This window comes from Delphinus delphis, chromosome 13 (assembly GCF_949987515.2).
Source record: "Delphinus delphis chromosome 13, mDelDel1.2, whole genome shotgun sequence".
In the NCBI taxonomy this organism is placed as follows: Eukaryota; Metazoa; Chordata; class Mammalia; order Artiodactyla; family Delphinidae; genus Delphinus; species Delphinus delphis.
Genome location: NC_082695.1, coordinates 25,898,463 through 26,030,076, shown reverse-complemented (window position 1 = coordinate 26,030,076; position 131,614 = coordinate 25,898,463). Strand labels below are relative to the sequence as shown.

The following is a 131,614-nucleotide window of genomic DNA, read 5'->3' as shown; positions in this document are numbered from 1 at the left end:
CTAGGTGAGCTGACGGGCGCGATGGGCCCCGCGGGGCAGGGGTGACCGCAGCGGGACGGCCAGGTTAAGGGGTTGCGGAGCCGACCGTTGCTTACGCTCAGGTGGTGCCGGGCAGGTGCGAACGCTGTCGGGCATAGCCCCCCGGGACCCCGGAGCCCGGCCGCCCCCACCCGCACTGGACAGTCAGTTTAAGGGAGCAGGGTCTGGTCTGCCTCGCCTCGTTCAGCTCTGGGCCTGGCGAGCCGTCCCACCCTGAGCTGATTCTCAAATCTTGGTGGAATGAATGACTGTTGAGGTAAACCTGCAGCCCGGAACCGGACAGAGGAGAAACAGTGTCCGGAAAGGGAGACGCTGGCAGCACGAGCCCATTCTTAGACCCCTGGTCATCGGACTCTCATTGTGGCCCTTCGCACTCCGGGGTTGAGCCTGGCCTACATTGTAGGGTGATGGGTGATGTCTGTTCCGGTGTAAACTCCGGGGGAAGTGTCACGGTCTAGTGCATTTTGTGACTCAGCAAAGCAGGTTTTCAGCTTCCCCCCGCAAAGTTTCGTGTTGTATTAGTTTCGAGCACAATTTGAATAGCTCAGAATTTGGAGGTGAAGGCTTGGGTTGCAATCCTAGCTCAACTGACTAGCTGACTGAATCGTTCCATGTCTTATATATATATTTTTCATTTTCTAATGTATTTCATTTATCTTCCAGTTTTATAGAGATATAATTGACATACAGCACTGTTTATGGTGTACAGCATAATGATTTGATTTATGTACATCATAAAATAATTGTAACAAGTAAACATATAGATACAAAATTAAGAAATAGAAAAAATATTTAGTGAGCATCTCATAGATCCAAAATTAAACCTCAGAGAGGTTAAGTGGCTTGCTTACATAAGTTATTGTAAGTTACATAATTTGCAAGAGGCACAGCTGGCACTTTTTTAATATTTTATTTATTTATTTATTTATTTTTGGCTGTGTTGGGTCTTTGTTGCCGTGCGCGGGCTTTCTCTAGTTGCAGCGAGCTGGGCTACTCTTTGTTGTGGTGCGGCTACTCTTTGTTGCGATGTGTGGGCTTCTCATTGTGGTGGCTTCTCTTGTTGTGGAGCAGGGGCTCTAGGCGTGAGTGCTTCAGGAGTTGTGGCACGCAGGCTCAGTAGTTGCGGCTCGCAGGCTCTAGAGCGCGGGCTCAGTAGTTGTGGCGCACGGGCCTAGTTGCTCCGCAGCATGTGGGATCTTCCCTGACCAGAGCTTGAACCCATGTCCCCTGCATTGGCAGGCAGATTCTTAACCACTGTGCCACCAGGGAAGTCCCACAGCTAGCACTCTTAATCCAGGTCTTTTGACTCAAAGTCAAGGGCTCATTTCACTGTTACACAGTTATTGCCTATAATTTAGTCCATTTTCCTTGTTTTGCTTATAGGGAAACTGAGGCCCTCTAAAGTAAATTCTAGCACCAGATAGGAATGTCAATCTTGGAGTAGGGTGGAGGGGTTGGATTTCACATACCGCCACCATTCTGCTGCCAGAGTGCCACGCTCCCCTCTTTAAAAATTCCTCCTGGGGTCTCCCCTGGTGGCGCAGTGGTTGAGAGTCCGCCTGCCGATGCAGGGCACGCGGGTTCGTGCCCCGGTCTGTGAAGATCCCACATGCCGCGGAGCGGCTGGGCCCGTGAGCCACAACTACTGAGCCTGCGCTCTAGAGCCCGTGAGCCACAAATACTGAGCCTGCATGCCACAACTACTGAAGCCCATGCGCCTAGAGCCTGTGTTCCGCAACAAAGAGAAGCCACCACAATGAGAAGCCCGCACACCGCAACAAAGAGTAGACACCGCTTGCCGCAACTAGAGAAAGCCCGTGCACAGCAGCAAAGACGCAATGTAGCCAAAAATAAATTTAAAAAATAAAAATAAATAAATTTATTTAAAAAAAATAAAAGAAGAATCCACCTGCCAGTGCAGGGGACACGGGTTCAAGCCCTGGTCTGGGAAGATCCCACATGCTGCGGAGCAGCTAAGCCCATGCGCCACAACTACTGAGCCTGCACTCTAGGGCCCGCGGGCCACAACTACTGAAGCCTGCGTGCCTAGAGGCTGTGCTGCACAAGAGAAGCCACCACCATGAGAAGACTGCATACTGCAATGTTGTAGTTGTAGCCCCTGCTCACCACAACTAGAGAAAGCCCGCGCGCAGCAATGAAGACCCAACGCAGCCAAAAAAAAAAAAAAGTCCAGTGGGGAATAGGGTGTGGATTGGATCAAGGTGAAACAAGAATGGCTTTTTTTTTTTTGGCTGCACCCCCTGGCATGTAGGATCTTAGTTCCCCGACCAAGGATCTAACCCATGCCCCCCACAATGGAAGTGCGGAGTTGTAACCCCTGGGCCACCAGGGAAGTCCCAAGAATGGCCTTGTTGATAATTGTTGAAGTTGGAGACCTGATGTGCTTGTGGGGGGGGGGGGTTGTGTTAATTATATTATTCTACTTTCGTATATGTTTGAAATTTTTCACAGTAAAAAAATTAAGTACTTTAATTTTCCTTAGCACACCTGAGACAAGCTTAAAATTTTTTTTTCCAGAAAACGTTCTAGATGCTAAGAGATAACAAAATGGAAATGAATGGACAAGCAACAAGGAAGCATTAAAAAAAAACGGCTAAAGCATAAAGATTTGTGATTCTGCCTTAGCTTGCTCATTCCCAGGGTTTCCAGATGTCATTATACTTACACTTGTATTCTAAGATATTTACGGTTTAGATTCAAAGGACTGACAAGGCTTTTTGAGCAACTTGCCAGGATTCCTGACTTCCTATCCCCGAGGCCGCCTCTGAACTGAGGACACAACCTTGGGACCCGCCATTGACTTTTTATTCTCCCCTATCTGCGCAGGTCCAACCCTGCGGGTGATGGTTAAGGCCAGGCCAACTTCCTAGATTGCTGCCTTACTGAGGACCCAGAAGAACAAGCATCTGTCTCTCCCTCCTGCCCTGGGTTCTTTCCTAGCAATGATGCTGAGGGTAGAAGAGGTGTGACTGTGTAGGGGGAGAAGCAGGAAGTGTGTTTACCACACTGACTTGATCTGGTCAGCGGTTCTCAGGTGCGCTCTCCACGAGGACTGGTTGACCTGTTTCTACTGCATTAATTAGACTTGTCCTTGGAGACCTTTTGCTCCGTGCAGTAAACTTTCCCTCTGGCTCTGCAGTTCTCAGTTACTACTTCCCCATGTTTCATATATATTTCCAAGCTTATCTCCCTAAAACAAAAAAAGAGCTTATTGATTATTTTCTTTTTCTTCCCCTCCTATTAGTTTGCTTCTGCAATACTAATAAAATAGTGTTCACATCCCCATTATAATTTTCCATGCCACACTATTTATTTATTTTTATTTATTTATTTGGCTGTGCCAGGTCTTAGTTGCGGCACGTGGGATCCTCGTTGTGGTGTGCGGGATCTAGTTCCCCGACCAGGGATCAAACCCAGGCTCCCTGTATTGGGAGCACAGAGTCTTAACCATTGGACCACCAGGGAAGTCCCATGCTACACTATTTAAAATATCAACTTACTAATCACTTCTTTCTGAGGGTGACATCTCTGAACGAGGCTTGGCTGCCATATCCGGAAGCTCTACGGACCCCTCTAGAAAACACTGGCCAACGTTACTCCAGTGTTTTAAAGTGTGGTCATGGTCCCCCTGGCATTTTCTAATTTAGTTTTAATTGCTCTACCACCTCTTTTATAAAATGTCTACTTTCATGTCACTTGAGCTAGAAGGCAGATTTTCTTGTTTCCTCTGGATTTCAGAGCATTCTGGAGTGCCTTTAGTGAAATTCACTCAGGGGAACACTGATTCCCCTCTCACACTTATCTCGAAGAAGTCAGTTCTGTGCAACCCTTTAGTCCCGGGCAGGGGGGGCGGGTCACCAAATTTTTCTGTAAAGGTCCAGATAGTAAATATTTTAGGCTTTACAGGACAAGAGGAAAATCAAGAAATATGTAATCCTGCTCCAGTCTCCTGCTTCTCTTCACTGGCTCCTGTAGAAAATCCTCTAAAACAGGAGCATCTTAATACCTCACAGTATTTGCACCACCTGTTTTACCTATCTGGAATGTTCTTTTGTCTAATGACAAAAAATTTTTTCTACAATTTCTTTGAAAATGAAATTCAAAATATCATAGTAATTGAGTGTAACTTTTTTATAATCCAGGTATACTGATGAGAATAATGGAATTCTTTTGAGATAATATTTTGCTTAATTGGGTTTCAAAATCCGTGACCCTGTCATCAAATATTGAGCTGTCAATGCTGAGCTGTAATGAGACTTTGTATATTTCATCTTTGAAAATGTCTCTCAGCCAGATGGTACTGCCAATGCTGCATGATTTTAATTGAGCATATTCATTGTGGGATGGCATGTATAGAATTATCTTAGATTCTTCTCTGGATATTTGCCTTTTAGCTTGTTTTTACATTGCAGATTAATCCTCTTCAGTTGAAGGTTGGGTGGAAACTCCTCAATTGCCCAATTAAATAGATTTTGAAATATGGAAATTTCCATTGCACTTGGCATCAAGTTCTGAAAAATTCTGCTGGAACTGTAGTTGGAGCTCAGGAAATATATCTGCTGCAAATTTGTGTGAGAATGAGATCTTGCTTCTTGTTTTAACTTTTGACAGCACAGGAAGTGTATAAAGCAGCTTAACATTCCTTGTGATTCAAAACAACATTAGTTATTGTCAACATGACTGCCGCGGTATACATTTCACATATAAGCACTATTTTTCCCTGTCATCTTATTTTATTTTACTTTTTGTTTTTTGGCCTCACTACATGGCTTATGGGATTTCCTGAACCAGGGATTGTGAGCCTTGGCCCTCAGCAGTGAGCGTGCAGAGTCCTAACCACTGGACTGCCAGGGAATTCCCATGCCCTGTCATTTTAGGTTGAATTCACTGAGAAACATTATCAAGTCTGTAGCAAAAACTAATTTCCAAGGCCATTAATTATTCAGTGATAATGGTTTAGAATGGTGCTCTGTTGTGAAAAATTTCAGCCTTGGCTCTGAACTGAAAAAAACTGCAATAAAACTTGACCACTGCTAAGCCATCAAAGTGCTATGTGGTGGGGCAATTCAGGCTATTCAGCTTCTAATTCTAACAAAAATTCACAGATCTGATGATGGATTAAAAACAACAGCAAAGGAAGTTTGCTGTGGGTAACTCTAGTTCAATAACACATGAATCAAATATTTTCTGCAAATTAGCTCCTGATGAGTAATTTGAGTACAATGAATAACCATAGGCTCTAAACACCTTACATGTTCTAGAGCTTTATAAATTTGTCCAAGTAGGCCTCTTTCTGCTTCACACCTTTTTATCTCCAGCAAACTTAACACATCTTAGCAGATTCCCCTTCAGGTTGTGTCTAATTAGTGATTTCTCATCTTTTCTGAAAATATTCTTGCCACTAGTTGTTCTGTGCAGACTCTTCAAAGAGACTTATTCTTTTTCTTTTTTAAAGATTTTTCTTGATGTGGACCATTTTTTAAGAAGTCTTTATTGAATTTGTTACAATACTGCTTTTGTTTTTTTTATGTTTTGGTTTTTGGGCTGCGAGGCATGTGGGATCTCAGTTCCCTGACCAGGGATCAAATCCACACCCCCTGAATTGGAAGGTGAAGTCTTAACCACTGGGCCACCAGGGAAGTCCCAAAGAGGCTTATATTCTTTGGTGACATCAAACTCAGCAGTGACACCTCAAAAGCAACTGGACAGTATTGGTGACATCTATCAACTCATTGATAATCAAGGAAAATCACTCACAATAATTTGTCCTGTTTTTTGTTTTTGTTTTGCTGCACCAAGCAGCTTGTGGGACCTTAGTTCCCCTACCAGGGATCGGGCCCACGGCAGTGAAAGCGCCAAGTCCTAACCACTGGACCGCCAAGGAATTCCCTATCCTGTTTTCTAATTGACCATTGATGGTGTTCCCAATATCCTCAAGTCTTTGAGCAACTTTCTCACTGAATGTCTAAAGCAAGTTTATTTTATCTGGATACCTTTCTTTGGCTGCTAAAATCAACACAATTCAATTAACTTAGCATCAGTAAGTGGCTCTCTCTGGCTAACAAATCAGACACTTGGAAACCCACTTTGGTGGCAACCTCATTTTCATTTTTTATTTTTGTGAAGAAATTCCAGTGAGATATTCCATCTGAAATTTTCTATTTTTTTCTAACTGTTGGTTTCCTCTGAGTTGGGAATACAATGATGACTGCTTTAGTCTAACTTGTTGTGTATTGCATTCTTTTAGCACAGGTGGAGTGTCATTGCATCATCAACCCAATGTTTTGCTGTTGACTTCAATAACAAAATAATCTACACTCCACTTTACCTTAAAATTGTGATATTCAAAGTCTGATTTTCTTCTTTTGACCATGGATGTGCACTGGCAATAAAAAAATAAGATGCTGTGAGACAGTGATAACGTGGCATTCAAAACACTGTTGAGTCATCACTGCAGAGGATGAGAGCAGCTCACCCAGCCTCTGTCACATTGCTCAGATCTGCCATTGCAGTGCAAAAGCAGCCACAGACGACATGTGGCTTTATTCCAATGGATGTGAGAGTAGCTTTTTTTTTTTTCTGGAAATTTTATTTTATTTAAAAATTTTTATTGGAATATAGTTGATTTACAATGTTGTGTTAGTTTCAGCTGTACAGCAAAGTGAATCAGTTATACGTGTACATATATCCACTGTTTTTTAGATTCTTTTCCCATATAGGTCATTACAGAATATTGAGTAGAGTTCCCTGTGCTGTACTGCTATACAGTAGGTCCTTGTTGTTTGTCTGTTTTATATATAGTAGTGTATATATGTCAATCTCCATCTCCCAACTTATCCCTCCCCCCTTACCCCCTGGTAACCACAAGTTTGTTTCTACATCTGTGACTCTACTTCTGTTTTGTAAATAAGTTCATTTGTACCCTTTTTTTTAGGTTCCTCATACAATAAATTCCTCATATTTGTCTTTGACTTAACTTGGTATGATTATCTCTAGGTCCATCCATGTTGCTGCAAATGGCATTATTTTTTTATTTTTTATGACTAATATTCCATTGTATATATGTACCACATCTTTATCCATTTTTTATGACTAATATTCCATTGTATATATGTACCACATCTTTATCCATTTATCTGTTGATGGACATTTAGGTTGCTTCCATGTCCTGGCTATTGTAAATAGTGCTGCAATGAACATTGGGGTGCATGTATCTTTTCAAATTATGGTTCTCTCCAGGTATATGCCTAGGAGTGGCATTGCTGGGTCATATGGTAGTTCTTTTTTTTTTTTTCTTTTTTTTTTTGGCTGCACAGCGTGGCATGTGGGATCTTAGTTCCCTGACCAGGGATTGAAACTTTGCCCTCTGCAGTGGAAGCACAGAGTCTTAACCACTGGACCACCAGGGAAGTCCCTGTTTGTAGATTTTTTTTGATGATGATCGTTCTAACTGGTATGAGGTGATACCTCATTGTAGTTTTGATTTGCATTTCTCAATTAGTGATGTTGATCATCTTTCCATGTGCTTTTTGGCCATCTGTAAGTGTAGCTTTGTCCACAAAAACTTTACTTATGGGCCCTGAAATTTGAATTTCACATACTTTTGTTGTGTCATGAAATATCCTTCTTTTGATTTTTCTTCTCCAACCGTGTAAAGACGTAAAACTATTCTTTGCTCACAAGCCACACAAAAACAGTCAGTGGGCTGGATTTGGCCCATGGATTTGCCATCTTTAGACCAAAAATCTTCCATATTGAATGTGTACCTTTTGTCCTGCTCCCAGTATGACCCAGGATTTCTAATAGATATTCTCTTCCCTGAAACAGACCCCTGGTTTCAACCACACACCCCTGATAAATACATTCAGTACTGGTTTGCTTCTTACTCCATCTCTATGTCTGGTCAGTTCTCTGTTTCACAGTATTTATCCCCAGATAGCCTGGCACATGATTCCTTGTTACATCCACAGCACCATCAACACTCATCCCAGACGGAGCTCCCTCATCCAGGTATAGGATTACATCCACAAGGACTGACTTGAGCTACCAGAGTTAGGTTCTAGAATACAGAGCACAGGCCAAATATTACCCACACCTGCAACACAAAACTACTTCTCTAATCCCTTGTTCCATCTGAGACTGAGGCAAAAAGCAGCGATTCTTAACTCTTGCTAACATTTCATCACCTGGGTGGCATAAAATGAAAAGCTCAGGCCTCATCTCAAGAGACTAATTTAATTGAATTGACATGGGGAGACCTGAGTACTGTATTTTAAAAAATATGTAATGCATTCATATGGTTCAAATACAAAAATGATACAAATGATATTCATTGAGAAGTCTTATTCCCACCCCATCTATCTTGGAGGTCCCTGTGTTTTACCATTAAAAAAAAAATTTACTTATTAAGACCACCCCGGGTCTTAGTTGTGGCATGCGGGATCTTTATTGTGGCACATGGGATCTTTAGTTGTGGCATGCAGACTTAGTTGCAGCACACATGTGGGATCTAGTTCCCTGACCAGGGATTGAACCAGGACCCCCTGCACTGGGAGCATGGAATCTTACCCACTGGACCACTAGGGAAGTCCCTGTTTTACCATTTTTATTTGCCTCTTGTGTATTATACAAGTGTTTCTTTATGCAAGTAAAAAGAAGAATATTTTTATTTTCCCCCATTCTTACACTAAAGGAAACATTTTATCCACTCTTCTGGATCTGGCTTTAAAAAAAATCTAATGAGCTATCCTGGAAATATTTCCATATGAGTATGTAGAGAACTTTTTGTTTGTTTGTTTTTACATTTGCATGCTATTCCATTGTGAAGATATGCCGTAGTTTATGTAACCAGCCTCCACAGACAGATATTCAAATTATTTCCAAACTTTTGTTGTTACAAACAATGTCACAATGTATAACTGTATTTGTATGCCTGTAATTTCACATGTATACAGGTGTCTTAATCTGTTTGGGCTATTAAACTACCATAGACTGGGTGGCTTATAAACAGAAATTCAATTCTCATAGTTCTGGAAGCTGGGAAGTCAAGGATCAAGGTGCTGGCAGATTCGGTGTCCGGTGAGGGCCCACTTCCTGGTTCCTGTGTCCTCACATGGTGGAAGGGGCAAGGGAGCTCTCTGGGGTCTCTTTGGTAAGGGCACTAATTCCATTCATGAGGGCTCCACCCTCATGACCTAATCACCTCCCAAAGACCCCACTTCCAAATACCATCATCATATTGGGGATTAGGTTTCAACTTATGCATTTTGGGGGGACACAAACATTCAGTCTATAAGAGCAGGTCTTTCTGTGAATGAATTCCCAGAAATGGGACTGCAGATTAAAGGATATATGCACATCCACAGATATGGTCAACTTGCCCTCTGTAACACACTGTTTTGTCCTTCAGCAGTAACAGAAGAGAACACCTGTTTTCCCACAGCTTCATCAACAGTGTGTGTCAGACCAGGCTGGGTGTATGCAACAGTGGCTTCATACAAGAAAGGTTTATTTCTGACTTAGTCATAGACAGGGCATGTTCCTCTGAGCACCGACTCAGCAATCCACGCTGGTGGAAGCACCACGGTCCCGAGGCTATACCAAGCACAACACTTGAACTTCTCACTATTGTTGAATTGGGGAGCAGAACTGGAGAGTCTCTTTAGCTGAATAGCACCAGCTATTAAATGTTTCATCCCAGAGGAAGTAGGTTAATTCTGCTTGCATTTTACGGACGAGGATGAGTCACATGACAAGCCTAAATGAAGAGAGAGCAGGAATTGCATTCTCTTCATATTCTCAGAAGTAGAGGAGAACCGGATATTGGTGTAATTATATGTCCAACTTTCAGATTCTTGCAACCTGATAGATGGAAAAAATGTTCAGAGTAGTTTAATTTTGCATTTCTCTTATTAGGAGTGAGGTTGAGAATCTTTTCATATGTCAGAATTTTCTGAAGCCCCTAGCTAATTCTAATGTGCAGCCTGATTTGTACTTCCTGGAGATTTCCTGCTCAGTTTTGACTTTCCATCTGAGAGAAATACCTTTTCCCTTCCACAATGAGTAGGACAATGGTGATTGACTTGTCCTGCAGCTGAAACCCTGCCTTTTAAGTAATAGTAGTAGTTTGATTCTCATTCTAAGATAACTTTCAATCTACAATATAGCATTTATGCCATACTTAGGTCCCATTATTACGGGAGGCAGGGTGGCCATTCTGTAATAGTGAGAGCCAGAACTAGAGATTTTTGCCTGAAAAAAACTAGGACTCTGGCTTACCTGCTGCGAGAGTCTTGCATCACATCCTGGGATTACCACCTCTATTTGAGGGACAAAGTTTCTTAAAATAGCTTTTCCTTGTGCTCTCATCTCTATATGGGAACATCCTTTTATTTTTTAATTTTATTTGAAGTTTTTTTTATTATTATTTTTTGGCCGCACCTCGAGGCTTGTATGTGGGATTTTAGTTCCCCAACCAGGGATTGAACCTGGGCCCTTGGCAGTGAGAGTGCAGAGTCCTAACCAGTGGACTGCCAGGGAATTCCCAGGGAACATCCTTTTAATGATGCAGGCGGTGGACAGAAAACTTCAATCCCTTTCCTCACACAAAATGAAACCTTCAAAAGCTAGCCTGGGGCTTCCCTGGTGGCACAGTGGTTGAGAGTCCGCCTGCTGATGCAGGGGACACGGGTTCACACCCTGGTCCGGGAAGATCCCACATGCCGCGGAGCGGCTGGGCCCGTGAGCCATGGCCGCTGAGCCTGCGCGTCTGGAGCCTGTGCGCATGAACCCTTTTTTTTCCTACTCAGGTCCCTCTTTACACATTTCAGTTTCCTACCCATCATAATAGCAGTTCCTCTGAACATCTTGGCTTCTGAAAATGAAGACTTCGTTTTTGTTTAACCCCCCAGATCACCTAGGATCCTCTTAATTCCCAGTGCAAATCCTATTAAAAAGCAGTGATGACTCAGCTTGGGGTTCAACCCTCCTGCGATTAGGCAATCAGATGGCTCCATTCCTGCAGCTCTAGAATGACTCAGTGACCTTAGGAGAATTTACTTACCATGGACCCATGATATAACCATCTTTCCTAGGCCAGCTTTCTGCTGTGATGATTAGAAACCCTAATTCAAAATAGTCAAAGCAGTAAGGGTATCTGTCATTCCCCATAACACAAGGGCTGTAGTCAGGCAGCTCAAGAACCAGGATGTCCAGACCCTGGGTCTGCTTCTCTGATTTTCTTTCTTCTTTTTCTTAAAATGAATTTATTTATTTATCTATTTTTGACTGCGTTGGGTCTTCATTGCTGCACGCGGGCTTTCTCTGGTTGCAGAGAGCGGGGGCTACTCTTTGTTGCAGTGCACGGGCTTCTCATTGCGGTGGCTTCTTGTTGTGGAGCATGGGCTCTAGATGCAGCAGGCTTCAGTATTTGTGGCACATGGGCTCAGTAGTTGTGGCTCATGGGCTTAGTTGCTCTGCAGCATGTGGGATCTTCCCAGACCAGGGCTCGAACCCATGTCCTCTGCATTGGCAGGCGGATTCTTGACCACTGTGCCACCAGGGAAGTCCTCCTCTGATTTTCTTGGTCTAAATACCTTCAGATTTTGGCTTCATCCTCTGGCTGGCGGCTAGGTGGCTGCAATTACCCCAGGCCTCACCCAATCCGGTCATGACGAGGCCCAGTGGAGGAAGGACTGTTGTTCCTTTGTATCCCTTTTTAAGAGCAAAGAGCACTTCCTCTGGAAACCTCCAGAGAGATTCCCCTTCCCATCCCTGACCCATGACCCATTGGGTCACATTCTTATTCTTAAAGCGACCGGGCAAGAGTGGCCACCCTTGCCTGACTTGCACTGAACAAGACTGGGGCTTTGGCATCAGGAAGAAGAAAAATGACTTCTGGGTAGATATTCAAGAAAACCAGACTAAAACTGCCCCTTACCGGAATTCAGGAAAGAAGCCCTTTCTAAGATCCTGAGATAATGGACTTTTAGGGGGTGAATACACTTGGCCCATGTGTGCTGAGCATCTTCTGGGAGCTGGGGGGGTGCAAAGGTGAAAACCACACAGCCCTGCCTGGTGGTGCTCAGTCTACAGAGGACTAAGCACCAAGAGATCTTCTGATTTTAACCTGGCTTCTCCAACAGCCTTCCTGCAGGGAGGGAATGGGCTTTGCAGTGGTAGTGAGAATTTCACTCCCCCTCCCCAGTTTAACTGAGGCATAATTGACACATAACCTTGTAATAGTTTCAGGTGTACAACATGTTTCAATATATGTATATATAGTGAAATGATCACCGTGATAAATTTTTAAAATTTATTTTTACTTATTTATTTTTATTGGCATGTAATTGCTTTACAATGTTGTGTTAGTTTCTGTTGTACAATGAAGTGAATCAGCTATATGTATACCTATATCCCCTCCCTCCTGGACCTCCCTCCACCCGCCCCATCCCACCCATCTAGGTCATCACAGAGCACCGAGCTGAGCTCCCTTCATGATGATAAATTTGGTTAACAGACATCACCTCATATGTTTCAATTTTCTTTCTAATTTTTTTATCCCCTACTCCCAATTATCCCTCTCCCCCCATTTTTTTCTTGTGATGAGAACTTTTAAGATTTATACTCTCAGCAAATTTCAAGTATGCAGTATACAAATACACAATCCAGTGTTGTTAAGTACAGTTGCCATGCTGCCCATTACATCCCTAGAACTTATTTATAACTGGAAGTTTGTGCCTTATGACTACCTTCACCCATTTCACCCACCCCCATTCCCCACCTCTGCCAGCCACTACCCTGTTCTCTGTTTTTATTTTATTTTGTTATTTATTTATTTGTTTTGGCTCCGCCACGTGACTTGCAAGATCTTAGTTCCCTGACGAGGGATCGACTGTGCCCCGTGCAGTGGAAGCACTGAGTTCTAAACACTGCACCACCAGGGAAGAACCTGTTTTTGTTTTTTTTAGATTCTACATATAAATGAGATCATACAGTATTTGTCTTTCTCTGTCCGACTTATTTTACTTAGCATAATGCCTTCACGTTCCATCCATTTTATTGTAAATGGCAGGGTTTCCTTATTTTTTATGGGTGAATAATATTCGGGTGTGTGTGTATCTCGTATCTTCTTTTTCCATTCATCTGTCGATGGATATTTAGGTTGCTTCCACATCTTGGCTATTGTAAATAGTGCTGCAGTGAACATTGGGGTTCAGATACCTTTTCAAGATAGTGATTTCGTTTCCTTTGGATAAATACCCAGAAGTGGAATTGCCGGATCATATGATAGTTCTATTTTTAACTTTTTTAGGAACCTCCACACTGTTTTCCACAGTGGCTGCACCAGTTCACATTCCCACCAACCACGCACAGGGGTCTCCCCTTTTCTCCACATCCTCACCAACACTTTTTATTTGTTGTCTTTTTTTTTTTTTTTTTTGCGGTACGCGGGCCTCTCACTGTTGTGGCCTCTCCTGTTGCGGAGCACAGGCTCCGGACGTGGAGGCTCAGCGGCCATGGCTCACGGGCCCAGCTGCTCCGCGGCATGTGGGATCTTCCCGGACCGGGGCACGAACCCGTGTCCCCTGCATCGGCAGGCGGACTCTCAACCACTGCGCCACCAGGGAAGCCCTTATTTGTTGTCTTTTTGATGATAGCCTTTCTGACGGCTATGAGGTGATATCTCACTGTGTTATTTATTTATTTATTTATTTTTGGCTGCACTGGGTCTTCCTTGCTGTGTGCAGGCTTTCTCTAGCTGCGTCGAGCAGGGGCTATTCTTCGTTGTGGTGCGTGGGCTTCCCATTGCGGTGGCTTCTCTTGCTGTGGAGCATGGGCCCTAGGCACGCGGTCTTCAGTAGTTGTGGCATGTGGGCTTAGTTGCTCCGTGGCATGTGGGATCTTCCTGGACCAGGGATCGAACCCGTGTCCCCTGCATTGGCAGGTGGATTCTTAACCACTGTGCCACCAGGGAAGCCCCTCACCAGCACTCTTTATGTTTTCTTTTTGATGACAGCCTTTCTGACAGGTGTGAGGTGATAGCTCATTGTGGTTTTGACTTGCATTTCCCTGATGGCTAGTGATGTTGAGCACATTTTCACGTACCCACTGGACAAGAATTTCACTCCCCTCTGACCTTCGTTTTTTTTTAAGCCATTCATTTACAGAAACCTGCTGAGTGCTCACCCTGCACTGGGCACAAGCTCCGGAGTCCCATCGACTTTGCAGCTTACACTCCAGCTTAAATTGTTTGACAATTATATTTCTTGTTGTAAATGAGTAATTATGGCCTTCTAGCTCATTTAAAAAGTCGTTGTTGGGAATTCCCTGGTGGCCCAGTGGTTAGGACTCGGTGTTTTCACTGCTGGGGCCTGGGTTCAATCCCTGGTTGGGGAACTAAGATCCTGCAAGCCGTGGGGTGCGGCCAAAAATAAATAAATAATAAAAAATAAAATTAAATAGTCATTGTTACTTTGGTGAGTCTCTGTAAGAAACTGGCCCGCTCTGGCCTGTGGGCCTGGAACCCCCACTTGGGGCTGTGGAAGTAGTATCATGTGCTAGCTCCCCTAAAAGCACTGTTGTTGTAACCATGGTGGGAACCAGAGCAGGTTTTTTGCGGTATGCGGGCCTCTCACTGTTGTGGCCTCTCCCGTTGCGGAGCACAGGATCCAGACGTGGAGGCTCAGCGGCCATGGCTCACGGGCCCAGCTGCTCCGCGGCATGTGGGATCTTCCCGGACCGGGGCACGAACCCGCGTCCCCTGCATCGGCAGGCGGACTCTCAACCACTGCGCCACCAGGGAAGCCCCAGAGCAGGTTTTTAAGTGGTGGGTTGGCATGATTAGCACCAGCCTGTCTCCAAGAACTGAAACTTCAAAGTAAAATGTTAAAACAAAGTCAATCAAACCCTAGCAGAACTTGATTTTGACTTAATTTCTAAATGGCCTGGAGGTGCCCCTGGTTTGAGGTTTGTCTCTGGCCTTTGCGGGTCCAAAGCCCTAAAATCCACCTCTGTGGGGGAAGCAGTGTTGTGCACGTTCATGCGACTTGCTTCACTCCTGGCTCTTGGCCTACTTTCAAGTCGGGTCCTGCCTAGACTTCAGGAGAATTCTTCTGGGAGAATCCGAGGCACTAAAGTGCAAAGATCTGTGTCAGTCATCCTCTGCTCCAAGCTCCAGGGCCAGCGCCCACACTTCAGCCTGGTGATCCAATCAAGGAGCCAGACCCTCTCCCGAGGCCTCAGGCCAGAGCTCTGGCTTCTCACTTGCCTTCTTCGGCTCTGCTGGCAGCCCCAGGCAGGAGGCCTGCTCTTGAACTCCAGCCACGAAAGCACCTGGTGACTCCAGGGCTGGAAACCCCACTATTTAAAAAACTCTATAAAAGGTGTTAATTACTAGGGTCCTTCTGAGTCCCCATCTCAGCTGGGCCTTCGACAGCCTTTCCCTGATGATCCACCTCTACCGTCCTCTTTCTCTGTTCCCACCAAGGAGATAAAGGCTGTCAGATGTCACGTTCCTGCCACCCCCCTCCACATTAATATGTTGAAGCCCTAAACCCCCAGAACCTCAGAACGTGACATTTGGAGACAGGGTCTTTACAGAGGTAATTAACTTAAAGTGAGGTCATTAGGGATGGACACAGCGAAGATGACGTGAAGATACTGTTTGGCCTGTGAGCCTAAAACATCCACTCTCTGGACCTTGAGGGTGTGCCAAGCCCTGAGCTGGACAGCGTTGCAGAGGCACCGGGAGGCAGGACAGATGGATTGACAGGCTTTCAAGAAGCACGAGACGTGGCAGCCAGAACCAAACACCTGAGGACTCAACAAGGAGGGATCCCCCCCCGACACCAGCTCTTTGAAAAGGACCTCACAGAAGGCAAAGTTTGATTAAAAAACAACTTCACATTTTATTTTAAGGAATATGGTCATTTGTTGAGTTGAAGGCATGAAGTACAAGAGCTGCTCTGACACACTCTGAGCAGAAGCTCCTCCTCCCATGTGCACTTTTAATGACTCGCTCATCGTTTTGTGCACATTTCACCCATCAGAGCTGAAGACGCTTAACAACATTGGTAACTTTAAAAATTCTGCAGAAAAGGCCTATGTAGGCAAAGTATAAGATTTTTACTAAATTGCTGTGGTGTACACTTAAAATCACATATTCACAAAAAGAAGTTAAAGAAAGAGAAATTAAAATGCACTTATGTGGGCTTCCCTGGTGGCGCCGTGGTTGAGAGTCCGCCTGCCGATGCAGGGGACGCAGTTTCGTGCCCCGGTCCGGGAGGATCCCACGTGCCGCGGAGCTGCTGGGCCCGTGAGCCATGGCCGCTGAGCCTGCGAATCCGGAGCCTGCGCTCCGCAACGGGAGAGGCCACAACAGTGACAGGCCCGCGTACCACAAAAAAAAAAAAAAAAAAGCACTTATGTACTTCCATTCTTGCCACCTGAGGTAAATTCAGGTCTCCTTTCCTATATAACACAAAAAAGACGTCCACGAGGCAACCTGCCACTGTTAACTACAAATCACTACGTTAAAAAGTTCCTCCGAAGGAAAACGCGCTTATTGTTAAGTTAGGAGCACACTTAACATGTAACCAACCTTGAGTTAGAAAAGCCACTTTTTGGAAGGCACAGTTTGTTTCCAGGTTGACCATGGAATTCCAGATCTGTCTTCTGGACCCCATGTGGCAAGAAGGACAACCCCGGCCGGGTACCCCCATTTCTCCCTGACACGTGCGTCCAGAGGGCAGAGTTTTCCTCTGCTCACAGTTACCACACGTAGGTCCTGGAGGCTCCTCTGGTCCTGCTTTGTTCTCTGAAAGTGTGAGCGGCTCTGCTGTGTGAAGCAGCAGCCACTGGCCCTCAGTGGGTGCGGGAGCAGGTGGGGACCCGGTAGAGATGCTGCCCAGCACGAGGATGAGACAGGCCCTTGGCCCAGGCTTTAGAATGAAGGATCTGAACAAGAACAGAACCAAATATACGGGGAGACATGTGTGAGGGAAACGTTTCTAGAAGAGTGAGGGCAACTCTCCCTCCACAGCTTGGGGTAAAAAAGGGGGTGGTGGTGATGGGCTTCATCAATCCAACAAAAGACACAAAATAAGGTGCTACTTTGCTTCAAATTGGTTAAATCACTAACCCCATTATGTGAGAGGAGGGCTGCAGACAGTGTTTGCAAGTGGCCTTTGTCTGTATTTATTTGAACGGAGAAGCTCAGGTCTAGGCGTGCTGACTAATCTCCACGTGTCTATGCCTGAGGGCAAGGAGCAGGAACAGTTATCATGACACCCATTGAGGAAGGCGTCAGGGAGGAAAACCCTGGAACATGCCGGGTGGACGGGCACCCCCAGGCTGCCCTGCATCCTGGTGTCACGCTTTGGAGCAGCCTTTTTGCTGGAAGCCCTGTGAACTCGTTCAGTGTGGGCCGGGTGGACATGTAAAATTCTTCCTTTTTCCAGTTACCAGGAGAACAACCATGATGGGCTTGTGATAAGCAGATGTGGGTCTGATTACCTTCCACAGCATCCAAACGCCCTGTGACATTCCCAGTGATGTGGGTCAGACTCGCAGGGCGGCTGGAACATGACAGAAAGATGTATCTGGCCACAGAGGCTGTCAGTGTTTTTAGGAAAGTCAGGCATTATGGAATGGAACTTTTATATTTGAATTGCTACATAAACGCTGTTGCATTGCTGCTGCCCCTTAAAGACGTTCCTTTGCTTTAAGGGACTTTGTTTATATTCTACTGAACCAAAGTGGTGAAGGTCACCGTGCCGGGGCCAGGTTTCAGGGTGAAAGGCACTGTGATTTTAAGGTTTCCAACCTAATCTGTCTTATTAAAATCAGTCCCTTTCACCATCTTCAAAATATTTTAATTTATTTGCTTTTAAAAAGACCAGGACCTCGTGGCTTCAATTATTTTGTTGGAGGTACCAACATCAAGAAATTCCTTTAAGTACAGAAATCAATTTTAATTAGTACTTTTAAATGATTCTCTTTTTTTGTAAAATGAAGAGAGAACAAGCTAGGCCAGGTAGAATGATAACATCTGGGCTTTTTTTAAAGCCATATCCTTCTGTGCACAGTCAGTGTCATTAGTGGAGCTCCAGTCCTAAAACTGGGGCCAGAGAATCAAGTGATGGGTCAAGGCATGTTGCCAGCAGCACAGAAGAGTGGGTGGGAATCCTGGATGGGCCAGGGGACCCCAGGCACCGAGTAAACATGTTTGGATGGGGGGCCTGGTCCAGATGACCTGAGGGCAGGGAGCTTGGTGGAGCACGTCTGTGTGATGCTCCTCTCTCACGCTCTGCAGGCCTCAGACAGCGGGCCAGGGAGCCTCCAGCCAGGGCAGAATGTGTTCCTGACCCTGTGCAGGGGCAGCGGGGCTCACCTAGCTCCCTATGTGCTTCCAGGCGTCACAGTGAGCAGGGCTGGTCTGAACCCCCTCCTACTAAAATCAAACGCCTGCCAAGGGGCTCAGAGCATCACAATGTGCTCGTGGGGAGAAGGATGCCCACAAACACGGGTCACATGGCCCTCAGCGCTCTACCTCGCGGAGGCCTGGGGACGAGAAGCACAACAGACGGAAGCAGAGGCCGGCATGACCACCACTCTGCCCGCACACCTCTAGTCAGGGCCCTCAGAGAAGTGGGGCACATGCTTTCTCTACAACAAAACCTCTTTTGAGACCCACTCTGTTACAACATTTGCAAACACATGTGAAATCACATTCTAAAGTAATAACTGAAATTTCTTGGGCGTTTAAAAGAAGACCTTTCAAATCTTTTCATCACGATGGAGTGGAAATCCGCCTCCGTCTTCAAAGCTGCCGAACTTTCCTCTCTGTACTCTTGATGTTGACGTCTAACTTGTCCACTTTGGTTGTGAGGCGGTCAAGAATGTCGTCCTGCTCCTCAATCTCTGTCTGCATCCCCAGGGCGATGTCCTTCAGCCGGCCCAGGCCCACGGACAGCTCATCTGCGGGACAGGAGAGCACACACGGGCCTGAGCCAAGTCACAGCATCGGGACCTGCAACCCCAGATGCTCCCCCCATGGGCTCGGCAGCACTGCAGTCACTGACCCCTCCTTCCTGGAAGACAGGCCAGATGCCAGGGCGTTGGTTACATGCTCCAAAACATGCGCAAGTGAAGAGAAAGCAGTAGCGCTTAACAGGAAAGCCACTCCTCCCTGCCACCCACCAGGACACCCACTATTAGTACACGGTGTTTATTTTAGAAATTCATATAGAGCCACACACCTTTCAGCTGCCTTTGAACCTTACATCCCCAGCTCCCTAAAGCTGGGTCAAGCACAGGTCCAGAGTGGCAAAGAGGAAGACCCCCATTTGGAAACACATCTGAGATACAGCTCAGGCTTTTCCAGTCTTTATAATAAGTATTTCCCTTCTTTTAAAAAAGTTGTAAAAATCAATCTCAATTCATTTTTAAGAGAAATAAATTCTATAAGAACACGGTCAGCCTCGAGTATGTGAAGGGCTTCCTTAGCACAGTGACAAAGAAAGAACTGACCATGAGTGGGGAGGAGACCAGCCAAGGGGCCCGGGGTCCCCTGATGGGGCTGTGCAGACCGCAGAAGGGAGTCGTGACGTGACTGACTCTGTCCAGATGAATATAAAGCCCCTTCCCTGTGTGTGTGTGTGTGTGTGTGTGTGTGTGTGTGCGTGCATGTGTGTGCCCTGAATGTGTGTGTGCATGTGCACAGGGTATGGGGACGGGGTCACATCCAGAGCTGCTTTCTGCCCTTTTACTAGGAAAGAGCTGGGGGAAAACAGAAGAGGTGGTGCTTTGTAAGCCTTTTCACTAAGTTAAAGATAAAACATTAAGTGAAAAAGGTCAAAATACACAAATAGCTGGCAATGGCACCATAAATCTAAGCAGAATCAGATTTTTTAGAAATGGTCTTCCTGGGACTTCCCTAGTGGCGCAGTGGTTAAGAATCCATCTGCCAGGGCTTCCCTGGTGGTGCAGTGGTTGAGTGTCTGCCTGCCGATGCAGGGGACGTGGGTCTGTGCCCCGGTCCGGGAAGATCCCACATGCCGCGGAGCGGCTGGGCCCGTGAGCCATGGCCGCTGAGCCTGCGTGTTCGGAGCCTGTGCTCCGCAACGGGAGAGGCCACAACAGTGAGAGGCCTGCGTACCGCAAAAAAAAAAAAAAAAAAAAAAAAAAAAGAATCCATCTGCCAATGTAGGGGACACGGGTTCGATTCCTGGTCCAGGAAGATCCCACGTACCACAGAGCAACTAAGCCCATGTGCCACAACTACTGAGCCCGCGTGCCACAACTACTGAAGCCTGCATGCCTAGAGCCCGTGCTCTGCAACAAGAGAAGCCACCGCAATGAGAAGCCTGTGCACTGCAACAAAGAGTAGGCCCCGGGGCTTCCCTGGTGGCGCAGTGGTTGGGAGTCCGCCTGCCGATGCAGGGGATGCGGGTTTGCGCCCCAGTCCGGGAGGATCCCGTGTGCCGCGGAGCGGCTGGGCCCGTGGGCCATGGCTGCTGGGCCTGCGCGTCTGGAGCCTGTGCTCCGCAGCGGGAGGGGCCACAGCGGTGAGAGGCCCGTGTACCGCAAAAAAAAAAAAAAAGTAGCCCCCGCTCTCTGCAACTAGAGAAAGCCGGCATGCAGCAACAAAGACCCAACGCAACAAAAACAACGAAAAGAAAAGAAAAGAAAAGAAAGCCTGTGCCCCTGTGTCCCATGGACATTGACAGCTGTAAGGCCACCCAGGTCTCATGGAGCTGCCGGCAGCTGCGACGGCTTGGGACCCACAAGGAGCTGCACTGCGGTGAGAAGCTGGATCAGGGAGGGCCGCCTGGCAAGGGACCGCCAGCAGTGCCGGGCGTCCAGGAGGCAGAGGGACCTGCCCGGGGCAGTGGTGTGGCCCCATCAGCAGGGCCCATGGACGGCTGTGCTGGGGTCCCCTGCGCTGCTCTGTGTCCCGCTCACCCTGCCGTCCCAATGCACACCCTCAGCCTCTGGGGTAGGCTGTCCTTGGTCTTCTTCCTGCTGCACTCCCTGCATTCCTGAATCTCGCCCCCTGCAATAGGTCTTCCCCCCAGCAGGCACCAGTGCCAGCCTTTCTTGGTGGGGAAACCTTTGGTGGGGAGGATGGGGGGCCCGCCAGTCCCTGTGTTTCTCTGGAGTCAGGCCTGGCAGATACACCCTCTGCCTGATGCCTTCGGCTCCAGGGCCGAGTCCAGAGGACAAGCAAGCAGTGACCTCCGGGGTGCCCCTGGGCTCCGAGGGCAGACAGCAGTTGAGGTTCAGGGTGGAGAAACAGAAGGAATGACACCAAAGCAGTTGTCACTGCTGGACGGTGGAATTTGGGTGTTGGTTTCCTTAGGGCACTTGCCTAACTTCACAGTTTTCTACAATGAGTCTATGTGCTGAGAAACAAAGGTTAAATGAAGGTTAAATAAAGGATGTGGGTCTGCCTCACGTGTTGTCTGTACCAGTAGCCCGGGCTGCTGGAGTGGGCACTGCCCTGGGAGAGCTGGGGGCCCGTGTCCCCTGGGAGGAGAGAGCAGGGGAAGCTTTCCTTTCTGTCTCACCCTCTTTGCCATCCCCTAAGGGGAAGGAGGGTTGGCAAGCAACCTGGGTGGCCATGGGGGAGGTTCACACACAGGAAGCAAAGGTCAGAGGGGGCTGCTGAGGGGCCAACTCCTCCACCCGACTGCAAATAACCCCCTCCTCTCTCCATTTTCGCCTTCTGGGCCCTGGGTGTAAAGTAGGGACAAAACTGAACTTCTCCTGTGTTTCTGGAGACTGGTTAGGGAGACACCAGAGAAGCCAGCAGGTATGTGGTTACAACAGGGCGCCCTGGAGCCCGAGGCCCAGGAAGCAGGGTGCCTGGCCACGCGGCCAAGGTGCTGCTGGCCCCATGTATGCCTGACCTGCTGGGCTGCCTCCCGCGAGCCTTCCAGTTTTGCTCACCTGACCCTGCCCGAGCCCAGGGCACACGGAGGAAGCAGGGTGGCATGGCCGGGTGGTGAGGGGGGTGGGCAGAGCCCAGGCTGCACAGCGTAGTCCCCAGACCCTGACCCTGTCGCTGTCACCTCCCAGACAAGAGGTGGGGACGGAGACAAGCGGGCAGACCCCAGAGAGGGCGAGGGGCTGGGATGTTGCACACGCGCACGTGCGTGTGTGTGTGCAGGGGTGGACAACGGGGGGCCCCGGTGCACGCAAGCCGTGGTGCTGGTGGCGGTGCTCTGGTCTTACCGAGGTTGCTGTCAATCCTCTGGTGACAGGTGCGCAGGTGCGGGTTCCTTGGGTAAGCCTCGGAGCTCACGGCAGAATCGGCCCCTCCAGGGATGGAGTCTGAGTTGACAAAGAAACACCAGGAGGACGGTTAACTGACACACTTGAAATGCCGCTTCACAAAACTCATCTTAATCTGGAAAACGGGTGGAAGGACTAAGGCGGTTGGTTCTGAGGCCACTGAGAGAGGCAGGCGGGACAGGGAAGGGGCGGGAGGGAGACGCTTCCTGAGGGCAGCCCCTCGGAGATCAAAGAACCCCAGCCTATGGGTCACCTGGTCAGCCACGGACCCTCGAGCTCAGGAAAGAGATTCATGCACGTAATGGTATGGAAGTTGGAGCAGCCACCACGCAAACCCACACAGGCTCCGGAAAAAGAAACGTTAAATGATGCACATTTGCCCCCAGAAATCTTCTCTGAACCTCAGTTTCCAAATGTACACAGAAAAGCCCTGTCACCCAGGGTATGTCTTCTGGGGACCATCTCTTTCTAGACTTGGGGTCTCTCCTTCAGCATGGCCTACGGAAGCCCCTCAGCGCACAGTCTTCTCCCACTTCCTCTGCAGCTTTTGCCTTCCCAGATGAACCTCCGGGCCCTCCTCCGCCAGGCCTCCCCTCGGCTGTGCCCGCAGGCGGCACAGGAAGCATCTGGTTACTTCCAATGTGCCTGGCTCTCTAGGGGTCGACAGAGCCCCCGGGAGGCCTTGATTCCTTTCCAGATGAGGGATGTTCCTGGGCCCATCATTTGATATTAATGGGACAATCTGACACAAAACACCTCCTATCTCACACTCCTTGTCCACACGGCCGCTTCTGCGCCCACTGGGGCTCAGGGGCTACATTAGCCTCCTTCTGTCACTGCAACAAAATACCACAAACCATCCTTTGGTTCTGGAAGTCAGACGTCCAACCTGGGTCTCCCCGTCCTCAGACCCAGGTGTCAGTGGGGTTGGTTCCCCTGGAGGCACTTAGGGAGAATCCGATTCCCGGCCCCTTCCAGCCCCTGGAGGTCAATCCTTAGCAGCGGCCCCTCCTCCACCTGAGAGCCAGCTGCCCGGCACCTTCAAATCTCTCACTCCATCACTCTCTCCTCTGCCTCCTTCCCACTTGCAAAGGACCTTTGCGATTTCACTGGGTCCAACCGGAAAACCCAGGATAATCTCCCCAACTCAAGTCAGCCGATCAACAACTGTACTTCCCTCTGCGACCACGATTCCCCTTTTGCCATGTGACCTGACATATTCCTGGGGCCTGGGGATTAAGGCGTGGATGTCCGGGGGGTCATATCCTACTCAGCATAGGTGTTTCCCTGCCTGAAGATCTCAGAGCTATACAGGCCAGGCTCCCACTCCCTTATCCCTCCCTCCATGGGGGAGCAGGGCTGAACCTGCCATAACGCACACCCCCTGCTCCCTGAGAGAGGCACTGAGGCCCCCGACGCCCCTACCCAGTGCAAGGTGTCCCCGCAGAACCCGTGTGTGGGCGGGAGCACTGACCTGAGTCATTGAGCTTCCTGAGGTTTGGGTGGCTGGTCTGGTACTGTGCCTCCTGGTCTTTACTTGTACTTATGGCTTCTTTCAATCTTTGGATAAAAGTTACGAGAAGAAAAAAACTTTTAGAAAGGAAAAGCACCTGTGACAGTGCAGTCTTTTCTAACAGTGCCCATGTGAGAAAATCAAATGCCTCTTCTGACCAAGATACAAAGCCAAATGAATATTCTAACTGCAATTATGAAAACACTGAATAAGGGGAGCAACCTACATTCTTTGTGTTACGGTAGGTAAGGTGTAGATTTTCTGTAATGTGGTGATATTGTCTTTATAATAAAAGACAGATACAATGATCTGACATATGAGCAACAATCATGTTTTAGCAGAAACTGAATTATTTTACGTTTGAACACATGGCATTTATATGCCAGCCAAAATTGCAGTATGATTTTATTATACCTCTAGCCAAAAATTTTGAGGAAAATAATCTCTGATTTTAAAATGATAATCAATGGGCAACTTGAATTAGATATGGGGAAGCTGGACATGAAAACTTTTTAAAGCAAAAATTCTGTGAAGTGAGTCACATTTATACTGATTAGAGTGAACATTCTCTCTTTCAAATTACCAGGAGCAGTAATTTATGGAGACCCAATTCACGCACAGTTTGCAGACTGAACAGCAGTCACATCACACAATCAAGAGCAGTGGAGAACGCTTCTTGTTTCAAAATGTCTGAAGACAAATCCCTCCCAGTGAGTAACTTTCAGGGTCCTTTGGTCCCTTTAAGGCATGAGAAGTGTCCTGAAAGGCTCGGCCACCCGCACTAAACCCCCCTCTGCTGCTTTGCTCCGGCCAGACGGGCACCGCTCACCTGCTGCTGGGCTGGGGGGCAAGGGTGCCATTCTGCGCAGGTGGGGTCTCTGAGGGTTTGGTTCTGAAGTAATTGACGAGCCCTCCGAACACACTCTTGATGCTGTTGATGTGCTTCTGGCTGGTCTTCAGATCCTGCTCCATCTTGTCCACCATCTTCTCTGTGCGCTCCAAGGCCCCTCGCTGGCGCACGAGTTCCTAGGGAGGATGAGACGTGATGGCATTGCACCTTCTGTAGCTCCCCGTCACCCGCAGAGGAAGGCTCTCTGTAAATCCTCAGCCAGCACTTGGGGATGGCGCAGCCCCCACCCTAACCTGAGTCCCGCCCGAGCTCTGGAGGGGAAGGTGCCAGCATTAAGTGTCTCGTCCTGATTGCGATTAAACTCTGGTTTTGAACAACCAGCAGGCAGAGGTTGATCTGGAGTCGATACGCTGAATCTAGAAACTTGAGAGTTACCCCCATCAATGTCGCTCCCCTTCCCAGGGAGCATGACACACATACGCACCAGCAGGGACGCAGGAGCTGGCGGGGAACATGCTTGAATGCGGGGCTCCGTCCCGGCAGGAGTGACAGTGTAGAGTGGTCTTAGGTGGCAAGAGAACCACCAAGGGCAAAGGTTGGTGCCCCTCGCTGCATGTGCAGGCTGCCCAGGCCGCTCATACCGTGTGTTCCCGAGAAAGGCCTTGTCTGGCTCCTTGCCCTCGTATTAGCCTGAAGAGTGACTTTGCTTCCCAGAGTCCTCAGGTCAGCCTGACAGTCTGCACCAGCAATGTGGTTTACAGGGTGGGGGGCCTTGAGCCACACAGTGTGACCTCTGGAGGGGCTGGAGACTCTAGTCAGCCAGGCGGGCAGCCGTGCCTCCTGGATGTCCCACGTCACAGTGGGGGGAGTGCAGGCTGCACACACAACTCCACAGAGAGGGGACAAAGGGAAGCTGTGCTTGCTCTCCTGGACTCTGCCCACCAGCTTGTCTCCCTTGAGGATTTTAATCTGCATCCTTTTGCTGTAACAAACCACAACCGTGAGTATAACAGCTCTACTAATTCTGAGTCCTTCTAGGGAATCGTTAAACCTGAGGGTGCTCTTGGGGACCCCCACAACACCTCTAAACAGCACTTCTCACTCTCAGAGGCAGAAGGCTGCAGAGAAGACAGCCCCTGGGCTTCCCCAGCACAACTCCTGGTCAGCAAAGCAAGGTCTCCCAGACACCATGGAGGCCACGGGTGAACATTTTAGGAAGGAGCAGCAGACACAGCCAGATGCCACGGCGCTGGTGTGGGATGTATGACCTGCCTGGACGGTAAAGACCCGGCCTCACAAGGTGCCTCACAGCTAAGAAGCCAGCAAGTTTGATCCTAGAACTTTTTAACAGTCGAATTCAATCACTGATCCTTTATAAAATCTACTAGGAATTACTTAACCGAGCAGCTGATTGTCTCCCTCCATCAGCTTCTGCTTCAGGATAGGGTTGTGCTAAGAACTCTGGCTGCATCAGAACCAGCCCGGGCTGCATTGGAGGTGAGGCTCTGGTCAGTACAGCCCCTCACCTGGAGAGGGGACGGGTCTGCCCAGAGGATGAGGGCACCACCCCAACTCACAGGGACACCCAGAACAGAGGGCTGCGATGGCCTCCGTTCCCAGGCTGCACAGGTGTCCGTCCCCACGTGGCCCACCTCTCTGAACTGAAGGCCCAGCAGGGTTTGGCGACTGTCGAGTGCTGGAAAGACTCAATGAGGTGAGGGGGCCCCACACGAGACCGTGTGCAGGATGTGCTGGCCGGGCTGCTGAGAGCATCCTGGCCCGACTCCCCTTCTGCTGATGCTAACCAAGCTGGCCACTCAGGCCCTCATCCAAGGTTTGTTGCTGGACTCCCTGAACTGAGACCCTGGGCTCCACAAAACATCACTGGCGCGTGCTCAGCAGCCAGAGGGGGCAGGCGGTCGGTCTCCTTGGCCAGGGTGGTGAAAGGGCACATGAAGACTGCGTCCACGTGGGACACAAACAGGCAAACCATTAGGGGACTGGTCGCAGAAACAGAAGCCATCCACTAGAGGGACCACGACGCAGGAAGAGCATGGGACTTCCCTGGCAGTCCAATGGTTAGGACTCTGCACTTCCACTGCTGGGCTGGGCTCAATCCCTGGTTGGGGAACTAGGATCCCACAAGCCACTCGGTGTGGCCAAAAAAAAAAAAAAAGAGCAGCGCATCACGTGTTGCTATGGAATGCCCTCCACCTTGTCAAGCAACGTGCAGTGTGGAATATACAGAACACTTCTTAAGTTAAAATTATTAAAAAAAAGAAAAAGATAAGTATAAGCATGTTTTTTTGCGGTACATGGGCCTCTCACCGTTGTGGCCCCTCCCGCTGCGGAGCACAGGCTCCGGATGCACAGGCTCAGCAGCCATGGCTCACGGGCCCAGACGCTCCACAGCATGTGGGATCTTCCCAGACCGGGGCACAAACCTGCATCCCCTGCATCGGCAGGCGGACTCTCAACCACTGCGCCACAAGGGAAGCCCTAAGCATGTTTTTATACACAGAATATCTCCACAGGGACACTGCAGGAACAGAAGGTGAGTGGCAGGGGGTAGGGGGGCAGCAGGTGGGAGCAGCCTTCACGGCCTTCTGTATCATTTCAATTTTGAACCCTGTGACTAGATTATCACTTCACAAAAATTATACCTTAGGGAAAGAAAAGAAGAAACAAATCATGCCTGAGAAGTGGAAAAGCCATGTGGCCTACAAGTCTCTATGGTTCTGCACTGTACTCCCCAGGCCGGCCCACCTCTCCTCTATCCTGTGGGGTCAGGACCTGAGGCGAGAGCCTTCCAGAGAGGTGAACCCTACAGGTTTCTCAGGAGAAGGGCAGCTCTCCTTCACTAGAGGTGACCTGACTAAGTAACTTTGCCGCTGCTGCCATGCTGGGCCTAAAAAAGTCAAGTCCTCAGTGTCTAAAACATATGTCCTGTTTTGGCACCTCTCAGCTGGGTATGTGACGGGCACCTGTCTAAGTTAGGAGGTTAGTTTAGTGGTGATGTGGGTCTGCTGGGACAGAGGCCACCACCAACCCCCCCCCAATCCCCCAGGGGAATGAAAGAGCGATGAAAGGGATTCAAAGACAGTAAGACAACTTGGAGATTATGGGGTAGGGTGGAGACGGGGGTGCTGACCATTCCTGCCTCCCAGGGCCTCCAATAATTGAGAACTGATTCAATCCTGGAAAAATTCCATGTGTAATCGCACTGATGACAGAGCCTGTCACCTGCTCAGTCATGATCATACCGTACCTCTCACAGCAACACCTGGCTTGGCCATGCCAAGCCTCACGGCCTGAGGTGCCACTCTGCCTTTGCTCTCATGGCCCCCATTATAGGAAAGAAGGAACTTTGGGGGCAGCATGGGGTTTGTCACCACAATCCTTATGAAACAACGTTATCCTCTGTGTTTTTGGCACTCCTGACCTTCCCTCTGACTGTACTGGGTCCTAAGCTCCTCCTCCAGGCCCTTTCCTGGAAGGCTTCCTGGGCAACACTTTCCTGCTCAGGAGCTGTGGCGTTGGGCCAGTGCCTTTGCGTGACTCTTCTCTTCCTTGGGAAGTCCCTCCTCCTCCTCCTATCTACACCTTAGCCTTAGAAGCCAGAATCCAGGGTATCCTCTGCCACAGTATTCTACTTTCTGTCACTCTGATTTCCTACTTCACCCGTTCTCAGTTGCCAAAGATGTCTTTATTTTTGGCTGTGCTGCTTGGCATGTGGGATCTTAGTTCCCTGACCAGTGATCGAACCCGCGTCCCCTGCATTGGAAGTACAGTCTTAACTACTGGACCACCAGGAAAGTCCCCAAAGATGGCTTTTTAAACAGTTCTTAGTTGGCTTCCTTGGGCCTGGGACCCTTAATCAAGTGACCCCTCCACCTGGGCCCTAAGACCTAAGGCAATCCTCCCAAATTTAAGTCAACATTTTCCATTTAGACTGTAATGTAGGAATCCAGTAGACACAAGCAAAACTTCCTCAATGAGGCTAAAGACAGGCAGGTGGGCCACTGAGAGATCGGGTGATAAGGAGAAGTGGGGAAGGGAGATAACCCAAGGAGGTGGTAACGGGAGAATGATGGGATGGACCTCAAGACTGGCCAAGACTGTAAGTGACCAGGTCAGAAGGAACTTTCCCAGAGAAAAGAATTACGAAGAGACCCAGGGAAGAACATGATGCTTTAGCTTCCATAACTACAAATGCTTAAATAGAATTATTTTTAGCTGATATAGCAATCACAGGTTATTACATTTTTTAAAACTTTCTAAAGAAATGCCCAACACAACTGTCATTAGTACGCTGAGGCGAGAATGTGGTGCCTAAGAAAGAACAGCTCTTACCCAAGGTCCTACTCTCTGAAACCACCTATGGACGTTAAGAAGAACTGCAGAAGCTAAGCTGGGACGGCAAACAGTCACAGGCCGCCCCCGTCTCTCTAGGACATCTTCGTCGGGATCAGGAAGGAAACGTAAGGCCCTAGACTCGACCAGACTCGGGCTCCGGCGCACTCAGCAGTGTCCAGGCAGACAAGACCTTCACTCCCCTCCTAGCGAGGCGGAGGAGCGCTCAGTGCCGGTAAGAACCCAAGGTCCATCTCCTCGGACGCTTGACACCAGCAGGCACAGCCCTCGCTGGGTCACTCCAGGAGGAAGGGCTGAAGCCACGGGCCAGGCTTATGTCCAGGGAATGTGTAAAAGAAACAGACCCTCCACGTCCCTAACCCGGGGTCTGCTGTCTAGAATCCCTACTTACCTGGACCGAACAGCGTGGAAATGACTCCTGACGACGCGTAGAAAAACAACAACCCTGTGGACTAAGCTCAGGAGATCGCCAGGGGCAAACTGCCCCTTTCGGGTGTGAAAACGCGCGTCTCTACGTAGCTAACAGATTGTTACCGACCGTCCAGTCACCAAAGTACAAGACCCGTCCTGGCTGACCGGTCGAGCCCCCAGGAGCCCCGGCGACCGCGGACTCACCTCGGAGGAGGCGACCCCGATCCTCTCGGACTCGTACATCAGGGACAGGGACCTGCCGGTGCTGGCGGCCGTGGCCTCGGCCCGGCGCAACACCTCCTGCCGCAGGGCCTGCTGCCGGTCGGCGGGAGCGCCGGGCCAGTCCGCGAGGTCGCGGTTGTCCGTCCACGGCGCCGGCCGGACGCCCTCGTCCTCCGCGTCGTCGTCGAACGGGTTGTAGCTTCGGGGATAGGCCGACATGGCGCCAGCGCTCGGCCTGGAGCAGGCGGGAGGAGCCGGGCGCGGCCGAGGCGAGGGGCGCTCTCTGACCACGGGGCAGCTGCAGTATCGCAGAGAACCTACAGAAGCTCCCGTACGCCCGTAGCCGGCGCCGCGCAAACTCCTTCCGCCAGAAGCTTGCGGAGGCCCTGCCTCGGAGCCGACCATCGTGCACCGCATCGGGGGGAGGGGGCCACGCCCGGCGCTCGCGACCGCCGCAGGCCGCACGGCTCCCGGCACCCCCCAGCGGTGGATCTGCCCGAGGCCACGCCCCGCTTGCGTCGGCAACAGAGAGGTCACGTGGCGGGGAGGCCGGATGGAGCCGCGCCTGCGCCGTGAGCTTCGGCTGTCGCGATCCCGGTGAGGGAAGCCGGCGGGCGGTGCCGCGGGGTGGTGATGGCGGCGGCCGCGGCCCGGGGAGGCGGTGGCGGCGGCTCCGGCTCGGGCTCCGGCGCGTCACGGGGTTTTTATTTCAACACGGTCCTATCGCTGGCCCGCTCCCTGGCCGTGCAGAGACCGGCATCCCTGGAGAAGGTAGCTCGGCGGCTGGGCGCGGGCTGACAGGGGGAGGGGCCTGGGGCGCGGGAGGCGGGGCGGGGGTCTGCGGGAGGCCGAGGGGGTCCCGGCTGCCGGGGGCGCGGGGTGCTCTTGAGGGAGGAGCCGGCGCGGCTAGGTGCCGAGGGCCGGGGAGCTGGCAGGCGGAGGTCTGGGGCCCTGTGGCGGGCGGGGCCGTGAGCTCGGGCGGACTGAGCCGCGGGGCCGCCTGGTGACCGCCGGGCGGGGGCGGCGGCGAGGGGCACGGGCAGAGCCGAGGGCCGGGGTCGAGCCTGGGGTCGGCTCCCCACTCGCCCTGTCTTCTGTTTCTTGACTCTGGGGCGTTGCCGTTCTCGGGGAAGGGGCGCTTTTCCGCGCTTTGCCCTCAGTGGTGAAGGGCGGGTGAAGTAGCGTATTTGGAAGCGGTTTCTGAGACGCACATTTGCTGCGCATTGTTTTTCTCTGAGACTAGAGGGGGCGTTAGACCGGCTGAGAGAGGGTGTTTGAAGAAAAGAATTCAGGCCCCGGGGGTTCCTTATCTTGGGAGAAAGGTGAAAGGCAGCCTCAAGAGTGCCTGGGACGGTGGGAAAAACGCAGCTTTTAGAGTCGGAACGTCCCTGCACCGTCACTGTATGTCGTCTTGGACGTTCCTGTAACCCTCAGAGCTTCTGTGTCCTTATCTGTGAAATGAAGTGGTTCTTGAGCATTAAATGAGTTCAGGCAGAAAGTGCCTGGCCCAGAGTTAGACTCAGAGTAGGTGGACAGTAAAGGGCAGCTTTCCTCCCCTACCAGGGCGTGATGATGAGTGAGCACGAAGGGATGGGATTATTCTTCCCTACAGCTTCCTGGTGGATGGAAAGAACGTTGTCTGACAGCAGAAGAGCGCTTGGGAGTGGTTTTATGGCTCTGGTGAGGGAAGTGAAGCTAAAAGGCTGTTGCACACACCTTGGCAGAGTGACCTCGTCCTTCCTTGGCTTTGTAGGTTCTCAGACTTGCACAGTGAGCAGGTCTTGGGAGACTGATGCCAGCCTGACTTCTAGTTAAAGGAGGAGTACAATAGAATGGAAAGACTATGGGTTGTAGCCATAAGATCACCTGAATTTAAATCCTGTGTCATTCACTTACATTCGTGTGAGTCTGGGCAGGTCAGTTCACCAGTCTGATCCTCTGCTTTCCCCTGCAAAATACAAGGGCCATACTTGATACAAGTATTGCGAAGATTGACAGAATGACAGAATGAATAAAGGGAGGCAGGTGGGTGCCTAATGAACGATCACTGTTATTGCATGAGGCTGAGTGATGGACCACAGTGCTGTTTTATTGAATCAAATCCATGCCAGCTAGTCAGCACATTCTCTTCTTAGGAGGAGGACCAAAAGTTGTATCAGAAGTTTGCTTGCTGGACTTGGAGAAGAGGGTGCAGGGAATTGGATGATCTTAAACAGGGTCCTGTGGCTCTAGGAGTGGCAGCACCCTTCCTCACTCAGTAACTGAAAAATGCACCTTCAGCTCAACTCGCCTTCTTCAGTCTTCTTCACTAGTCACAAGAACATTCTGTAACTGCAGCATAGTTTTGTATCTTATGGTAATGCTTGGGTAATCAAGATTACACAATGTTTTACAATGAATTAAAGCAGCTTTTAGGTTGGGCTCCCTAATACCATTCAGTTTCATCGGCTCATTTACAAACCATAGCAGGAAAGAGTTAACAGAGCCCGGGCTGGTGTTTTTTTAAAAATTAAAACTAGGCGGGCTTCTCTGGTGGCGCAGTGGTTGAGAGTCCGCCTGCTGATGCAGGGGACACAGGTCCGTGCCCCGGTCAGGGAAGATCCCACATGCCGCGGAGCAGCTAGACCCGTGAGCCATGGCCGCTGAGGCTGCGCGTCTGGAGCCTGTGCTCCGCAACGGGAGAGGGCACAACAGTGACAGGCCCGCGTACCACAAAAGAAACAAAACAAAACAAAAAACTAGGTTATTATTGCCAGTGTCTTTCTTTCTTTTTTTAAAATTAATTAATTAATTGATTTATTAATTTATTTTTGGCTGCATAGGGTCTTCGTTGGTGTGTGCAGGCTTTCTCTGGTTGTGGCAAGCGGGGGCTACTCTTTGTTGCAGTGCACGGGCTTCTCATTGCGGTGGCTTCTCTTGTTGTGGAGCATGGGCTCTAGGCGCATGGGCTTCAGTAGTTCTGGCGTGTGGGCTCAGTAGTTGTGGTGCACGGGCTCAGTAGTTGTGGCGCACGGGCTCAGTAGTTGTGGTGCACGGGCTCTAGAGCACAGGCTCAGGAGTTGTGGCGCATGGGCTTAGTTGCTCCACGGCATATGGGATCTTCCTGGACCAGGGATCAAACCCGTGTCCTCTGCATTGACAGGTGGATTCTTAACCACTGCGCCACCAGGGAAGTCCCCGGGGCTGCTGTCTGCAAAAGGGCTTGCTCGCGAGGTTGGCCCTTGGCTGGCATCGGGAACTTTGTGCTTGAACCGTTCCTTCCATTCTCTAACTGATCAGGATGGTTCACTGTGTCTGACTCTGTGTAAGCAGCATGGTTTATGGTGAGCACCTGCTTTCCTTCTGGGAATCTGGAATTTTGATGGTTGCTAGGCAGGCAGTGCCTAAATGACCAGCCCCCAGTAAAAATCTTGACACAGACATCACTCTCGTGTTACTGCATTGCTTGCTGCTGTAAGGGGTGTGTGCTTGGGGTGCACCCTCACAGGAGGGAGAGACAAGAGAAAGCCCTTGCACAGCTTTCTCCAGACTCTCTACCTGTGTCTGTTTCTCTGGCTTGGATCCTTTCACTGTAATGAAATTTATCTGCAAGGACGACTATGTATGTGTGTGTGGTCCTGAGGACCCAAAACTACTTCTTTCTCAAGAGGAGGTTTCTGTAGGTGGCTGATTGCATCGGAAATATGTGAATTCCTCTTGTCCTCATCTACGATTTTGAGACTTGATTATACTTGGGCACTGTTACTATTTAGTCCTGTACTGTATGTCTGCTTGCTGCGCTCCCCTACTTTAAAACAGTTGATGAGAAGCCCTTAGCATTCCTAAGGGAAAGATTCTTGAGGTTCTTAAGAGTAAAAGAGTTTCTGAGTACCCACCTGGGAAAAGAAAGCTGGGGACTTAAGCAGGGAGATGAGTGTTGAAACCCCCCACCCATTTCTTTGTTTTCATTTCTCTTTCTCCTCCTTTTTTCCAGAGAAGACAGAGGACTGAGTGGGGCCTGATGCAGATAAGGTTGACCCAAGGAAGGCTGTTTTCTGAACTAGACCTGACACTTCAGCTCAGACATGGGAGCTCAGGCAGCCTGACATGCTTTCAGTGGCACTGGGACTCATTAATGACACAACTTACCCTATCTTTGTCCCTCGGCATGCCACAGTGGGTTTGACTTACTCCATTCACCCACCCTAACCCCAGGCCGTGAAGCCAAGCCTATCACTACTGAGTGCATTTTACTTGTCCTTAATTCCTTAATTTTTCTCTTTCATCCAGAAAACATTTATTGAGCACCTATTGTTAATTGGTATGCATTAGGCCAGGTAAATAAGAAACTCCTAATTTGATTGCTTAGGTGACCAGCAACAAGTCAGTTTTGCTGCAAGTCCCCCATGTGCTCTTGTGCCCCATGTCTGGTGACCAGATTCCTGCTGTGTTCAGGTAGCCAGACCCAAGGGCCCTGGGCATCTATTCTAGGATCCTTATCTGAGCTTTGACCTCTTCCTGTTAGGCTGCCTCTAAGACTGGAGTCCCAGCCCTGAGGCCCACCCCTGGGATTGCAGCCCACCTCTGAGGACACCCTCCGTGAGGCCCACTCAGGCCTCAGCCCTCTCCCTCTGGGGGAAAGAGAGGAGAAAAATTGAGAAGAGAGTCCTGCCTACACTGAATCCATCTCTGATTTCCATCTGCCTGCCCATCTTTTGCTCTACTTTCCTGGATCTTGCCTGTCTTGAGAATGTTGCTGAGCCGCCCCTGCCGAGCCTCCTCCTGGCTCTGCCTGGTCATACTCCTCTGTACCCTGGAAGTCAGGGGACCTGTTCCTGCCTCTTCTCACCTGGCCTGTGCCATACTAACGGACCCTGAGCCCAGGATGTGGAGAGTTCTAGGCAGAGCTGCAAAGCAGGCAGCATTCTGTGCCCTCCTGCTCCTCTTCCCACCCTCAGGAGGCTTTGATCAGACTCCTTCCCCATTTCTGAAAATACTCTCTCTTATTCAAGTTAGGGTGCCAGAACCTTGAGGTGTTTAGCTAACTATTGACCTGATGTTTAAAGGGCACTGCGGCGTTAGGGACAGGCTGGACCCTCCCTGGTGGACAGGTGTGCTTCAGGAGACGCGCTGGGTAACTCTTATAAGTAACTGGAGGAATATGTGGCCAGGTGCTTAGGACAGTGAGCTTTCTGGAGTTCATGTTTATCCAGTCTGTCCTTTAGAGTGGTCTACTGTGGAGTGAAAATCCTGGTATTGGCATTTTTTCAGCATCACGAAGCTGAAAATTTCCCATCCTGCTCCCATTCCTTTGTGAGGCCATGTTAAAAAACAAAACAAAACAAAACGAAAACACGGAGAGGAGAGAGAATAAGCTTCGGCAGAGGATATTCATGTTGCTAGAACCAGTGTTATTAAATCAACTCTAAAATATTTTAGGAAGAAATTGGAAGAAGAAAAATATCTTACCTGTAATCAAGCCACATTAACTGTATTAGTTTTCTGGGGCTGCTGTAACAAAGGGCCACCGTGGCTTAAACAACAGAAATGAATTTTCGCACAATTCTGAGGCTGGAAGGGCTTGATGAAGGTGTCAGCAGGGCAGGTTTCTCTACAAGCCTCTCTCTTTGGCATCTAGATGGCCGTCCTCTCCCCGTGTCTTCACATGGTCTCCCTCTGTGTCTGTGTCCTAATCTCCTCTTCTTAGAAGGACACCAGTCAGATTGGTAGGACTGGCCCTCCCTCATCACCTGATTTTAACTTAATTACCTCTTTCATGACCCTATGTCCAAATACAGTCATATTCTGAGGTACCTAGGCATTAGGACTTCAATATATGAATTTGTTGGAGGACACGATTCAGCCCATGACATTAACCCATCAGCACTGTCATTTCTTAAAGCTCTTTTTTAGTTTTTAACCATATATAGCTATGTTCACTTTATTGCTTTTTGCAAAAGTAGCCCATATTTATTACTTTGATAGTGGCATGTCATTTTTTGCGTTGACAGACCATACTTAAGCATTTCTCTGTTTAGACTTTCTAGTTTTTCCATGTAAAACAGCATGTTTGTATGCTTAGCATGTTGTCTTCTTCTGAATTACATCCTTGTGTTAAGTCATTGATGGGTCTTGATGTTTACTGCCCACCTGTTTCCAGAGGATTGTACTTAGTTGTGATAGCATCAGCAAGACACCTTGTGCATGTTTATAGCTTCACAAGGTTGGATTTTGCTGTATTTTTTCCTGGCAACTCAGTCAGCCTAAAAGGGTACCTTACTCTTTTGAGCCCAAGATAATGATATTGACCGTGGTTGGCTATTTATATCGTGAATTAAGCAAACAAACAGCTCCCAAGGCAGAATTGCTAGGATCGTGTGATGTTGCCGTGTTTTTGTTTTCCGTTATGTGGAAACTTGAATGTTCTGTGTTCTCTTCATGCTTGCAATCCTGCTGCTTGAGCACTGACTCCTGGCTGTGACCACTCTGGGTTTGCTAGGTGTGCACACAATCCTGACCCTCAACTAACTTACAAATTAGTAGCAGCAGTATTAGGTGCAGGGCTGGCCGGTGTCTGTCCAGAAAGGAGCTGGTGGTGAACTGTGTAGCTTTTCAATAAAAATACCCTGGGAGGATATTTAGCTGTTTTGTACTTTGCTGGGGTGGGAGTGGGAGGTGCAGATAATTTCTAATTTGGGCCCCAAACCTTTTCTCCATGGCTCTTAATAGGTTTGTGAAGAATGTAATAGAAGGTAGAAAAGTGAAAAGTGCTCCGAGAAAGCAAAAGTATTGGGAGGTTACCCTCAGTTGAGATTTTAAATAGGGATGGCTTAGAAGCCATGAGGATGGGCATTTGCAAGTACTAAGGGCATTGGCGAGGGAGGGTCATTTCAGATGGAGAGAACAGAGGGCACAGCACAGAGGAGAATGAGAAACAGCAGGTGATAGTGTTTGGCGGAACAGGATGTGTTTAAAGAGAAGAGTGGAGATGAGGCTGGAGAAGAAAGCAGGTGACCTTGTTTACGTTCCTAGAGTCAGCGTCTGCATCTAATTGATGAGACAAGGAAGATCCCGTGGATGTTTCAGGGCCTGAGGCTGGTGTGCCTTAGGAAACTGATTATAGCTGTGTTGTTTGTTTCAGTGCCCTAGGGAGAATCAGGAGTGGTGTGTCATTAGCCGTCTGCTCCCCCAGAGGGCAGAGATGTTCTATTTCTGACTCCTCACTGTGGATTCTTTTTTTCTGTCAGTGTTTGCAGTTTGCATCCAGTGAAAATGTGGTTGCTTCCAGTCCCTTCCACCAGCAGCTGTTCCCATCATGGATTTTAGTTGCTGAAATGTTTCTGTGTACTTATTTTCCTGGTTTCTTATTTATATATTTTTGTATTTGCTTCTCTCATGAAAAAAGCTTGGCCTTTTGTGAACATTGCCAAGCCAGCCAGAGCCCTACTTTCATTTGTGTGAAAACCTGATGCGTAAATACAGGTTTGAGGCAAAACCCCTCAGGTCTCCCTTGCATTTATTCGTTGAGTCTGAGAGGCTCTGTCTTTGCTGTGGAAGCCATTCTCTTCTGAATGTTTCTGTTTAGAGCTGGTCTGGAAGCCGGGATTCAGGACAGCCAAGGGTACACCATTATGAAAGCAAAAGATGGTGACCTCATCCACCCATTCATTCATGCACTAAGTCTTTGAGTGCCTGCTGATTGCCAGGCACTGTGCTGGGCCCTGGATGGGCGCCTTGGAGGGACAAATAAATAGACATGATCTTGCTGTCATGGCGTTTACCATGGAGGGAGACAAACAGCCTTAAACAAAGAACTACAAGTAAATATGATTTAAAATGGTAACAAGTGCCATGAAGCAAAAGTAAATGGTATAGTAATTTTTTTTCGGGGATCGACTTTACTTGGGCTTCTCACAGTGGTTAGAGCCACTCCGTCTTCAGAACAATCACAGCACAGGAAATGCGTCACTGAGGCTGCCCAGAAAAGTCTGACCAGCTGAATCTTATTGCTTAAAATACACATATTCACAATAACTGATAAAGGGTGATGTGCCTCACACAGGAATGTGTATTTGCAAATCTTCCAAATGTAGCACCAAACCCTCGACCAACCCCTTTCTTCTAGTTCACCTGGAACATCAGACTCCCTCAAATCTTTCTGGCTCCCTCACAAGTCCTTCAGCTCCCTACTTCCATCTTTCGTCATGCAGGGCAGCCTCATGTAGCAGGGGCCAGACTGTGAGGCTGGACTCGAGCCCAGCTCCACCCACTGTGTTTTCTTCTTTTCGTGCCTTTCGGGTTGGATGCTGCAGTGAACCCAGCATTAAACACATGGACTAGTTCCCTACTCTGACTGGAGAAGGAATCCTGAGCGCCAGAATCCATCCCTTCAACCAGTTAACTCAAGCAGGATTCATTGTGGTAAAACTTGATCTTGAGACACTTCAGTGAGTTGTTTGGGATAAAAACAAAAAACAAAACAAAAAAAGGTGGCAGGAAAAGCATCTGAGAGCTGCTGGCACACTCCTGCCCACTCTCGCCACACACCAGCCACGCGCTGGACCTCAGCAGAGGGAGGTAAGCCCTACAGCACTGTGGTGGCCACCAAACCCTCCTAGCAATTCTGGGCAGGGCTGACGTCTGGGCCACAGCCAGTCCGAGCTTGACACTGAAGATCTAGTCCAGCTTCTGTCTGAGGTTCCACCTTGGCCTTCTGTCCCAAGCGGTTGTGGACACCCCCGGGGGCTGACGCCGAGGGCCAGGAGCAGCTGAGGGAGGCAGACAGGCTCAGAGCACGTTTCCGTTTACAGGGAGCAGAACACAGGCCTCTGAGGGTCCATGGAGCAATGTGCAAATTTCAGTGATGGGTAGAGTAAAACCTCTACTTGGAGCACAGCATCTCTGGCAAACGTGGGGACTGCCGCCGACAGTGCTGCTGAGTACACCCAAGTGCACAGCCATTTGCTCAGTAAACAGTAAATGCGTAAAATAAATTACCTTGAGAGGGCTGCGCCTGCTCCAAACATGTGGGTAATGTGAGCAGTGTCGCTGCTGTTCAAAGTGTATTCACAGGAAAGCAGGGCTGGGGGCTCACACACAACAGACAGACACACACAGGTTATCCAGGAAGTCACTGTATACGGACTGCACTTTGTTCAACATAGATTTTGGTTTTGTGGACTCCAAACTCAGACACTCATTCATCTCACAGCCTTGGATTTGTCTATTTTGTGTGTGTGTGTGTGTGTGTGTGTGTGTGTATATACATATATACACATACACATATATATGTGTGTATTCATATATATACTTTCCTTTCTTACCATAATATCAATGCCTAGTCTGAATGTCATCGTTCAAGAGTGGGGGAAGAACCAAACTCTTCATATGAACAGGGCTGGACGGGGAATGTTAGTTTCGGCAGTTTGCTTTTTCCATTCAGATTATTCCTGTCAGAGCTCAACTGGTTTTTGAAGCCAGACTACAGTGATAAGGATCCTGTGGTCCTTCAGGATGGCTGCCTTCACCCTCCTACCTGGGCCACTTAGACACTTGACATAGGCTACAAAAATTAGTTATCCCATTCAAGGAGGGGCGGAGCAGGGAAAGGGCAAGAAAACCACAGATAACCAAGGCATTTTTTCCAAATGGTCAGTTTGAAAAAACAAACAAATAAATAAAACAACTTATTCAGAATCAAGAGAAAATACTGTGTGAGTCAGGCTGCGGGACTGCCCTTTCTCAGGACCCACAGCCTCCTCATTTGTTCGTAGAGAACAGTGAGACGTGAAGGCCGGCAGATGTGTGCTTGGGGTGGGGGAGGGTACTGATCACCTGTGGGCACAGATCAAAGGGCAGAGATGCAGAAAGCTACACCTCTATCTGCTGCCACAGCACAGGGCCTCCTGCTCACCCACAGAAGTTCCAAAGATAGCCCCCACTCAAGCCTGCACACAAAACATCTTCTGGCTCAACTGTAGCCAGGACTTTTTGAAGGCCAAGTTGGAAAAAAGCCACAAATTTTCCTTTTCCAAAACAGAATTCTTGCCTGCCCATTGGTCAAGTTCTTATTTTCAGCTCGCTTTTTTTTTTTTTTTGTTAAAGAGAAAAACCAAAGAGAAGGCAGGTGTAATATTCCACACTTGAATCAATCCGCAGCCAGCCAGAACCTGCTGGGAAGGGACCCCTCCAGGATGCATCGTGCCACCTCCATCTCGTCACCTGGAATTTGAGAGCACAAGCCCTTTACCAACCCACCATGCAACCGCCGGTCAGCTCTCATCCACCCACAGGAGGATCCCAGTTACCGCTCCGGAGACACTGGCAGCAAGGGGCAACAATCCCCGGATCTCTGGGGGCTTCACCCAGGGCTGAGACCTGCCACCTCTCTTGGACTGAGATGCGGCAAGGTTCTCGTAAACTCACACCAGAACATGAATCCACTCCATCACCAAGAGTCACCTCAGGGCACAGTCTCATCCCCTCCTTGGGGGCTTCTGAAACACACATATCTCTGACCCAAGCAGGTAGTGAGACCTGATGTAAAGGGGGACAGGGTGGGGTATGAGGAATGAGTCACAGGACAACTTCTTGGCCCTCCATGACACTGTTTCTGTGGGGGGCGAGGCACCCACACCCCAAACTACCTGGAGATGCAGGAAAATGCAGGAGCAGAGGGGGAAAAAAAAAAAACAAGGAACACAGTCACTTAATGCTTCTCTCATGGTTCTCCGCTACCCTGGTTGCGTCGCCAAGTTCTCGGGTGCAGCCAGGGCCTGCTCTAGCTGGGGGAGCTGCTGCTCGTTGATGGTATTCAGCAGCAGGCAGTCAGGCAGCCGCGGCGGGTGGGGGTGCCCAGCTGGGCCTGCTCCTCCGAGGGCTGGCAGAGCCCTTCCTCCTCGTCGCCAGGGGGCAGCACATGGCAGCTGTGGCAGAAGTCTAGGGGCATGGCCAGAGCATCGTCGATGAGCACATTGAACTCTTTGAGGTCGTCATCGTGGTGGCCCCAGTTGCACACACACACCTCGATGCCTGAGTCACCTGTGAAGCCATGATGTCTGCCGGGTGTCTTGTCTTTGCTGTCAGGGAGGGCGCTGCCCTGCTCGGAGCTATACTCTTTCAGCAGCTCCTCCTTACATTCGGAATCTTTGTCCAGGAAGGTCCCAAGGTCCACCTCCCCCAGGCCGGCCACAGAGCTGCTGGACTCCATCCCAGGGGCTTTGGTGGCTGCTGGGTCTGCTGGCATGTTGGAGGGCTCAGGGTCAGCGATGCTCGTGGGTCACGTGCTGCTTCTGCTGGGCCTGACAAGGGGCTGCTCTGAGCCTCCTGGGAGCCCCTGGTGGGATTGGCGCCTGCGGAGCTGCCGCCTGTAGGGCCACACTGCTGCCCACAATTACTCAGCACTGCCATTTTATTTCAGGTTTTTACCAAACTATTTACTACCTCCTTATGAGGAAGTGGTGAACCGACCTCCAACTCCTCCCCCACCATACAGTGCCTTCCAGCTCCAGCAGCAGCAGGTCAGGATGAATGATGGTCCACACGAGCCAGAACCGCCAGAGTTCATAGTAGTAGTTGCAGCACTGAGACTGTTAACAGCAGCGTCCTGTGTCACAGATGTAGCTAGCTTTGATTGTTAGTACCCACGCAGGTTTCTTTATCCTGCGGGGGTTCAGCCCTGGCTGGCAGGGGGCTGGGCAGCGCCTGGAGGAGCAGGTGCGCCATGCCACCCAGGAACCTTCTCCTCTCCATCCCCCTCCCGCTCCTCCACCACCAGCTGCCACCTCCTTCCTCCTCCGCCCTCTCCTTCTCTTCCCTCTAAATGGTATAATTGATTTACAGTGCACACCTGAAACATTGTAAATCAATTATACTTCAATTTAAAAAGTAAATGATGTTGGTGAATTTTATCTCAATTTAATAAAAAGGTAAATGGTATAAGGAGAGATAAAATGGGCTCCCAGTTTATAGGGGGACCAGGGAAGACTTTATTTTTTTATTTTTAAAAAATATTTACTTATTTATTTATTTTTGGCTGCATCGGGTCTTAGTTGTGGCACATGGGCTCTTCACTGCAGCACACTGACTTCTCTATCTCTAGTTGTGGCGTGCAGGTTTTCTCTAGTTGAGGCGCTTGGGCTTAGTTGCCCCTCAGCATGTGGGATCTTAGTTCGCCAACCAGGGATTGAACGCGTGTCCCCTGCACTGGAAGGCGGATTCTTTACCACTGGACCACCAGAGAAGTCCCTTAAGGAAGATTTTAAACAGAGCTGAAGGAGGTAGCTGATGAAGTGTGTACAAAGGAATTCTCCTAGCAGAGGATACAGCTTGTGCAAAGGGCGAGACGTAGGAACATTTTTGACTCATTTGATGACCTTAGAGTAGGCTATAGTGGTTATAGCTTGGGGGTGGGGGTGGGGTGGGCAGGACGTGAGCACCCAGGACAGGTAGTGGAAATGATGGTTGACTTTATCTTAAGAGCAGTTTAACAGTTTAATAGCCTGTAGGGGATTGGTGAAGAATTTAAAATACTAATAGTAAGTAAAATAAAATATCACGATTAGCCTGTAGATGGGAATATTTGAGACCAGTTTAAATAGATTTGTGAAAATTACATTTAGTATGAATATTAAATATTGTGGGTTTTTTTTTTTGTTTTTTTTTTGGCGGTACGCAGGCCTCTCACTGTTGTGGCCTCTCCTGTTGTGGAGCACAGGCTCTGGACGCACAGGCTCAATGGCCATGGCTCATGGGCCTAGCTGCTCTGCAGCATGTGGGATCTTCCCAGACCGGGGCACGAACCCGTGTCCCCTGGATTAGCAGGCGGACTCTCAACCACTGCGCCACCAGGGAAGCCCTAAATATTGTTGTTTTAGATGTCTTTTCTCACTTAGGAAAATTGTCTGTTAGATCTTTTGGGGGGACTTATATAACTATGGGATCATAGGATATTGGACCTTTTTTCTTTTCTGTTGATAATATAAGCCTTTAAAGATATAAATTTCCCTCTAAGTGCTGCTTTAACAGCATTCCACAAATTTTAATATGTTGTGTTTTCTTTTTCTTTATGTTCAAAATATTTTCTAATTTCCCATAGGATTTCTTCTTTGACTCAGAGGTATTTAGAAGTATGTTGTTTAATTTCCAAAATATTGGGGAGTTTTATAGATGTTTTTCTGATATTGATTTCTAGGTTAATTCTGTTGCAGTCAGAAAACATACTTTGTTTGATTTCAGTTCTTTTAAATTTATTGACTTGCTTTAAGAATCAGCATAAGTAAGATATATCTTGGTGAATTTTCCAATTGTGCAAGAAAAGAATGTGTATTCTGCTTTTGTTGGGTGGAGTCTCCTATAAATATCTGTAAGGTCAGGTAGGTTTTTTAAGTCTTCAGTATCTTTACTGATTTTCTGTTTGTTCTATTGATTACTGAGAGAGGATTGTTGAGGTCTCCAACCATGATTGTGGATCTGTCGATTTCTCCTTTGAGTTTTGTTAGTTTTTGCTTCATGTATTTTGAAACTTGATTCTTGGGCTCATACACATTTATGATTGTTATATCCTTGTCATCAGTTGACCTCTTTATAATCATGAATAGTAATATTCCTTGTTCTGAAATATACTTTGTTATTAATACAGCCACTCCAGCTTTCTTGTTAGTGGTGTTTGCATAGTATATCTTTCTCCATCCTTTTGCTTTTAGCTTCTGCCTTTACATTTAAAGTGATTTTCCTGTTGACAGCATGTAGCATGCTTTTCCAGTCTGAAAATCACTTCCTTGTAGTTGGAGTTTTTAGACCATTTACATTTAATGTAATTATTAATATGATTGTTAAATCTACCATCTTGATATTTGTTTTCTGTCTGTCTCATCTGGTTTTTGTTCTCTTTTTCTTTTCTTACTTTCCTTTGGATTAATTCAGCATTTTTTGGTATTCCATTTTATCTCCACTTTTTTTGTTTGTTTGTTTTGTTTTTGTTTTTTGCGGTATGCGGGCCTCTCACTATTGTGACCTCTCCCGTTGCGGAGTGCAGGCTCAGCGGCCATGGCTCACGGGCCCAGCTGCTCCGCAGCATGTGGGATCTTACCGGACCGGGGCACAGACCCATGTCCCCTGCATCGGCAGGCGGACTCTCATCCACTGCGCCACCAGGGAAGCCCTATCTCCACTTTTGGATTATTAGCTATAGATCTCCCTTTTTAAGTGGTTGTTCTAGGATTGAAATATGCATCTCTTTAATTTATCATAGTCTACCTTCAAATAACATTATACCACTTCACTTATAGTGTAATAACCTTATAATTGTAATTCGATCTGACCCCATTTTTTTGCGATTGCTGTCATAGATTTTTACTTCTATGTTATAAACTCCACAATACATTATTATAATTTATTTAAATAATCATAAAATATGAAAAATATGCATATTCATATATACAGTATTTTCAGTTCTCTTCATTTCTTTATGTAGATTGATGTTTACACTTTATTTTTTTTTTTTGGTGGGGGGGACACCATGAGGCATGTGGGATCTTATTTACCCGGCCAGGGATTGAAGCCACACCCCCTGCAGTGGAAGTGTGAAGTCTTAACTACTGGACCACCTGGGAAGTCCCCCTTACTTTATTAGTTTTAACATTTCTTATAGTACAGGTCTGCAAGTGTGATTAATTCTCTCAGCTTTGTCCTATTTGAAAAAGTTTTTTTTCCAGCTTCATTTCTGCTGACTATAGAATTCTAGGGTGGCAGCTGTTTTTATTTTAGCACTGGTCTATATATCTGTCCTTACCCTAGCACACTGTCTTGATTACTGTCACTTTGTAGTAAGTTTTGAAATTGGGACGAGTGAGTCCCCAAACTTTGCTCTTCCTTTTCAAGATAGCCTTGTCTGTTGTGGGTCTCTTGAATTTCCCTGTGAATTTTAGGATCAGCTTATCAATTTCTGCAAAGAAGTCACCTGGGGTTATAATAGGGATTGTGTTGAATCTGTAGGTCAATTCGGAGTATAATTGCCATCTTAATATTAATTCTTATCATCCATGATCATGGGATATCTTTCCATTTATTTAGGTCTTTACTTTCAGTGAGGTTTTGTAGTTTCTAGAATGTAAGTTTTGCACTTCCTTTGTTAAATTTATGCCTAAGTATTTTGTTCTTTTGATGTATTGTAAATGGAATTAATTCACGACGTAAAAGTCACCATGGAATAATTTCTTAATATCATCTTCAGTCTGTTCATTGGTACTGTATAGAAATGCTGTTGATTTTTCCCGCATTTCCTTTATTGTGGTAAAATACACATAATTTAGAATTTGCCATCTTAATCACTTTTAAGTGTACAGATCAGTGATATTAAATACATTCATAGGGACTTCCCTGGTGGCGCAGTGGTTAAGAATCCACCTGCCAGTGCAGGGGACACGGGTTCGATCCCTGCTCTAGGAAGATCCCACATGCCATGGAGCAACTAAGCCCCTGTGCCACAACTACTGAGCCTGTGTGCCACAACTACTGACGCTCGCATGCCTAGAGCCCATGCTCACAATAAGAGAAGCCACTGCAATGAGAAGCCCGCGCATCACAATGAAGAGTAGCCCCTGCTCACCGCAGTTAGAGAAAGCCCACGCACAGCAACAAAGACTCAACGCAGCCATAAATAAATAAATTTATTTTAAAATAAATAAATACATTCATAGTGTTTTACTGCAATCACCATCCATCTCTAGAACTCTTTTCATCTTGTAAAACTGAAAGTCTGATTACAGTTGATTTTTCTATATTGATCTTGTATCCTGCAACTTTGCTGAACTTATTTATTAGGTCTAATTTTTTTTATTGGATTCTTTAGATCAGCGGTCCCCAACTTTTTGGCATCAGGAGCCAGTTTCTTGGAAGACAACTTTTCCACAGACTGGTGTGGGGGAAGGGTATGGTTTCCGGATGATTCAAGTGTATTGTTTATTGTGCATTTTATTTCTATTATTATTACATTGTAATATATAGTGAAATAATTATACAACTCACCATAATGCAGAATCAGTGGGAGCCCTGAGCTTGTTTTCACTTGCCACTCACTGATAGGGTCTTGATATGAATCTGCGAGCAATTGATTTATTATGGTCTCTGTGCAGTCAAACCTCTCTGCTAATGATAATCTGTATTTGCAGCCGCTCCCCAGCACTAGCATCTCCGCCTCAGCTCCACCTCAGATCATCAGGCATTAGATTCTAATAAGGAGCATGCAAGCTAGATCCCTCGCATGTGCAGATCACAGTGGGGTTTGCGCTCCTATGAGAATCTAATGCCGCCACTGATCTGATAGGAGGCGGTGCTCAGGTGGTAATGCAAGTGATGGGGAGCGGCTGTGAATACAGATGAAGCTTCGCTTGCTCCCCTGCCACTCACCTGCTGCTGTGCCACCCGGTTCTGAACTGGCCATGGACTGGTACTGGTCCATGGCCTGGGGATGGGTTACCTCTCCTTTAGCTCATGTCATCTGCAAATAGAGATAGTTTTTCTTTTTTCTTTCCAATCTGGATGGCTTTTATTTCATTCTCTTGTCTAATTGCCCTGACCAGACCCTCCAGCACAACACTGGGTAGAAGTGTTGAGAGTGAACATCCTTATCTTGTTCCTGATCTTGGGGGGGTATGCTTTCCATCTTTTACTATGTAAAATGTTGGCTGTGGGTTTTTCATAGATAATCTTTATCAGATTGAGGAAGTTCCTAGTTGAGTGTTTGCTTTTTTCTTTTTTTGGCCTGGGAGCATACAGGATCTTAGTTCCCCAACCGAGGATCGAACCCGTGCCCCCTGCCATGGAAGTGTGGAGTCTTAACCACTGGACCACCAGGGAAGTCCCTGTTGAGTGTTTTTATCATGAAGGGTGTTGAATTTTTTCACATGCTTTTTCTCCATCTATTGCAGAGCTGGTTTTTAAACTTTGTTAGGGCAGGTCTGAAATAGCTTTTGCGACAGGGGTAGTTTAGCCCCACTGCTGAGGTGTGGCCCTTCGAGTTCTCCACTGAATGCTTTGCGGGTTTTTCGCTCTGGCTGGGAGTAACTGAGACTCCTCTCAGCTCTGTGGGAACCCAGGAACCATTCATCTCACAGTTCCTTGGTTGTTTTTTGCCCAACATTGTGGAGTATTACCCTATCCTGGTCTGTCTTAGTATATTCATCAAAGACTCAGGGGAACTCTTGCAGATTTGTGGAGCTTTTTTTCTGTTGAGCTCTCTCTTCTCCAGAATTCCCAGCTGCTTTTAGACTTCCAGTACTCCCATTTCTGTCTCCTCAGCTTAGTGAGACCACCATGATCTGCTTGGGATGCCCTTCCCTGTTTTGTGGTCCAGGATACATCTTCTGGCAGAAAATCAGGGCAGCTGTAGGGCTCACCTTGTTTCCTCTCCCCTAAGCTTTTCAGTCCTGTGCTGCTTTTCCAGTGTACGAAACCAGTGGTTTCATGTATTTGTCCATTTTTCTGTTGTTTTTTGGCAGGAAGGTAAATCCAGATCCTGCTGTTCTCTCATGGCTGCAGGTGGAAGTTCTTGGCTCACCGGATTTTATTGCTAGAGCAGACATTGCAAAAATCTATCTGTTCATCCTTTTATACCTGGGAAAGCTGAGGCTTGAGGGTCATGATTTGTCAGTTTGCCAAAATTGGCATAGTTTTAAGACATAAGCATCATGTCACAATCACCTTTGTCTATTATGCTCGCTCTGAGTCACTTAGAAAATGTTGACTTATGTTCACTGTTCTCTAAGGGGGCAGGGCGTAGGAGAATGAGAATTAAAAAACAGATTTAACAACAACAAAATACCACTAATACTTAAAGCATAATCTTCAGTTCTCAGGGACTTTTGTTTCTCCAGGAAGAGTATTCCCAGAGGTTTCAGATAACAAAAGTTGCATACTTAAAAGTTTAATTGGCCAGCTTGTAACGCTATTATTGTAGCTTTATTTTGACCTACATACCTGACCTACACCCACTCTCATGTTGAGTTCTCATCTGTGGTATTCTGCCCACTCATCCAGACTTGTGAGGGCATCTTATTTTCTCTAACTTGGTTCGGCATTTCCTTACTTTGGCAGTAGATTCACCTCAAGGCATCTCTCTTAACAAGCCTTGGGTTAAAGTACTGTCAGGTCTTCTCAAAGTCTAAGGAAGTTACCTCTGTTGCCTCCTGTGGTCTGTTCCTTACTGGCCTCCTCAGAGTGGCGTGCAGAGCCAACTCCTCTGGATCCTTTTCATAAATGGGAGCAACCCCAGCCATCTCTTTCAGATTTTGAGCTTAGTGACCTTTTATAATGACAGGCTCTTCCCCCCCCTCACCCCAAAGAAACCAAATTACTTGTTAATTTGTTGTAAACTTCTGAAGAAAATTATTCAATGTTATTTTTTCATTTTTTCTTCATTATAGCGTTGAAGCTTTATTCTGCATTAGAACTTTGACCTCTCTGTGCCTCACTTTTGTAAGCCGTAGAATGGGGATAGTTAATGGGGCTGTGGTGGGCACATGACCAGGGGGACACAGTCCCGTCTGCAGGGGACGGAAGGTAAGTACACAGGGGCTCCAAGGTAAGACATGAGAAGGGCAGGCATCCCAGCCCAGGGTTCTTGGTGGGCTCCTGAGAGGTGTGAGGGGATAGACCTGATGTCCAGAGCAGCTTGACAAGCAGGAGGGGGGGGGGGCTGCGTCTTAGAACGATGGGAGGATTTTGTGGGGAGACGAGGCAGGTTGAGAAATGTTGCAGACAGTGGAGACCCTGGAAGCGGCCTGGCAGAGGTCCAGGCTGGGTGTCGGTATGTGGGAGGACCTCCCTTGCCAGGCTGCACATGTGCATGGAGTTTGTATCGGAGTTGGGGGCCAGTGGGGGTGCATGAGCGGGGGGACAGAAGTCAGAGGGTCTAGGGAAGTGCCTGCTGCCTGAGATCATACTTAACCCGTCAGGGCCAAGTTGCCCAACCTGTGAAGCAGGATGGCACACGATCTCCTGAAAGTGGACGCTTGGCAGCCGAGGCCGCGCCCTCCCCCGGCCTCTGCCTGGGACCCTGCCTGTGATTGGGGGTCGTCAGTGGGCCTCGGGCCTGGGGCCGAGTGTCCTCTCGGTGTGGGGGTTGGGCCTGTGTGTGCTGCGTGTTTCCTTAGAGAAATTTTACCAAGGAAAGCTCAATGTCACAATCCAGTATTTCCGTGATTTTTTTGCTAATGAAGTAATTTAATCAATTTGGTTTTCATTTACACAGAGCTGTGGAGCATTTTCAAGGCTGCTTTGTGAGATTGAGCTTGACGTGCCTGGGCCTCCTGTCCCAGGTGGCACCGGCCTGGGTCCCCACCCAGCCATCCCTCTCTCTGCAGCCACGTGCCTGCGTCAGGGCCAGATAGCTGCATCGCCTGCTTTTTAAAAACCTTCCTACGTAGATTGAGACTCTTGGGGAAATTATAGTTAAGTAGCAGTTGTTTTGCTGATGTTAAGATGTTAGAATTAAAGAAGTTGTAGTAGGACTGTTGTATGTAGAAAACATCTTCTTCGTTTAGTTGACCTAGATTTTCTTCCGGTTTTATGTTACTTCTTTGTTCTTGGATTACCCAGATTCTATCCATTGAAATATTATACACTCTTATTTTCTGAGCTCTAAGAGTATAAGTATTATTGTCCTTTTAGAAATAAGATTTGCATTAGTGGCAAAATTGTTCCTACTATTTAAAATTTTTTTTCTGATTCTGCAGTTAACAGTATTCCTTACAGAAAATACAGAAAAGAGTAAAGAAGGAAATAAATATTGCCTGTAACCTGATTAATTTTTATATCTTTCTTGATAGGCAGTCCAGGTTTTGAGTTTTGTTTACAATTCTGTGACCAACTGTATAAGTTTCCTATTGCTATTGTAACAAATGCCACAACCTTAGTGGCTTAGAACAGTGCAAATTTATTGTTTTATAGTTGTTTAGAAGTCTCACTGGGCTAAAATCAAATAAGAGGACTTGTCAGCACCATTTGTCACACTTAGTTCATGCTAACTACCTGGTAACTGGAGTGATGGACTGTGTTAGTTGATTGGCTTTATCCTCCCACCTTTATGACAGGAGGTGGTTTTGCAACTTGGAGTCTGAAGCCCATGGAAGTTAGGCTCCTGTCCTCCCCAGAGATGGGGAGATGGGCGTTGTCTCCCTCGATGTGTACATTCCAAAGAGATGGCTCCCCAGGTCCTCGAGAAAGACATTCCTAAGTCATAAAGCTCGCAAAGTGCCAATCTAGTCTTCAAAAGAATTTATGCACCGTTCCAAGAAATGAGGAAATCCTTCCTTTGGCAAGTTTTCTAGTGTGAGTTCTCAAAGAAAGAGAAGGAGAGGGACAACTCTTCCCTTACTTTCAACCGGGAGAATTAACGCCTCTTACATGACCTCATCTCTGGTCCTCACCCGGGTTGTCTTTCCCCCTCTGGAACGAGGGCAGGGCCTGGTCCGAGGTTCACGGGCGGCACCTCCCGCAAGTAGTGCCCAGTGAACAGTGAGTGAATGAGTTATAAGCGTCCTACTTCCATCGACCCTCATAGGAGCCATTTGAAGGCCGTTACTGTTGCACAGTGGTGTGAACTATGCCCACCACTTGCCGTGGAGCGAGTCCTGAGCCCAGGTGAGGGCTCTGCCTCCGTACCTGGCCCCACGGAGACGCTGTATAGACGAGAAGCTGAGGCTCGATGTGCCGCCTGGTGACTCTGGGTCTAACTCCAAAGTCCAAATGTATTTCACTTCCACAGAAAAATACAGCATGATCCTTACCCTGCCTCCCCAAAAGCCTCCAGGGACAGAGGACAGGACTGAGAGCACGAGCATATAAAATCTTAGACTTGTCTGTGTTGCCATGTGGGACTGTTGAAGGGTCATCTTTTCTGTACAGTTACAGCTTTTCCATATTTAGTAATGAGGTTGGGCCAGTCCTGTCACGTTTCTGAGTCTCACTTTGTCCTCCAGCCTTGGGGTCCCCTCCCCAGGTCTGTGTTGCCTGGGGTGGGGCCTGTGGGAGTGCTTCCACAGGCCTCGGGTCAGTGGCGGCTCAAGGGTCAGCTCTGGATCTCAATGGCTCCTTCTCATGTAATCCACCTTGTGGTGGATTTCTTATTTGCAGGCGTGTTTCTTTAGAGACTTGACTGTCTTGTTATGTGAGTGTGAGTCTCTGCAACGATCGCTTTACCATGCTTGGTCTGCAGCTCCTTCATGTTTTATTTCCCCTGATCATGAAGCATGTTCTCCCAGTGACGAGGGGGAAGTTCGACTTCCATTCCTCGCTTGCCCGTTGCTGTGTGCTCTTTTGCCTAAGCATTTAATCACACAAGCATGGATTCCCCCTCATGTGTATATATTTTTATTTTAACCTACTGGATGTTTTTTCTGATTACACAAGAAATATTTTCCTTTAGAACATATTTTGGCAAATATAAAAAAGCATGAAGAAGAAATGTCTCACCTCTGGTCATCCTATCTGTCAAAACTGTTAACACTTTGAATATATATATGTAGATATACACACACACATATATATATACACACACATATATATATACACACACACATATATACACATATGCAAATATGTATATCTTGGGCCACGCTTCATGGCTTGCAGGATCTTAGTTCCCCGACCAGGGATTGAACCCGGGCCACGACAGTGAAAGTGCTGAGTCCTAACCACTGGACCGCCAGGGAACTCCCTGATGTATTTTCTTCCAGCATTTTTTCTGTGTGTAATTCAGACCATTCCTTTCGTGAGCTTATAGAACATTTAGAACATTGTTCTGTGTCACTGCTTAGTCATAGAAAAATGCCATTTTTAACGTCTAACATTAGGTTAAACTTTACAAAAGCATTGTTTTTGTAGGTCAAAAATGGTTGAATATCAGCAGTTAGGGTTTAACCTAATATTTGATCAAGTGGTTCATCATGATTATTTTCCTAATGTTAAATATTTAGATTGTTTCAGAGTTTCAATTAGTATACACAACACTGGGGTGAAAGTATTTTACATAATCTTTGCCAGTTTCAGTTTCTCCTCTTGTATTTGCCCTTTTAAAATCTGAAGGGAACAACAGCAAATTACTTTCTATAAAAAATTACAGTGGTAATTGCCTGATGCATTTTCAGGGCAAATGGCAATCGCTGGCTTCCATTTCCTTTGCTGTTAGAACATCCCACCAGACCACGTAAATGTCAGTGAGAGACTTCTCATTGGGTCCGTGGGACAGCAAGGTTAGGGCCTCCTGGTGGATCTTAAAGCTCTGTTCAGAGCTTGCTCTGGCAGAGATTTTCAAGATTGGCATCACCTGATTTCCTTTTCATAATAAATCCTGATTTTTAGTTCTTTTATGACAGACACTTACTGTTGGTTTGTTCTGATGATAATCCTAGTGTTTCTATTTATTCAGGAAATTGCTGACTGCCTGCCTGCTGCCCTCTGCCTGCCACCATGCCATGTCCAGTAACAATATATATATTGTTTATTGAGCACGTACTGTGTGCCCCGCACAGTTCTGAGTGCTTTACACACATTTAATGTTTAAAGAGCCCTAAAGGGAGGCCTTGTGACTATAGGTAGCTTACCTGTAGGTTTTCATAACCTGCTCACGGGCACCACTGGGAGGTGGGGACCCTGGACTGCCCTGACACTGAAGGGCAGACGTTAGCCATGGTGCTTTACCACCTCCGTGGACACAGCCTTTCAGCTCTTGATCCGGGTTCCTTGGAGGGGTGTGTATACCATCATTTCAAAGGCTGGAGGTGTCCTTTTTAATGACCTTTTGATTGGAAAAAAATGACTTATTTGTTGTATATATTCACTGGGCTTTTTGGTACTGGTTTATCTGAGTGTGGGTTTATATATTTTTAAGCTATGGGCTTTTTTTGTTTGGTCTCATTTTCTAGGTCCAGAAGCTGCTATGTATGTGCCCAGTCGATTTCCATGGCATCTTCCAGTTGGATGAAAGGCGGAGAGACGCGGTGATTGCATTGGGCATTTTTCTCATTGAATCTGATCTACAGGTAGGACTTGGCTAAATTAAAAGTGTTTCTGCATGCAAAAGAGGGTGCAATTAGGGTTTAAGTTTGTGCCTACTTTATACTCCTAAATCAGGCCTAGAGGAGCGCTCGCGAACCTACCTTGTGTAAGTGGTCAGCTGAGGGCGAGTGATGGGGAGGGGGCAGAACTGGTGGGAATGAGACCTCTATGGACACGTCCTCAGGAAGGTGCGGTTTTTGTTTTCGACAGAATGTTAGAGTGCTTTGTGAAGTAATCATGTACCCTCCAGAGTAGACTTGATTTTAAACCTCAGGCAAAACGCTCGGGAGCCAGACTCAGAGTAACCACTTCTTTTCCTTCCAAAAAGACAGTGTTCTTTGAGATAATTGTGACATAACAGTCTTTTTCAAAACTATGATAGATATAAATTGTTTTAGAGTACATGTTAATGTGCCTTTTAAAGGTGATTTACAAACCATTGTTGTCACTACAACAGAAAATGGCCATTTTTTAGTATTTACCAAGGCTAATTGAAGCAAATGCTCAGTCACTGGATACAGAATCTTTTATCTGTTTATTTTTATCATTGCCAAAAATCATTTTTTAAAATTCCAAGTTTAATCATCCTATGTTAAAAAAATAAAGATGTCAGCTATTTGCATTTTTATTCATCTAAAAAAGTTAGCTTGCATGTCCTGGGAATTTTACTTCAATAAGAATTAATATTTTTGACAGAGTATTTATACATTTGAAAAAAAATAAGCATTTTAATTTTAGAGAAGTATTTCAAAAATTAAATAGGTTACCTGATCAAGGCCACACGAAAAACCAAGATTAGATGCATAAGCTGCATTTTAATTCTTCTTCCTATTTATTTACAAATGTGAAAATAAAGATAATCATTTTCTATTTACCAGGTCCTATTTAAATTTAAATATAAAAATAAAGGGAGGAAAATAAATTTTCAAAAAAAGAAACCTGCATAAGAAACTACTGCTATTCGAATGAGTATTACTTGAAACTATCTTTGGCAAACATATCACTTGCTGGATTTACCTGTGAGCCCCTAATACCTGTATTGGGTTTTTTCAGATGGCAGGGAAGAGACGAGTACAAGTTACTTTTGGTGTGGTTTGGGTTCCGGGTCAGTGGTTGGCAGGGGTGGCAGCAGCTGTCCCATGGGGCTCACAGTTGGCCTGAGCTTCCCAGGAAGCTGGAGGCCTCACGGACACCAAGGGAGGAGCCCGGTGTCTGCTGGCCCCTGCGCCTAGGGACCAGCTTTCTCGTGATCCACCTGGAGTTTGTGTTCCTTTCCTCCATCCCTGGTGGGCGCTGGCACTGGCCTCCTTTGTGCCCAGTTAGTGGGCTGCCCTGGCAGCAACCGTGGCCAGAGTAGCGGTGGTGGTGACACCATTGCAGGGTGTGTGGGGAAGAGCCTGGGCCGCTTCCTCTCTGCAGGGCCTTGGTGTGCGGCCCCTTTGGGGTCTTGTGTGTGTTAGTACACCAGTTCCCTGGGCAATTGTTGTACAGGAAAAATGGTTTTGTTTTCACTAAAGAAAGTTCTCTATTTATTTTGGTTACCTATTGTGGCATAAAAGTTACCCTAAAGTTGGTGGCTTAATTACCCCAAAGTTAGTTGGTTTTGTTTGGCAGAGGTTTTTGCTCATGAATCTGCAATTTAGCCAGAGCTCAGAAGAGCCCAGTCTCTGCTCCATTTGGTGTCATCTGGGGTGGCTCAAAGGCTGGCCCTGGAGTCACCTGAAGGCCCCTCCCCTACATGTGTGGGGTTGATCCTGGCCGCTGGCTGGACCTTCTCTGGGGCTCTTGGCCAGGGTCCCTCCATGTGCATGGCCTCCCTGTGTGGCCTGGGCTGTTATTTGTCACAGCATAGTGTCTGGGTTGCAAGAGTGCGTGTCCTGAGAAAGAGCCGGGGGAAGTGGCTCTGCCATCTCTGAGCTAGCCTGGGAAGTCAGGCTCGTTCATTCTACTTTCTACATGCAGCTATCCCTCGGCGTCTTCGGGGGATTGGCTCCGGGACCCCTTGCAGGTACCACAGTCCAAGGATGCTCCAGTCTTCCATATAAAATGGTGTAGTACTGTCGGCTCTTTGTATCCACGGACGTGGAACCCTTGGATACGGAGGTCTGACTGTACACTAGAAGCAAGTCACCAAGGCAGCTCTGTTTTCAGGGGACGCAAATTTGACTCTGCCTTTTGGTGAAAGGAGTGTGGCAGAATTTGCAACCATGTATTCAAAGCCACATTTTTTTCAGCGTTTCAGAACATCAGATAGTGTCCCCTTCTCTGGAGCACACTTGTCCTTCACGGGGGCAGCCGCATGTAGGGAGACAGCCAGGAGAGCTAGTGGTGGAAGGTTATGAACTCTATGCTGATTGGCTAGTTTGGAAACTAGATGAAAGTAATTTTTCCATTGGCTAACGTTGGCTATAAAGTCTAATGCTCAAAAAAAAAAAAAAAAAGTCTAATGCTCAATTTGAGAGGAGCAAAAGGAAACATGAAGCCGAAAATTTATGAAAGGAAGGGAAGAGCACAAGGGCCGTGAACAACAGAAAGAAGCATCACCAAGTTTGTAAGCTGCTCTCCAGTCTGGAGGATGTGGTCCTGAGGTTTGGGTTTGGGGACTTTAAACACCTGGCAGGAGGCAGTTCTGAGTGTGTGCACACGTGTCTTCTTCTGGAGGGCAGAGCCAGGCTGGACCCTGAGCAGCAGAGGGCAGGTGTCGGCCTTCCTTTTGGCTGTAGGGACGCTGCCCGCCATGTGCAGCAGGAAGGGTGCGACGCTGTGCAAACGCCCTTCTCTGAGATGATCAGGATGTGGATGTGCTTTGTTTTGGGCTCAGTCTGTGCTAAAAAGCTACCAATCGTGTACTTAATTAAATGTATTTTTTTTTTTTTTTTTTTTTTTAGCACAAAGATTCTGTGGTTCCTTACCTTCTTCGACTTCTTAAAGGTCTTCCGAAAGTGTATTGGGTAGAAGAAAGCACAGCTCGGAAAGGCAGAGGTAGTTTTGCTTAAAGTTTTCCTGAATGCGAGGAAGCATCTGTGTGTTTCCCGTCTGCGAGGATTGAATGTTTAATCACACTAACGCGGCAGTTAGGATGCTTCTAGCTGGTTCCACTCCTGTGCCTGCAGCACTAGCGCTTTCTCACGTTGCCCAGAGCCCTGGGCGGGATGAGCGGAGCTGAGCAGGACCACGGGGACCCTCAGGAACCTTTGCTTATGTCCCATTGGCTGCCCTGGGTCCCCTGCTGTCCCTGAGCTGGTCTGTTGCCTCAGATGGAGAGGCTCACCCTGCAGTGAGGTCAGTTCTCCAGATGGCCTGGTGGCTGCACAGAAAGGAGGGCTGAGATGGGAGTTTGGGACTCAACCACTATGTCCACTGTCAGTAGTTTTATCGCTTTGTCGATGTTGCTAAGTTTCCACTGAACTTTGCATCTTTGCAAATGGAATAAATTCATGTGTATTTCTTTTTAACTTGTATTTGATACTGATCTCTCTTTAAGGTCAAAGAGAAAGTTAGATAATCTTTTCTCTCTTCCCCTCCACTGCCCTCCCCTCCCTTCCTCCCTCCTTGCCTTCTTCCTCCTGTCCCTCCCGAAGTATTTACATAGGTCCCCTACATGCCAGGCATTGTGCTAAACGCTTATAACACTCATGATCTTGTAAACAGATTTCCCAAGACTCCAAAATCAGCTTGGAAGATCTCCAACATTTCAGAGTTCATGACCCATGAGACTGAAGTTTCCTTGTAATCTCTCTCTCTGAGTCCAAGGCCCCCACCTTCAGATCTAGCAGGGGGTTGGTGCCTGCAAAGAAGGCCCTTGTCCTTTCTGTTGGTGGCATGGCCTGAATTTGTCAGGTGGGCTCAGTCTGCTGGAGACTGTGCTGTCCTCATGAACATCCGCTTGTGCCTGCCCGTGTTCCTCTTGCCCTTTGGGTTTTCAGCATTTCTGGTGACTTACTGTACCTAAAGCTGACAGACCCCAAATTATTCAGGTGTCCTGGAATTTGAAAGACTACAGATTAAATAGAGCATTGCTGAAAAGTGAAACATCTGTGTCTACCATTGTTATCTAATTTGGGGAGAAGTAGAATACTAGAAAGTGTTGATCCTATTTTTCAAAACAAATATCACTTCTGTATACTTGGACTCATTCGAATGAGTTTTTTAGCATTATTTAAACATTGTTAGGGACTTTCCTGGTGGCGCAGTGGTTAAATATCTACCTGCTAATGCAGGGGACACAGGTTCAAGCCCTGGTCCGGGAAGGTCCCACATGTTGCGGAGCAGCTGGGCCCGTGCACCACAACTACTGAGCCTGTGCTCTAGAGCCCGCGAGCCAGAACTACTGAAGCCTGCATGCCTAGAGCCCGTGCTCCGCAACAAGAGAAGCCACCACAGTGAGAAGCCCACACACCACAACAAAGAGTAGCCCCCGCTCACCGCAAGTAGAGAAAGCCCACACGCAGCAATGAAGACCCAACGCAGCCAAAAATAAATAAATAAAAAATAGATAAATTTATTAAAAAAAAACATTGTTAGAGATATATAAATTTCCAATTATCGGGTAATATTTCAGTCTCCTAGTTTCTATTAAGGCAATATCATTTATGCTTTGATAAACCCCATAGCAGTAGTTCTTAAAGGGCCATCCCTGGGCCAGCAGCATCAGCACCCTGGGAACTTGTCAGAAAGGAGATTCTCAGACCCCACATTGGAGCTACTGAGTTAGGAACTCTGGGCCCGGGAGTCAGGCAGACTGCGTTTCAACAAGCCCTCCTGGTGGTCCCGGCCACGCTCAAGCTTGAGAAGGACCTAGAGCTGCATTTAAGAATCACGTGTGCGGAAGTAGACACGCAGTGGTCGTCTGCTCTGTGTGTGTGTGTCTTTGAGTCAGTGCTCAACGTTCAAAATTGGTTAAATGTTTAATAGTGATTGGACCTCCTCGGCAGCAGGTCTAAATTTCCCAAAGTGCAGAAGTGGTGCTTCACTTGTGGTCTTTTGGGTGTAGTGCTCCCTTCTTGACCTTGAGGCTCTGCTTCTGAGAATCTCTGTACTGGCAGGCTCAGTCAGGGAAGGGCTTAAAAACCTACGAGGAATAGAGCACATCTCTGGGTGCTCTTCTGAGGATTTTCTCCACCTGTCAAGAAAAAAGGAAAAAAACCATCAATTCAGTTTAAAGTGATAGTAATTGGTGTTTGACAGTTAGCCTCCATGGAACATCTCCCATAGTCTTACCAAGATTGATTTTCCAATTTTATTTAGGTCGGGAATAAAACATGGAATCTGTCATGTTGAGAGGCTCTGTAATCTCAGACTATAGATTGGCTCAGCAAACATTTCAATTTCTTGAACCAAAACATTTTATTACAAGGAAGGCAGGGGTGTTTCTCAGCGAACACCTTGGGCCCATATCTGTTCTCTGGAGGCTCATCCTGACGAGGGCGGCCTCCACTGTAAGCAGGTCCTTGGCAGCCATGTGAGAGGGAACAGCCAGATGGGGTGGCTGGTCAGTGTGATGATCTGATTCCTGTCTTTCTGCCTCCAGGCACCCTCCCAGTGGCTGAGAGCTTCAGCTTCTGCTTGGTCACTTTGCTGTCTGACGTGGCTTATAGGGACCCTTCCCTCAGGGATGAGGTAAGTGTGTGGTGACTTGGTGTGTGTTTCTTTAAGATCTGAGAGTCCCAAAGTGATGACAGGGCAAAAAAAAAAAAGTGATTGGATTGTTTATGTTGATTTATTTCATACTGTTAGTCACACACATGAGAAATGTTAAATCCTGCTTGCAGTGCTTAGTCCCCTGCGACCTCCCGAGTCTTATCTCGTTCAGCTTTTCCAATTGCCCTGTGAGGTGGCCAGCAAAAGGTCACGCGTCCTCCTGCCTCCATGCTGGGGACTGACGTTCATAGGAGAAGATTTTCTGGAAAGCTGGAGCCGTTCCTTCAAAGGCTCCAGTTTTTTTAGTTTTAGTTTATTTTGTTGGAAATGTTACTTAAATGTATTTCATATTTCTCTCCTTTTATTTATCTATTTATTTTTGGCTGCATTGGGTCTTCGTTGCTGCGAGAGGGCTTTCTCTAGTTGCAGCGAGTGGGGGCTACTCTTCATTGTGGTGCATGGGCTTTTCATTATGGTGGCTTCTCTTGTTTCGGAGCATGGGCTCTAGGCGCATGGGCTTCAGTAGTTGCAGCACACGGGCTCAGTAGTTGTGGCTTGTGGACTCTAGAGCGTGGGCTTAGTAGTTGTGGCACACAGGCCTAGTAGCTCCACAGCATGTGAGATCTTCCCGGACCAAGGCTCAAACCTGTGTCTCCTGCTTTGGCAGGAGGATTCTTTTTTTTTTTTTTTTTTTTTTTAGAAGGAAGGTTTTCTTTATTTTTTTTTTTTGCGGTACGCGGGCCTCTCACTCTGGTGGCCTCTCCCGTTGCGGAGCACAGGCTCCGGACGCGCAGGCTTAGCGGCCACGGCTCACGGGCCCAGCTGCTCCGCGGCATGTGGGATCTTCCTGGACTGGGCACGAACCCGTGTCCCCTGCATCGGCAGGCGGACTCTCAACCACTGCACCACCCGGGAAGCCCTGGCAGGCGGATTCTTAACCACTGCGCCACCAGAAAAGCCCCCCTGTATCTTTTTTAATTTTTAAAATCTCTTTCCTTACTATCACATTGTAAATTCTGTGTCCCTATTTCTGCCATTATGTTGGTCTCCACCCTTCTTTCTTAGTTTAGGTTCTTTATTTACTTGTGGGTTGGCTAAAGAGATAACTAGATACGTTAGAATCACATATTATTTAAAAAGCTAACAGGGCTTTTCTATCAGTAACACCTATTGAAATAGGTCACCACAGAAGATGGTGGCATAACTTTAATACGTGAAATGGACGAAACATTGCTTTCCAGGTCCTCACTGTTCCACATCATTTGACAGTAGCAAAACGTGAGCAGTTTGGTGATGAACAAGTCACCTCAGACCAACTTCATTTTTCTGCCTGGATTCCCCAAGACTGGAAGTGGGGGAGGTGAGAGGGACTCGGTCTGGGTGCTCTTCATCAGGGCCTGGACCACGCCTCTCCTGACATCCTGGGTCAGCAGTGTAGCGGAGGGCAGGGTTTGCAGAGCCACCTAAAGGACCACCCCAGGGGCACCTGGCAGGAGTCTCTGGTCGCCTGCCCCCTGCAGTGGAAGCTGAACAGCTAGGACCAGCCAGGACCGGGGATGAAAATCCTGAAAGCAAGTCAGTCTTGTCTGTAGATGATTCAGATGCCAAGCTGGGAATCGAGGACCTTCGCAGTGAACTGAAGCTTATGCCCTGAGCTTTTGTGGGGCTCAGTGACAGGCAAAAAAATACCAGCCCTGCGGGTGGAGGGGCACAGCTTGAGGCAGCATGTGTGAGAGACACTTAAGGATTTCATTTCTCTGTGAGTTCATGGAGCCAGCAGTGTGAAGGGCTGCTGGAAAGCCAGTGTCATGTCCACAGACGTCTGGGGTCCGTGCTGAGTCTGGTGATTACTCGGGGAGATCCCCAGCATCGCTGGAATAGTAGTGTGTTTTGTCTGAACACTGCAGTTGGAGATGGTTTCTTACACACTGAGCTATAGTGGAATCAGGCAGGCCATCAGCAAGGACTTGAATCATAAGGAACGGATGGAAAGAACCAGGGGTGTTGAGCTGTGAAGAGAGATTGGGGGCCTGTCACCTGTTTCCAGAGTTAGGAGGCCTGTGGACCAGCCAGAGAGGGAGGGTTCTGTCCACAGAAGGTCTGTTGCCTGACCCCTCTGCAGAGCTTCCGTGCAGGGGGTTATGGATCAGGAATGAGGTTGGACAAGAGAATGTCTAAAGTTCCCTCTAGTTCTGAATTAATTTTGTGATATTTATCTGATTTCGTTTATAAGTTTGTGTGTTATGTTTCCTTGGCTATTCCAGATTTTAGAGGCGCTTTTGCAGGTTTTGCATGTCCTTTTGGGAATGTGCCAGGCGTTGGAGATTCAAGAGAAAGGTATGTTTTCTTTTTATTGTTTGTGATTATCCTTCCCCTTGCTTTTCCCAGTCTTCAGATTTTCTGTTCTTTGCAACCAGTGTATCTGGTGGACGTGACCTTTGCTGCATGTTAGCTGAGAGCCCACGTGGGGTCATGAGCACAGGTCTGCTGCCTGAATGCTGGGCCACTTCCCCCTCTGGGGCTCGGTTTCTTCACCTGTAACATGTCTGAAAGTCATTTTTCTTCTGGTGTGAGGCTACCAATCTGCTCCCAGAAGGACTAAATGCACTGATTAAGTCCCATAAGGGAGCCTGCTCAGGTGACGTGGCTGAGGGACTGATTTGGAGGTGCTGTGCGTGGTTAAGACCTCCCACCCACAGGCCGTGTCTGCAGCCGTGGTTGAGGATGGATGGAAAATACTGCCGGTCAGTGCTTGGACTTGGCCCTGTTGCCATGGCTAGTTCTGGCCCTTGGACTTGCTGGTGGGGGGCTCTGAGATGGGTGGTCCCAGGTCCCCAGGTGGTGCTGCCACGGCTTCCCTCTGCCTTCCAGAATACCTCTGCAAGTATGCGGTCCCGTGCCTCATAGGAATCTCCCGCGCATTTGGGCGTTACAGCAACACAGAAGAGTCCCTCCTGTCCAGGCTCTTCCCCAGAGTCCCTCCTCATTCCCTCCACGTCCCCGAGGAGCTGGAAGGTGTACGGAGGCGGTCCTTCAACGACTTTCGCTCCATCCTCCCCAGCAACCTGCTGGCGGTGTGTCAGGAGGGCACCCTGAAGAGAAAGGCCAGCAGCGTGTCCAGCATCTCGCAGGTGGGGCCATGCGCCCAGACGGACAGGGGACGGGGGCTTGTTAGGTGCCCACTTGCATGTAGTTTGAGGGAACTTGGGGAACGTGAAGGATTCTCATTAGAGTTCTCTTTAATTCAAAGGTTGCCTTGTCCTTTTTAAGATTTATAAGTGAGTCATCTCCTGGGAGGTGAAGTGTTTGGGCACCAGCTCTTTTCTGAGTGCAAGACAGTTGGTGCCTGTAGAGAATATGTAATTGACTCATGGAGAAAGACAGGGACACGAAACACTGAGAATAGTCTGGCTCAGTCATCAGGTGTAGAATATATGGCTAGACACAAGAATTTAGAATTACAGTAGAGAACCTGTAGCCAGGATGGGCTTCAGCGAGGAGGTGGGGCTGAACCAGGGCTCTGGCCAGCAGAGGGAGCCTTGTCTGAGACAGATCTGACTGAGGTCTGACTGGCCTTTCTTATCTGTGCGTGTGGTTGTGTGTTTCAGGTCAGCCCTGAACGAGGGGTGCCCCCTCCCAGCTCCCCTGGAGGATCCACCTTTCACTACTTCGAAGGTGGGCTTCGCCTTTCTGCTGACCGAGCCCCCAGGCACTGCTGTTGTGCATCTTGAGTGTCAAGCTTTTAGAAAGCATTTATTTTCTATTTTTGATTAAACTTCTTAAACTTGAATCTAAAAATATTTCAAACATAGAGAAAAGTGCAGACAATAATATACAGGACCCCAAATGCCTGCCATCTGAATCTTAGTACATTAACCTGTGAAAGCACTGCTTTTCAGGTGGAAATACTAGCAGTGGGTCCTTCTTTTGTTTCTTGTTGTTTAAGGTCATTAAGTGTGTGGATAACATTAAAGAACATAGTAATGAGACTGCATGTAATCCCTTATGTTTAATGAGTAATACTTTCTGTAGAGCTTTGCTGTTCACAAAGGACTTTCAGGTAATTTACTGAATTTGATTCGTGTGGCAGCTCTGTGCAGTGTCAGACACTTGTTACAATAGCCTTCACCTTCTCCTCGAAGGAAGTAAGATGCAGATTGTGGGGAGGAAGTGGGGAAACAAGACCTCCACACCTCATGGCACCATCCGTTCCATTATCAGTGCCACCCCTGCATAAATCCCAAATCTTACACCTGTAGTTCCTGCAGCTCTGCCTTTTGCCTCCTTTTGTGTCCACCACGCACTGGGTCAGCCACGCAGGATGTCATCCTCATGTCGTGGTGTGTGTCCGGGTCACAGACTTCTTGCCTTCTCTTATGACTATCATTATTTTTTACAATAAACTGTTATGTCCTTAAGGTGAACGACATGATGGTTTGATATACATAAATGTGGTGAGGTGGTTACTGCAGTCAAGCCATTAACTATACATCTCCTCACATAGTCACCATTGTGTGTGTGCGTGTGTGGTTAGAGCACCTCCTTTCTCAGCGCATTTCTAGCATCCAGCACGGTGTAATTAGCTCTCTGGACTCAGCCCACATAACGGTCATCTCCCCATTTCCCCACCTCCCGCCCCAGTCACCACACTCTCTGCTCCCATGTCTTTGAGTTTTTTAGATTCCACATATAAGTGAGATTGTGCAGTTTTTTTCTTTCTGTAACTGGCTTACTTCACTCAGCATAATGCCCTCCAGGAATATTATTCAGCCTTAGGAAAGGAGATCCTGCCATTTGTGACAACGTGGATGAACCTGTATGTGATGCTGAGTGAGATAAGCCGGTCACACGGGTGCATATATAATGGAAAACACATGGAGCATGTGTGTTCATGCACACTGTACATATACATGTTTTATGTAGTTTTCACACACATTTCATGCGCGCACACACACACCCTTCCCACCTTCTCCCCACCTGTTCCCTTTAATTTGGCCTCACCCCACCCCCCGTCCAGCCCCCTCTGTGGCTTCACCATGTTGGCCTCCAGCGTCTCAGCTCCTCTCAGTATTGTTGCCCCCGCTCTGTTGTAAGCTGCCTCCTGCTGTCATGGCTCTTAACCTGTAAAAAGGTGTAATTCTTTTTTTGTTGTTGTTCTCACATGTCTGGGTGGAAAATATTAGGACATGATTCTACCTAAGCTTTGACCTGAAACACCCCAGTGAGAGGCAACTCTCCCCAAGGATTTGCAATCCAGCTTTTACTTCTTTTTTTAATTGAAATATAGTTGATTTATAATGTTGTATTAGTTTCTGATATATAGCACAGTGATTCAGTTATACATATATATTATATTTTTTTTCAGATTCTTTTCCATTATGGTTTATTACAGGATATTGACTGTAGTTCCCTGTGTTATTCAGTAGGACCTTGTTGTTTACCTATCTCACATAGAGTTATTTGTATCTGCTGCTCCCAAATTCCTAATTTATCCCTCCCCCACCCCCTTTCCCCTTTAGTAACTGTAAGCTTGTTTTCTATGTCTGTGAGTCTGTTTCTGTTTTGTGAATAAGTTCATTTGTGTCATGTTTTTTAGACTCCACATATAAGTGGTATCATAACGATATTTGTCTTTCTCTGTCTGACTTACTTCACTTAGTAACTTAGTATGATGATCTGTAGGTCCATCCATGTTGCTGCAAATGGCATTATTTCATTCTTTTTTATGGCTAAGTAGTATTCCATTGTATATATACGTACCACATCTTTTTTTTTTTTTTTTTTTTTTTTTTTTTTGCGGTACGCGGGCCTCTCACTGTTGTGGCCTCTACTGTTGCGGAGCACAGGCTCCAGACGTGCAGGCTCAGCGGCCATGGCTCACGGGCCCAGCCGCTCCGCGGCATGTGGGATCTTCCTGGACCGGGGCACGAACCCGTGTCCCCTGCATCGGCAGGCAGACTCTCAACCACTGCGCCACCAGGGAAGCCCCCACGTCTTCTTTATCCATTCATGTGTCAATGGACGTTTAGGTTGTTTCCATGTCTTAGCTATTGTGTATAGTGCTGCTATGAACGTTGGGGTGCATGTATCTTTTGTATTAGAATTTTCTCTGGATATATGCCCAGGAGTGGGATTGCTGAATCATATCAGCCTTTACTTCACATGGAATTTGAGTGTAAACAAAAGCAAAATCGATACCGTTGTTGGTTCTTGAGGGAGTATCTGGGTCTCATACTCCCACGACTGACTTTCTGGTTTTGCCCCATCAGCCTCTTACTTGCCTGATGGGAGTGCCCTGGAGCCCGACTACTACTTCTCCACCATCAGCTCCAGCTTCTCCGTTTCTCCTCTTTTCAATGGCATCACTTACAAGGAGTTCAGTATTCCCCTGGAGATGCTCCGGGAACTCGTAAACCTGGTAAGCATAGCCTTGATGGATAGATGGACCACGGGTATATCAACCAGTGGAATTGCTAGTTGTGTCAGCCTATATTTCACAGCACAGCTTGGTAGTCACAGTTTTCAGATTAAAGAGGGAAAGAGGGTCACATCCTCGGAGTTGCTGTGCGGCATGTTCTCATTTGTCCCTGCAGCCGCCACGTGGGGCGTGGCCATGCGTCCCCTTGTTAGAGGTGAGGAAGTTGGTGTCAAGTACTTTAAGGGCTAAGGGCAGGGCCCAGGCTCAGGCTGTGGTCCGACCCCAAGCCCACCTGCTCTTGCACTTGACCCAGCTCAGGGGCTGCTCTGTTTGGAGTAATACAGAGCTAATGTTTCCTGTCTGGGGACCTCTGTGTGATCTTTGCAGTCACATCAGAGATGCCATTGTCTGAGTCCTGGAGTGGCTGGGCCTGTGACCCACCCCTGAAGTTGCCATGCTTGTACCAGGGTGCTGCATGGTGGATTTGGGTGGGCCAGGACAGACTCCAAAGACAGGGCTTTCTGCTTTGGAACGAATGAGAGAGAAGAAGAAGGTCGGGGTGAGGCGGGGGCCGGGGACGTGGCGCTTGCCTGTGAGGAGTGTGAACAGAAATGGCCCAGAGGTGGTGGCTACGGGTGGAGAAGTAAGAAGATGACCCAGTGTCGGCGGGCAGGGTGGAGCCAGGGTGAGCTGCTTAGTAGCCGGCTGTCCTGAGACCCCCCAGCCGGCCATGCTGTCAGTGTCCCGACGGGACAGCAGCTCTTTAGGGTCGTGTCAAGAGATTCCAGTTGAAGGCTGGATGTCTTGGGTCGTTCAGGGGAATTTGTTTTTCAGTTTTTTTTAACTTTCAAGGTTAGGTTTTCTTCTAAACCATTTTTAAATTTCTTCTCCTGGCATGTCGTTTATCATTATCCATATGTTTTAAAAATAACCTTACAGCACTGTAGTGTGGTGGCAGTTTTCTCAGGCGGTTCTTAGTCGGCAGAACAGTTCTTCCTGTCCTGAGCACTGGTACAGAGTGGGGCCAGGGTGGGGGTGGCCAGTGCTCCTGTGAGGAATTCGCAGTGTGTGCTGCAGCGCCCAGAAGAGCCAGCGCCCTGGCCTGGGGAGGGGGCATCGTTGGCGCCTGGGGACCGGCTGTGATGGGGGTCTACCACGTCTGGGAGGGGCCTCGGGGGGGGAAAGTCAGTCTTGCCTGGAGTCTCAGCGCTTTCGCTTCCTGGAAATGGAAACCTCATGTACCCAGATTTGAGGGAGTTGGTTCCTTTTCTGTTTTTATTTCATTCCCATCTATCGTAAGAAAGAAGTTCTAGGTGATGGCAGGATTAGGGACATTTGTGTGTGTATTGGAGCCTTGGGGCTCCAGTGATGTGCTTATTGTTGGCCTCTTATTTCCATCCATTTTTCACTGTGAGCTTGTGATATGGTTTCATACGTCAGCACGATTTGTTCTTCAGTGGAATGAGCTGGCACTCCTGTCTCCCCCTGTGTGTGCCAGGTGCTCACGAGGTCTCGTTTCCCTTGCAGGTGAAGAAGATTGTTGAGGAGCCTGTTCTCAAGTCCCTGGATGCAGTCGTAGCCAGCGTGATGGAGGTACGTACTCCCTGTGAGGGCATCACGCCGAGATCACCTGCCGGGCACACCTGTGTCGGGGGAGTGGTGAGGGTTTGCAGTGGGTGGGGTGGGGCCACCGGAGTGAGGGAGAGGCTCGCCCTGAGACTTCTGCGTACGTTCCAGTGACGACAGCACACCTGCCGCCCAAGGCCTTGCCCTGTGCCTGGCTCCTTTAGATGTGTCCCCTACCGGTGCCCCGTCCTGGCCCCTGAGCACTGGTCAGGGTCTCTACTTCACAGGTGAAAGCAGAGGTTCGGGGAGGACTAACTGGTGCCCGCGTCCCATGGTCAGCATGGGAGCTGGATTGTGGCCTGGGCCCCAACTCTGCTCCATTGTGGTCCTTGCCCCCACGGTGCCTGCAGAGCCACTGCCAGGGCTCGGTACACACCTCTCATCAGTCCAGGCACTGCAGGCCCTGGCTTGTGAGTGTGAGGGGTGTGTACTCAGGCATCTTCTGTCCTTAGCATGTTTGGAACCAAGGCCCACAGCTTTATTTATAAAATCATTAAATGTCGCTGCTGGGAGGCCTCAAAGTCCCTGGGAACATTTGGGTCAGCCCCCTTTTGTCAGGGTCCAGAGAGATCACCGATTTCCAGGCTGATGGCTGCTGTGGCCATGTGCTGGGCTCAGATTCCTTGTTAAGCCTGGCATTCTTTCTCTCATCCGATAATAAGACATGCAGCGCCTGGCACCACCAGGCTCAGTTATGAAGCGGGAAGGGTACCACCAGGGACCTCCCTATGCTACAGGCCACAGCTCCTGCCCTGCATGCACTCCACCCCGCTGTCTGCGGGCATTAGGTGTGTGGCCGGTCACTTGCCAGCTGGTCCGCAGCCCTCCTGCCTGTGGGCCTGAGCTCTCACTGTGCTTGCTCTCAGAGGTGTCCTGGTGTCCTTTGTCGGTGTGGGGTCGTGTGACCCTGGGCAAACCAGGAGGCCAGGGCTGGAGCTGGGCTGGCAGGCACAACAGCCAGACGTGTTGGGCCCGAGTGCCGTCCGTGGTGAAGAGCTGGCTTGGGTCCTGAGGGGAGAGGAATGCCAGGAACATGGGGCTTTGGGGCCCTTTTCCCCGTGGAACAGAGCAGTTTCTCATATTTTGTTTCATAATTTGGACTTTAGTGTAAATGTCCATTTGAAGAATTGGTTTTGTGGCTAAATAAAAGCTCGAACCCGAGTCACTGCAGGGTAATCCTCCTCCTCATCCACCTTCACTGGCAGTGACCGTGCTTATTATGTGCCAGATGTGACTCCCTCTCCTTGAACCCACGGCACACCCACTCTCAGCCGGGAAGACAGAGGCTGGCAGGGCCTTCATCACACAGCTCTGGGGCCCTGGGGCCGGGCTGCACCGCCCAGGTTCCTCCCTCCTTGCTCTGGGGTGGGACCCCTGCTCACCTTAACCTCAGCCAGTGTCACATCTGCCCTGCAGGGAGTCACGAGGACTGTGCCTGTAGGGCCATTCGCGCAGCGCCCTCTGATGGCACCGGTGCCCATGGGACACGGCCTCCACCAGCCTCGCCCCACAGGCCCCTTCCCGCTGTGGATTTGCCTCCGCATCTGCCTTCCCCGCGCTTACCTGTGTCAGAACTTTTGTAAATCGTGCCTTTCCATTGCACTAGACTGAGGGTGCAGAAAAATTAACAGCATCTTACTCAACTCACTAGACCTCGGATGAATTTTTTTCCCCAGAAGAAAACTAGCGTCACATTTTAGATGAGATTGCTAAAGAAAATTTAAAGTGAATTTTAGTTACAAAACGTAGGCCGAATCCGAAGGTGCCCCAGCTGTCGTGTCTATGACTGAGGGGGACAGGGTGCAATGTGGTCTTGTGGCCCTGTGGCTCCTGCACCCCCACTCTCCTTGTTCAAAGATGCCTGGAGAGGGTGAGCCCTCAGTGAGAGGAGGTGGTCCATCCTCCAGGGGCCTGGGGCTGCTCCCTGCAGGCATCTCTGGGCAGTGTGAGCGTAGGAGGGAGGAGGGAGTCACTGCAGTGACCGGCGGTGCCAGTCACGTGTCCCGTGCCTCTACCCGCAGGCCAACCCCAGCGCCGACCTCTACTACAGCGTGTTCAGCGACCCCCTCTATGTGGCCACATTCAAGATGCTACGGGACACTCTGTACTACATGAAAGGTGAGGGTGGGGTCCTGCCCTTGTGCCAGGGCCGCTTCACAGCATCTGCAAGGAACGTGGAGACGTTCCTGGGAGAAGCAGGCGATGAGGGACATGCACCTGTCGTCCTGCCCCCGGTGCTGCCAGCAGCGCAGCCTCTTTGGTGGGTGTGTCTCCTCGGCTGATGTCTGACACGGACGTGTGGGGTCGTCCTGATCCCCTGGTCAGGCATACAGTCTAATGTGTCTGCCTTACATGTTTCAAAACATTAAAAAAATGAGAAAACGAGGCAGTCGTGATCTTACAACTCAGAATAATTTGTCAGTAGCGGAGCTCACACACGGAGTTAGCAGTTCCTTCCAGGCTCTCTTGTGTGTTTTAAACACAGTTTTCCTAGGCTCTTCCCTTAAGTTGCTGAATGTGCTTCATAAACAAAAGCTTTGATGACCACATGGTGTCCTGTGGGTGTCCCATAATCTCCTTAGCTGTTTTCCTGATCTGATTCCAAGCACTGCTGGGGCCTGAACCTGGTTGGGGCCACCATGAGGGCTAGGTTCCCGAAAAGCGGCAGGTGCTGGCTGCTCGGCCTGACCCCGGAGCCTGTGGCCTCCCCTAGCCAGTCTGCTGCTGGCTTTCTTGGCCAGTCTGCCCTCTGCCTGTGCGGTCTCTCGGGTCCCCTGCACTGTCCAGGCCCGAGGACGAGAGCTGGGAGAGGCTGCAGACTGGGTGCCTTCCTGTGCAGGGGGTCCTCCTCGGGCTGCATCCAGCTTTCCCACATCTGATAACTGACGCCCTTTTTAGAAAGTATCACAGGAGTACTTTTCGTTAATCAGACCAGTTCTGGTGATGGCACTCCCCAGGTTGTGTCTCGTGTTCAGGTTTGAGTGTATTGACAGCTTAAAACAAAGCATGGCTCGCATTTCGCTGGGAGGTGACCATTCTGAGTGTCAGGTAGCATGTGTGCAGGGCTGGCGTGCGTGCCCGTCCTGGCTCGCCCCAGCCCGCCCCAGCCGGCCTTCCTGGAAGCATGGTAGCCAGCAGCAGCTCCCTCTCCCTGGGTGTCTGTCGCAAGGGAAAGACCACGGCTGCTCACAGCCTGAATCTGTGCCTGCTCTCCCTCCTGCAGACCTGCCCACCTCCTTTGTGAAGGAGGTCCATGACTTCGTGCTGGAGCAGTTCAACACCAGCCAGGGGGAGCTCCAGAAGATCCTGCACGACATGGACCGGACCCACAGCGAGCTGAGCCCCCTGAAGCTGCGCTGCCAGGCCAGTGCCGCCTGCGTAGACCTCATGGTGTGGGCTGTGAAGGACGAGCAGGGTGGGTTCCCCGTGCCACCGCCTGGCGTGTCCTCCGCTTATGAGGAGAGGAGGGGGCTCAGGGCGGAAGATGGTGCTGGTCCAGGAAGGTGGGGGTTCGGGGGGAGCCACGCTCAGGACACGGGACAGGGTGGGGGCTGGCAGCGGACGGATAGCCCACCCCGCAGGATGGTGTCGTCATAGCAGCAGGAAAGGAGCAGGGACACCCATCTCCGACACTTTGTGGTGGAGCTGCTTCTCAGAGTTAGTGAGCCCGGGGTTTAGTCACGTTCTATTTTGACTGATGAAGGAGTTTTTGTGACCATTGGCCTTTGCTAAAGGTCCGTACCCTCCTCTGTTCTGAACTTAGGCGCAGAGAATCTGTGCATCAAGCTGTCTGAGAAGCTGCAGTCCAAGACATCCAGCAAGGTCATCATTGCTCACCTGCCCTTGCTCATCTGCTGTCTGCAGGTAAGTCTCACGGGCCCCGGTGGGGGTGGTTGGGGGCGCGGTGCTGACACCCGTCAGCAGGGCCTTCTTTTTTTTTTTTTTTTTTTTTGCGGTATGCGGGCCTCCCACTGTTGTGGCCTCTCCCGTTGCGGACCACAGGCTCCGGACGCACAGGCTCAGTGGCCATGGCTCACAGGCCCAGCCGCTCCACAGTACATGGGATCCTCCCAGACCGAGGCATGAACCCATGTCCCCTGCATCGGCAGGCGGACTCCCAACCACCGCGCCACCAGGGAAGCCCCAGCAGGGCCTTCTTGCCGTGGCCAGGCTGTGGCAGGCACCAGCAGCGAGGTCTGAGCTGCTGCCTCTAGGAACTTGAACTAGAGTCTGCTGTGGACAAGTTCAGTGCTGGGAGGCCACTGCTGACGGCCAGCAGGCTTTCTGCGAGTGGGGTCCAGGCACAGCCAAGTCCTGCGTTGTGAAGGCTGTCCTGCATCTGCCGGGTGTTCCCAAGGCCTCGGACGCCAGCCTGCTGTGCCGAGACTCTGACCTTGTCCCAACCCCACTGACTTCACGTCTGCCGTTGTGTAAAAGTAATGCTTGGTGCCCTTTCTCCCCTAAGTTTCTTCTAAAAGAGATGGACACGCTTTAACAGTGAATCTCGCCTTTGGGTGGAGAGAGTCCCAACCACCCCCTTTCTGTCTTTGTGCCCCATGGCCGGGTGGCCCTTGGAAGTCTGATTGACTTGGTGTCTGAAGGGGTGGGCACCTCCCCTGCAGCCCCTGATGGCCCGCTGTGCGTTGCAGGGCCTGGGCCGCCTGTGCGAGAGGTTCCCGGTGGTGGTGCACTCGGTGACGCCATCCCTGCGGGACTTCCTGGTGGTCCCGTCCCCCGTGCTGGTGAAGCTGTACAAGTGCCACAGTCAGTACCACACAGGTAACTGGCCGAGAGGCCGCCATCCCTGGGCTGCTCCTCTGCCTTTTCCTCCCAGGGCTTCCCCTGCACAACTCCCTGGGGTGCCAGGCCTCCCTCCCGCTGCCACTGCCCCAGGCCCCGGTCCAGGCCTGCTCTTTTTGGCACCTGCCCTCTCTGGGGCATCCTGCAGTGTGCGTCCCATGTCCCAACGCTGGGCCTGGAGCTCTGTCCCCTCCGCTGCCACAGGCCCAGAGCACGGCTGGTGACCAATGTTAATTAAGTACCCTGCTGCGCACTCGGGTGCTGAAGTGGTATCACCATGCTGCCCCCAGTCCCACCAAGGTAGTCCCACCCTTCAGGTGGAGAGACTCTGAGGGCCCTGCTCTCACGCTTGCCCACCCTTCCTGCCTTCCTGCTCGTGAGCTGGATGCCCTCAGGCCATGCCCTTGCCTTTCTGCTGGAGCTGAGCTCCTAGGGGCCAGGACTTCTGAATCATTTCTTAAGACGTTGCTGTTTTATGTATTCATTGCTTTGTAACTTAAGTGTGCTTCCTTGATTTAAACATTTGTTTCATTCTTTCTGTTCTCTGACACTTTGGATTCTGAAATGCTTGGTGAAGTCTTTGTAAAGTGATTGCTTTTATAGCTAAAGATGATTACATTTGATTTTGGTTTTGAATTTCAAACACGGGTATGGAAAGTGACAGGCATAACCAGATAGATATTTGAACTTTCACTTCCAGTTGCCAGCAATGATATAAAAATCAGCGTAACCAATGAGCATTCTGAGTCGACCCTGAATGTGGCGTCAGGGAAGAAGAGCCAGCCTTCCATGTACGAGCAGCTGCGGGACATTGCCATCGACAACGTCTGCAGGTGGGCGGCCTCAGGGGGTGAGGGGGACAGGGGCGGGGTGTCAGGCAGAGCCAGAGACATTATTGTTCAGGGAAGCTTCTAAACCTGCACTGGATCCGAAAAGGGAGATTGCTACATGTTAAAGAAAAAAAAAAATTTCCTGCCTTTCTTTTCCTGATCATAAACGTAATAAAAAACAGAGAAAACCTGTGATTTGTAGAAAAGTAGACAGAAAAGAATTATCCCTTAGCCCATCATCCAGAGTGATGACACGTGGTCCTATTTCATCTTGTTTTCCGTGTGATTTTTGGTATAAATGAGAGGTTTTACATGCCCGAATGTCCCTTCGGCACCAGCTCCATCTGTGTGAACTCTTGCTGTCCACACTTGGGGACCAGATGCATTCTGATTTGCAGGAGACGTACCTCTCCTTGTCTGAGTCCTGGCGCCTCGCTCTCGGGGCCATCGGGCTGGAGCCCAGCTACTCTGTCAGACTGTCTTCTCTGACTTTGTGGCCTGGGAGCCAAATGTGTGGGGAGCGAGAGATGCTTGTAAGATTTCATGCTCCTCAGGGCTGTTAGATTTCCCCTTCTCTAGAGCATAAGCATTTCTCCATACTATTAAAACCTCGATATGTAATTTTAACATTCCCTCAGCCACCGTGGGACCATCTGTCTTTCGAATCAGCTATTGTGACTTTTGTTGAGAAACGGAATTTTAAATTGGAATTGGCATGAGTATGACACCCTAAAGGAGACCGTTCTGGGCAAGATAATGAAGTTACTATTTTCAACTGAGATATTTGTCAAAGGGTGAAATCTACAGCTGTTCTTTGAATTCATTCTGTGTAATGATGTTCATTCAGATTTCTGGGGAAAGAGTATTCAGAGCGGGTCTTTAAACCTTGCAGACCCGAGACAGGAAAAACTCAACCAAAATCAAACACAAAATGCTCATCTGGTTATTCTGATGCCTCATTCTGCTTGGCCTCCTCCTTGCTCAGGTGCCTGAAGGCTGGCTTGACTGTGGACGCAGTGATCGTGGAGGCCTTCCTGGCCAGCCTCTCCAACCGGCTCTATATCTCCCAGGAGAGCGACAAGTACGTCCTGTCCTGTCCCGGGGGGTGGGGGCGGGGGCAGCTGGTCCTGTGCAGGCTCATGGGGCCGCTGGCATTTGCACGTCTGTGCCGCTTTCTGGCACGGAATGGCGTCGGGCATTGAGTCTGTCCCGCGATGTCTGCTGAAGCCCACCTTCGAATGTCCACCCTGGACACTGGGGGAAAAGACCTCTGTCTTCCCGCCTGGTGCTGGTGATTGCAGATCCCAGGCTGTCACTTTCAGATGGACGCTTCCTCTGAGAGACTGATGACCCTGGGGTCCAGGTCCTGGCTTCCAGCTTCATTTCCCTGCTGCGTGCTGGAGCACCATTCCCAGGGCGTGTCTGTCCTTCCCTCCCATAGGGATGCTCACCTGATTCCGGACCACACCATCCGAGCCTTGGGCCACATCGCAGTGGCCCTGAGGGACACCCCGAAAGTCATGGAGCCGATCCTGCAGATCCTACAGCAGAAGTTCTGCCAGCCCCCCTCCCCGCTTGACGTGCTCATCATTGACCAGCTTGGCTGCCTGGTCATCACCGGAAACGTAAGCACGGCCGGGAACCCACTCTCCCTGGGCAAGCTTCGCGAAACTCCTTGATTCCCAGGAATGTGAAACTACACATTAAGCTTACCCTGCGGAAGAGTTAAATGCTCCCAACTTTCTTAACACTGAATGGTGAGATTTTTTTCCAAGTAAAGGAGAATAGTGTAATGGTTCCAAGAGTGCCGGAGAAAGAGGTTTAAACTATTTTCTTGCCGATGTTAATAGAATGGAAATGGAACCGATTCCACTCTTGGTGTCTAAGTTGAGGTTTGCATAAACCTTTAGGAAGGGCTGGCCTTGATGCTATTTCAGGCCCCACTGTCCCTGGTCCCCAGTGTGTACCCTCTGGGTGTCCATGGAGGGCGCTTCCAGAGGAGATGTGGTCACGTGTCCCTCACTCTTTTCCAGCAATACATTTACCAGGAGGTGTGGAATCTCTTCCAGCAGATCAGCGTGAAGGCCAGCTCTGTTGTGTACTCTGCCACCAAAGATTACAAGGACCATGGCTACAGGTAAGTCTTCCCAACCTCATTGTTGCTCTCGATCCTTTGAAAATGTGAGATGTGAGAACTTGTCTTTTAAATAAACATCTTTTGTTACAAAAGCACTACATGTTAGAAATACATGTCCCAGGCGGGAATGACCCACACAGGGCCGCCCCTGAGCTAGCATCTCTGAGCTCCTCACCCAGTGGGCACAGCGCCCCGGGTGACCGTGTTCTCACAGAGCAGCACCAGCCTTCCTGCCTGTCATCATCTTAGATGTCAGCATGGTGTCCATCAGGTGGCAGCACCGCAATCTGTCTGGCCAGCCCTAGGCCGCACATTAGGTAGTTTTCCAGTGTTTCTGCTGGTTGGTGCTGCATACCTGTGCGGTCTCGGATGCTCGCCTCAGGGTGGATTCAGAGGGCAAGGGAGGAGACGTTGACAGCCTTGGGTGTATGATGTTTGCGTGAGTCCTCGCCCTCCCCAGGGATGCCCCAAGGACAAGACGCGTCCTCCTGTGTTTGGAGGATCTCATGGACTTGGTCAGATGAAGTCAGGAGGGCGGTGGGCAGGGCAGAGGTTCTCCTCTCCCCTCCTGACCACTCCACCCAGGGGAGGGGGTGGCAGTGCGGCTGTGTGAACTCAGGACATGCTCATCTTCTCTGTGCCTTAACTTCCTCACCAGCTGTGTGGGTGTATGAGGCTGTGTGTATGCATGTGACAGCTCTCAGCACAATGGCTGCTTCTCTGCCTTCTCACTGCCGCTCCCACGGGAGCGCCAGCCACTGGAACGCAGGAGTGGCCTTAGGGGGCTGCCAGCTCACCTCCCTCTCCTGTCTGTCCGTTCTGGTCTCCGCAGTGACACTGACACACAGACCAAAACCTCTTCCCCTTGCATTTTGCTCCCAGAGCAGCTCCTGCGCCTCCTCGCCCCTCCCCTCCCTGTCTTTCCTTCTGACCTCTGATCCCGCCTCTGCCTCGCTGCTCAGCCCGTGCCATGTACGGAACTTACCAGTTCCTCATCTTCTGCCACATTTCCTTCCTATAGCACTTTCTGACAGTGCCACCCACAGTGACTGGTCTCCCGCCGGAGGAGGCATCCACTGCCATCCGTTTCCCCCCTAGAGATTTGTCTGGGAAGGGGTGCCTTTTGTCCTGGCTGCCGTTGCTCTGTGATTTTGGGGGCAGACAATGTGCTACATGCTTCACAGGGACTGTTTGATTCCCCCACGCCCTGCAAGGAGGGAATTATTATCCTTGTTTACTCAGGAAGAAACTGGGCCTTAAAGACCTGAGCTACTTGGCACAGCCCGGCTGCAGCAGCATCCAGCTGACCTGGCACTCAGAGCCCAGCCGCCCTGCTGGTGTGCAGTGTCAGCTTCCTATTCAGGGTTTACATGGGGTGACAGGGTCGGGGCAGGTCGTCAGGACCACTGAGCACTTCCTGAGTGTCTGGTGTGAGCTGACCCTAACCTCAGCCCCAGGTGGAGGAGGAAGTGTCGTCAGGGTTTCCTGGGTGGTGGTGATGAAGGGAGACTGTAACTGGAGGGGAAGTGGGTACCCTGGAAGTGCCGGGGAGCGACATGCCCGTTCTCAGCTGCGTGGCCGCCCGGGCACTTGAAGGAAGTGTCCCGAGACTGTCAACACGCCCCAACACGCAGGCTCCTGGAAGCTGAGCAGCCCCTGGGCCCCCAACTTGTCTCAGGGGAGGTTGGGGTCTCTTCCGCAGCAGCTGACTTTCCTTCAGGGCTGGTATCCTCTGGTGGCATGTCCCTCGCCGTGGGGGTCTTCGTTCACAGTACTGGGGGCCGGCACTGTGGCCATGTCACTTCTCTCCCACAGGCACTGCTCACTGGCTGTGATCAATGCCCTGGCCAACATCGCGGCCAACATCCAGGACGAGCACCTGGTGGACGAGCTGCTCATGAACCTGCTGGAGCTGTTTGTGCAGCTGGGGCTGGAGGGCAAGCGGGCCAGTGAGAGGGCCAGTGAGAAGGGGCCCGCCCTGAAGGTAGGGCTCAGCCCTGGGCACCGCCTTGAAACCCGTGCTTTCTCCCTTTACCTGGTGCCATCAGGAACGGGGGACTGGTTCCTTCCCAGGGTGCTGGCGGGAGTGAACAGACAGACAAGGGGCTGCCCCTGCAGGCTTAGCGGGACAGGCATGGGAACAAAACAGGGGCGTCGGGTGGTCTCAAGGTCTCTCTGAGGTGGAAGCGAGTGAACAGCAGCCTCGAGTGAAAGTCTCACCTAGGAGCGAGGGGCTGGTGCAAACAGGGCCTGAGACCCTTTGCCCTGCTCAGCCCTGCCTTGCTCCCTGCCACAGCAGGCTAGGCCACTGTTCCTCTTGTCTCCTGAGTGGGGACCAGTTCCCCGTGCCCAGGAGATGGGGGCTTGAGGGTGTTGGGGAGACACCTGGAGCCCAAGGAGGCCGAGGCTGTACCCTGTTGAGGGCTCCAGGGCCCAACTCCCCCACCCCCACCCCCACCACTCTCACTGCATCTCCCGGGCTCAACACTCAGGTGTCCTGCTTCGTTCCTCGGCTGGGGTAGGGGCTCCTTGGGTGCCGAGCTGAGCTTGCCCATGCACCCACCCCCCACCTGCAGTGACAGGCCAGGTGTCTGTGGGGCAGCAGTGGGGGGTGGGGTGGGGTGGAGACTGGCCAACACACTGACCACCAGGAGCTGAGGACAGAAATCAAGAGCTGGGGGGACACCAGCTTAGGACTCTGTCCCCACCCCTGCGCGGCCATGGGGCCTCGGCAAGCTGTCCTGACCCTGTTCATCCCTGAAGATGGAGCAGCCCTGCTGCGGTGGGCAGTCGATGCCCTCATGGTCAACTGAGCAGCTGGGCTTCCCGAGCCGGGCTGCTCCTCATGTGTCTGGCCAGGTGGCTGACTTTTTACTTAGTTTTTTTTTTTTTTTGCGGTACGCGGGCCTCTCACTGTTGTGGCCTCTCCCGTTGTGGAGCACAGGCTCCGGACGCGCAGGCTCAGTGGCCATGGCTCACAGGCCCAGCCGCTCCGCGGCATGTGGGATCTTCCTGGACTGGGGCACGAACCTGTGTCCCCTGCATCGGCAGGCAGACTCTCAACCACTGTGCCACCAGGGAAGCCCTACTTAGTTATTTTTAAGTAACCCCCAAATTTTCCCAGACTTGGAAAGAATGTGTATTCATTATAGAAAAGATACAGAAACCTATAAATAGTAAAAATTTCTCTCCTTAGATCCAATCGTCGTTAACCTTTTGACAGACTTTCTCCTAGGTGTTTTATGCAAATCTATTTATTTTACGTAGTTGGCACTGTGTGAGAGCATACTTTCCTACATTTAACGTTTGATCTGGGCACTTTTTAAGGTGACAGTGCTTTTCAGAGCGCAGTCTCTGTAACAGCTTGTGATATTTGTGCAGAGTTGTCACGGTTTATGTAATCCTTCTCCTGTTTGACATTCAAATTGTTTCCCTCTTTTGCTGTTAAGATGATGCATCTTTATATATGTTTCTCTGTATATCTTTTTCATTGTTTCGTGTAGGTTAAGGAATTTCAGTTTTCATGACACTGTGTCAGGTCTTTTTTTTTTCCTTTTCAATGAAAGAAGCGCGGGCTCATCAGTGACTCAGTTCTGTTCTCCTCCAGGCCTCCAGCAGCGCGGGGAACCTGGGCGTCCTCATCCCCGTGATCGCTGTGGTAAGTACCCGCCCATTGGTGTCTCGGACTCAGGTGCGGTGCTCGTGCTGAGTGCTGCCCAGAGACCTGCAGCGAGTTCCCTGAAAGGTGCTGTTCTGAGGCTGCAGGGATCCTGCAGCTGTGGCTGTGTCTTCGATCTTCCGCGACTGCCCCGTGGGCATGTGCCTGCTGTGGCCTTGCTGCCTCGCCCCCTTTCTCCATGCTTGACCGAACCCCTGGCCAGCTGACCAGGACTCTACTGCCCGTTCCTCGGGTGTCGGGGTCTGACTTAGGTTTTCCCTGAGCTCCCACCCGGCTCAGGTGCCTCTGACTATGGCCTGCAGGTGCTGCTTCCAACCCCTCCCCCCACCCCCAACCCCCCATAGTGAGCCTGGGGCCTCTGGTTGGTGCCTGGGCCTTGGGGCTGCAGCCCTTGGTGCCCTGTCGGGGATGGCTCAGGCCTGTCTCTGCCGCAGCACTGCCGCAGTCAAGGGCCGTCCGTCTTGTCCTGTCTCAGCCTGCGGCCACTTCTTCCCAAATGCCCCTTACGGATGTCACTTTTCCCGGCCCAGGCGTTCCCAGCTGCCAGACCTGAGCCAGGCCCGCGCCCGGCTTTGTTTCATTGGTGATTCTCGAGCTCCCACTTAGCCTGCCTTCTGCTTAAGCCCCTGCTTCCGCCTCCAGTTCTCCTTCTTCGTTCGAGCATTTACGTGGGTGTCCCTGCACGTGGAGAGGTTGACCTCCGGCTGCGGTGACCCAGGGGCGTCGAGGCCTGGTGGGCGGTTGGGGAGCCCTCTCCTATCTCTGCAAAGTAGTTTCGGTCTCTGCTTCTGTGGGCATTTGTCATTTGAGTCTGGGGACCGTTGGGAGTCCAGTGTCAGCCGGCCAAGGCGGATGAGAACCGGCAGCTAACTGGCTTATCATCCCTGGCTCTGATAGTGAGACTGATAGTCGCGGACTATGGCTGGGGTGGGGGGGTGGGGTTCCGTCTCGGGCCACCCCCACCCTCTGCCTGTCCCCTTCTCCCTCCCCCGAAGGTGGCTGACTCAGCCGGGCTCCAGGACAGCATCTCTCCCCAAGCGTGCTGCAGGGTTGGAGCTTGGGCTTGCCTCATGCCTCCCACTTTCCCCGGGAGCCCTCCCACCTCTCCCTGCGGTCAGGGCCCCCACAGCCCCTCGAGGGCCTGTGGGTTGCTGGGACCCTGCCGGTTTACACCAGCACCCACAGGTCGGTTTCTAAAGACGTCATGGTTGACGTCGACTCGCGCACAGTGCATTGAGAAGCGCCACGAGGACACTTTGTTGGCCTGGAGGGAAGGGCGAGGGGCATGAAGTCCTTGGCCCGTGGAGGGCTCCATGGAGAGCAGGTTTGGTAGACAGGGAGCACGCCCAGGGGGCCTCTCAAGTTAACGAGTTCTGGGATATTTGAGCCCCACAGTTCTCTGACCCGTGTGTATGCCTGTGAGCTTGTAAGTGTGCTTGGCGGTTGTTGTTTGGAGTTTAATAAATGCATGGAAGAAGTCTATAGGGGACACTTGCACTTTGGGGGAGCGATGACTTGTAGGTTTGGTTGGGGGCACACCAGTTTTAGGGTCACTGGGGCCGGAGTTGGACTCCTGGCCCTGCATGTGGGGTCCTGGGAGAGTGTCCCAGTCTCTCCGCACCTGCTCTGCCAGCAGAGTGTCTCAAAAAGATGGGGTGACTTTCTGTGGGGCTGGCGCGTCAGGGCAGGTAGATATGTTAGCAGTGATAGGCTAGCACATGCTCACCTGAAACACCCGTGTCTCCTCCAATACAGTGACCTTTACATGAACGGAATAAGTATCGTCGTGTCAACAAGTTAATGGTTATATTGTGGAGGAGAAAACAAATATTTGATTCTGTTGCTCAACACAGAGCCCAGATGCCATGGTTCTTGCCTCTGCTCTCTGGTTCTAGCCCTCACCCTAACCCTGGACCTTCTGGGAGAAACTAACTTCCATAGTTTTTTTGTTTGTTTGCTTGAACGTTTTATACTTTAAAAAAATTCTTTTTTTAATTTTTTATTTTAAAGAAAAAGATACTCTGTTTTGGATTTTTCGATGACACAGTGTCTTCAGTGACTTAGTTGAGTGGACGTGGCAGTGGGTCTGGGCAGGAAGCATGGGTTTCTGCCCTAATGCAGCTGTTCCCTTATCAGTGATCTTGGGAGCCTGGGGTGGGGGCGCCAGCTCACATGGCCTCCGAGGCTCCTTCCTGCCTGCGTTTGGTAGTCTTTGTCCTGTGACTCTGTGATGCTCTTCAGAAATGTCACTGATTCCATTGCTTGAACCTATAGCTGGAGACATAGTTGCCCTGCTGTCACAAAGCGTGGAAAATGTCCATGCACTCCACTCGGCCGGGCACCCGGACCACTTGCAGCTTGTGTGGCCTTGGACAGGTTATTCTCTTGGTGCCTGTAAAAGGATGTTTGGGGACTAACACTTTCAGTCATAGACCTGTGTGAAAGCTGCTCCCTCTTCCTCGTAGAGATGGTGTCTGTCCTCAAGGGTTTGTACTTCACCTCAGGAAGGGAAGGGGGAGGGGCCCAGGTAGGCCCCCAGTTAGGGACCCCTGGGCTGGAAGTGGTAACCCAGGCACTGACCTGAACCCCTTCGAGACAGTAACCCACTTCATCCTCACAACAGCCTGCAGGATAGGGACTGTGTTATCCCTGTTTCACAGACAGGAGACTGAGGCACAGAACTTGCCTCAAAGTGCCAGAGCCGGGAGTGGAACCCAGGCAGCCTGGCGCAGGCCTGTGCTCTGGGTTCATATCTGCTGCATGGAGGCACCTCGTTTCTGAAGGGGGCCCAAGGGCATTCTGAGCAGATTGAGGGGCTGGAGCTCTCTGACCCTTGGGAGTCGAAGAGGAGCCTGGGCCACGTGTCTTCATGCCTTCTGGGTGGGGGATGTGGGGAAGGGCTGAAGGTGGAGTCTTGAGATGCACATGGGGGTGTGGGGGAGGAGCCAGAGGAACCAGCAGCAAGACCAGAAGTGTCAGACAAGCCCAGGGGAGGACAGTGTTGACTCAGAATAGAGGAGTACTTGGAGAGGGTGGTCAGCAAGCCCAGGTTCCCTGCGAGGGCAAGAGGGATGACAGGGAAAGGCCCCCCTGCCCTGGGTGGCAGACACTGGACGGGCCCTGGCTCAGGCAGTGGGGAGGGGGCAGGGGGAGAGGGTGAGGGGTGAAAGCAGGGCCGGGGTGGGACTCAGGCCTGTGGCTGAGCGCGCCTCCTCTGTAACAGTGGAAGCCCCAGGTTGGTGTGAGGATGGGGATAACCCAGCCTCCACATCGGGGAGCATTCTTGCACCCCTTTGCTGCCTGTGACTGTGTCAGTCTCGCTGGGTCAGAAGCCCTCTGTGGAGTCAGGCCAACCAGGCTTCGACCCCAGCCCACTGCCCACTGTGGGCCCGTGGGGTCCCAGTCTGACGGCCACACGCGTGGCAGTTGTGAAGCCCCCGGCGCTGTCCCCCGCCCCACACTGCGGAGGCCTTGCGCTCTTCTTCCTGAGCAGCCTGTGTGGATTCCACTGGTCTTGCCCCGGAATCAAGGGTCCAGAAATATAGTCCTCGGATGTCACCCGTTTTCTCGAACCAGACGCACCACAGGCACGTCTGAGGGTCTCCCTGTGTCTGGGGATGGAAGCTGAAGCGTGTGCCGCACATACAGACTGGTGTTTCCGGAGCCCCCAGGCAGCTCCATCCACGCCCCCCCCCCCCCGCCCCCAGGATGCAGCAGCACTGCCACATCCGAGCCCGAGGACGTGCCTGCTCTGGGTCACTGTTGGGCACTCAGGTCACTCTGTCGATGTCTAGCACTGCTGGGGTGTCAACTATTTTGAATGTGGCCTTTTTTAGTTATTTGACCTTATAAAAGTAGAATTATACCCAGTAAAAGTGGCAATATTTATTTATCTCTAGGGTGGAAGGCATGGCTACGGGTACATGCCATCCTCTGGGCGGCCGTGAGGTGAAAGCAGGTGCAGAGACATTTAGCCTCAATTCAGGAGGTTGGGCATTGCGAGGACTGAGCCGGAGGCCAGGGCACCCTGGGCCTTGGGGAGGGGGCTCGCTGTCAGCACTCTGGGGAGGGGGCAGCTCCTGCCCATGTTCCCTGTCAGGTGGGAAGCCCTGGGGGGGAAAGGCTTTGGGTGACAGAGTGGAGGAGGGGGGATGCTGGGCCCGGGGAGGGGTTTGCTGTGAGAGGTGAAGGGAGTTGGTCTGTCTGGCGCCAACATCCTCTAGGAGACAACTGCCGCGCTGCAGCTGCGGTGACCTCTGGGCTGTGCAGCCCTGATGGTGGCAAGCATCGCGGTCCTTCGTCCATGTCTCCCAGAAAGGTGGCCTGAGCCACGGGGTCACCGCCCGAGCTCCTCGTGGTCGTTGTTGGAAGGGAAATGGAATTGCGGTTGCCCCAGAGCACTCGAGACGCCCCGGCCTCCACCGCTAAGACCTGGTGGGGTTGGCGACCCGGCCCAGGAAGAGCAGGCAGCCCGTGCGGTGCTCATACACAAGGAAAAGGAAGGGCCGGTCGACGCTGAAGCGGACCTGGGTGGACAATGGCATGAACCCCACAGTGGTCACGGCCGCGGCCTGCGTACCCTCCTCGTCCACCATGATGGTGCCTTGGTGCTTGAACTGTGTCAGGACAAAAGGGAAGCTATCAGATAGCGGTGGTCACTCACAGACGGGTAAGGGGGGGTAGTCTCGTGTTCTTCAGGGAAGGGACCAAGCGAGCGCAGGGGAGGCATCGACGTGGCTGGGCAGGATGGCCCTTGGGACTCAGTCCTCACGCATCAGCTGAGTGTGGTGTGAATGGTGCCACCTTGGCACTGTGCACCATGGCCACTCAGGGCTGCCCACAGCGCTCTGCGGGCAGGACCGTGACCCTAGAACTCCCTGCTCATGCTCTGGGGCCTCTGCCATAGTAGGCCTGCTGGGCCGGGGTGCTCCTGGGCACCTGCCTTCTCTCTGGTATCAGCAGGGGCTCCAAGGGGGGCAGACCTGGGGCGGGATGGGGATGGGCAGAGGACGGGCATTACCAGGTCGATGACAATCCTCTGGTCCGAGATCCCCGTCATATTGCTGTTCCTGTCGAACAGCGCTGTGACCCCCAGGGACCGCAGGGCCTCCACCAGGTTGTAGTCCTTTTCTAGCTTGAACTTGGGCAGGAGTACTTCCCGTGTCCTGGTAGGGAAGAGAAGGGCTGGTTCTACTGACTGCAAGTTGCAGAGGAATCACGTTTCCCCTTAAACGTCCATAAACACACACACCCGCCTCCAGTCCGTGTACCACAGGATTGACACAACACTTCTTAAAATGCATATCCTCGTCCTGCCAGTGGAGGATTTTGGAAAGACCATCCCATTGTAATCCCAGCACTCAGAATTGAGGCATGGTTACTGCTGTGCAGTCATGTCCTCGGTACTGTATGGTTTGTGTCCTACCAGCCAGGGGGCAGAGCTGTTACTGGCTTATGGCTCAGACATCTGACATCATTCTCTCACTTGGGTCCCTGCTTTCAGGCATTTGGTATTTTACTGTTTAAGGAGCTGAAGTGCAGGTCAGTGCACTTAAAAACAGAGTGCTTTCTGTACCAGCCAGTGCTAGCGTTCTCCATCCTTGACGGCGCTTGTGGGGCTAAGACGCCAGACGCGCCCCCTTCTCAGGAGCTTCCTTCCCTCTTGGTGCGCCAGGACCCCATACGTGAAGCAGCAAAGCGTAAAGACCGCCTGTTAGCGTCCGAGTGACAAGAACAGGCCTAACCACTGGGCCATCCTGGAGGAGGGGGAACAAGATCTGGGGGCCCTGAGCAGGGCCTGCTGGAGGGAGTGCAGGACTCTGGGCAGGAGGGCAGGGGAGAGCAGAGCAGCGTGTGGGCCAGGCTGGGCAGCGAGCGGGCTGCATCCTGTGGGTGGGGATCCACAGAGAGTTCACAGGAAGAGGGAGGTGGGGATGCTGCCTGGTGGCTGGTGGCAGGTAGACGGAGCATGGGATGGCAGGCTGGTCAGGCCCCCGCTGGCTCAGGGTGAAGGTCGTGGGCAGTGAGGTTAGGAAGGAGGCTGGTACGGAACAGGTTTAAAGGAGAAAATGACAGGGCTTGATGCCTGCCCAGCTGCCTGGACAGACCTGCCCCTAAGAGCCTGCCTGTCCCTCAGTTGCATTTCCTTGTATCCTGGTCCTGAAAGGAGGCCCAGACCAGGTTCAGCTGTTAACTCGGGCCTGGCGGGATCCAGGAAGACAGGGAGGTGACGTGTGCGTCCTTCCTGCGCTGATCCAGCAGCGCAACCTGTGGTCCTGACTGTGAGATGGTAAGTGACGCCCTGAGGGGATTTGGAGGACCTCGAGGCTTCTCAAACTGGGTTGGGGGCTTGTCTTGGTTCTAGGCCCACAGCAAGTGACCCCAGGGGGTCAGGGCAAGTGTGTGGCACAGCCGGGTTGCTCCTGCCCCCACATCACAGAGTACAGGTGCATTTCTCACCAACGCTCTCTGGTCTCCTCTCACCGAGCGGAAAGTTCGGGCTGAAGTCACAGCGGCCCATGGGGCACATGCCCCTTTCCCTAAAGTGACTGCAGCCCCAGCATCCTTGGGCCCCCAGTCCCCTGGCCCCAGAGGCACCTGTTTGTCATGCTCTTCTGCCATCTCTCCACCACTTGGGGCTTCAGCTGGGCCTCGAGGGTCTTCATCCCGGACAGCTTGTGCGGGACCACCACCAGCATGCTGATGCCCCCCATGTACTCCAGCCGCAGGACATCGCAGTCCAGCTCCTGGTCGCTTGCCGCCAGGAAGGACCCCTTGGTCTGCATCATGGGGACTTTGACCACCTCTCGCTCATTCAGCCGGAAGTTGTGGTTGTGTGTCATTTCCGCTGGGAATTTGTTCACCCAGGACCCTGTGAGGTCAGCAGGAATGGGCTTTTGTTTAAATGCTTTCTTAGAGGGTTTGTTCAAACAGGCTGCATGGCCCACCCCCACCGTATGAACCCACAGGTCTGGTTTGGGCCAGGAGTTTAAGTTTCTCACTGGTTCCCAGGCAATACTGATGCTGCTGGTCTGGGGACCACACTGAGACCAGTGTGCCAGACCAGTGTGCTGGTCTGGCCCGCCGCCACACTGAGAATCACTGTTTTAGAGGCTTCTCGTAGGAAGCGGATGAGGGCAGATGGGGTGAATAGACCAGGTGAATGCTGGGTTAGATCCTGACATTAAATAGCACATCACTTGCCTTGCCTGGGCCTCTGCATGTCTCTCTGTTAGATGAGGGCCCTGAGCTCCCATCAGCTCTGTGAGGACTGGCTGGATGCCTGGGGAGGCAGCACTGCCATTGCCACCTTCACTTTGGATTTCGGGGCAGCTTTGTGTGCCCGAGTGGGAACATGTCTTTGTGGCTCTAAGATGCTAGTAACTGGAAGTGAGGGCTGCCCGCCCACTGGTGAGACTGGTCATGTGCCAGGCCTCCTCCAGCCCCTTCCTGTGCTACCTCGTCTCCTAGCAACTGTGAGGGGTGGGGCTTTCACCACCCCCATCTCACAGATGAGCAAGCCGAGGGGAGAAGCCAAGTGACCTGTTCAAGGTTTCCAGCTGGTGGGTGGGGCACAGGGGGTCAGAAAAGCAGGAGGTTCCTGGGGGAGGCGTAACAGCAGTGCCCGCCCGCCTCTGGTCTGGGTCCAGGGCTGCTCAGCCCCGTGAGGCAGGCATCTAAGCAGCTCTCTGCAGGGGGCCACCCTGTGCATGGTGGGTGTGAGCGGTGTCCCTGGCCTCTCCCCTCCCCCAGATTGTGCCATTTGCCCTGGGGGAGACCCCCTTTCCCCTGGGCTCCAGCCATGGCTTTCCCAGGTTTGCTGCAGCCACCCCGCCTCTCCCGGGTTCTCTCCTTCCTTTGCTCTTGAGGCCTAACCTCTGTTTTCACTGTGTTTTACAGAGTGCTCGTAACATTTGAAATTAAAATCAAAGTAGTGACAGAGATTTGGGAGCTAGAGCTAAGAGTTACACATCCATACTCTGTTGTGATATGCACCCGTGAGAGCTGGTGCTGCTGGCGTTTCACCTCTCTGACTCCCAGCCCTGATCCAGCAAGCCTTCCGGTGTGTGGGCAAGGATTCATGTGCCCTGCTGCCACGTTTGCCGTCCTCGTGACCCTGGTTCCCATGTTGGGACGTGTCCCTGCCTGCTCTGAATACTGACTGTGCTGAGGCAGAGGCTCTGGAAGTCGCCATGCCCACAGGCTGGCAGGGCTGAGGGCTGAGGGCCTTGGTGCCACCCAGGGGTCTCCCACTCACTGTCAAAGTCACCCCTGAACACGGGAAATTGCTCTCAAGTGTCACTGGCAACATCAAACCCACTGAGCATGTAACAGTGGGACTTGCGAGGCCACATGGATAGGGGAGTGAGAGCAGGGCTGACCTCCAGTTTTCATTCCCAAACCTGTGCCGCCAGCCAGGGATGAAAGGACATGTGTGTGTTCACTGAGCATGTCCCGTGTGCCTGTCACGGGCTTGTTGGAGCCTCGGCCTGGACCTGCCCACGGCGAGGCTGGCGTTGTGCCTGGCGTCGGGGGAGCCAGGGGTCTGGCTCAGCCTCTGAACCCTTCCTCCTGTCTTGGCTCCCTCCCCCTGCTTTGCCCTTTGGCAGCATTCCGCACAGCCGCTGGGGGCCTCGGCTTGGGCACGGAGTGCTCTGGCCCCACTGCCCCTCAGCCACTTCCAGGAGAGGGGCTCCCTGGACCCCGCCGTAAACCGTGCTGGAGCTGACCAACCAGGGAACGTGGCCTCCCGGGACTGACCTGGCCGGTGCCCACTAGTCCTTGGTGGCAGAGGGGAGAGTGGTTGCGTGTCACCGCACTAGTGTGCAGTGACCCCACTCCTCATGTCTGCCCTCGGCTTGCTGGGCAGGTGGAGGGCAGTAGAGGTTTCTCTTGGCTCAGGTCTCACCAGGGCTTTTTTTTTTTTTTTTTTGCGGTACGCGGGCCTCTCACTGTTGCGGCCTCTCCCATTGCGGAGCACAGGCTCCAGACACGCAGGCTCAGCGGCCATGGCTCACGGGCCCAGCCGCTCCGTAGCATGTGGGATCTTCCCGGACCGGGGCACGAACCCGTGTCCCCTGCATCGGCAGGCAGACTCTCAACCACTGCGCCACCAGGGAAGCCCCATCACCAGGGCATTTTAGAAGCGAGGCCTGGTATTTACAGACCCGTGCCCATTTATCTCTAGAGTCCCGGGGCTCTGTGTGTGTGTGTGTGTGTCTGTGTGTGTGTGCGCGCGCGCGCGTGTGGGTGGTTGGCGGTGGGGGAGGGGTCCTCCTTAGGAAGTGCCTTGGTGCTTGGTGCTGGCCTGGAACAGTTGCTCTAGACATAAGGGTTGATTTCCCCGCTCCCACCTGCCTGGAAAGGAGTGGGGGTGTGAATGTCAGTTACCCAGGGTGAACCTGTCTTCAGCCTTTTGTCCATTGAGAAGGGAAACGAAAAAGCTCAGATCCAGGTTGACCTGATGCTAGAAAGGTTTTTGCATTATTCTGATCTAACAGAGGCTGGAGCTTGGCTCTGCCCCTTACCGCCATCTCCCCAGAGCAGCATTTTAATTCCCTGTCTGTAAAATGGAGACACTCATAACAGTGGCGGTCTCTCAAGGCTGTGGCGAGGCGTAAAGCGTAGGGTTTCTAAGGGTCAGCTGTGCTGTCACCTCATCAGGACCTTCCCTGTCCCTGCGAGCTGACCTCGTGTCTGGGTTTCCCAGGGGAATGGAGGTAGAGTCTGCAGTTCGGCCCACCTGTGAGCTGAGAGCGCCCGCGCGTCTGCCCTGAGAAATGTCGCCACCTCTTACCTTTAAAGTAGATGCAGTTCAGGAGCATCATCTGAGTCGCGGGGTCCACGTCCTCCAGCACGTCTCTTATGAGGCCCTTGGTGAGCCGCGAGATGTGCTGGTTGGTTTGGGAGATGAAGGCGGGATCAGAGAAGTCAGCCGCCCAGACCTCGGCAAAGTAGTACTGTCGGACCTTGGCTCTGAAGTCGTCCAGGACTTGAACTTGCTTCTGAATGTACAGGTCACTGACGGACCGCAGCGTGTACCCGAAATTCCTCCGGAAGAGGCGGTGGGTCAGCTTCCGGAACAGGTTGTGGACGGTGCCCAGCTCGTATGTGGTGCTGGCGTTGATGAAGTCGGTGAAGCGCAGGGCAGCGTGTACCTGCTCGTGGGTGTCCCCCCGCAGGCCCAGGGAGAGCATGGCCATGGCTGTGGACACACCTACGGGCGCCAGGAAGACATTGTCTGAGGCACCGACCCGCTCCTTCAGCGCCCGGTAGAGGTCTAAGGCGAACTTGGCGTTGAGGAGGTTGAGCCGCTGGATGCGGCTCTTGCCCGGGAAGAGCTGGAGCACGCTGCCGGCGCCAGTCCCAGGGTCCACGGGCGAGACTGCGTCCACGACGTCGATGTAGTCGTCATCCTCCCCGAAGATCTTCTCCAGGTCCAGGTAGTCCTCGTCCTCTTCCCCGTCCACGATCCACTCGTTGGTGACTGTGTTCTCCTTGTGGAAGTCGGCAGGCAGGAGGGGTCTGCTCAGGTTTCCACTTTTCAGCTGCCCCCACCGGGGGTCCACAGACTCGGGGTCTCCCCCTCCGCTATCAAGCTGACCCCGAGGGCCGAGTTTCCCACACACGGATGCCAGGAGGAGGGACACCACGAGAGAGTGCAGCAGGTGCTGCATTCTGGCGGAGCTGGAGCTGGAGGGAGAGCAGGACGTGGTGAGGGCAGCCTGGCAGACTGCCCCCTCCCTGCCCCACACACTCACACACACACCTCTGCAGGCCCCCGGCCACAACCCAGGAGGGGCCCCATGGGTGCCAGTCTCTAACCATTTTAGGATCTGCTGAAGATAAAACAGACGCCTGACATTTTATGTGGCTTCATGAACCTGCCTGGAGGACCCCTGGGCCCAGATCAGAACCCCTTGTTGAAAGTGTGCAAAACCATAGGGCTCAGGGGCCCCAGGGAGTTTCCTTTTCATTCATTCACTGAACTTTGTGTCCCTTCCTCAAATGACATATTGGGTGGGCCCTGGAGGCACACAGGTACCCCAGCCGGATGGGGGCCCATGTGCAGTAAAGCACGGCTCACAAGGACACTGCCAGGTGGGGGGCGGGGGGGGGCGCCATGCAGGCTGAGGCTCCTCCTCCTGTGCTAGCAGTTATTTGGGGTGGTTTAATCTGTGTGATTTGGACTGTGTCTGCAGTGCAGGGATCACCTGGGGACCCAGTGGACATGGTAGGTGCCAGTCTTCCTGCAGCCATGAGGGATGAGGGTACAACTCGCTGCAGGTGTACGTTTTCTCCTTGTGTCTGTCAGTCGGCTCCCACTGCTGTCAGGAGGGACTAGAGCTCTCCCACTGAAGTGTTTCTGGCTGGGGTTACAAATAGTCTCACCAGGTGTATAGGGTCTAGGTGAGGGTGCTGTCAGAAAGCTCTTACTGAAGGCCTGAGGGGCGCTCTTTCTATATAAGTAAACAAGGCACGTTTTTAACAGATACTGTGGGATGAGCCATCTGTCTCCCATTCCTCCCTCTGTCACGTCAGTTTGGCTGCTAGACGGCTTTGTCCTTCTCTTGCTTCCTTCCTGGTTGTGAATTGCATCCTGGGAAATGAGCTATTATTCGATGCTTCTGTGTGTCCAGGACAGTGACAGCAGGTGTTTATACTGCTGCTCAGTCATGCAGGATCCCAGCATCCCTTCTAATCACCTCAGAAAGAGGAGAGTGTCTTGTCAGGTTTGTCATGTGTGTGACCATCTGGTACGTTTTTGAGGACCAGAATGTCTGCTTCCCCTCCAGGCCAGGTAAGAATCACTGGCTCCTGTTAGGTAAATATTGGGACTTGTTAGGCCTGAAGATGGTGTGCTGGCAATGGCGGTGACTCTCAGCGGAGCCTCTTCTGGGTGCCGGTGCTGGACCAGGGGCTTTGGTGACTCAGCTCCCCGCGCAGAGCATTGTGCGTTTCGGGGGTGCTGAGCCTGCCTGAGTGTGCCAGTGACTAGATTAGACCCTGGTTAGTGGAGCCCTTCCCTGTGTCCAGGGCTCTGCCCGTTTGGCCTGGAGTGCCAGCACCATTGTCCCTGCTCCAGTCCCCACCTCGGCTCTTCCCTGCAGCACTCTTAACACAGTCAGCTTGCACAGTCCTCTAATCACGACATTTTGGAGAGGGAAAGTCACATGGTTTCTGACTTAAAACTGTCTGTTGTCTTTTCCTGTTCCCTTCCCTCCCCCCAGCCCGTAGCCGAGGCTGCCACACACGTTGCCTGCACTCAGGACACAGTGTCTAATGTGTGTGGCTGCCGGCGGAACCGGGCCCAGATTCTGGGTAGAATTGGGTGTGGGTATTGATGGCAAGACACTGAAAAAGTGAGAAAAGAAGAGGTCTTCTTGCTAGGCTACACTTGAAAGTATCCTTCTTAGGTTAAAATAAGCTTTAAGGGCTTCCCTGGTGGCGCAGTGGTTGAGAGTCCGCCTGCTGATGCAGGGGACATGGGTTCGTGCCCTGGTCCGGGAAGATCCCACATGCCACGGAGCGGCTGGGCCCGTGAGCCATGGCCGCTGAGCTTGCGCTTCCGGAGCCTGTGCTCCGCAACGGGAGAGGCCACAACAGTGAGAGGCCCGCATACCGCACAAAAAAAAAAAAAAAATAAGCTTTAAAAAACCCAACTTGAATAAACAAGAGTTCAGGAAAAGGAATCTGAGACCAGATAGGGAGGCAGAGGTTGAAAACATTCGTGTCTTTTTGCTCCTGTATTCAGATAGTACGTGTGGAAGCTTCTTGTACTTCTTCCTATTCCTGTATTACACGATGAAAAGCCCAAAACACTTTGCATTATGCTCTCATCAGAGGAAGCAGAAGGTATCTCATAATATATCTCATTTTATGTGGTAAAAAATTAGGTACCTGAAAGGTAAATCTTCCTGTTGTTTTGCCATTTAGTATCACAAGAGTTAAAGAAGATACTTTAAAATTATCACTAGGTTGTGTTTAAATCCAGATTACTATCTTTGAAGAGAAGCAGTATTTTTTAAAGGGAAATCATTCAAAAGTTTGTTTTTATGGGCATTTCCTATGGCGCCTTCTCAGGCTGGCTGCGTGGAGCGGGGCTGGGCTTTGTGGTCCCTCGTCCCTCCTGGCTGCTGTCTCCCGGCCCAGACGGAGAGGGGGTAATGGAGCTGTGGACAGTCTTCAGGTTGAAATAACTTCAGGCTCACAAACGAGTTGAAAGCACAGCACAGAGAACACCCACCCTGTACCCGCGTCTCCAGACTCGCCAGGTCTCTCTACGTACGTGTGTGTGCGCGTGTATGACACACGTCATTTTTCTGAACCATTTGTGATGCCCCAGAACTAGGGTGCCCGCCCACAGCCCCCAGCACCATTCCCAGTTCAGGTCCTTAACCTAGCGCAGTCCCTCCTCCCCGGTTGGCTGACAGTCCCACTAGTGTAACTGACAGAATGTTATCATAGGCAGCTTAACAAAACCTCTTACCCTTTCTAAGATGGTGTAGAGAGCGTTTGAATGTAGTTGGATAGGGAAGCAAACCAGTTACCCATCTCTAACCACCTCAAATAAGAATTCATAATCGGCAGAAACGTTAGAAACCTACTCACCTCTGTGCTGCTGAGAACTGACTTTGCAGGGGCAGAATCGGCCAAAGTCACCAGCAGGCTTCAGTGTGACCTTTGGTGCCGGACTGCTGTCGTGTTTTCCAAAGTAAATACATCCCAGATCAAACACCGCTCAACTAGCTTTGTCAGCACAAAGCCCTCGTTGTGTCTTTGGTCACCGCCGAGTGGCTTGTGACTCCCAGTGTTTGGAGGCCTGACCGTCTCTGTGTGGATGAGCTTACAGGAGCAGCCAGGACACTCTGCGGCCCAGGGCTTGGTTGCGTCGGGGGCGGCGGCTCTGATGCTCCCCTGGACATGGGAGGGCCCCTCTCATGTCTTCTAGCTCCGAGTTCTTCCTCTAAGTGATCGCAGCTCCCGACCTCATCCTGGGCTCTGGGGTGACGTGCCTGCTAGGCAAGGTGTCCCCACCCTCCTGTGAGCTGTCCCTCCGTGGACAGTGGAGGGGAGGGTGCAGGTAGAGACTCAGAGCACAAGGAGACCCTGGCCCGGACCTGTCTGCCATCTGCAGGACATGCAGCCCCGCTTTGCTGTCTGTTGTGGGATAGCCAGGGCCGTACTGTGGTGCTTCCCATGCTCACATCCACTCAGGTGTTTGCAGGGGGCCGTGGCACCGTGATCATTTCTATTTTTAGTTTGTGGTGGTTTTTTGGGGGGTTTTTTTGGTCACGCTGCACTATTTACAGGATCTTAGTTCCCTGACCAGGAATCGAACCTGGGCCCTGGCAGGAGGCAAACCCTGGCCAGCACCTAGCCCATACTTGGCACTCATAGATCATAAGCATTTGGACCGCTGAGCACCCCTCGCTGCAGGTTGGTTAGCGCTGTGTGGGGGCTCGACCTCTGCTGGGGACTCTGGAGGGTCCACCTGTCCACCAGGTGTTGTGCACACGTAACCGTTTTCCATACCCAAGGCGCCTTCCCCTGCCACACACTGGGTGGGACACCATGGGGACAGGGACGCAGGGACTCCAGCCTCACCCCTGCCCCCGAGCACTCTGCTTTTACCTGCCTCACACCCTGCGGTTCTGCCCAAGGTCACTGCCCCGCCCGCCATGGTTCCGGCCCTTGGGCCTGGTGCTCCTGTGGCCAGGCGGCTGCTCCCTGTTTCCTGCCCGTCTGTGAACACCAAGCGCCCCATCCCTGGGTCCCCAGGAACTCTGGGATGCTGCTTGCCTGCCTCCCGACGAGGCCAAAGGGCTTTTCCCTCCCAGTGCAGAGCCCGCCCCGCATACAAGAGGCTCAGGAGCATTTCTGGGCGAGCTCTCTGAGGGCTGCTGGTTACTGTGCCCTGTGCCTTCTCCTGCCCAGTCTGACTGACCTGTTCTCTGAGAAGAAGCCTGGAGAATGGATCTCGAGCTTACGCCTGTAGGTGTCAGGTTCATATGCAGGTAACCACCTTCTCTCCCTCTCTCCTCGGCCCATCAGCTCACCCGGCGGTTGCTGCCCATCAAAGAAGCGAAGCCACGGTTGCAGAAGCTCTTCCGGGATTTCTGGCTCTATTCTGTGCTGATGGGATTTGCCGTGGAGGGGTCAGGTAGGGGACGTTTGCTGCCCCAGGGAGGACAGTGCAGAGTAAGGACCAAGATACGAAAGGGCCCGACTAATGGTGCCTGTGCCCACGCACAAGACAGGCCCAGTGCGGCTGCCGCCTCCTCAGGGAACACTTCCCGAAGTCGTTTAGGGTTCTGGGAACACCACATACCTTAGGGAAACCTGCTCCCATTAGGAAACACACTCGTTTCTATGCCACATTTTTGGGACAGTGGCTCAACCAGAGGACCCACGACTCCAGAAGCTCAGCGTGGGCCCCGCCAGAGCTCTTCTCGATCCAGGAGGCACCTCAGCCCATGCTCTCTTGCAGGACTCTGGCCAGAAGAGTGGTACGAGGGCGTCTGTGAAATAGCCACCAAGTCCCCCCTGCTCACCTTTCCCAGCAAAGAGCCCCTGCGGTCTGTCCTTCAGTACAACTCAGCCATGAAGAACGACACAGTCACCCCCGTAAGGATGCCTGCCTGCCAAAGACGGGTGGTACCGGGCAGGGTTTCGGGAAGCCCTCTGGGACAGTGAGGGCCAGTCTTGCATGTCTGGTTCACGGGCACGGCCCCGGGGTTTGCATCTGGGGGAGCAGCCACGCCCTCCCGTGCCCAAGCAGTCCTGGCATTTGTCCCTAGGCCGAGCTGAGCGAGCTCCGTAGCACCATCATCAACCTGCTGGACCCGGCCCCCGAGGTGTCCGCCCTCATCAACAAGCTGGACTTCGCCATGTCCACCTACCTTCTGTCCGTTTACCGGCTGGAATACATGAGGTACGTGAGCTTCGCCACCCGTACCCCCGATTGAGCTGGTCTTACGCTTGTGTTCCTTCCAGGCTTGGGCTTTTCTCAGTTCCTCCTAACAAGTAAGCTGTCTTAGAAAAACCACCCCCAACCCCTTCTGCTCTTCTCCTGTGCTTGTCCTTCCTGATCACTGGATGCCACGTGTAGTAACACACCAGGGGTCTGACGCTGGTGCCACCTCCCCAAGGGAACAGGTTCTGAGCTGTCACCAGAGCTGCCACAAACTCAGTGCACTTGATGGGTTGGAGCCTCTGCCGGGAACCAGCCCTCTCTGAGACGCTCTAGGGCACCCCCCAGGCTGGTTCCAGGACCACATTGGAGTACAGACAGCAAACGGGAAGTGGGGGGCTGCTCCAAACAGTCCTCTGGGGCACCTGACACTCAGGACGCCTCTGCAACCACAGGGAGCTGACAGCTAGAAGCACTAACATGGATGGAGCACCGGCCCCACAGGCGCTGCACGAGCTCCATGCGCTGACAGGCCCCCCCAGCAAGCCCACAAGGTGGGCACTGTACACCCTACTTCACAGGAGGGAACCAGGGCCCAGGCGCTCAAAGAAGCTGCCCAAGGTCACGGTCCCTGATTTGGCCTGAGACCGACATCGTCTCCAGGGCAGTGCCTGCTGCCTCCCTGTAAAGGGAGACTGGAAGCAGCAGCAGGACGTCCAGAGCCCAGCCGCCCACCCTGTGGACCCGCTGTGGGGGGCTGCAGGAGGACATTTGTTTAGGTAACAAGACAGGTGCAGTTAGATACAGAATAAGGTCTTTCTCAAACCACTTAAAACAGAAAGTATTGATTCTTAAAGCGAGGGATGTTTGGACAACGCCACTATTTTATTTAACCTTTATTTGGTGCCGCGAGACCCTCCGGTAGATTGGATCTTGCTTGGAAGCTTGACATATAAACCAGATGGAAGCTGTTTTGGGTGAGTGGGAGTGAGTCCTCCCACCCTCAGTCCTCTCCTCCCGGCAGTCCCAGAGTCCCCGCAGCCAAGGGAGCTTTGAATTTTCTTTTTTCATTACACATTTTTTTTCAGTTGTATAAGTAATAGGAGAACATTATACAAAACCGTGGAAATAGTTGAGGGAAGAAACCCACTCTGCTCACTAGCACCATCCGTAGTGGTTAGTATCATTCCTTCTGGTCTTTTTTTTTTACAAAGAATATATTTTCACAGAAAAACCAAGCCAAACCGAAACAGCAAAAGCCTGGGTCTAATCCTGGCACGTGTAGCTCCAGGAGAGGCCTCTGGGCCCGCTCGGCCTCCAGCACCTGCCGGCAGGGCTGTGGGCTGTGTCCACTCCCCGGTGTGCCCCACGGTGACCCAGGGCTCTCGGGCAGGCTCTCTAGTTGGCGGGTGGTTCTGAGAGCCCAGCACTTGCCCGAAGCTGCCTGCCAGGTCCCCTGGACTCCTGTCAGCACCGAGAGGCAGCCCTGAAGCCTTTAGTCCAGAGCCTGGCTTAGATCCCAGCCACCAGTTATCAGGAGAGCTTTCAGACAACAGCACACATTCTCGCCATGTGCACGAGGGCACTGGAGAGTGTCTGCGCTTGAGCCCCCGGCGCCCGTGGAGCCTTAATCTGAGAGGGTGGGTGCGGACGTCATCCACGCGCACTGCTGAGCTCGCGCCTGGCCGTCTCAGTGGAGCCCCAGATGCCAAGCGCCCTGCACCGGGGCCCTGGTTCAAGCACATGCCTTCCTTTCCTTTCTCTTCCTTTTTTCCTCAAGGGTAGGGATATTGTTTTACTTGTAAAAATGTCCGTGGTGCGTAAAACAGAATAGAGAAGAAAAGCATTGGATGGTAGAAAAGATGCTAAGGAGGAGAAATGCACGTCTCCGTTTGCTGGCCCTGAGTCCAGAGAGGCCCCCTGTTGCCGTCCCTTAGCTTTCCCTTCTAGAAATCAGCCACGTGCTCATGCGTGTATCCCACCCGCACACAGCGGGATGTGGGATCATACCTGTTCACACCTGTCCCGCTGCACCTTGCCCTTTCCTCCCAGCCGGAAGTCTCGAATATTCTGTAGCAGCACAGAGAGCTGCCTCTCATTTTGGTGGCTGCCTGATGCGCCGTTGGCTGATGGACATGCAGCCGGTGCCATTAGGACCTTGTGCATGTGACCCTTAAAACCCCTGGCTCGCAGGGGGCGGCTGCCCTCACAGTCTCATCCACCCGGGCAGCATTCCATCTGCTGGGGGATCAGAGCTTCAGACTCACTCTGAGCTGTTCCCTGTAGGGTCCTGCGCTCGACAGATCCTGACCGCTTCCAGGTAATGTTCTGCTACTTTGAGGATAAAGCTATTCAGAAAGACAAGTCTGGTAAGTTGACTCCTGCGGGCTTCTCGTAATGAACTGAGATTTAATAGTGTAAAAAAGAATACTGCATCCTGTTTTCTGTCTGTGTCAAGAAAATAGTTTCATGAGGCTATGTACTACATTGGAAAGATCAGTATAAAACATTTGACTCTAAAACATATACATCTTTCTGGCTCTGCCTCTGCTGCCAGGGGCCCGAGAGTAGAAGCACTGATGCTCAGATGTGCTCCAGCCCCCAGGTTTCAGTCCCAGACACCGTCCTCTGCTGAGGGACCCTGGGCTCCTCGGACGGTCTGGATGGACCTGGGGCATCTTGTGGCCAGGGAGCAGTAGTGCTTCTCAGGCGTCTGAGGCAGGCTGAGAGGACTGAGAATCAGGCTGCAGGGGCTCCCAACTAACAGATTATCAGAATTCGAGCATGGATACAGTATTTCTATTATCTTGCTTAAAAGAAAGGCAAATATACTAGGACGTATATATCCAAATACATTAGGAGATTACATATATATTATGTATGATTATATATACGATATCATGATTTTGTTTCTCCCACTAAAGTGTTCGTGAAGTAGGGACGTGTAGTTGTTTTTCTCATGCAATCAAGAAAGAGGGAGCAGCAAGAAAGAGCCACATGGTCCAGGGAGAGGCGGGGCACATGTGTAAGGTCACACCTTGTCTCAGAGTGACCAGGTAGGAAGGGCGCCCAACAGGTGATGGGCAGAGACGTCCCACGAGCAGCCTGTTAGAGGCACTCGTTAGTGGAGAGCAGAGAGCTCGCTGGGGGGCATCCCTCTTCTTGCCATGGGGGCTCCACACCTCAGCAGGCCTGCTGCCCACAAGGAGACCCCACTCGCTACCACACGTTTCCAGCATGCCAGGACCTGTGGGCCACATCTGATTTAAGACTGCATCCTTCTTTTCCGGGAAAGTTTCAGGATACAAAAGTCTGTGTGAAACATGAGGACTGACAAGTCCCAGGATGCAGTGTCCTCAGACCCTGGGCTCACAGGGCCTTGGCGTGACCAGTCCCAACAGGACGATACTCCCAGGGAGACAGAAACAGAATTAACCTCTCTAGGGTATCAAAATGTGCCCATCACCAAAACCCTACTGAGGTGAACCTAAGATAAGAATAGGAATTAAAACATGAAGAGATATTAAAATTGAGGCAGCAAAGAAAAAAATTAAATGCATAGTACTGGCACTGTTTACCAGTTTTAGTATAAGGACACGATAAATTGTAGCATCATTGTGTTGGTCTATGTGCTGATTTATAAGGTATTTAAAAATTGAAGAGACTGAAATATTAGACCTGTGCTTTAATTAAATGCTTAGAAGAATATGATGGAGTTTATAAATGTGTTTAAATATTTGATGAAATTTAGTATGCTCAATCCACAAATTTTTTAATGTATCTCATGTAATAATGCATTTATTCAGTAAATGGTATTAGCAATCATTTCAAGTATTCTCAGAATAAAAGTTTTTAAGAAACTAAACTAGTTCCTAAAATGTTAGGAAGAAATTATTCATGAAGTTATGTTATAGAATCTTTTTAAACAAATATTGTTTTTATTGATTGATTGCAAAAAGAATTAGCTTTTCAGATTCAATGAACAGTGTTTTACTATTCTTAAAGTCATTTTTTTGAATCATGCTTTCTGAAATTTCCTGGAGTCAATGGACACATACCTGCATATATTCCCCAGTCTGAACATATTCAATGGATTTACTCTTTTTTACACATTCTTCTAATTTACTCTCCAAGTGCCCTTGGATGGATGATTTTTTTTTTTTTTTTTTACAAGCATCCTTGATTTGCTAGATCCACAAGGTTTGGTTGATTAACAGTGTGGGAAAATGTTTTGAGGAATGCTGAGTAATGATTCTAAGGTTAATAAATTTGGCACTGATACAGTTAGTGGTGAGGAGTCTTAGGACTTCCCTGGTGGCACAGTGGATAGGACTCCGAGCTCCCAGGGGGGAGGGGTTCGATGCAGGGGGCCCAGGTTCGACCCCTGGTCAGGGAACTAGATCCTGCATGCATGCCGCAACTAAGAGTTTGCATGGCGCAACTAAGGAGCCTGCCTGCTGCAACTAAGGAGCCTGTGAGCCACAACTAAGGAGCCCAACTGCTGCAACTAAGACCCGGCGCAACCAAATAAATAAATAAAAATGAATAAATTAAAAAAAAAAAAAGTAGTGAGGAGTCCTTCCCACGCCAGCACCATCAGCACACTGACGACTTGAGCAGCTTGTTCTTGCTAATGGAGAACTAATTCCCAGGTGTCTCGGGTACCATTTTTTTCTTCTGTTGAAAAATCAGTCCTTGGAGAAATCTTTTGAGAAATCACCTCAGGGACTGTGAGGTGCTGCTCCATGTGACCCTGCACAGCAGTCCAGAGGTTGGTTTGACTCCTGTGGGGCTGACGAGGAAGGACAGTGGGGGGCCCGGAAGCCCCCTCCGCTGGCAGCACAGGGATGGCCACCAACCGTCCTAGCTACACAAGGTGTGTCGTGGAGGAAACGTTGGTGTTTTCTCGCAGTTCTCTCGCCAACACTGTGGTTCTCCCGCTGTTGTTTTTAAAACTCTGCCCCACCCCATCAGCACTGACCACACCCAGTGCCCAGATCTTGGTGTCAGAACACTGTTCTCCAGTAGAAGGAACCCGGGCTCCGTGGAGGAATGGTGACTCTAGGGAGAGCTGGGGCAGGGAGAGTATAGGCTGAGCCCAGGGCACCTTGCAGGGCCAGAAAGTAAGGTCATGCCGAAACGAGGAGAAAGAGAGAAGGAGAAGGTGGGGAGGTGTGTTGCAGGGCCCAGGAGCCAACCAGAGGGAGCAGCCACACAAATGATGAGCATTCGTGAGTCCCTACTGACTAGACGGTTGAATAAATAAAACACGGGGAGGGACACGCCTTCAGGTGGAATTCCAGTTGCTAAAAGGAGAAAGAATGCGGAAGATAGAAAATGTCGACAAGAACCAGAGGGACAGCTGCCGCAGAACACACTGATAGATGGTTTCCAGGAGAAGTGGAGGGCTCTGCGCAGCTTGACGTGTACAGGTTCTCGGGAGCCGCTGCCCCCCACTCCCTGCCCCAGAGTGAGGGCTGGACCTGGGGACTCGCATCTGAGGGTAGAGGGAGCATTCAGGGCCAGCCCACCAGTGACGGGGGCACCGACTTCACCCTACTCCCATAAGATGCGACCAGGAGGGCATTTCATCTAAAATCCCACGAGCTTGGTCCAGGCATGAGCGATCATCACACACACCTTGATTGAGGGACACCCTACAAGATGCCTGTGCCCTTCAGAAGTGGGGAGGACAGAAAGACTGGAAAGCCTAAGGAATCAGCACAGACTACTGGGCTCAGAGCCGTGCTGAGCGGATGCCAAGGGGTGCCCTGGACTGGGTCCCGGGACAGAAAGGGGGCCATGGGGGAAATGCAAGTAAAGCTGAGAGTTTGGGGGACAGTGTTGTATCAGCGACAGATGAGATGGTGGTCCCCTCTGCTGATGCCCTGCCCTCCTGTTGCAGGGATGATGCAGTGCGTGATCGCCGTTGCCGACAAGGTGTTTGATGCCTTCCTGAACATGATGGCAGATAAAGTAAGCCTTGTTGGAGCGCCAGTGCACGCCTGCCAGGGCCGTGCGGGGCCTGCAACCTGTCTCTTCTGAATCCAGGCCAAGACCAAGGAGAACGAGGAGGAGCTGGAGCGCCATGCGCAGTTCTTGCTGGTGAACTTCAACCACATCCACAAGCGCATCCGGAGAGTGGCCGACAAGTACCTGTCCGGGCTGGTGGACAAGTGAGCTCGGTTTCCTTCTGGTGCTGTGCGTGTGTTCACGTGTGTGCACATGTGTGTGGATGTTTGTGTGCACACGTCTAGATTTGGGATGCAGGGAAGGGTCGACCTTGCATCATCAGTACAGAGAAAAGTGGACTCAGAGTCACAGCTCTCAAAGGGCGGGGCAGCCCCCACAGGATGTTGGCAAGTGAGGAGTCAGTGGTCTAACCCTCCCCTGTTCAGAGTGGTCGGTGCTACTTAGAGCACATCTCCTGACCGGGTGTCGTGTCCCTGTTCTTGGGATCCCACCCTCCCTGCTGCAGAGCTCTGGGCTCACTCTGGGATGCTCACAGCCATCCTAAGTGCCGTCTCCCCGCCCAGGGCCCGGCCAGAGGACCTGGTGGAATTAGTTTCTCCCAGGCCCTCGGGAGGAGGGGAGCTCACTCTGAGCTGGTTCCACCCTGGGCTTTCCTTGCTGTATTGAGAGGCACGGCAGGCTCGTGGAACAGGTCCTCCCAGGTGAGGGCCCTCATGGTGGGCTGGGCCAGCCTCAGTGCACTGCCATGCCAAGCCTGCCTGCAGCTCCCGCAGGCATCCCCGGAGCCTGCAGCAGACACCATGTGCCCATCCAGGTAGGGCCGGAGGGCGTGTCTGAGCCAGGCCACGGAGCCTGCAGCCTGCTTCCCTTGGCCCAGGGCCACCTGCTTTGAGCAGCGGGGGGGTTTCAGTGGTAAACACTGCAGTGCTACACAAGCCACAGTTGTGGAACTGCGGAAACGGCAGGCCAGCTATAAGTTACATGCGAATTTTCTATTGTGTGGAGGGTCGGCACCCCCAGCCCCCCATTGTTCGAGGGTCACCTGTCCTGCCATGTTCCACGTGAGGGTACAGGGGCCTTGGTTGAAAACAGGGAGGATCCCTGTGGGAAGCAGGGAGTGGTCTGGCCAGCGCATAACCAAGATGATGGGGCCCGGGGGGGGGCCGGGGCTGGGCAGCAGGAGGGGTGAGGGGCCTTAAGGAGCACAGCTCCTTGGACAGGTGGCTTCTGGGCCCTGAGAGGTGGCTCTGGGTGCAGATTCCCCCACTTGCTCTGGAGCGGGACGGTGCTGAAGACCATGCTGGACATCCTGCAGACCCTGTCGCTGTCACTGAACGCCGTGAGTACCCCGCCCACCCTTCTGAGCCTAGCTCATGCCACAAGCCGTGAATGGGGGGTTGGGGGGCTCCCATCACAGATGGGAGGGGTGGGGGAAGGGAGGGAGGTGCTGCGCAGGGACCTGCTTTGGAAGAGGGACCTGTGTTCTTTCAGGATATTCACAAGGACCAGCCTTACTACGACATTCCGGACGCCCCCTATCGCATTACCGTTCCCGACACCTGCGAAGCACGAGAGGTGGGCCGGGGGTTCGAACTTCAACACAAGGCTCTGGGGGACATGGTCCAGCCCTGTGTTCACTAAGCTCTGACAGCCCGGCGCACCCTCTTCCAGAGCATCGTCAAGGACTTCGCTGCGCGCTGTGCGATGATCCTGCAGGAGGCCATGAAGTGGGCGCCCACAGTCACCAAGTCTCACCTACAGGTACTTTCTTGAAATCATCAAAAAGCATCCTGGGGAGTTCCTTCCAACCTTGCAGAGAGCTGTAGCCAGACAGCGTGCTGGAAATACCGACAGCACTGGTGTGAACTAGCAGACCAGGAACACTGGTCCGGGCCCAGGGTAATGGGACACCCTGTGGGGTGAGCATGCTGGTCAGGGGCCAGGAGGGCAGGTGCGGTGGGACTGGGGGGCAGGCCCAGGGGAGCCGACCGCTTATGGTAGGCAGGACTAGGGGTGCATGCAGGCTGGGCGAGAGTGGCATGGCCAGAAGCCTGGCAGGCCAGCAGGAACAGTGGCTGGCTCTGGCTCTGGCTCTGGTCCCAAGGGAGTGGCAGCCCGAGCGGAGCCATCTCTTCAGTGGATCAGGGCGGGCGAAGCCAGCCTTAGAGCCAGGGTTCCCTCCCCCACCTCACACGTGCTGCACAAGGCTTGCTTTTACCTTTAAAATAACACGGCGCTTCCCCGTCTCAGGAATACCTGAACAAACACCAGAACTGGGTGTCGGGGCTGTCGCAGCACACGGGGCTGGCCATGGCCACCGAGAGCATCCTTCAGTTTGCCAGCTACAACAAGCAGAACACCACCCTTGGGGTACGTGTGCCTCTGGGGAGCGGGGTCTCCAGCCGTGGGAGCCCTGCCCCCATATGGGGAGCTTGCGGTGTCTGTGGCAGACCCCAGGCTCGGGGGAGCTGCTCACCGTGTTTCTGACGGAGCTCTAAGGTTGATCCTTTATCAGGATCAGGTCCACGACGGACGAAGTGTCCTGCTGGACACGGTCAGCACGTTTTATGGTCACGCTGGCCTGGCCATCCATTGGACCGAGCTGCACCCCACGTCCTTGGCTTCGTCTCATTCTGCTCGAGGTTCATTTAGGGGCAGCACGTGCGCTGAGGGGTTCCCTCTGAACCAGATCAGAGATTTGCCTCAAAGCTGGTGGTTGGCAGCAGTGGCCTGTCCGGCAGTGGTGCGATTTGGCGTCTCCCAACCCTGGGGCCCAGTGCAGGGCCTCTGCGGTCCGTGGGAGCCCAGGTGGCCACGTGCACCTCTATGCTGCCCGCTCTGGGGTCAGGGGAGGCCAGGCGCCCAGGTGGGAAGGGAGCCGCCCCTTAGGCAGGCTGAGGATGCGGGCAGAGGCCAGCAGGGCTCGGTCCTGGTCCAAGGTGATGTTGCCTAAAAGATTTCGGGATTTTTCCACAGAAAAGTAGATTTAGGTTAGGTTTTTCCCTTTCCTGTTGCTCAGGAGGGAAGGACCCTTTTTATCTTGTGTTTTGATCGCTTGTTGTTGGGAGACCCCCGCCCTAGAGCCCCTGCCCTGCAGAAGGTGCAGCCTGTGGCCTGGCTGACCTCTCCGCCCAGAGGGGAGTGGGCTGGGGGCTGATTTGGGCACAGGAGCGGGGTCAGAGAGATGCAAGGGAGGGTCTGGCAGCTCTCAGTCCCTCAGGACTGTGCTCAGCCTGGCGAGAGGACCCCGTGTCCCCACTTCCTGGGGAGCAGGCCGAGGTCAGGGACAGTGAGTGGCAGAGCCAGTTTCCCACACATGCCTGCTCCAGGCCACTGTCTTCAAAAAATGTAATGCACTCTCAGGTCACCTTTTTAAAAATGAACCAGCTTAAAATTTTTATGAGAAAACTGTGTATTTTTTGTTTGTGGTCCAGTTTTACTGTTTATATCTTTTCCCCTGACCTTCTTTCCCCCCACCCCTACCACCCCAAAATAAAAAGTTGCCCAAAACCGCAGCATCTGAGGGTTGGTTGTCTCCAGTAGTGTCCGTGTATGACGACTGGCTGTGCTGGTGTGTAGGGAACAGAGCTGAAGGGACAGTGTGAGGTGGCCCTGGAGACACTGGGCGGGTCCAGCTGGAGGAGGGGCCTGGAGGGGTGGGCAGACTGGAGAGGCGAGGCCAAGGCAGGGGAAGTGGGGGCCGTGTGAGCCGAGGTCCCTTCCAAGTGTGGGCAGCCACACCAGTGGGGATGAAGTAGCTGGTCATGGAGCAAAGCTGTAGTCCCAGCTTCCTTCCGGAGATGTTTCAGAGTAAAATGTTTAAAACTCTGTTTTCCATGCGACCTGGCAGACCCCAGAGCGTGTTTAGAGGTGTTTCATTTTATTCACTTGCTATTGCTGGAGATTTTAATAACCCGGGTCTGAGCATGACAGCCTCACTGCACTGGGCTTTGGCCACGAGGGTGTGCAGTCACTGTCCCGTCTCTGCAGGCGACTCAGCTCACGGAGCGGCCAGCCTGCGTGAAGAAGGACTACTCCAACTTCATGGCATCCCTCAACCTGCGCAACCGCTACGCAGGCGAGGTAGCCGCCCGCCGGGTCGGGGCCCTCTAGCGTCCTCTCCTTCCTGGTGGGGGTGGGAGGTCTGTCTTGGGGGGAAGGTTTGGTTCTTGGAAGGAGTGGGAGCTCCTCTCTAGTCAAGTCTTGTGAATAAGAGAGCAACACCTTTCTTGGGAAAAAAAAGTAATGTCCAACTCAAGAAGCACGTGGCTGATCTTGTTCAGCCCACGTGCAGGCAGCTCTGCTGTAGCTCAGTGTTGGATTCAGACATCAGGGCCGAGTCCCCGCCCTCGGGGACTGTCCAGAATGGTGGGAGCAGCACTTGTTTCTAGAGGAGGAGTTCCGGGGCACCATGCGCGGTGGCGGCAGCACCCAGACGAGCCTGTCACTCCGCGTGGGCAACGAAGCCCCGTGGTCCGGGTGACCAGGCCACATGTGCCTCCGCTGACCTTCCACAGGTGTATGGGATGATCCGCTTCTCAGACGCCACAGGCCAGACGTCTGACCTGAACAAAATGATGGTCCAGGAGCTGAAGGCAGCATTGGGCACGGGTGACCCTCAGCACTACACAGAGGCCATGTTCAAGCTGACGGCCATGCTCATCAGCAGCAAAGGTACCGCCCAGGCCCGGGCCACCTTGCTGTCCCAGGGAGCGAGTCCTGGCCACGCAGAGAGCCTGCGCTCCCCCGGGAGATCCCTGCGGCGTCACGCACAGGACTGGGGTGGGTGGGGCTGTAATTAAAAGGCCAGCGCTGTTCCGGCCGGTGCCAATTGTCCTGCTGACCCAGGGAGGATGTGGGGCGACCTGTCGGGGCCTCTGAACAGCATGCATTTGGTTCCAGACTGTGACCCGCAGCTCCTCCATCACCTGTGCTGGGGTCCCCTCCAGATGTTCAACGAGCACGGCATGGAGACGGCCCTGGCCTGCTGGGAGTGGCTGCTGGCTGGCAAGAATGGAGTGGAAGTGCCGGTAAGACGCCGGCTGCAGGCGGCTGCGGGGTGAGAGGTGGAGAGACAGTCCTGGCCCCTTGGATGACAAGCGTGGAGACCCCGGGAAAGCCCCTCACCCTACAGGGCCTCGTATGTAAGCAAGACTGTGATATTAAAGCCTGCCCACAGGACTGTCACTGGGACCAGAGGGAGTGTGTTAAAGGACCCAGTGGTGCTTGAAGCTGTTATTTTTCTAAAGCTCGGCAGGGGGAGCCATTTCTCCACAAGTAGACACTTGTGTTTATCCACAGTGACCTGCGTCCTACCTGCCGACTCTGGGACAGCAGCCCTCCTGCTGGAGGGGGCCCACGGGGAGGGTCTACACACCCTTTCAGCTGATGGGATGAACAACCTAAGAACAGATTTATTTTTCAAAGATCCCATTAATTTTCACAGTAATGGGATTTGACATGTTTTTTCTGAGTTTCTTAAGATAATGAGATAAGTGGTCAGAAGGAGTGTTCTGTGTTTTTTGCCCCTGAGGGTCAGCTGGATAATTTCCAAGGATGGAACTGGAGTGTTCCAGGCGTGGAGGTGGCCGGCCGTAGTCGTACCTCCTCACGGAGTTTGTGTCCAGCTCACGGTGGCGGGCGTCTGTGGAGGGGCCAAGTCGGTTGTGTGGGGAGCAGAGACACTGGCCCCTGCCCCTCAGGAGGGAAGTCGGTTGGGTCTGGGCTCTCGCCTAGCTGGCTGTGCTGTCTTCAGGGTTCCAGGGCAGGTCCCTGCCTGTGTGTCGAGGGTGATGGCAAGGGGTCTGCGCAGAGTCTTTGTGAGGATGAGCCGACCTGGCCCACCTCACGGCAGCTGTTGTCACTGCAGGGCAGGGGCTCTTCAGTCACAGCTACGTCCCGCTCCGTCAGGACCCGTGCGTGTATTGTCTTCATCTGTGTTCACTGCTGTGTGTGATACACGCCTTGTAACAGTGCTGTCTGTGTTGTCAAATGCTTTTCCTAAGCCTTATGGGTGTATCCAGACCGTTTCCCCGTCCTCACTTACCTGTGTAAGCCTGGGTCTGTAGTTCTCCTCAGCGCTTCCTGGGCTGCAGGTGGAGGGAGTGAACTTGCAGCCTAGTTCACCTTCATCTCGTGCTTTGGCTGTTCTTCCTGGGTCTGTGATCCTAAGTTGCCTTTGGCATGTTACACACATCTATCATCTGTTGGCTTGCATTGTTCCTGGGGAGAAATCCACAAATTATCATCCTTTCTCAGTATGTGCTATTGTTTGTTTGTTTTTCCTTTTAGCTATTCTTAGGGTTTTTTTATCTTTGATTTTTAATAGTTTGACTCTGTTGTGCTTGGGTGTGGTTTTCTGTATATTTTATGTTGGGATTCCTTGAACTTCCTAAATCTAGAGATGTCAGGTTTTTCATCAGACTTGGAAAGTTTCAGGCCAGTATTTCATTAAATATATTTTTTACCTGGTTCGCCCCTTCTCACTTGGGTTCCAGGGATGCCTGTGGTGCAGATGTTGTGACGATGGCAGTGTCCGAGGGTCGTCAGCATTCTCTTGGGTTGTTTTCATTCTTTCTCTCGCTTTGGTCCATTTTCATTGGCCTCCTTCCAGTTCCCTAGTACTTCCTCCTGCCTTATTCATTCTGTTGTTAAACCTTTTTTTTTTTTTTTTTTTTTTTTGCGGTATGTGGGCCTCTCACTGTTGTGGCCTCTCCCGTTGCAGAGCACAGGCTCCGGACACGCAGGCTCAGCGGCCATGGCTCACGGGCCCAGCCGCTTTGCGGCATGTGGGATCTTCCCGGACCAGGGCACGAACCCGTGTCCCCTGCATCGGCAGGCGGACTCTCAACCACTGTGCCAGCAGGGAAGCCCGTTAAACCATTTTTAATGTATTTTATTTCAGATATCATAATCCTCAGATCTGGTATTTCAGTTTCTTTTTTATACTTTGTATTTCTTTTTTATACTTTGTATTTTTTTCCCGAGAATTTCTGTATCTTCACCTTTTCTTTCTATCTTTTCTGGTAAATCTCTAAACATATTTATGATAATTATTTGAAAATCCTTATCTGGTCGGTTAGTTCTAGCATCAGGGTCATCTGTGTTCAAGTTTGTGACTGTGGACCTGACACTGTGTTTAGAAAAACAGTGGAGACTGAGGGGCCCTGCTGCTTTAGCTTCTCCTTGTGCCTGGTGGCTGAAGTGAAGGCCGCACCCCCGAGGGGCTCATCTTGGCAAGAAGGGTGGGTTCTTCCTGCTTTACATCACACCTTCACATCTTCCTTTTTTTTTTTTTTTTCTCTAGTTGCGGTGAGCAGGGGCTACTCTTCGTTGAAGTGCGCGGGCTTCTCATTGCAGTGGCTTTTCTTGTTGTGGAGCATAGGCTCTAGGCACGCGGGTTTCAGTAGTTGTGGCATGCAGGCTCAGTAGTTGTGGCTCACAGGCTCTAAAGCACAGGCTCAGTAGTTGTGGCACACAGGCTTAGTTGCTCCGCAGTATGTGGGATGTTCCCAGACCAGGGATCAAACCTGTGTCCCCTGCATTGGCAGGTAGATTCTTAACCACTGAGCCACCAGGGAAGTCCCCAAGGAGGGGTTTTTATGCCAAGCAAATTGCTACGTCATTTGGGGTCTGTCAGACTCCAGTCTGTCCCCTCCCTCTGCCATCATCAGTAGCTTGGCTGGCTTGAGGTTTCGGCCTTGGCAGGTCCGTCCACCACTTGTGCCAGACCTAGTGCTGGCCCCGGGCTGTTGGGCTCATCCTTCCCAGGGAAATGTGATCTCTTTCTGGAAAGCAGCTCTTGGCAGCTCTTCACCTGCCCTCCTCAACAGCCCGACAGCTATGTGTGGGTTTGGTGTCACCAAGCTCTTGCTGTTGGCTCAGGGCTGAAGGCTGTCTGTCTCCCTGCTCCTGGCCTCTGCAACGATCTGCTGTCCAGGCCCAGCTATGCTCCACACTCCGAAGTGGGGGCCGTTCCCCTATATTTCTATGTCTTTAGTATCATTGCACCCTGGTTTTTCATTTTTTTTATTATCTGCCAATGTTTGCTGGTTATGGAGCAGTTGGAAGGTATGAGCACAAAGAAGGAAACAAAAATCGTTCGTAGCCCCAACTCAGAGGCGGGTGCTGCTGGAGTCTTTTGCATTTGTGGGGAGAAAAAGCCCGAGCAATCTTATTGGTCTCATATAGCACAAGGGTCTGGGCCTTCGTTCCACTGAGACAGGAAAGAATTCTGGTCCCCTGGTTCTGTAACCCGTAGCAAGAGCACAGGCCCAGACTGGCCCCCACCGTCCGGCAGTCTGTAAACGCCCAGACAAAATCCTCATGGCCCTCTCTGCCCCCCGACACTCCACGGCGAGCCTTAGTGAATCCTGTCAGGTCTACCTTTTATCTTTAAAGCATCTTCAGAATCCGACCACCTCCCAGCAGCCCGGCCCAGCCCCTGTCTCTCCCCTGCACTTGGAGACAACCCAGCCCCTGCTTTCCCCCCAGACCCCTCCACCTTCTCTACACAGAGGAACCAGGAAAATGGATCAGATCAGGACCCTCCCACGCCCGGACCTGTCCATGCTGCTTGTGCTCACGCAGAGCAGAGGTGGACGGTGTCTGACCAGCAAGGCCCCTCTGCCCCCTGTTGCCGCCACAGGCACCCTGCAATCCCTGCTGTCCCGGCCCCGGTGGGCTCCTGCTTTAGACTGCGGGTGCCACTCCCTCCCCGGCAGCGCTGTCCTCAAACAGGTTTTCTCCAGGGCTGGTCTGAGCTGTGTCCTCCACCTGGGGTCTCCCCAGCCGCCCTGCCTGAAATGCCGCCACGCCGTCCCCGCTTCCCTTCACGGCTGTTTGCCCCCAGCGGAGAGCGCCGTGCAGTCTGTAGGCTGCTTCTACTCAGCCTGGACCTGAGTTGTGTTTGTTCACACTCATGCCCCGAGCCTGGAAGGCAGGCCCTGGCCAAGGTGGTGACCAGGACGGGGGTACAAATGGTGGGCAGGCAACCTGGTGGGCTGCTCCCTTACCCTCCACCCTGCAACACGTTTGGCTGCAGGGGCGACCGCCGGGAGTCCATCCTTGTGTCGTGGATGGGCTTCTGTCTGCGCTGGACTCTGTCCTCACCTCATGGCCTCCAGATGGCTTCTGTGCCTGCAGGCAGGGAGGAGGGCAGAGGCGAGCATCACCTCCCTGCCTTCTTCCTCAGGGCTGCCCCGACTCCCACTGCTCACTCCTGCTAACGAGTGGGCGAGGGGACCTGAGACTGGCTGCCTGGCGCCCTGAGCAGCCATGGAATGGGAGGAGGGATGGGGTCCCCGTGTCCCCGCAGGGGCTCTGGATGCCCTGGAAGGAGCCGCTGGCTGTTGTCAGGCCACAGAGGCTGCTCCCCTGCGAACCCCTCACCCAGGCTGGTGGGGTCACAGGCTCCACGCGGCCCCCACAGTTCTTCCCTGAGCCTGGTTAGCGGCATAAAGGTGTCGTGTGGGGTCCATGGGGGTGGAGAGGAGGAACTGGGTTCTGGAGCCCGCCACGCCCCTGCCACTGCCAGCCCAGAGGCCCTGAGCAGGCGGCCTCCCCTGCGTGGTTTCCAGGCAGTGCTGTCTGCCTGTGGTGCAGTCACAGGTGGGCTGCACCACAAAGCAGGACACCTCCTGGCTATGGTCCAGGAGGGGCTTCTGGTGAAAAAAGGCTGGAAAGTGGGATCATGGGAAGATCTTAGTGATTTTTTTTTTCATACCTTCCTCGGTTTTCTAAATTTTGTTCAGTGAGCATATATTCCTTTTATGATTAAAAAAACAAAACAGGGGGCTTCCCTGGTGGCGCAGTGGTAGAGAGTCCGCCTGCCGATGCAGGGGACACGGGTTCGTGACCCGGTCCGGGAGGAGGCTGGGCCCGTGAGCCATGGCCGCTGAGCCTGCGCGTCCGGAGCCTGTGCTCTGCAACGGGAGAGGCCACAACAGTGAGAGGCCCACGTACCGCAAAAAAAACCCCAAAAAACCAGCAAGCCTTTTTCTGCGCCCCACGGAGGGGCTAACACCTGCATTCTTGCAGTTCATGCGGGAGATGGCGGGGGCCTGGCAGATGACAGTGGAGCAGAAGTTCGGCCTGTTTTCTGCGGAGATAAAGGAAGCAGACCCCTTGGCTGCGTCGGAAGCCAGTCAGCCCAAACCCTGTGCCCCCGAGGTGACCCCTCACTGCATCTGGATCGATGTACGTGCCCCCGTCTCCCCTGTGCTCCACCCACTCTTCCCCGGGGTCGGGACTCCAGGTTGAAGACTGCCCCACCTCGGGGGTAGCTGGCCCATCTCGCTCCCCACGCCCCGCCGGTCTCGTCCCTTTGCCCCGCAGACCCCACCTGCCCTCCTGTGGGCCTGAGCCCCTCCTTGGCAGGCAGTGGTGGCTCGAGGGTGGGCGGCCACCTGGCCCTGCCAGCAACATGGCCCCACCAGCAGCGTATCCCTTTCCGTCCAGTTCCTGGTGCAGCGGTTCGAGATTGCCAAGTACTGCAGCTCTGACCAGGTGGAGATCTTCTCCAGCCTACTGCAGCGGTCCATGTCTCTGAGCATTGGGGGCACTGCGGGGAGCATGAACCGGCATGTGGCGGCCATCGGGCCCCGCTTCAAGTAAGAGCTCACCTCAGGGCCTGCTCCCCCGGGTTTCCTGTGGTTGGTCACTTGTTCACCAGAAACTGACCGAGTCCCCAGTACATGCAGGGCCCCTGGGAAAGGCATCCGCACATGATGGCCGAGGCCACCATGCCCTCTCGGGGCTGAGGACATGGGGCAGCGTGCTGTCCACAGCAGGGAAGTGTGCAGGAGGTGCTTCATGTGGGGACCCGGCCAGCCAAACACTGGGGGTGAGCAGCAGCAAAAGGATTCTGGTGACACACTGGAGAGGGAAAAACGGCCAGCTGTGTGGCAGAGCCTGGTGTGACAGCTCAGGCCCATTACCCTCTGAGGCCGATTGTGCCAATTGCACACCAAGCCCTGTGCAAAACCAGCAACACCGGGGGAGGGCACACACCCCAATAGGCAGCATGTGGCCCAGTGGGCCTCAAACCAGGTGTGGTGGTCAGGGGCGCTGTGTACACAGCAGGAGGGCCTGGCCTGGCATGGGGAGGGCGCTTGACTGGGCCTGCAGATACGTGGGGGGTCAGATGGAAGGAGGGTGAGGGGCCCCTGCAGGTGGGCACCACTCCCTCTACCTGTTCCCCTACCTGAGCTCTTGACTCATGTTCCTGAAGCCCACTGGGCACGCCCTCGGGCCGTGCTTCTCAAACCAGTACCCAAGGGCTAGTTTTCTTTTTCCCTAATTTTCAGTCTGTTGTGGACCTATACTTTTACAAATTGCAACGAGAATGGGTTAGTAGGAGAGGATCCATGCTGGACCGTCCCAGCCATGGGAAGTGGCCATGGAGACGAGCAGGAGGGCTGCCCATTCCTGACCAGCGCGTCTGCAGATGCCTGCAGGGCAGCCCTGATCTTGCAGAATCCAAGCAGATTGTTCTTAGAACCTGAGTTCTACCTTCGTAGTCCCCGTAGGTGATGGTACCTCAGGGAGTGGTTTGCAGTTTGTGGGACCAAAGCTTCTGGCCGAGGGGCAGAGTCACACACACGTCGTTTTCCCCCCAACAAAAGTGAAGGTTTAAAAATCCTTTTGTAAGGCATCAGGGTACAGTAATCCGAGACAGGTGACCACCTGCCCGATCCACAGCCCTGGCGGGAGGGCTCTGCCGCCTGCAGGTGGGCCCTGAGCTCAGGGAGAGGTTTGCAGGAGGCGCCACTCGCTGACCGGGGCCCTCTTGCAGGCTGCTGACCCTCGGCCTGACCCTCCTGCACGCGGACGTGCTTCCCAATGCGACCATCCGCAACGTGCTCCGCGAGAAGATCTACTCCACTGCCTTCGACTACTTCAGGTGCTGCCCCCACCCCACCCCCAGCCCCCAGGCCTGGGTCACTCGGCCTGCTGGGTGCCGACCCCCGGCTTAGTGGCCCGACTTCTCATTAGGAGGCTGCGCGCCCCACCTTGCCGCGCTTCCTAACTCCTAGACCCTGGCACTCACCCTCGTCCCTGGCTGTTTGCAGTTGTCCCCCAAAGTTCCCTACGCAGGGAGAGAAGAGGCTGCGTGAGGACATAAGCATAATGATTAAGTTCTGGACCGCCATGTTCTCAGATAAGAAGTACCTGACCGCCAGCCAGCTCGTTCCCCCAGGTGAGCCCCAGCCTCAGCTGTGCTGCATGGTCACCAGAGGCCCATGCCTGCCCGGTCACCTCTTCTCTGGCCGCTGCTGGGGAGCGGGAAGGAGGGCAGGGTCTCCAAGCAGACAGGCAGACACCCCCCGGTATAACTTCCCAGCGCGGGGCCGTTCTCAGGGGCCCCCTGCATGCCCGACAGTCTGTATTGGACTACAGCCTATGTGCTGGGAGGGATAGGGCACGGTCCATTGTCACCTGGTGGGGCCAGTCTTACCGGCAGGTGACTCCAACATGGGGGGTCGTGGGAACGTCCCCTGATTCCAGGCACTTGCCCTGCAGCAGTTGGGGACCAGGGGCAGTTTTCTGGAAGAGGTGACGTGTGAGCTGCATCTTGGAGCATGGAGGGTGGACGGGGTCAGGGAAAGGCGCTGAAGTGGGAGCCAGCAGCCGCCCCACAGGAGGAAGCCCTGCTCTTGTTTCTCTGAAGCATGTAGCTGGTCACGCGCCCAGGCTGGGGGAGGCGCGTGTCTCTGCAGGCAGACCCACATGGACAGCCTGGCCGCCACGAAAGGGAAAAGCAGGCACAGTGATTGTAAGCAGCTCTTGGCTCCACTCAGAGCAGGGCAGGCAGCCCTGCCATCTGTCCCCACGGGTCCCCGAGTCATCGCCATGTAGGAGGACACTGGGAGGTCAGTGCCATAATTGATCAAGGCGGCTCCTCGATTTGCTTTGCTTTGGGCTCAGGGGAACATAACACACTTTAGAAAACTTCCATCTGCAGTGGTTCATGAGGAACTTTGCAGACGCCTGGTTCGTCCAGGGAAGCCGTCACCGGCCGTCTCCCCCACCTGCTCCCCCACAGCTGCTTTGTCTGTGGTGAAGGTCCAGACACCTCTTTTTAGAATGCTGTGTCTGCCCACAGATAACCAGGACACCCGGAGCAATCTGGACATAGCGGTTGGCTCGCGCCAGCAGGCTACACAGGGCTGGATCAACACCTACCCGCTATCTAGCGGCATGTCCACCATCTCCAAGAAGTCAGGTCGGTGGGGCTTTGCTGCCGGGTCCCTTGGGTCCTCAGGGTCATAGAGCAGCTCCAAGGGACACTCTGTGCCCTCCCCACCCCCATCCCCAGGCATGTCCAAGAAGACCAACCGGGGCTCCCAGCTGCACAAGTACTACATGAAGCGCCGGACGCTGCTGCTGTCCCTGCTGGTGAGGCCCGTGCGCCATGCCTGCAGCGCTGGGGTGGGGGAGGGGCGCGGCCATGCAGAGGCACATCTGTGTCTGTGTCCCTCACCAGGCCACTGAGATCGAGCGTCTCATCACGTGGTACAACCCACTGTCAGCCCCAGAGCTAGAGCTGGACCAGGCTGGAGAGAGCAGCGTGGCCAACTGGAGGTCCAAGTACATCAGCCTGAGCGAGAAGCAGTGGAAGGACAATGTGAACCTCGCCTGGAACATCTCTCCTCATCTGGCCGTGCAACTGCCAGCCAGGTGGGCTGCCTGAGAGGCCGTGCCGGAGGTCCAGCACAAGGCACCTGGCGGGGGGAGGGCACGTGTCACAGCCAAGGACTGTAAGGGAAGAGCCATCGTAGCCCTAGATGCTCCCCAGTCCTGTACAGTGGTAGGGTCTGTCCTGCCAGGGGCCCAGCACCCCGGAGCCCGAGGAGATAACATCAGGGCACCCCAGGGCCTCACCTTGTTTGATGAGGAAAGGAAACACCTGTGGTTACTCTGGGAGGTAGGCCTGGGGGGTCTGGGTTGGTTCCTGGGTGGCATCTTCAGGCAGCAGGCTACTCAGAGGGGCGGCTGGCAACCGAGTGTCCTGTGAGCTGTCCTGAGGCAGCTCTTAACAGGGACAGGACTCAGGCTGGTAGGTGCTGAGAGGGGCTTCCCAGGCCCCCTGTGCTGAATCCCAGTAGACTCCATGTGCCTGCGTGCAGGGTGGGCCTTTCTTCCCCGGAGCCCATGGTGCATACTTACTGCTTCCTTCTTCGGGTCCTAAGTCCTCCTCAGGACAGGATCGCAGCCTGACGGTATTTAGGCAGCAGCTGCCTGCCTTAGCCTTGGGCGGTCACACCTGAACACTTTGCACCCACCCTCCCACCTGCTAGCGTGCCTTCTGGCCCACGGGTGCCACAACGTGGATGGGTGCTTTGGGGGCCAGGCCAAGGGAGGTGTCCTTGGAAGGATCATTCCTGCTCCAAGGAGTTCTGCCCTTGGGTCACAGCTGGTCACAGTAAACACCATGTCAGTAGCCACAGTGCTCAGATGTCACTGGGTGTTGGTCCACATCACTTAGTCCAGGGCTCCCCCAGCCCCCGTCTTCAATGTCTGCCACCCACACCCTCTTTGCCTGCAGGTTCAAAAACACAGAAGCTATCGGCAATGAGGTGACCCGTCTGGTTCGCTTGGACCCAGGAGCCGTTAGTGACATCCCCGAAGCCATCAAGGTAGCATGGCGGGTAGCGTGCCAAGGCCTGGTCCTAAGTGCACAGAAACAAAACTGCCTCCAGGGATGCCTGGAGGCGAGGAACACAACCAAAACCCACTGACCTCAGTGGTACCACGATTTTTCTGATCTTTTGTGTTATCTACTCTTCGGATGAAACATTTACTGTGTTTACAGTAGAAAAACGTTGAGTGTATTTCACCCTGGTTGAAGTTGTGCTGTTGTATGTAATGTGTCAGAAGCTGTTATAAATGCCTTGCAGTTTTCACTCCTTGGGGCCATCCCTGTGACTCCCTTCTTCCTCCCCAGTTCCTGGTCACCTGGCACACCATCGACGCCGATGCCCCCGAGCTCAGCCATGTGCTGTGCTGGGCACCCGCAGACCCACCCACAGGCCTGTCCTACTTCTCCAGCATGTACCCGCCGCACCCACTCACGGCGCAGTACGGGGTCAAAGTCCTTCGGTCCTTCCCGCCGGTGAGCCCATCTGCTGGGTCGACCTCGGGGGGCTGCCCAGCCCCACGGGGGGACAGAGGGCAGGCCTGATTGAGGGTGAGGACGTGTCGTGGGGGTGGAGTGACAGCAGGGCCAGTCCAGGTGGGGTGGGGCCCTGGGACCCCTGTCCTGCCTGGTGCTCTCACCCCTTCCTGAGTCATGACTGCTCCTCCCCCACCACACAGGATGCGATCCTGTTCTACATCCCCCAGATTGTGCAGGCCCTCAGGTATGACAAGGTAAGGCATGCAGCACAGGCCGACCAGCCTGGAGGGCCGGGCGGGCAGCGGGACGGAGCCCAGGAGCAGGGCCACTGAGCTGGGACCTGGGCCCGAGGTCTCTCACCCCCATGTGGTCATCCAGCACCCGAGGCCCAGTCCTGCTGTGCTGGGTGAACAGGTTCTAGAAACATTGCCGGCTGCTTCTTCAGGGTGGGTGACCTGGCCTGGGACCCGTACCTGCTGGATGGGGGTCTCAGCAGGTCCCCTAGCTCCCAAATCCAGCTCCCCGTCTCCTGGGGGGAGTGGCCAAGGGGTTGGAGGAGACAGCATGTGTATTAGTGAGCTCAGGCCACCCTGGCAAAGTACACAGACTCGGGGCTTAAACTACAGGGAGCTCGTTCCACACAGTCTGGAGGCTGGACATCTGAGATCCAGGTGTCAGCAGGGCTGGTTTGCCCAAGGCCCTCTCCTTGCCGTGTAGACGGCGGCTTCTCCCTGTATCCCCACATGGCTGTCCATTTGTCTGTGTCCTAATCTCTTCTTATAAGGATACAAGTCAGATCGGATCAGGGCCCCCTACTGATCTCATGTAACTTCATCAGTTCTTTAAAGGCCTATATCCAAATACAGTCACATTCTGTGTGTGTGGGGGGACTTCAACATATGAATGGGGGGTGGGGGTGGATAATTCAGCCTTAACAGTGTACATGCGCATAGGGGCCTGGCAAAGGGCCTGGCCAGAAAACACCCACGGGGTGACCACAGCCCGGAGCCCTCACCACCCGCGCTTCATCACAGTGCCACACCCAAGCCTGCGTCTGAGGGCAGCAGCGTCTACCCCTCCTGCTCCTGCCCATACACCCCCCTGCCCTGGGCCCAAAGGGCCCCAGAACACCCCATGCCCTGGCCAAGCCTGGAGACCCTGCACTGGAGGTTGCACATTCATGGTTCATCTTTAGATCTAGTTGCTGGGTTAGAATTGGGTTATTTGAAGTTTGACCTGTTTGGGAAGCCCACCCACCCAAGTTGAGGACATCTGTCCAAGGAATACTTTACCAGATGGGCCGCAAATGACTGTGGGGAGGGAGAGGCTGCACCCCAGGAGTCTTCCAGAAAGGCCAGCTGCCTTTGTAACCTAGAACATGGGAATTCAGCCTGAGCTGGGAGTGACGCAGGGTTTTCTGGGACCCGTCCGTCACTGGGCAGCGTCTTCTAGACAGCAGTCCACAGGGGCGCATTTGAAACCCGCCTGCCCACGCGTCATGCTTGACGACAGCAGAAGCTGGTTAGAGTCCAGGGCTTAGAGTCCAGAGGAGGGAACAGAGGAGACAAAAGCTGGTGCATGCCTGCATAGACAAAGACCCCGGCGGCTGGCCAGCCAGCTGGACTCAGGCTCAACTCCGCCACGCAGGAGAGGTGCTCACAGCCGGCACCGCTCGACCACGCTTCTTTCTGGGTCTGCCAAGCGTGGAGTCATTGCTGCTTGGGTGAGAGTGGCCTCTCTTGGTGGAGTGTGGCCAGCCTGGGCTGACCTTGCTTTCCTACAGATGGGCTATGTGCGGGAGTATATTCTGTGGGCAGCATCCAAGTCCCAGCTCCTGGCACACCAGTTCATCTGGAACATGAAGACGAACATCTATGTGGATGAAGAGGGGCACCAGAAAGACCGTGAGTGCCTGTCCCTCGGACCCCACCCCGTCCTCACTACCTGCCCAGGGTCATCATTCCTCCACTCCCACCTCTGACCCCTGCCTGGCCCCCAAGACCCTGTGGCTCCATCTGCAGCTCCACGGGCAGTGCTTCCCAACCCAGGTCATCTCAGGACCCTCACACCCCTCACACCCTTGAAAACTACAGACCCTCAAAGAGCTTGGGTTTATGTGGCCTTATGCTCACCAACATTAGAAATTAAAAATAGAGGGCTTCCCTGGTGGCGCAGTGGTTAAGAATCTGCCTGCCAATGCAGGGGACAAGGGTTTGAGCCCTGGTCTGGGAAGATCCCACATGCCGTGGAGCAACTAAGCCCGTGCGCCACAACTACTGAGCCTGTGCTCTAGAGCCCGCGAGCCACAACTACTGAGCCAGTGTGCCACAACTACTGAAGCCCGCGCGCCTAGAGCCCATACTCCGCAACAAGAGAAGCCACCGCAGTGAGAAGCCCGCGCACCGCAACGAAGAGTAGCCCCCGCTCGTCGCAACCAGAGAAAGCCTGCGTGCAGCAACAAAGCCCCAAAGCAGCCAAAATTAAAAATAAAAAAAAATAAAAAAATAGAGACCCATCTCACATAAACATAACTTTTAAAGAAGTGAGCGAGAAGAGTAGCATTGTTTAACACGTTTACAGGCCCCTTTAGTGCCTGTGGGAGATGAGGTCATCAGTGCGGTGCGAGAGCCCCTCACTCTGCCTCTGCATTTCATGTCAGAATATGCTGTTTGGGCTGAAGTGGCTGCAGGAGATTGGGCCTTGCTGACCCATAGTTGGAAACGGAGGAGTGTCTTGTGTTCAGGCCCCCATGGGTGCTCCCCGCCAATGCTACCAAGCTTGGCGGGACGGTTTCTCAGGGGTTCAGTGCAGTGAGGAGTCTGAACCGTGTTATGAGCCTCGCTCTCTGTTCATCCAGCCCCTGCTTGCCCTGCACTCGCCCCTCGCAGGACCTGTAACACCCGCTGTGGTCACACCCAATGTGCAGGGCAGGGTCTCCAGTGCTGACGCATTTCGTGACACAGTATTTAAAGATCCTGTGTGTGGAGCCCCAGCTGCCTCACAGGACAGAAACGTTTCTGAGTGCTGGGAAACTGTCAGGCTTTTTTGTCAAGTTTAACAAAGTTTTGTAGTTGTTTTCCTTAAATGGCAGATTCATTTTATTGATTTTCAAGAAAATATCTGCCATAAGTCTACGTCTGAGTGACTTTACCTTATCTCTTAGTCACTCCTTCAAGTAAAAATGACGGTCTCTGGAAGAGGGGACAGTCAGATGCAGGTACTCCCCTGAGACCACCACAAGCTTCAGGTGCGGCCCCCGTGAGCATCCGTGATCCTGGGGCCCTCCACTCGCCACAGCCTCACGGGCATCAGCACCCTGAGGAGGGCAGACCTCCTCTGGGTGGGGTCTGGAGAGAGGGTCCCTGGGACTGCAGGCTCACCCTCGGTTTCTCTGCAGCTGACATTGGCGACCTCCTGGAACAGCTGGTGGAAGAGATCACAAGCTCCTTGTCTGGCCCGGCCAAGGACTTCTACCAGCGTGAATTCGACTTCTTCAACAAAATCACTAACGTGTCAGCCATCATCAAGTAAGTGGCATCTTCTCCAGGCCCCACTTGCGGGAGCTGCCCAAGGAGCTTTGTAGACTCCTGACGTCCCCCGCTAAGGAACAGCCAGACGGGGAGTTTGCTTCCACCGTCCAGGGCCCCCGTGGGCATAGCAGATGCACAGAAAACAACATCTCAGGTTCACTTTGGGTCTTGCCCAAGCCTGAGGACATCTGCTCTCCAGGTTCTGATGGTCCCCGTGGTGTTAGGGAAACCAGACTCCTTTGCAGCCCCGAGGTCCTTTCTTGATTCACCTCCTGGGCCCTCATTCACGTGGAGCAGACGCCAACCTTGGACGTCTTGGCCACCCATTTGTGCAGGATGGGGCCCCGGGGTTGCGGATGCTGGCCGAGCGCCTGGGGAGGCAGCAGGGGAGCCCTAGTGCTGTTCCTCCAGGCGCCTAGTCGCCACACTGTCCCCAGTGCTCAGGCTCCCCCGCTACCCCATCACTGCGGGCCATGTGTCCCATGGTCCTCTCCTGACCAGTTCTAAGCAGAGCGGCAACGTGGCTGCAGAGATGGAGGGTCAGGGTGGACTCCCTGGGCCTCTGCCACGTGAGAGGCGTGATTCCATTTCACTCGCCTTGTCGTGGGGCGCAGAGGTCTGAGGGTCTGCCCGAGGCCACACTGCCAGTAAACCACGTAGCCCGCAGCCTGACCCCCACAGCATTGCACACCCCCTCCCCCTGCCCCAGGTGGCAGAGTGCAGGGCTAGGGCCCTCGGACAGGAGGGCCTGTCTGTGCCCCGAAGCCACAGACACCAGCGTCTGTGTCTTGTTCTCCAGGCCCTACCCTAAAGGTGACGAGAGGAAGAGGGCTTGTCTGTCGGCTCTGTCTGAAGTGAAGGTGCAGCCTGGTGAGCAGTGCTCGAGGCCAGTGGGACGGGGGTCTGGGGGACCCTGGGTGCCCGGCACCCCTCTCCAGAACCTGCCCCTGCCAGTGGTCACTCTTGGTTCTCCTAGCTACAGCTGAAGGCCGAGGCCCTGTCCTTGGCAGCTGTGGTTCTAGAAGTTTCCTGAGCTCCAGTGTAACAGAAGTAACGCAGGCCACACAGTGGGCTTAGGGAGGAGCGGGGGTGTCCCAGGTGTGCTAGGGCTTGTGGGATGAGGGGGCCCATGCCCCCCTCCCTGCTGCTCTTGCCACGTGGTCAGATCCGTGTCTTTTCAAGACAAGATGGGAACCCAGACGTCACCGCACAGCTCTCCGTTCTTAAGTCTTACACATTCGTTCTTCAAAACCCTGGCCTTGCACACTTGCCCACTGCCCACCTCAGTGGTGGGCACCAGTGCAGGGCGCTGGGTGGGCCTCTCCTGACTGTGCTGAGCCCTGCCCAGCCCCGCCCCAGAGAACACTCAGCCTCCCAGAGGACACCATGCTGCTGGGTCGTGTCCCCGAGGCACTGGGGAGCCAGCTGGGCTCTAGAGCAGAGTGGAGCTTGGGCCGTTTGAGGGAGGCTGGGCTGGCGAGGGAAGGAGGGTGGATGAGGTGGGGGCCTGCATGCTCCCCAGGTGCCCAGTCCCTCCCACCAGGACCCCGCCTCAAGCACCCCCACCTCCGGGGGCTCGGGGAACTGTGGTCCCTGACCAGGAAGGGTCTTCTCTCGACCTGCGCTGACAGGGTGGAGCTGGGGGTGTCAGGTGGGTGGGTGCTGGGGCTCCTGTGTCCTGTGGCATTGGCGGCCAGTGGCTTGAGAAGCTGAGGGTTTAGGGTGTCCTCTTGGAGAAGCGTCTGCGGGAGGTGGTTGCCCCATGTGGAATGTCAGGATGGGCCCAGGGAAACAGCACAGAGTCAGGGAAGACAGCCTTACCAGCCTCGGAACAAGGAGTCGGCGGTGCCGCAGGCAAGGCCCTTGAGGCCTCAGCACAGCCCCGTCTGCTGGGAAAGCCTCATCCTGGTCGGGCCCTGGGATGTCCCTTCTGTCCCTCATAGGCTGCTACCTGCCCAGCAACCCCGAGGCCATCGTGCTGGACATCGACTACAAGTCCGGGACGCCCATGCAGAGGTGAGGCACCCCCCGCAAACTCCCCCTCACGGGCTCCCATTCCCTGTCACTTGCGCCCCATTTTGTTTTGTTTTCCAGCGCTGCAAAGGCCCCATATCTGGCTAAGTTCAAGGTGAAACGATGCGGAGTTAGTGAACTTGAGAAGGAAGGTCAGTGGGGCACGTCCGATGTAGTTTGGGGTCCCCATGAACGGTGACAGCCTCCGGCCAGTCAGTCTGGGCCCTTGTCTGGGGGTGGCAGGCACGTGTGCAGTGACAGAGGCCCCAGGGAGGACTGGTCGGCTTGGCTGCCGTGAGAGTGACCACAGGGCAGGGCCTGCTCCCTCCTGAAGTGCTGTGAAGGATCCTTCCGGCCTCTTCCCGGGACAGGGCATGGTTGTTCTTCAGCTGTGGCTGCCACATACATCACACTCTGCAGTTCTGGGGGGGCATGAATGTTGGGAGCACAGCAGCACAAGGGTGTGGCCCTGGGTCCTTGCTCCTCAGCTGTTCTTAGGAAGAGACCCTGGCCCCGTGGCCCCACCCACTGACCCCTGGTGTCTGCTGGGCCTCATTGGCCTCTTTAGGGTTTTGCAGAGATGATCCCTAAGGTTCTGTGTTGCTTCAGGCACATGATCAGGGCTCGCCCCCAGCATCCTCAGAGGGCCTCTCTGCCCGCCGCTGACAGGCACCCTCTCCCTGTGCAGGTCTGCGGTGCTGCTCAGACTCCGAGGATGAGGGCAGCACGCAGGAGGCCGATGGCCAGAAAATCTCCTGGCAAGCAGCCATCTTCAAAGTGGGAGACGACTGCCGTCAGGTAGTGGGCTGGGCAGGCAGGGCAGGGCCGGAGGTGTGCGGGGCTGGGGCAGGCCCGCCTCTCTCCAAGGCTCCAGGCACACTTCTCAGCATCACACAGAAATAGGAATCCTTGGTTCCCCATTTGGTTCTGTTGCCTTGGAGTACATCAGGGCTTTCTGCTAAACCCGGAGGTCTCTCCAGTGGCCCCCCTCCCGCTGTACACCCTGGCTGCTCAGGGAGAACTGCCCCGGGGGAATGGGTGCCCCTTACTCACACCCACCGCCAGGCAGTGCATCCTCGCAGTCTGCCCAGGGAGCAGTGGGCAGTGAGGCTCACCGGGGCCTCCCTCCCTCCTCCCCCTCCCCCTCACTGGGCAGGGCCGCAGGCATCTGGAGCCAGCAGCCCACTACGACCCTGAGTCTCTCCTGGTTCCCAGGACATGCTGGCCCTGCAGATCATCGACCTCTTCAAAAACATCTTCCAGCTGGTTGGCCTGGATCTCTTCGTCTTTCCGTACCGGGTGGTGGCCACCGCCCCTGGTGTAAGTTTCCCAAGCAGTTGCTTGGGCGCTGCCCCTGTCCCTCGCCCTGTGGTGTGCCCGCAGCCTGAGCCTCGGCCTTTCCTCCCTAGTGCGGGGTGATCGAGTGCATCCCTGACTGTACCTCTCGGGACCAGCTGGGCCGCCAGACCGACTTTGGCATGTACGACTATTTCACACGCCAGTACGGGGATGAGTCCACGCTGGCCTTCCAGCAGGTGGGCAGCAGCGCGGCCCCACTGCCCGCCAGCCCCAGCTCCTGCATTCGTCAGCACCCTGTTTTCCAAGTCCTCGTATGTCTGGGGGTAAAACCAGGGCATCTGTAACCTTCCTTGGGATGAAAGGCATGCCTCGAGAGGGGCTCCCCAGGAGAAAGCTGACAGGAGTTGAAGGGGGGAAGGGGCCACAGCCCTGCACCTCAGATGCACCCACTTGTCACTCCGACTACCAAGGTCTGGCTTGCTGATCTAGGTGCAGGCCCAGGGGTTCCAGGGTGCCCACAGGCCCAAGAGGGCACAGCTCCAGGGCACCCTGAGCATGCTGTCTCTGCACAGGCACGCTATAACTTCATCCGCAGCATGGCTGCCTACAGCCTCCTGCTGTTCCTGCTGCAGATCAAGGACCGGCACAACGGCAACATCATGCTGGACAAGAAGGGCCACATCATCCACATCGGTGGGTGGGCATCCTGCCGCGGGGGCACCGGGGCAGGGGCTCTGGGGGTTGGGGAGCTGGGCTTCCTTTCCAGCCGCTGCTCCCCAGTGTCCCCAGGAAACAGCGGCTACAGGGCATACACCCAGCTTTGCCCTGCAGCTGATCCCAGCACGATGGCTCTTGGGGATATTGCAGACTTTGGCTTCATGTTTGAAAGCTCCCCGGGTGGCAACCTCGGCTGGGAACCAGACATCAAGCTGACGGACGAGATGGTGATGATCATGGGGGGCAAGATGGAGGCCACCCCCTTCAAGTGGTTCATGGAGATGTGTGTCCGCGGCTACCTGGCCGTGCGGTGAGCCCCGCGGGTGGGGTGGGGGGCAGGGAGGGGCTTCCATACTGGGCCCGTTCATCCAGCAAGCCCCGCCCACTCCTCAAAGTTCTCCTCGGGTCATCTCAGGCCTTTGGTGGACACAGAACTGGGGTTGGGGCAGGGGGATGCACGGGAGGCCCCCTGAGGCCTTGCCTTCCTGTCACGTCTCTGCCACCTGTGGCAGCAGCATCTTGCTCCAGGCATCTTGCTCAGTGACCCGCCACATTCTGCATCTCCCAGGCTTGGCCTCGCCTGCCGACGCCTTGGGGCCCCTCTGAGCACCCCACCTGCCCTTCCTCCCTAGCCTGAGCCCCTACACCCCCAGGCTGCGTGCCGGGGACTCAGGTCCTGGCTTCCAAGTGTCATGTGGCTGACGCCACAGAGCAGTGTGGGGACACCTGGACTCCAACCCGAGTCTGCTGAAGCCTGCATGGCGCGTACGCAGTTCCCTTCAAGAAGGGAGGATCCCTTCCTTAGCCAGGCACAGAACCATGGCAGGGGCCGAGGGCAGGCCCTGGGCAGGGGCTGCATGTTGACCACAGGCAGGGCCCCCACCCAGGCTGGCCTCTGTCCACCTCCTTCCCTGCCTCTCCCCAGGCCCTACATGGACGCCGTCGTCTCTCTGGTCACTCTCATGCTGGACACGGGCCTTCCCTGCTTCCGCGGCCAGACAATCAAGCTCTTGAAGTAGGTCCGGCAGGCAGGCCACTTGGGGGCGGCTGTCCCCTGAGATGGGAGCCCTTCGACTGCTGGTAATGGGGACTGTTATCGAGGCCAAGTGCTCCCCCTTGGACGCCCAGACAGACGGGGTCCTGGGTGAGGAGCTGTCCCCAGACCTTCCGTGTGTGAGGTGCCTTGACTTAGGCGGAGGATGTACCCTGCAGCCCTTCGTCCCTCAAGGGTGTGTCTGCGCCAAGCCCCGGGGCTGCAGTGGCTCAGCCCCCTGCCAGTCCTACCCTGGCTGCAGGCCGCTGGGCCCAGGAGGTTCTGGGAAGGGGCCCAAGCCCTCCAGGCCAGCTGGGAACCGTGTCCCCACAGGAGGCCAGGCCACTAAGTGCAGCCCACCGGCCAGACCACGTCCCTGCAGGGAGGGCAGCCTGGAGCCCTGGGGGCAGCAGCCCTGACACGGCCCTTCCCCCCACCAGGCACAGGTTCAGCCCCAACATGACAGAGCGAGAGGCCGCAAATTTCATTCTAAAGGTCATTCAGAGCTGCTTCCTCAGCAACAGGCAAGTCACCCTGTCCTGCCCCACCCATGCACCCGTGTCACCTATCCAGTGTTCAGTGGGCACCTGTGCAGGCCCCCACCTGGGCCAGGTGACAGGATGCACTGCCCCGAGACGCCCAGCCCAGCGGGGCAGGAAGTGAGTTCTGAGAGGCTTCAACCCCTTCAGCTGCTGTGGGGGCCGTGACAGGAGGGGCCTGGTGGGGGAACTGGGGCCACTAGAAGTGGTGGGGCCAGGCCTCAGTGACAGGCCTGGGAACAGGCTCCCAGGGGCTGTGACAGTCGAAGGTGGCCTTGAGGTTTATAGGCTCAACAACAGGGTGAGCGAGGGGAGTCCAGGCCCCAGGAGGTGCAGAGGCCCCAGGTCCACACCCTCGGGACAGAGAACTGGCTCCCGTGGACCCGCCGAGGTCCAGTGGCACAGGAGCGCCACTTGGTTTTGCTGACTGGGGAGCAGAGAAGTGGGGTGGCTCAGGGCAGCAGGAGGGGTTTGGAGGGCAGCATGAGGCAGGCTCTCCTGATGGTGATGTGAGGCAGGGCGGAGGGGGAGTGCACAGACCCCTTCCAGCCACATGCGAGGCCCCAAGGCTGGGAGTCAACTCCTACAGACGCACCCCCGGGCCACATCCCGGGCCCCAGGACTGAGGGTAGGCGTCTGGCTGAGGAAGGGCATCCTCTTGAGCCCACTTTGGGGCCCATGAGCAAGGAGGAGACGGGGCATAACAGGGAGGCTGTGGCCATGGGTGAGGGAGCAAGCGTCCCAGGGAGAGAGGGGCTGGTGGGCAGACAAAAAGTCTGCGATCGGGCACTCGACCTCCAGGGGTGTAGCAGGGTGGCTCAGGGGGTCAGGTCCCCAGACCAGCACAGGCCCCTCACAATCCCCTCTGCTCTCTGCTCCCAGGAGCCGGACCTATGACATGATCCAGTACTATCAGAACGACATCCCCTACTGAGGGGCAGAGTGCCGCAATCACTGCTTGCTGCTGCGCATGGCCTGCCACCTCATCCGGCGGACAGATGGGCCGAGATGCCCCTGCAGAGCCCGGCAACCCGCTGCCTCCCGAGGTGTCGCCTACATGGCCCGTGTGGCTGGAATGACAATCAGAGCCAGTCTTTGCGCAGGTGTGAGCTGTGCTTACACTGGACACATTCCCTACCTGTCTTGTTCTCAGAGGTACATGAAGTATTTTCTTGTGTATAAAAAATGGAAAAATTATATTCAACCTAAGATTCAACCAACGTGAACAAAATAAAAACAAAAACACTGCGTTGGAACCAATCCAGTACTAAGTGCACATTCAGCTAGGGGTGGGGGGCGCCCGCCCAGGAGCCTCGCAGCCAAGAGGGGCCATCCCCGGTGCCCCGGCTGTGAGCTTCACAAAGACGACTCACCACAGCACAGATGTACCGAAAATAGCACTGTATTTTCCCTGATGGCTCTCAGGGCTCCCGCAGAGGCCACCCGGCCGCCCCATTCTCATCTCTCCTCCGTAGGCGTTGCTCTGCATCCTGCCTCTGCTCCGGTCCTTCCCGGTGTCCCTCTCGACCACCTTCAGGTCCTCTACTCCAGGACACCACCGTCCTCATGCACCAACCTCCCCGCAGTGTCCATCCCCACCCACGTGACCCTCCAAAGACCCAAAACTAAAAAAATGATGACAAAATATCTAGAAATAAGTCACACAAAAGATTGGTTAAAAAGCAGGTAAGGACTTCCCTGGTGTCTCAGCGGTTAAGAATCTGCCTGCCAATGCAGGGGACATGGGTTCAAGCCCTGGTCTGGGAAGATCCCACATGCCACGGAGCAACTAAGCCCGTGTGCCACAACTGCTGAGCCTGTGCTCTAGAGCCCGCAAGCCACAGCAGCTGAGCCCACGTGCCACAAGTACAGAAGCCCGTGCGCCTAGAGCCCGTGCTTCACAACAAGAGAAGCCACTGCAATGCCAAGCCTGCGCACTGCAACAGAGTAGCCCCTGCTCGCCACAACTAGAGAAAGCTCGCACACAGCATCGAAGACCCAACACAGCCAAAAATAATTAATTTTAAAAAGTAATTTTAAAAAAAAAGGTAAGATACAGGTGAAGAGACAACCAATCAATGAAAGGCAGAACAATGAAATTACCAAAAATGAGGCATAAAGAAAAGGAGAGTTGAATGAGACGCTCCAGTCACCCACAACAGGATTCCAGAGTTGGTGAAAAACACCCAGCTGCAGGAAGCACAATATAAATAAATATAAAGAAGCAGCCAATATGTAAGTTAAAAAAACTTTTTAAAATATTAAATTAATCCAAAAGAAGGCAGGAAAGGAAAAAGAAAAGATGGGACAAAAAGTTTTGCAATAGCAGACGACAGTCCCACTGCATCATTAATTCTGTTAGGTATGGACAACTAAGCACTCCAGTCAGGAGGCAGGAATTATAAACATGGATAAACATGAGACCCAATTATATGCTGATGACAAGCAGTGCACTTTATAGTCATGGACCTGACGCAGAAGTAGAGGAAATAGATTCACCATCATTGTGTGTACGTGTGTTTCCGAAGCAAAATTTGACAGAATTCAGGGGAGAAATAAACTAATAGAGTTGGAGATTTCAACATCCTTCTCTGCACAAGTGATAGAACACAGGATGCCGTCACACATGTAGCCCTGATGGCGATTATGAAATGCAGTCCGGGGCTTCCCTGGTGGCGCAGTGGTTGAGAATCTGCCTGCTAATGCAGGGGACACGGGTTCGAGCCCTGGTCTGGGAGGATCCCACATGCCGCGGAGCAACTAGGCCCGTGAGCCACAACTACTGAGCTTGCGCGTCTGGAGCCTGTGCTACACAACAAGAGAGGCTGCAGTAGTGAGAGGCCCGCGCACCGCGATGAAGAGTAGCCTCCACTTGCCACAACTAGAGAAAGCCCTCGCACGGAAACGAAGACCCAACACAGCAAAAATTAATTAATGAAATGCAGTCCGTCAGCAGCAGCACCCCATCCGTACCTGTTCACCACGTCAGGCTGATCCCACGGAATTGTTAGGAATCAATAAGATATCTGGAAGAACGCTAAATACTTAGATATTGAAAGAGTGGAGCTGAAACACCAGACAAAATACACGTAAGAGCCAAGGCGATGATCCGAGTTAAATGCTTTAAGGTCGGGTTTGGGGAGGTGGGTAGAGGTGAGCCCGTTCAAGTAGAAAGGAAACCAGAATATCGGGTGTGACTTCCAGAAAGATCAAACAGAAGACCAGGAAGAGGGGGGAGCATAGGAAGTGCAGGACAAACACACTATAAAATGTAGAAACACACGCGAACACAGTAGAACTGATTTGAAACCACAATACTTGGAAAGAAAGCCTGTCAAACGGGCTTTAAAATGAAAGTCAATTGAATGGCACGTCCAAGACTCTGGCAATATGGCAAATTATACATCTTGAAAAGTTAGAAATGCTATTTACAGTACTGGGTAGAAAAATCTAAATCCACAAGCTGACAAGCAAATAGATTTCTTTAGAGACAGAAAACAAAATGAAATTTAAAATCTTAAAACAGTCAAGTTCCTCTTTCGATGACACAGGAGACAAAAGACCAACCCAAGAGCCTGATACCTTCGAGGAGTTTCTGGGGAAGCTTGGTCCACACTCAGGACGGGGTGTACCCAAAACATCACTCCCTTGATGTGAGTGTCTGCGAAAAACTCTGAAATGCTTAAAGGTGATATACTGACAGCTGTCCCCTTAGACAATACTGTGTTTCACCACCTCTGTTCAGCTCTTGGCACTGGGGGCCCTCGCCAGTCTAGTCAGGCCACAAAAGGAAACAGTGTAAGAATCTGGAAAGGAGAAATAAAACTCAGAGATGGCCTTTGTGTACATAAAAATCCAAAATAATCTGAATATAGTCAAGGTTCAGGATACAGGTTAATATACAAAAGTCAATTATGTGTGTGTGTGTGTGTATGTGTGTACATATATCTTACAACAACAAAAATGAAAACACTACCATTTACAATTGCACCCTAAACAAATACCAAGAAAAAAATCTAATGACCTATTCATAAGAAACACTGAAAACTACAAATGTTGAAAGAAAGAAGATCTAAACAAATATCCATGGGTTGGAAAACTCAATATTATACAGATGTTTGTTTCTCCCCAAATTGATCTGTAGTTTCACTGCAAATGCCAATCGAAATCCCAGAAAGTTCTGTAGTGGAAATTGGCAAGTCTAAAATCTATATGGGAATGCAAAGGTCAAAATATAGCTATTTGGATCTTGAAGACCCACAAGCTAGATATCAAGAATTATCCTTGGGCTTCCCTGGTGGCACAGTGGTTGAGAGTCCTCCTGCCGATGCAGGGGACACGGGTTTGTGCCCCGGTCTGGGAAGATCCCACATGCCGCGGAGCGGCATCCCTCTCATGAACACAGGCACAAAAATCTTTAACTTTAATTATACTTAAGCCATGGAAGTTAAGACACTGTGGCTTCCTGGTTCAAGGAAAGACAAGTGAACAGTGGAAGAGATGAAGTCCAGGGACGTATACCCACATACATGCAGACACTGCAGAGCAGTCAGGGAAAGATGGTCTTTGCAATAATGGTGCATTAACTGGATAGCAGTATAGAAAATAACTCAACCTCGACTGCCTACCTCACATCAGACATAGAAATTAATTCCAGGTGGACTGGAAAGATGTACGTTAAAGGTAAACTTTAAAGGCTTTTAGAAGAAAATACAGAAGCGTGTCTTGATGACCTCAGAACACACAGATTTCTTAAGCAGAACAAAAACACTAATTTTAAAGGGGAAAAAATTAAATTGGACTCTATGAAAATACATGCCACAAACCTGGGAAGATATTTGCAATTACCTATATCTGTTCAAAGAACTTACAGCCAGAATATATAAAGAACTACTAAAAAATCAGTAAGACACAATTGAATAGAAAAATGGGCAAAAAACCTGAACAGGCATTTCACAAAAGACATTGTCCAAACAGCCAATAAACATAGTAAGAGGTGTTCAACTTCATTAGTCGTCATTGCAAATTAAAACCACAATGTGATACCCGCTCACCCCCCTGCCTGTCTGAAAAATAAAATGATACATCATGTCAAGCATTGGGGCATGTGGAGCACCTGGAACTCTCAGTTGCTGCTGCTGGGTGTGAAGCAACCAGCAAGGCTGAGCAGCTCAAGCCAGCAGTTCCCCGCCTACACACATACCCAACAGACTTATGAAATCTGGGCAGGAAATAGTGTCCTGAGGTCGCTACTCCTAACAAACAAAACCTGTAAATGACCAAAATGTTCTTGGACAAGAGAGAAATCATTGTGGTTATTCATGCAGAAGAATACAGGGCAATAATGGAAATAAATGAACAACTGCAGCAGGCAGTGTGGATGCTGCTGAGCAAAAGGTACTTGCTGAATGACTCCATCTGAGGTTCCAGAACAGGCACCATTATTTGATGGTGTTAGAAGTCAGGACACAAGTTAGTTTTGAAAGAGGGAGCCACTAGGAAGGCAGGGGGAGAATCAGATGCTGGTAACATTGTTTCTTATTCTATGGAAATTCACTGAGCTACATACACTGATGACTCATACGTTTTTCTGTGTTAAAATTATTGAGGTGTAATTTTTTTCATCATAAAGCCAAGATGGGTCTCAATATGTAAGGAAGCAATAATGCCAGTGTTACACACTATCCTTCAGAAAAGAGAGGAACAAACACTTCCCTATTCATTTTTTTATGAGGGCAGCACAGCCCTGATATTAAAAAGGACCTTCTGGGACTTCCCTGGTAGTCCAGTGGTTGAGAATCTGCCTTCCAACGCAGGGGACGGGGGTTCAATCCCTGGTGGGGGAACTAAGATCCCACATGCCGCAGGGCAACTAAGCCCGCGCGCTCTAGAGCCCAAATGCTGCAGTGAGGAGCCCACACTCCATAATGAAAGATCCTGTGTACCGCAACTAAGACCCAATGCAGCCAAATAGATTAACTAATTAAAAAAAAAAAAAAGACAAGGACCTTCCAAGAAAATCAGAAGACAGGGCAACATCCCTCTCATGAACACAGGCACAAAAATCTTTAAGTAAATTTTTTTAGTTTAAATATTAGCAAATTGAACACAATGTTTAAAAAAGGACCATCATGACCAAGTGGGCCTTACCCCAGGAAGGCAAGGTTGGCTTAAGACGCAATCAAGGTCATTCACATTAACAGACTAAAGAAGGAAAACCATATGATCAATAGGTGCAGAAAAAGCACTGCACAATATTCAACACCCATTCGTAATAAAAAATCAGCAAACTTGGGAATTCCCTGACCGTCCAGTGGTTAGGACTCGGTGCTTTCACTGTTGTGCCATGGGTTCGATCCCTGGTCGGGGAACTAAGATTCCTCAAGCTGTGCTCCATGGCCAAAAAAAAAAAAAAAAAAAAAATCAGCAAACTAGAAATAGGAGAACAGTTCCTCAATCTGATAAAGATCTCTAAGAAAAACATGGTTAACATAGTCATGATGAAATATAAGATCCAGAGCAAGATCAGGGCACTCCTCACCACTTCTAATCAGCTTTGTACCGAGTGTGTGGCCAGCGGTAGACAGTTTGGAAGGAAAAAGAGAAACAGTCCTGCCTCACAGACAATAAGATTGTTTATAAAATCCTGAGGAAGCTACGGAAGAGTTTCAAAGCACTAACAAGGGAGTAGTTCAGCAATACCACAGTTTACAAGGTCCATACACAAAAGTCATTGTATTTCTATATGCCAGCAATAAACAGTTGGAAATTAAAACTAAAAAATCCTATACCATGTATAATAGCACCCCAAACATAAAATCCCTCAGAATAAATGGAAAGACATGAAAGACATTTACACTAAAAAAAACAAAATGCTGAGAAAAATTAAAAATGGAGAGAGATGTCGTCCGAGGTTTGGAAGACATTTCTCTGCAAACTTATCCTAACTTCAGTGTAATCCCAATCAAACAAATGCAAAAGGTCCTCACATCCTAAACCATACTAAGTCCCTACCTCCAGAGGCAGACAACAGGCTGAATATAAACTAAGGAAGCATGCAAGTGTTGGAAGAAGATGGGAACAGTTTCCTTCATAACCCAGAAAATCCAGGATCAGTACAGGAAAGCAAATTGTTACGAAAACAACACATAGCAAAAGAGCACCCCAAACAAAGGGAAAGACAAACTGGGGAAATATTCACAACGGATCTCGAAGGTAAAATGCATCCTAAAAAAGAGCGTTGAAAAAACTGAGGGAGAATGAAACCCTACAATCCTATAGTTTTAACATGAAAAAATAATAAGAATTGTTTGCAGGAAAAGAAATGCACCTGGCCCTTAAATATAAAAAATGTGCTCAGGGCTTCCCTGGTGGCGCAGTGGTTGAGAGTCCGCCTGCCGATGCAGGGGACACGGGTTCGTGCCCCGGTCCGGCAAGATCCCACATGCCGCGGAGCGGCTGGGCCCGTGAGCCATGGCCGCTGAGCCTGCGCGTCCGGAGCCTGTGCTCCGCAACGGAGAGGCCACAACAGTGAGAGGCCCGCGTACCGCCAAAAGAAAACAAAACAAAACAAAACAAAAACGCACGTA

General features: G+C 51.9%; 3 protein-coding genes and 1 pseudogene across 6 annotated transcripts; 1 reads left to right on the top strand and 3 right to left on the bottom strand.

Moving 5' to 3' along the window:
- Positions 1–15,949: 15,949 nt before the first annotated feature.
- Positions 15,950–30,143, bottom strand: SNAP29 (synaptosome associated protein 29). The gene is made up of 5 exons (XM_060028502.1): positions 29,709–30,143; positions 24,699–24,895; positions 23,831–23,916; positions 22,297–22,395; positions 15,950–19,038 (listed from the first exon to the last, which is right to left on the bottom strand). Exons 1-5 carry the CDS (start codon positions 30,141–30,143, stop codon positions 18,881–18,883), a joined length of 975 nt encoding a protein of 324 aa, XP_059884485.1. The 3' UTR covers positions 15,950–18,880.
- Positions 30,144–30,332: 189 nt separating this feature from the next.
- Positions 30,333–125,279, top strand: PI4KA (phosphatidylinositol 4-kinase alpha). 4 transcript variants are annotated; one of them, XM_060028499.1, is made up of 55 exons: positions 30,333–30,497; positions 52,628–52,744; positions 55,649–55,742; positions 58,291–58,379; positions 60,665–60,737; positions 61,272–61,531; positions 62,009–62,075; positions 64,670–64,818; positions 66,346–66,411; positions 68,466–68,562; positions 69,668–69,859; positions 70,208–70,308; positions 71,094–71,223; positions 71,945–72,077; positions 73,060–73,155; positions 73,516–73,699; positions 74,108–74,211; positions 76,027–76,195; positions 77,819–77,869; positions 92,945–93,053; positions 93,381–93,517; positions 93,691–93,824; positions 96,090–96,172; positions 99,709–99,779; positions 99,855–99,979; positions 101,034–101,115; positions 101,268–101,351; positions 101,448–101,537; positions 102,027–102,146; positions 103,767–103,859; positions 104,294–104,450; positions 104,679–104,806; positions 109,815–109,973; positions 110,235–110,386; positions 111,571–111,678; positions 111,848–111,975; positions 112,882–113,001; positions 113,095–113,174; positions 113,263–113,456; positions 114,325–114,415; positions 114,724–114,891; positions 115,095–115,148; positions 116,678–116,798; positions 118,292–118,421; positions 119,224–119,294; positions 120,368–120,440; positions 120,519–120,589; positions 121,126–121,235; positions 121,653–121,757; positions 121,847–121,972; positions 122,369–122,429; positions 122,604–122,763; positions 123,379–123,468; positions 123,927–124,010; positions 124,908–125,279. In XM_060028499.1, exons 1-55 carry the CDS (start codon positions 30,360–30,362, stop codon positions 124,957–124,959), a joined length of 6,231 nt encoding a protein of 2,076 aa, XP_059884482.1. In that variant the 5' UTR covers positions 30,333–30,359; the 3' UTR covers positions 124,960–125,279. The 4 variants fall into 4 exon arrangements, with proteins under 4 accessions (XP_059884482.1, XP_059884480.1, XP_059884481.1 ...); XM_060028497.1 differs by having other exon boundaries at positions 121,847–122,047; positions 122,309–122,429; XM_060028498.2 differs by having other exon boundaries at positions 30,345–30,497; positions 122,309–122,429.
- LOC132436377 (WW domain binding protein 1-like) lies at positions 40,439–40,914 on the bottom strand (annotated as a pseudogene).
- On the bottom strand, positions 81,751–91,620 carry SERPIND1 (serpin family D member 1). Its single transcript, XM_060028501.1, has 5 exons — positions 91,502–91,620; positions 87,687–88,582; positions 84,488–84,761; positions 82,911–83,055; positions 81,751–82,506 (listed from the first exon to the last, which is right to left on the bottom strand). The coding sequence occupies exons 2-5, from the start codon at positions 88,564–88,566 to the stop codon at positions 82,315–82,317; spliced, it is 1,491 nt and encodes a 496-aa protein (XP_059884484.1). The 5' UTR covers positions 88,567–88,582; positions 91,502–91,620; the 3' UTR covers positions 81,751–82,314.
- Positions 125,280–131,614: the final 6,335 nt, after the last annotated feature.

Bases quoted from the DNA above. Each gene is read 5' to 3' on its own strand.
- SNAP29 (XM_060028502.1), bottom strand. From the start codon at position 30,143: ATGCGGTGCACGATGGTCGGCTCCGAGGCAGGGCCTCCGCAAGCTTCT. The intron at 23,917-24,698 runs GTGAGCGGTGCC...TTTTATCCAAAG, and splicing joins GCCCCCCAGCCCAGCAGCAG to ATTGAAAGAAGCCATAAGTA. The intron at 22,396-23,830 runs GTCAGTGCTCCC...TTGTCAACTCAG, and splicing joins CAGGAAGCTCAATGACTCAG to ACTCCATCCCTGGAGGGGCC.
- PI4KA (XM_060028497.1), top strand. From the start codon at position 30,360: ATGGCGGCGGCCGCGGCCCGGGGAGGCGGTGGCGGCGGCTCCGGCTCG. The intron at 62,076-64,669 runs GTGGGCTTCGCC...TTGCCCCATCAG, and splicing joins CACCTTTCACTACTTCGAAG to CCTCTTACTTGCCTGATGGG. The intron at 71,224-71,944 runs GTAACTGGCCGA...TTTCACTTCCAG, and splicing joins CCACAGTCAGTACCACACAG to TTGCCAGCAATGATATAAAA.
- SERPIND1 (XM_060028501.1), bottom strand. From the start codon at position 88,566: ATGCAGCACCTGCTGCACTCTCTCGTGGTGTCCCTCCTCCTGGCATCC. The intron at 83,056-84,487 runs GTGCCTCTGGGG...CTTCCCTACCAG, and splicing joins CAGAAGAGCATGACAAACAG to GACACGGGAAGTACTCCTGC. The intron at 82,507-82,910 runs GTAATGCCCGTC...GTCCTGACACAG, and splicing joins AGAGGATTGTCATCGACCTG to TTCAAGCACCAAGGCACCAT.